The sequence below is a fragment of the Oryzias latipes genome, chromosome 16, assembly GCF_002234675.1.
Source record: "Oryzias latipes chromosome 16, ASM223467v1".
Taxonomy (NCBI): Eukaryota; Metazoa; Chordata; class Actinopteri; order Beloniformes; family Adrianichthyidae; genus Oryzias; species Oryzias latipes.
Window position 1 is genome coordinate 16,818,381 of NC_019874.2, and position 126,972 is coordinate 16,945,352.

At 39.7% G+C, this 126,972-nt stretch overlaps 5 protein-coding genes across 9 annotated transcripts; 3 read left to right on the plus strand and 2 right to left on the minus strand.

Moving 5' to 3' along the window:
- Positions 1-4,982: 4,982 nt before the first annotated feature.
- LOC101164251 (protein FAM8A1) lies at positions 4,983-8,008 on the plus strand. 2 transcript variants are annotated; one of them, XM_023964145.1, is made up of 5 exons: positions 4,983-5,472; positions 6,100-6,223; positions 6,347-6,470; positions 6,557-6,696; positions 6,781-8,008. In XM_023964145.1, the coding sequence occupies exons 1-5, from the start codon at positions 5,025-5,027 to the stop codon at positions 6,923-6,925; spliced, it is 981 nt and encodes a 326-aa protein (XP_023819913.1). In that variant the 5' UTR covers positions 4,983-5,024; the 3' UTR covers positions 6,926-8,008. The 2 variants fall into 2 exon arrangements, with proteins under 2 accessions (XP_023819913.1, XP_023819914.1); XM_023964146.1 differs by having other exon boundaries at positions 6,103-6,223.
- An 8,922-nt stretch (positions 8,009-16,930) lies between these two features.
- On the plus strand, positions 16,931-31,948 carry LOC101164503 (ataxin-1). 2 transcript variants are annotated; one of them, XM_023964048.1, is made up of 4 exons: positions 16,931-17,365; positions 18,124-18,328; positions 21,711-23,778; positions 26,307-31,948. In XM_023964048.1, exons 3-4 carry the CDS (start codon positions 21,973-21,975, stop codon positions 26,982-26,984), a joined length of 2,484 nt encoding a protein of 827 aa, XP_023819816.1. In that variant the 5' UTR covers positions 16,931-17,365; positions 18,124-18,328; positions 21,711-21,972; the 3' UTR covers positions 26,985-31,948. The 2 variants fall into 2 exon arrangements, with proteins under 2 accessions (XP_023819816.1, XP_004078150.1); XM_004078102.4 differs by lacking the exon at positions 16,931-17,365 and having other exon boundaries at positions 17,373-18,328.
- Positions 31,949-33,769: 1,821 nt separating this feature from the next.
- Positions 33,770-76,080, minus strand: itga8 (integrin subunit alpha 8). The gene is made up of 30 exons (XM_004078103.4): positions 75,736-76,080; positions 75,394-75,524; positions 72,201-72,301; positions 71,959-72,082; positions 69,899-69,960; positions 69,354-69,399; positions 67,156-67,281; positions 67,031-67,075; positions 65,839-65,882; positions 63,228-63,284; positions 63,020-63,072; positions 62,746-62,951; positions 59,068-59,265; positions 55,602-55,647; positions 55,399-55,506; positions 51,156-51,211; positions 50,380-50,537; positions 50,106-50,237; positions 48,975-49,042; positions 48,404-48,551; positions 47,340-47,432; positions 45,250-45,329; positions 43,837-43,917; positions 39,225-39,330; positions 37,984-38,142; positions 36,583-36,699; positions 36,362-36,475; positions 35,139-35,240; positions 34,925-35,047; positions 33,770-34,839 (listed from the first exon to the last, which is right to left on the minus strand). The coding sequence occupies exons 1-30, from the start codon at positions 75,927-75,929 to the stop codon at positions 34,750-34,752; spliced, it is 3,168 nt and encodes a 1,055-aa protein (XP_004078151.1). The 5' UTR covers positions 75,930-76,080; the 3' UTR covers positions 33,770-34,749.
- Positions 76,081-78,246: 2,166 nt separating this feature from the next.
- Positions 78,247-95,628, minus strand: mindy3 (MINDY lysine 48 deubiquitinase 3). The gene is made up of 16 exons (XM_004077853.4): positions 95,496-95,628; positions 94,817-95,048; positions 94,445-94,524; positions 94,275-94,335; positions 93,958-94,164; positions 93,732-93,783; positions 92,975-93,089; positions 92,746-92,819; positions 92,510-92,589; positions 92,209-92,279; positions 91,745-91,825; positions 84,588-84,660; positions 82,031-82,103; positions 80,602-80,689; positions 79,836-79,907; positions 78,247-79,119 (listed from the first exon to the last, which is right to left on the minus strand). The coding sequence occupies exons 2-16, from the start codon at positions 94,908-94,910 to the stop codon at positions 78,970-78,972; spliced, it is 1,371 nt and encodes a 456-aa protein (XP_004077901.1). The 5' UTR covers positions 94,911-95,048; positions 95,496-95,628; the 3' UTR covers positions 78,247-78,969.
- Positions 95,629-95,925: 297 nt separating this feature from the next.
- LOC101165000 (probable assembly chaperone of rpl4) lies at positions 95,926-120,531 on the plus strand. Of its 3 annotated transcripts, none has more exons than XM_023964243.1 (11): positions 95,926-96,111; positions 96,255-96,370; positions 96,456-96,602; positions 96,739-96,885; positions 97,342-97,454; positions 97,547-97,670; positions 99,044-99,136; positions 99,517-99,585; positions 103,773-103,826; positions 109,143-109,295; positions 119,058-120,531. In XM_023964243.1, the coding sequence occupies exons 1-11, from the start codon at positions 96,042-96,044 to the stop codon at positions 119,232-119,234; spliced, it is 1,263 nt and encodes a 420-aa protein (XP_023820011.1). In that variant the 5' UTR covers positions 95,926-96,041; the 3' UTR covers positions 119,235-120,531. The 3 variants fall into 3 exon arrangements, with proteins under 3 accessions (XP_023820011.1, XP_023820012.1, XP_023820013.1); XM_023964244.1 differs by having other exon boundaries at positions 96,258-96,370; XM_023964245.1 differs by lacking the exon at positions 95,926-96,111 and adding an exon at positions 96,142-96,160.
- Positions 120,532-126,972: the final 6,441 nt, after the last annotated feature.

The following is a 126,972-nucleotide window of genomic DNA, read 5'->3' on the forward strand; positions in this document are numbered from 1 at the left end:
AGCATCAATGGACAAAATCAGAGGCTGAGTGAAATCTGGATGCGAAAGAACGACACAGTTTAAAAGACTGTCTTTGAGTTTAGAAAGCGACCCTTCACACTCATCTGTCCAATCGGAGGGCTTGAGTTTTCTGTATGAGCCTTGGTTGCTGTTTAACTTGACTCTACCACGCCTCTTTTGGCCAGACGTAAGAGAAAACAGTGGCTTAGCTAGGCTGGAACAGTTTGGGATGAAATGCTGATAATACAACACCATGCCCAGAAAGGACTTAATTCGCTTTGCAGATGGAGTGCAACCATCATCTTCCATGAGATCTGTCTTTGTCATTTTTGTTATCGCATCCACTTTTGTTGGGTCTACAGCAACTCCGTTCTTATCAATTATGTGGCCCAGGAATTTAACCGATGACCTCATTAAGTGACACTTTTTTGGACTTAATTTTAGGTTATGGAGCCTAAGCCGTTGAAAAACCACCTCAAGCCTCATCAAAGCCTCTTGTTCTGTTGCTGCAAACACTAACAAATCATCAAGGTAACAAAGAAGGCTGCTGAAGTTTAGATCTCCAAAAATACTGAGCATCATTCGCATGAATGAGGCCGGACTGTTGCATAATCCTTGTGGCATTCGATTATATTCGTAAAGTCCCATGGGAGTTGTGAATGCGGTGTACTTTTTATCACTCTCTGCCATTGGGATATTATAAAATCCAGAGGTCAAGTCCATTGTGCTAAAATAGGCATTTCCGCCTAGAGCAGCTAAGCAGTCTGACTGATGCGGGAGTGGGTGTGCATCTTTGAAAGTCTTGGCATTCAGCCACCTGAAATCGGTGCAGAGTCTAAGACTACCATCCTTTTTCCACACTAGGACAAGCGGGGAAGCATATTCACTCACTGATTTCCTAATGATGTCTTGCTCCTCCATTTCAGACAACACTTGTCGTAATTTCTGGTAGTGGGCAGGTGGTACTCGCCGGTAGGGCATTCGAACCGGTCTTTCGTCCGTAAGCCTGATACGATGCACAAAACCTTTTGCCTCACCACAATCTAATGGATGTTTAGAAAAAATGTCATTGTACTGTTCCAGTAGAGCAACTAGCTTTCCCTTACCACTGGGGCTTGCCTGGCACTGGTCTAAGTCAATGTCAGCAAGACCCACCTGTTTCAGTTTCTGTTTTACATCTAGGGGGTAGCTGTCCGACTTCTCCTGTTTCTCAAAATTTTCAAGCTGGCACAAGCCTTGTGAAAGCAAAAACTCCTCTACTGCAACACATGTAGATACATCTGCCAGTTTACCCCAAACCAAGTGTTCTTGCCTGGCTAGCAAAGTCACTGACTGCTGCAGCTTAACTGTCCCGATCTTATCTGGGAGCTCATCATATTGCCATTGGGAAGAGTTAACCATGAGATTAAGAAACTGCTCACACTCTGGAGAAAGACTGCCACTGGAAACTAAATGCAGACAATCATTGGTCACCCTGAACTGACTCATCAAAAATCTGATTACATTAGTTCCTATAATCAAATCATCACGCTGTCCAGACACCACAAGAACGGGTACAATGCAGTCCTGTCCATAAAGCTTCATTTCCACTTCATACATGCACTTAGGTTTACTCAATGCTCCCCCACAACCCACAAGTACAACCTCTTGAGTTAAGGGAATAGGACCTGAGAGCACCATTTTGTTCAACATCTCCAACTCTGCTTTTTCGCTGAGAGTGCATGCCATGGATCCTGAATCTAACATTCCCTGTACTTCAAATGTGTTGTTAAACTTGACAGTTGTGTAAAACAGTTCATCATAAGAACCCAATCGCTGCATGTTCTGCACAATCACCTTAGCACCAGCTGGTGCTACACTGCAAGCTTTAACGTAGTGTTCTTGCATATCACCACTTTCGAGGGTATTATTACGAATGCCCACACATTCCCTCACCCAATGCGGGCCAGCTAGTTTAAAGGCGGGGTGTTCTGCTGGGTGGATGTGCCTGATTTTTGGGTGGCTTTATCGTTAGGGCAGTTCCTCTTTAAGTGGTTTGGTTCAAAGCATGCTAAACACAAGCGCTTTTGTCTGCAATGAGCAAGAGTGGAGTGCTCTTGGGACTGGCAAACTCTGCATGAGCGTCGCTGAAAATGATCAGGTTTGATAGAATCAGAAACTGCATGGTTATTCTGTGATAGTGCACGATCAAAAATAGTCATTAATGTCTTTAGACAGTCGTCGTTACATGAGGGATTAAGGTTATCCTTCTGTTTGACTGGCTCTGCTGGAGGAGTTGCACTTTCTGACGGGCTGGGTTCAGGCATTTGGACATGAACTGTAACAGAACGAGTGTGTTCATGCCTGGAGAGGGCCTGCTCTTTTCTTTCAACCTGGAAACGATCAATGTGCTCTTGGACTTCACTAGCAGTCCATTTGTCTGGGGCTTTGAATCTGAAAATGGATTGAAGTGTGGGATCCGGGCAGTGTTTAACAAACATCATGGTTGCCTCCTGACAAGGGTCTTCCATGTGCTTCCCTAGCCGCTTTAACCCCTCCTCAGCAGCATCTACAGCTTTATTCAGTCGAAACCAGTACTCAACTGGGGCCTCTCCTGGCACCGGGACTGTGCTATAAAAATCGGCCATTGGCATACATGAGTACGTCACATCACTGAAGTGCTGTCTGAGAATGTCATAGATGAGTTTGGGATTTTCCTGAGGCTTCATGGATGGACTGCTGCGCAGAGTTATCCTTACCACATCTTTAGCTTTGCCTGTTAGCTTAGACATTATTTCAGAATGCTGTTCACCAAGAGGTATGGTTCTTTTTCTGAAATAAGTTTCCATTAACTCTTGCCACTCGCACACTGTGTTCTTGTCCGAACCATCTCCCCTGAAGACTGGAGGCTCTTTCGCGTCTGGTTGGAGAACAAATTTTGCACCGGACAAATTCAGGTGACTGGGATCACTAAACGGCTGACTCACACAACTCTGGGCAGGTGTCTCATTCAATCCTTGTCCCATCTCACTTTTTAACTGATCCTTTATAGTCTGCCCTACTTGCTGAGCAATATGCGTTATCAACGAGTCTAAACTTGAGTCAGTAACAACAGGAAAACTTGAAACAGTTTCATTTTGGTTAGGGCCAGTAGGTACACTCCCCAAGATGCGGGTGGAACAAAAGGCTGGTGACCTAGTATCTGCATCTCTGACCGGAGTTTGGAGTAACTCACTCATACGTCTCCCTCTACCCACGCCGAAAGAAAACGTCTGAGTAGGAACTTTTGGTTTTCCTCCCTCATCATCAAAAAATGCCATTTTGTAGTGTAGTAATCAAATTACCTGAAGTTAAACAAAGTACTGTACAAACTCTTAAACCGAAAAAGAAAAGTGTCTGGTAAATTTGCATACAAACGTCTGTTACGTTTCTCTTTGCTTAAGTAGAAAATAACCCCTTTTGGGGCGCTCTGCAGCAACCTCTGGTGACCAAGCTGGCGTTGATCCACAGCTCCAGGAACGATGTAGAACCACTCTGAGCGGTGTGGATCCGGGTCACGGCACCAATGTAGCCGGGCACACTCTTGCTGCTGGGCGTGTGCAGCATCGGCTAAAAACTTCTGCGTTGTGTCCTCAATGAATAAAGAGTCTCACACCGGGATTGCCATCATATGAGGGAATTTACTGTGTGAAAACAAAAATACAGCACATAAACGTCGCGTCGGGTCTCACTCTTCCACACACACCTCCTCTCGGCAGTCCTCACAGAGACTCTACATATTACAAAAGTACATATATAGCACACTTCCGCTCATTGAATGGCATTTTTGTATCATTTCAAATTACAAAACATCAATACAAATAACACTGTGTAATAAAATATACCCCAAACAAATATAAATCAACTAATAAAAAGCAAAAGGCAATGAAATATATCTGATGAAAATAAATGCTCACATACCTGTGTGAAAACAAAAATACAGCACATAAACGTCGCGTCGGGTCTCACTCTTCCACACACACCTGAGGAAGGCGGAGAAAACCCCCAGAGTCACATGTGAGACCATACATGCTAGCTCAAGTCCCGTCAAGGCTAGCATACCGCCAAGTGCTGCATTTGCCCATAACAATATATTTCACGCGATAAGAAAAAATAAAAATGATGTGAGGAAAGTTTTAACTTGTTAACATGTTTTTATATTTTAAACTTTAACTAAACTCCCCTTTTTACCCAAACTGGTTAGAGCAAAGTCTGCTGCTTACCTCCTCTCGGCAGTCCTCACAGAGACTGAGGTGAATGCCGCGAAAGGACAGGAAGTAGCAGCGAACCACCAAAATAAAAGTCTCAGCTTAAAACATTCCCATAAAAACAACAAAATAAAGACAACAAAAGCGATTTTGGTGAAATTAACACAAAACATATTACATGGGCTACACCAGACTTGTGAGCCTTTAACTGGTGACACTCCAGTTTTTAAACTGAAAATTGTACTAAAGTTCAACATTGTTTACCATTTAATGCCATATCCTTCCTTACACAACTTCCAGCTGTTTTAACATTGTTTCCCTCCAATCCCCTCCGTCCAACATAAATGCTGTTATAATAGAGCAGCAATTATCATTTAATAAGAACAAAACGGGTGTAATTATTTAAGAGAAAATGTTCAAAGCTGTTAGTTATTTTAATTTGCAATTGCAAGTCTGTACTGATCAACAGACCAAAGAAAGTTACGATTTTGTTGCAGTTTAAATATTGCTGAAATGCTTCCCTCTAGTGGTTGATTCTCATAATAGCAGCTATATTTGGAAGATACCACTTTACCCAAATAATAGGTGATAAATCTAAATTTAACGTTGGTTGCATTGTTTTCCAATAGGCAATATATTGTGCGCTGTATTAAATATATTACTGATAAAATATGTAAGTGAACCACTATTTATATTATTGTTTTCAAAAAATAATTATTTGCGTCTTGTTTCTCTGGTCCAAAATGAACCGACCCGGAATGACGTTGTACGTTAGTACGTGACGCAACGCCTTCAAACATGGTCGACAAAGAAAACACAACTATGGAAGTCGATAAAGAAAATTGTAAGCCCTTTGTTAGAGACGTTACGTCTCCGCATGACAACGAAACCCAACGAACAGACAACCAAAGCAACTCTGACAGAAAGACAGGCGGCGCCACAGCGGAATACTGCGAGAGGCTGCAGGCATGGATGTGGCAGTACTACACTGGATATGTGAACTGGCAAAGCTGGCTTGCGGCGTCAGCCATGTCCTGTCCGTCTTATTTCCCGTCGTCCGGCAGCGGAGCGTCGACGGTGGTTGATTTCGGCTCTCAGAGGTGGCACGAGAGCCTGCTGGGTCTGCCGTTATCGCCCTACCCGCCCGCCGCCACCACTTCCGCGAGCAGCCGCGCAGGTGAAGGCGTTGCCGGAGCTGCAGTCCCCGCGCAGCCGCCGCAGGAGAATCGACATGCCCAAAGAGCAGGTACAAAAATATAGCCGGTTTGCAGCATCTTACCGGCATTATTAGACCGCAGATGGACAGTAGTTTGAAAATTGATATCCCAGTTATTTCGAATTCTTGTCTGCAATCATTTGTAACATGATCCAGACTTTTATAATAAAGAATAACACAACTTTAAGTGAAAATTATCCATTCTTTGAAGCTTATAGTCTAGGAGGGGCTCACATTGATTTTTAAGGCAACATTATTGATCCATAAAAGGTACTTGCATAAAAAGGACTATCAGATGTTTGTTAAATGCAAAGACAAGGCTTAACAATAAACACTAAAGTTTTAGGATTTAAGAATTTCTTCTCTGTGATGGGTTGATGTTCACGAATGTTTCAGTAAACATCACCGGTGAGCTACAACCAATGCTTGGTTGACAAAGGTTGCTGTCAAACCTCCTCATTCATCAGTTAACCGGTGAAGCCTGTTTTTGCACTGGGAGCTGGAATACCCAGAGAAAACCTTCACATACACACGGAAAACCTGCAGAGATTTGGGATTGGAACGAGCCAGGCCTTCTCACTGCAAACCAACACACCCCTGTGCAACCCACTGATCCAGATTTTCTTTTAAAACCGACTTTTGTGTGATTGTTTTCAGCAGGCCGGGAGTACCTCATTCCTTCACCTCTCCAAAGACTAATGGCTGAGATGGTGGATTTCTTCATACTATTTTTCATTAAAGCAACCATAATCATCAGCATTATGCATCTTAGTGGAATCAAGTAAGTTTCCATCCCAGCCGTTTGGCTTTAATCCTCTGTAATAACAAAATTAATAAATAAAGAAACATCATGAAATGGATACAGAAAAACATTTTATTTCCGTTATTTCCTTCTGCATTTCAGAGATGTATCAAAGTTTGCCATGCATTTCATAGTCGAGGAAATCGACGAGGACACATCAATGGAAGAGCTGCAGAAAATGATGCTTGTTGCCCTTGTTTACAGAATACTGGTGTGTTTTTATGAGGTAAGCTTTGACGCCAGAGTGAGACAATGAAACGTGCAAAGACCCAGTGGATTTATGTGCGATCTCTCAAATCTTTCTCCGTTCAGATCGTGTGTATTTGGGGAGCAGGAGGAGCCACACCGGGGAAGTTTCTTATCGGACTCAGAGTAGTAACGTGTGATTCTTCTATTATGGTTCAGCCCAACAGGGTGCTGGTGGTCCCAGCAACTAATGTCTCTCTTTCTGCGTAAGTGGCTCATTTATAAAGTTTTTGAGCAGGCATCACACTAAGTCATCCGTGTCCTTTATTTTTTCTCTCTCCTTCTTTCAGATCAACAGTCCGAGCCTTGAATAAAAACTTCTCCATTGCTTTCTTTTTCCCCGCCTTCATCACACTTCTCTTCTTCCAGCACAACAGGACTGTGTACGACATGGTTGCCGGTACAATAGTCGTCAAGCGATCCAGGATCAGATGATACCAAAGCAGAAGGATTTTTACAAAATGACAACAACCACAAAACTCAACCGCTGCTGTAAGCAGCTTCTTCTAGAATACAGTGAAGCTGAGGTGTCTTCTAAAAGTCTGAGCCACATCAATGTGGACTTTTTCCAGTGTATTACTACTAAACTAATTCCTGACACTCACTGTAATTCTGCATGAAGGTCTACATGCTGCTTTCAGTATCTGTTTAAAGCACAGTATGAATGGTGGTAAATGCACTTTTTTATTATCAACACATGCTTTGCCTTTTTATTTTAAAGTTAATATTATTATAGATTTGTAGTTCAAAGGGGAATATCATGGATCAAACAGTGTTTAAATGACTCTTTACTCTCAGTTTGTATTTATATTATAATCTGTTTCTAAAAACCCTTTAATGAGCGTTTGTAGAATAGGAATGTAAGGAAAAATGTCTTAAAAGGATGTATAATTGGGGTAAAAAAAAATCATTGCATTGTCAATTTTAGTGGATAATTTTGGTTGAAATTGAGAAACAGCTTTTCTTTTTATAGAGTATCAGACGAGCTAAAAAAAACCTTTACCATCATCTCTTCTTTCAACACAGAAACTGCGATGAAGTGTTTTTAATGCAAGAGACATTCTTTTTTAATATTTGAAGTATTTATGGCATTCTAACAAATTTAGATGTGCCGCGTGTGTACTGTACCCCTCCGTTACCTTAAACATACTAGTTTTCTAACAGGCCACTTGGTCCACCTCTCCGTCTTTTTTCATGTTCTATCTCGTCAAAAGCTGCTCAGGATTGGTTTTTCCCTCATTCTGTGATTCCCACTGAATAATTTGAGCTTCATTTTTGTACCTGAACGCCTCTTTGCAAAGTGGTGCTGCTATCATATGAAACACGAGCTGGTCAGAAAGAGAGAATCTGTAAAACTGATGAATCATTTTCGATTTAATGAATTTACAAAATGTGCAAGTTATTTCTGAAATTTGTCAGCACTGTGTCTCATTGTTTTTTGGAACAGAAATGTATTATTTCCAATGAGTGTGCTTCTACATTGAGTTTAAATATATTGCAGACTTCTGTGACCCCTCACACTCATGTCCTTTATTTGCTCCACCTGCATGTGTGTGTGTGTGTGTGTGTGACAGATTTTGCATAAAGGATTTTTATTTTCTATAATAAGTGAAATGAAACTCAAGTCAATTTCATAAATGATTTCTAGTTTTACAAAGCAGTTACTTTTGTTCTTTGTGACAGTTATTTTTACCTCATCTTACAGTAGTGTTTAAATTAATTTAATTTAGTTTTATGTAAAAAAAAAAAAAAAAGTTATCAGTAAGTTTAAGTGAGAATGGCCAATAAATGAAATGATGACTCATGTTAGAGAGCTTTTCCACAGAGCTTGGTCTCCAGTTCTATTTAAGAAAAAACGAGAAAAGCTAAAAAGAAACTGTTGAAAAGTTTCATTATTAAAGTTAGCTGTTTAAAAAAGAAAGGTAAATAATATGTTTTTTGTATGAGATGTTAAATTCCTTAGAATTCTGTAATTGTAGGGAAAACTCCAGTGTTAGTAGTGTCTTTGTTTATGTTTTTATCTTTTCTAAAAGGTGCAGAATAACATTTTTAGGGGGTGGATATATAGGATTGCTTTTTTTTTTTTTAATAAACTCCAACTAAGATATAGCCAGAACATAAAACCAATATTTGATTTTTTAAAGACATTTTTGAGACTTTAACAGAATAGCTGGGACAGGCTCCACAACCTCTTTGACCCTAATGATGATGAATCTGTGGTTGGAGTTTGTTAGAATGAGACTACCGTAACCATATTCTCCTCTGCATATGGCTCCATATGCTGTGTATTTGCTGCTTCCTGAGAAACAACACTTTGCCAGTGCACACATCTGAAAACAGTCTTGTGTCTTAGTAATATCTATTTCTGATTTAAGTTGGCATATGTATATTTGCGTGAAGTCCATTCATCCTCACAGACAGGCAGGCTTCACCAGAAGAGCTGCTGTTGGAGACACGCTTCTCGTACTTCCAGCTTCCTGGCAGATCTCGTTCGGAGGGGACCATGGCAGCTCTAACAGTTGGCAAGTGTTGACTTGGTGATTGTGTTCAGCCCACTAAGTGGCAGCTTCAGATGACAGCCACAGATGGTACAGCCAGATTACAGGCTGACCCCCCCCACATGCGGCTTCCATTCACTGTGTCATAAACTTTAGATGAATAGAACCCACAGGCCTAAAGAGCGTCCACACATATCGGAGGATGCGAACGAAACATCAGCAAAGAAGAAAAGGAGGAAGTTTGCTACGTCTAATGAGAGTTTTGGACAGAACCAGGTGACGGGATTCAGATGTGTTGCATTCAAACCTTGAATCATTCATTGCAAAAATTTTCTGAAGATCTCTTGCATCTAAAACCGAGGTTACAGCATAAATAATAAAAAAAACTACAAGTCTGTTCTTTTTCTCAGTTGCGTCAATAACATTTTCTTTGCTGGACTTGGAGGAAAGTCAGTTCCCATAAACTACCCTTGTCCAGATTTCAGTGGCGCGGTTGAAAAATCCACTTCCTTGTCACCACATGGCACGCCATACGGTACAGAGTTGATGCAGTGTCCAGCCTTTCTGGCTCTAACAGGGAATTCATCTGCAGGTGGCATGAAGGGCTCACAGCTTTCCCTGACAGCCATGTGTCCTGCATCTGAACAGATCCACGAACAGGCTAGAGGGATACAGTAAATAGTCTGGGCTCAAATGAGCTCAAATATCCACAGCAATTGATGACATTTGTGCCCTTGAAGACTTTTCTTTTCTTATTTCCTAGCTCAGTGCTGCCAGCATGTGGCAGCTGCTTTTCATGCAAACAGACTCCAGGTGAGATGAAGTGGCAAAAACGTGATGTGGGCTGAAACGCTGTTTGCCGCCGCCGCTGCTCGCTCAGTGTGTCTGCGCCTTCTGGTATTCCTTTCAAGTGGAGCCAGTCACTTCAGGTTGGCTGAGCTAGAAGTAGCTGTTGATAAACAGAAGACCTGTTGACTGGGAAGGACATACATGTCTACTTTAACACTAGAGATGTCATCCAGAAACTGTGCACCCAAAAACATGCATCTATGAACGCATTTGACATTTTGGGACTTGATTTCTATGTAAGCTAAGTATTTTTTAATTACATAAAGGATTTTTAAGACTTAATTTCCTTAAGATTCATTTCTAAAATGATTAAGACATTTTCTGCAGAAATGCAACGGCCTTAAGCTTCATTATATCTCTCCTTTTTCCAAATAGAAAACAATAAATTAAAAGAACTAGCTGTTTTTACTGAACAGTACATTGCTTGTCCGCCACTTCCTATCCTGCTGTAAAAATAGATGAGTGTGCAGCAAGAAAAAACTCTGGATGAGGGATGTAAAAACACTAAGCAGAAATGTGAGTGTGTGTCTGTTAGTGTGTGCTTAAAGTGCAGCAGCGCAACGTTCATGCCATTTTTTAATACATAACAGGTTTCTGGCTGTTTTTTGAATACAGTTGATTTCCCCTCGAGACTCTGAATATTAGGTTGTCAGGACAACCGTGGGATGCTGCATTAGTAACTGTGGAGAATTTTCAGACTTTTTTCTCCCACTCTTTCTTATTTTATATTTATATTTCAAGGAACGCTTGAGAAAATGCAAAGGTAAATAGACAAAAAAAGAAAAATGTTCGAAGTCATTTGTCCTCTTGTGACTTTTTGCCGTTTTGTTACTGTTGGTTCTTAAAGAATTGTTGAAGAATGGTTTGAATAAGAATGGTTCTTATTGTTTGTCATGTAATTTGATTAGAGAGGGAATTAAAGCAGTTGTGTAGGGATTTGCCTCTGTGTTCTATAGCATCAAGTAAATAGAAGTTTGGTTTAAAAGTCGTGATTTGTGACGTCTTTTAACACCTGCTTTATTTTACAACATCAAGCAATCAATTAATAAATGACAAGAAAACATGCCGGGTTCGAATAGAGGTAGCATAACCTCTGATGAACAAATGAACAAATGATTTCACTCCACCTAAGTGGTGTTGAAAGCAGTTGTGGGTCTAAACCTAGCAAATGTAAAGGCTAAGAAACGGATCTTCCTCATTTATATTTTTTGACAAAAGTTTTACCAACTACTGGCATTCTTCTCTTCCTTTCAGCTTTTCCCTTTGGGGGTTTTACCACAGCGAATCAGCTTCTTCCATCTAACCCTGTCTTCTGCATCCTTTACTCTTACACCAGCTACCTTTATGTCTTTGTTCACTGCCCAACCTTGCACTAAATCTTTTTGCATTTGAGTTGTACAGCTAACTATTACTTGGACAACAGAGAAAGTCTCTCATGAAAACAGTCCTCGTAAGATCACTGACAAAGTGGGCTACCTTAGAGAAGTGACAAAGACTCCATAGATGTACATTTCTACAAGTCTGTGTCAGACAGAAGACAAAGTGGTGGTTTTCATTTGCCTATGAAGACAGTGAAATCCTTCACGTTACTGTGAAGGAGCACCTTTGCAGTCCAGACATTGAATTTCTCAAGTGTTTAACACGGTGATATTTAAATAATTTGTTTCTCGTTGAAACACATCATTCACCTTCTTAACTGATTTTTCATGTAAAATCCCTATGCAAAAAGGCATAGGGCTCTGTGTATTTCAATCAGTGTCTCTTGAGTTTGAAGGACAAACAGGAAAAAAAGTATAAGAGGAAAAAAGCTCTTGTTGCCATTGAAGGATCCAGTGAGGCGCCCTCTATTGTGTGAGAATGGTACTGAACAAAGAGGAGGCAGGAGGAACAGGGGGACTTAATTAAAAGGGGTCCTTTTAGGCTTTGGTCGTCAAATTCATAGCTTCATTTTTCAAATTTCGCTTTTACAAAAAAAAAGGCATTTACTTAAAATGTATCTGAATGATAAAAACATAAAAATGAATTAGTTAGAGGATAATCAAACCCACACATCTCACATGAATCTTCACAAAACCTACAGGCAAAAAATGCTCATTACCAATTTCCCCTAATGGTCGCACATCAAGCTTGTTTTGTTTTTTCCTTTCTTTTTTCTTGTTTTAAACACAATCTGGTGTGTCGGATATATCTGGTTAATGTTGTCAAATGAACTCCACATAGTTCTTTCTGTGGTTGTATTCCTCCTCCACAAATTACTCCCACCCAATCCTTTAGTTGCCTAAACTATGTTCTGGAGATGTGCGTAAGCAGTGGCTTGCTATTTTGGGCTGAATGAAAGAGTCTTGGCAGTCACTTGGACTCAGGATGAAATCTGTTTTGTTCTGCTGAATTTGGCTCCCACCACAGGCACAGTTTCTACATGACACAGAGTCAAGCAACTCAGTTTAATGGCATCCTGCAGTAAACTCAAGTCATTTGACTGAGAAGTGTGACTTTGTTGTTTAAATACTTGCTGTCAATAGGAAATCTTTACCCATGGCATGACAATTACTGTTAAAAACAGAGAAAAAAAGGCGTTTGAGGAATTTCTGTAGAAAACTGTGACAATTGAGGTAATCATTCTGACGTAACAGTTTGATCAAGAGGTTGTTCATCTACTCCTCCACATAAAGCAATCACAGCTTCAACTATGAATCATAATGCACAAATTGATATTTTGCAAGACTAACTTTTAGACTCCTGATTGACAAAAAAGTAAAAATCTTATTTTTAAAAATATTTTTAGCAGTGACACAATTGTTGTAAAGTTGAAAGATGAATAATAAGGTGAGATTTTATATTGTAGCAACAAAAAAGACCATATATATATATATATATATATATATATAAATATATATATATATATATATATATATATATATATATATATGTTTAACACAGGATTTTTTTTATCCCATGTACTTCTCTCAGATGAAGTTTTCCACTTGTTTTAATGATCCTTCCAAACTAAAAATGTAGGAATAACCTTGCACAAGCTCCCAATTTTTTTTTAAATCAGCAGATAAAAACTGCAGAAAAGTTTTCTTTCAGAGGAGAAGGTGAGGTAGGCATCACCTGCCTGATGGATCTGCTGTCCTTTTCCCCTTTTCATTGACTGCTGCATTCGCAGGCTTTCAAAAGGCCTTTTCAGGGTGTCATGCAACACCACCATTGAGCTGCAGCCACGTTGCCACCCATCTTTCTTAATGGGGACTGGAGACAGTGGAGCTGCCTTGTTGCCATGGCAGCTAGTACTTTCACATTCTCCCCACATAGCATGGAGTAGGCATGTTGCTCCCTCTAAAGTGTCGCGCGCCACAATAGAGGAAGGTCTGCTCTCAGACAGGATGGAGTTTAGAGGTTTTTATTTTCCATACTACTTGACCTAGCAGGCCTTCAGACCTGGACTGACAACTTTTTATTTTTTTTGGTCAACTTTCATTAAAATTTAATTTTCGCATCTTTAAAGTACTAAATTACCGTACAAGTACAAATTCTGATCATAGGAAAAGAGCCTTGCCAGCAGAATGTCAACATGCTTTTTAGGCTATGTTGACATTGATAACAAGTGCGTTGTGATTGTGAAGAAATCTGTCCAGACTATCTATGTCCTTTGTCACCAGCTGGAAATGTAACTTTCTCCAGCAGTGTTACATAGCATGTATTCACCACAGAACCATGACCAAAAAACTGTAAATGATAAATACCCCATAAGGACTTTAGTGTTGCCCAAAAGACACTTTGACAACTGAGAAAATTAGGTGTTGATGCACGAGTTTTTAACTGGAAGGAGTTCACATACCTTGAAAAAATGCAAAAATGCACTGTTGAGAGATGAATCATATACAGATGGAGGGAAAATCTTTTGCTTCTGACATAAAGCCACAATATACTAGAGACCATTATACTCTTATCTAAGAACCTTTAATTAGAACACAGTTTCAATCCAAATAAAGTTCTTATTCAAACTGCTGAAAAAAGTAATAAAACGTGTTTTAAAAAAAGGACAAAAACAATAAAATTGTTTAACATTTTCTGTTTAATTGGCAGCAGAAAAATCACATTTGTAAAATGTTCTGTGATAGATAACTCTGCATCTCACTTATTTCATTGACAGTTTGGGAAAAGATAAAAGTAACTGAAGCCCAGTCAAAATGCACAATGGTTAACTTGCAATCAACTATTGTGTAAACTATAAACTTCATTTAAAATTATCTGGTAAAAGAAAATGGTGTATTTAGGTAAAGCCAGAGAACAACTCTGACTATATAGGAGCTGTTTACACTGCAAAAACATTTTTCTTAAATACCCCCCACAAAAAAAAGTCTGCAATTTGGGGTAAAAAGAAAAATGGCCTTAAGTCCTTATCCTTAAATGGTCAAAGGATTATTATTCAAATAAAAATATTACTATGACATGTTTTCTTAAACTAAGTTTATTTTACAATTAAAAAACTTTCTTGAAAAGATTATTTTTCTTGCAAGACAGAAAATAAGACATTTTTTTTCTTGAAAGAAGGGTCTTTTTACTTTCCTAAGATTTTGTTTTTGCAGTGTCCTGCAGGAAACCTATAGGCTACAGTTCCCCTGGTGGTTCTGCCAATCAAATGGAAAATGTGGCATATTCTAGAATGTACTCTGCTCCTGCTCTTTGTTCCCAGTCTTCAGATTCCCCGATTACAGAGGAAACAACATCCCCGTGGCTGTTAAAGGATCTACATTTGCCTCAAGCCTGGAATGACCTGGGTGATCTTGCTCCAGTGTCTGCAGGCACATTATTCCTGAATCTAACCAAATATCTAAAAAACAAGATTATTTCTGCCCCAGCACTAAGAACATGTAATCAATCTCTACAGCTGCTTTAACAATAACTGCCAATTTTTTTTAGACATTTTAATGCAATTTTCAATTAAAGTGTACTTCAAGACTTTGATTAGCACTGGGGATTAATAAAGCCAAAGTGAAAAAACTGCCTATGTGACGCCTCATTTAAGATGTCTGATATAAGCCTAATAAATATATTTGGATTGCTCTACTTTTGCAGTTAAGCCTGCCAAGCCTCAATAACTTTTTCACTAATTATGTAGCCTAAATGGTGACTACAGAATGTTTGGAACTGGCATTACACATCTTTGTACAGAGTTTCCTAGAAAATGTGTAAAAAAAAAAAAAGGTTAGTCAAGCCAAAGACTGTGTACATTTGGAAATAACCTTCTGTTTTTACCATACAGCTGCCCAGTCACATGTGCATCAGTGCAGCATGTCTGGACATGTTTCCAGCATTAAAGGAGTCTTGCTTAGTCTCCATAAACGCAGGCTGAGGAGGCTGTGCAAAATGTGGGTAATGATGCTTGGATAATTGTTGGCTTGACACCCACCAGTTTAAAAGGTACTGTGATTCTTTTTCTCCAGATTTATACTAGAATGTGGAACCGAGAAAATTTAGCTAAAACTTCAGAAGGGAACTAATCTTCAGATCTGCAGTGAAGGTCATACGATCCTGCAACCTCCCTGCTAACGCTAATATTAGTTTTCAAGGTTTTTTTCCCCTTTGAAAGCTGGAAAGTGCACAAGGAACAGGAGGGGCATGGAGTCTTTTAAAAAAAACAGAGGAGTGCTACCATCTTGTAAATTGTATATGCTGAGAAAGTGGACTGATATCTTCTATGCTAGCTGTTTTTCTTTATGTGTAACTGTGCCAAGTTGACATATAACTTGTTTTTGTTTCCTACTTGATTTGCACCACACTGTGGAATGTGGCACCTGCAGCTCAGACTGTTGCGTATGTGCTCAAAAGACAAGAATACACCAAAAAAAAAGGACTGGTAAGACCCTCCCTGTCAGGTTGGACCACATCATTCTCCTCTCTGAGGTATCCAGTACCATCTGTTAAGATGTCAACAAAGTGTTTTTCACTTGTTCTTATTCCCTGGACTGTGACAAAGACTTCCCAAACCACAGACGCAGTGGGAAACCTTTGATCTAACTACAACCACAGTCTCATTCCTGATCTTGTAACGAACAATTTGTGCTGAAAGTCCATTTATTTCAGCTGAACGTTCATTTACGGTCAGTCTTTTCAAGGTAAAAGCAATGCAACGCATTGTAAGAACTTTTTCCGTTTTACTGCAAAGGTTGTAAAAAGCTGCTTTTCATTCTTTTGCTGTTGTTACCCAGGTTCACACTGAATAGTTTTCTTGTTGAAAAATGAGTCATAGAAAGAGAGACTACAGCTGCTTGGCATAGAACACATGTAACACATTTCTTCTCAAGCTGAGCAGCTGAGAAAACAATCTTGGCGTGTTCAGTAAGGATGCATTTTGGATGCCTGATACTCTTTTTATTCCTGCTCTCGTCTCTCACCTCTTTGTGACTGAAAGACACACACCCTTTTCTGTCCCTCCTGTTATGGGCCTTTTAGCTACAAATGTCCTGTATCCCCTTTTCTATAACTATTTCACAAGCAACAAATTAAGTGAGATGAGATTCAGATAAGATGACTTTTTCTGTCCCTCAGAGAAAAACTTGAACCATGCACCAGACGGATAGAACACAAGATGTAAAGCAGGCGAAATAGAAGTCAAAAAAATTAATTAAGACAGAAAAAAAGAGATGAAGAAAACTTGGAATAGAAATATGAAACATCATTTTAAAATTTTAAAATCTAGTCAATAATCAAAAATAACGCTCTAAAATGTACACATTTGGTTATCATCCAGTTATTGTATTGCTGTAAAACTACAAAAATGAACAACTACACTATGCAAAATGTCTTTACAACATGCCGAAAATGTTTTTATGCACTTTATTTTGGTGAAATCAATAAATTAAATATCACTTATAACCTAAATCTAGATTTTAAATTCCCAGCAGCTTTAAAAAAAACTATAAAAACAGATCTATTTTTGTTTTATGAAGATATTTATGTACCATATGAAAAAAATAGGCAAGGCAAGGCAAGGCAAGTTTATTTGTATAGCACAATTCATACACAAAGTAATTCAAGGTGCTTCACAAAACAGAAAAATGCATTAAAATCACAATACATCATAGAAATAAAATACAAGAGGATTGAAGCAAATATATTACTAAATGACTTATTTTCGTTTTAGTAACTCATAGATCGTAGATGGTAATATAATTAGGGATTAAATGGTATGAAGTACAAGGTTTATCTAATGCTCAGAAGGAAAACATTTTGTTTGCATATAGAAGTAAAAAAAAGTGTTGTAAGATACACTTTCCCTTCTTAAATTTAACATTGATACAAGAGTTTCACATGTTATTAAAAGAGTTAAATCTCCTCATCTGGGATATACAGAAGTGAACAGAGTAGCACGAGCCTTGGTGACTGTAACAGGAACCATTATGTTTGTTGTGTGCCTGTTTTCCGGAGAAAAATCCATGTAATTTCCAGCCTGGTGCTGAAATATGCGTCTGCAGCAGATCTGCTGTGAGCTGCACGGGATAAACAAGGAGGAGGCCTTTGGGTGAGGAGGCCTTCAGTGCCAAGTGGTTGGGTGTATGTGTGTGGTGTTTATCAGCACTGCCTGTCTGCACTAAAGGAAGAGATTGTGAAGGCTGGGGGCAGATCTGTAGCCGGTTGGCTTGAGTCAGTCCACAGCTGAGAATGTAATTGTAAAGCAACTCACTGTGCAGATTAAGGGGAGATTTGTTTCTGGGGGAAAGATACATATGAAAATGGACGAGAGTGAAAAAGGGCATTTACACTCTGAGCAGTTTAATCCTCTGTGGCTTTATATGGATGCATGCGTACACGCATGCATGCGTCTGTGTGTGCGCATGCTAAAGTGAATCCCCCACTGCAGTTCATATCCGTGCTGCAAGTCTGTCTCAGCAAACCTTTTCTGAATCTCCAGCTCTCTTCTTCCTCCTCGCCCTCTGTCTGTTGCTCTACCCCGCCTCCACTTCTCTTTCTGTGTGAGCGTAGTCTGGGCACTGAGCCAAGTAGAGTGTGTTTTTTGAATGAATACCTGATTCGGCTGATGAGGCTGGCTGGGGGAGGAGCCAGTCAGTGGAGTACTGAGAGAGAGAAAGAAGGGAGGAGGGAGGGAGGGAGGAAAGGAAAGGAGGCAGAAACACAGAACGCAGGAGACAGGGAAGCAACCAGGCAGAGGGAGAGATCTGGCGGAGTGGTGGCCTTGCATAACTCACATAGGAGCAGACTTGCACACAGGTCTTGGTGTGATCTCCAGCAGTGGGGAACTTCCTCTTCTTCCCACTGCAGGGGCAGCACAACCTCAAAACCAAAACCCACTGAGAGGAGAGGAGGAGCTGGAGCAACCACAGCACAAGCTCCAGGAGAGGAGAGCGGCACAAACAGGAGATCCAGGAAGAGGAGTCCTAGGAAACACGTCTCCAACACACACAAACACTGAGTGACAGGAAGAAACCTTGGACTTGCTCTGCAAGCAGTGGCGGTGGAGAGACTGGTGAGCTATTCTTAGTACTTTAACCATAGGAGGGGAGGGGAAGGGGGGAGGGGGTGTCTCTTTTCTGCTTGATTTGTGGCAAAGTAGTATTTCTTTCTACTACACTCGTGAGCTTTCACGTTAAAGCCCCCAGAGGCTGGAGTCACAGCATCTGTCCCTGATCTATCCACTAGGATTTAGCAGCTCTGACCCTGTTTGTTTGTGCTCCCTCAGAGAGATGTGCGCCTGCATGTTTGTGCCTGAAATGTGCTGTGATCTGAGTGTGTCAAGCAGTGATGCAGAACTCTGGAGTCATTGTGAAGACAAACAGCCTGAACCCCACTGCTTGTTCTTACTGTCTGCTGCCACACAGTCGGTCCGCCTCTTAAAGGCAAAGGTACCACTGTTGCACAGGGCAGGGGCCCAGAAAACAGGCTCATTTGAAAATTAGAAAAAGCTGTTCTCTTTATTGATCTGCCTTGCTGCAAAAGCCAAGAATTACACACAGTGGATGAGATTTGGCTATTTTTATAAGCATGGCATCATGTATAAGTGCATGTACAAATTGTCCTCAACAGTACCTCCCCCTCTGTTTCATACCAGAGCTCGGATTGATAAAGATGTTTTTGTTTTCTATATTTAGCTGTTTGCTATACAGGGTACTCACTGATTAACTTTGACAGGCTCACTCTGTGAACGATGAGGTAAAGGCAGCCTGGAAAGAGATTTATGCCCCTAAGGTTATTGCAATTTTTTGGATTAGGCATGAATCTTTTGCAAAGAGCAATATCAGTAAACAATTTGTGAGCCTTCTTGGTGCCACTTTGCATAATCCTGCTGCAGAGAAATGTTACTATGAAGTCATGGATCAATATAAGGAGAAAAATAGTTGATCTGGGAAACGGGAGAAGACTGACGGAACTGGGCGGAGGAAGAAGAGGTGGGGGACCGGTGGAGCTGGCAACTGCAGCATTAGGGGAGAGGATGTAACCCTGTTGGGGGTCCTGTCACCTGGAGACTGGAGATGAGGCGGAGGGAAATCGTCTCATCTGCGCATCAACGGCAGGCACACACCACAGCACAAAGCTTTTGCTCTCTGGTCTGTGTAGCATTTGTGAGGGTGCATGGAGCAAGGATCCCATGCTCAGCTGGCTCCGTCACTTTGTCTGAACTAAGAGACAGCAGTGAGATGAACTGAGCCAACACTGCACCGTGTTGCTTGTCTCTTTATTGTCATCCTTTCATAGCAGTCTGAGAGGAGTCAGTCCAGAACTCAGGGACTGACTCAGAAATCCCATGCTGTGTGGCTCAGTCATGTTCTCCATAGTATCACATAAGCCTTATGTTTGTTAGTGTCAATGCTCTAATTATAGACAGACACAGGAAAACAGAGGCTCTGGGCTGCTTGCTTGGGCATTATCCTCCACAGAGGGGAGTGTAGCCTCATCCAACCACTGATGTGTCTTTGCCAGCTTTTCAAAATTGACGCATTTTGCCTTTGTCTTCTAATGCTGCCTTAATGATAGGAGGTCCTTATGCTTAAGATGTGATGTCATTACAGTGTTGACACAGTGTTGCTGAGGTGTGGTTGTTGCCACTGAATGATGCTGCACAGTGTAGCTCAGACTGTAGCGGATCGGGGATCTCTCCGTGAGGTGGGGGCAATGGCGCTCTGATGCTGCAGGCACTGCTCAATATGGGTCAGGAGAAGCGGGTCTATGAATGCTCCCCTTTGCCTACCATCTTTCTTTCTTTTCCTCTCCATATATATATATTATATATATATATATATATTCCTCTTTTTTTGCTCATAGGGTTCTGCGTCTTGTGCTGCTTTCTGCCCTCTCCTCCCCCACAATCCCTCTTCCCGCCGCTTTTTTTTTTTTTACCCATCTCCTCTGCTCTCCTCCTCTCCTTCTTTGTTATGTTTGGTAGATCTACTATGCCTTGAACTGCGCACAGGTTCTTGCTGCTTTCAGATGCAGTGACCTTGTCCGTGTTAGGAGGAGACATGCACAAATAAAAAAATGACCAAGGTCGACTTGTAACCCCTGCTTCTCTTTATGTAACATGCCTGTGATTGCCTGATGTCGTGGAGCTTTTGCTGTAAATATACCCTTCGGTGTTGTCATATGATACACAACAGTCCGTTTGCACGAAAATGGAAAGAAAGAAAGACGATCTAGAGATTTCAGTTTGTGTCAAGTAGTGAATTATAGTGTTTTCTCCAGCTAATAACAACTAAAGGGGGCTCTGCATTGACCCACAGATAAGCATGCAAGGGAGAACAGTAAAGAAACACTGACACTTTGGGGCCAGAGGATATCAGGAAGCTAAAATGCATGTTTATTTTTGCTAGAACTAAAACCCACATGTATATTATTCCTATTACTATGTGCATGCTCTGATTAAAATAATTAAGGTTGGTGGCAGTGAACCAGTAACACGGCATTTATCAACCTAACTTGGCCAAAATGAAATGTTCTGTAGTCTCCTTGTGTGCCAGGAGTATGTTTCATTTCTCACTTTGCTCAGTCCTTATTTTACTAACCTTGCCAAACTATGAGAGTTCTCTCTTCACTGTTTGTTCTCAGATACCTTGAACTTTGAACCAGTTTTAGAAACAGCTTGCAGCAGCTTGCTATTGTTAAAATTCTGAACTTTGATAACAAAAAAGAAGGTCTTTGTGGGATATGTGAAAAATTGTTTTTCATCAAACATAAACCTGTATTGTTTCTACTAAAAGTGTACCTATCTAGAGCTCATATCATTGGGTGGATGTTACATTTACAGGACAGTGCATCCTCCCTGACTCCACCCAAAGCCTCGGGCACTAAAGTAACCCAGACAACCTCCACTATTTAGCTGCTTGACTTTGATCTGCTTCTTGGCAACTGACCCTGGAGCAAGATAACAGGAATACACAATCACACAAACACAACCACTGAAGTTCAAAACACGTCTAGAAACTGACACCTTAATCTGACACCTGCAAGTGATGGCCCACGGTGATGTGTCATTTTTTTCTTATTTGTGTAATTGTGATTTTCCATATAATGAAAGATTTTATTGTCGCAGTTACTTCATATAAATCTGGGAGAAACTTCTGGAGGTTACAGTTTGAGAAAGATACACATACAGGTGTAAACCTGATTGCCTGGTGCCATCTAGTGGGATTAAGGAACAATGCCAATACCACACTGGTGTTTGGTGTTTGCTGTTCTACATCTGGAAACCTGCAGGGGCATTATAAAGGATGATTCATAACACTTAGTGGTTTATGCAATACATTTTTGACTGAATTCAAAGCATTTCAGGTAGACGATAGGAAGCTTCATTGAGATTTGTTGTAAAAATCTTTTTTTGACATAAATGTCTAACCCACGGTTCTTTTTTCTTCTAGATTTGTGTTGACTTTGTGGAAGAGGGGGATCTGTCCGAGATGATTCCTCATGAAGTTCATGGAGCTCATTTTAGAAGTTGGAGTAATTCCATCTTCTCTTGTGTGAAGCCTGGAGCTGGCCAGCAGTAACCACAAAAGGAGTCATAGCCTCAGAGAGCACAGTAAGGCTGGTCCCTGCAGGTAACTACTGAATGTAGTTGAGTACGTGACCTCAGAGGAACCTAAAAGACATAAGAGGGAACAATAAGACTACTGAGACACAATGAAAGCCAACCAAGAACGGAGCAACGGATGCTTGCCTCCTAAAAAGCGAGAGATACTTGCTCTAGAGCAGAGGCCTGTGGTAGTCGCTGCAGCAACACCTCCTGCTGTTGTGTCTACTGACAGTCCCCACACAGAAAACCTGGCATGGCTAGCCAGTGTGGCCAGCGAACGCTGCAGATCCAGGGATGCAGAGAGCCCAAGATGCACTGTCCCATCTGCTTCATCCTCCTCCCCTTCTACATCTATTCCCTCTCAAGCTACTCCACTTTCTGCAGTTCCTTTGGCCTCCCTGCCTGCGGTTTATCCAACCGCTATTCCCCAGCAACCTGGGACTATCCACTTTGCTCAGTTGGGGCCCAACGTTCAGTTCATCAGCTCTGGGCCTTACGCTGGGTACATATCATCTCACATCATCTCAACTAACGCTAGTTCTGTGCCTAACAGTTCTGCAATTGTTGGACAGCGACCCCATTTAGATGGTTACGCTGCTGCTCTTGTCTCCCCAAACACCAAAGGAGAACAGCAGTTTCAGATAGGCATCTCCCCAACTGAGTTAACCTCTGTGTCAGTTTCAAATTCTCCCCAAGTTACGAGCCAATACATTCATCTGGACAGCAGAACACCTTTGACTGTCAGTGGAAACGCAGTCACGTCTCCTACGGGCCATCTCCAGCTCCACCCGCACGCAACCGTCCTCCCTCAGACACTGACACTGGCTCCATCACAGCTTGTAGTTCAATACGCAGATGGTTTGGCTGGAAAGAAACCAGAAGGGCATGCTAAGGGTGTGTTGAATGGGGATTTAGAGATGGGCAAACAAGCTAAAGGCACCAGTCAACAAGCAAATCATCAGCAAGTCCAAAGCTATGAGGCAAGACATATCCTTCTACCCACAGACTATGGCCAAAACCCTGCAGGGCTCCAGACCTCCTTAGTGCTAGTGGCTCAGCCCAACCCCGGAGGTGAACATGATCCTAACTCAAATAAAATCTCCTTAGTCCAAACTGAAAAAGGAAACATCTGTTTGGGAAAACAAATGTCCAGAACCTCCTCTTTCTCTTCCCATTTATCTTCAGAGATGGTGAAGTCTGTTGCTCCTCATGCTGTCATCCAGACCACTCTACCTTCTGAGGAGCTTCCAGCTAATCTGTACTCCTCCACACAACCACCCATTATTGGCTATATCACCAGTGGAAACCAGCACACTGTCAGCTACCATGCAGCTCTGCCCCAGCACCTGGTCATACCAAGTGGGCAGTCCCTCCTAATTCCAGTCAGTAGTGCAAATAATGGCACAGAACTAGAGGCTAGCCGTAGTGTGAGTGCACTGACTTCTACCACAACCCCTCAAATATCCACTGCCATGCCCCATGCTTATCTGGCTACAGCCCTTTCCAAGTGTGAGGCACTTGGGCCAGATGGACATCAAACACCCCACGCCGTGGCTCAGCCTCCAGTGTTGCCAGTACTCCCCTCAAATCTGGTTCCCACTGAAGTGGCAGCTCCATCTCCAGCTCCCGCTCTTGTTCCCACACCTGCCCCCGTTTCCATCCAAGCGCCTCCCTCTGTCTCCTCTCCCCCATCACCTGTGGCGCTTCCTCCATTTTTCATGCGGGGCTCCATTATTCAGTTGGCTGATGGAGAGCTGAAGCGGGTGGAGGACCTCAAGACAGAAGATTTCATCCAGAGTGCTGAAATCAGCAACGAGCTGAAGATTGACTCGAGCACTGTGGAGCGCATTGACACTGGGCAAAGTCCTAATGCTGTGGTCATACAGTTTTCTGTGGGAGAGCTAAAAGCCCAGGTAAGCACTTTATGATTTTTAAATTGCATTTGTTGTTTTGTGTCAAGCATTTTTCTGTACTATAAATACAGATGTAATTTGTTCTACTTTTGTCTCTTTGTCTGAAGTAGCTGTCTGAGTTGCATCAGTGCATTTATCTTTCTTTTCTTTTCCACCTTTTCTTGTCCTTTTCCACCTGTGTCATGCCTTTAAAAAAGTCTAACTATTTTCGATTGTGTTTTACGTCCACTTGCTTCTTGCTTTTTGTTCTTGTTTTTGTTCTTCTTGCTCTTTTGTTCAATATTTTTAACTTCTCTGAGCATTTTAATCATGTCCTTGTAAACTACGGTGTCTCTGAAGTGGAAATCATACCAACAAATCAATAAAAGAATAATCATATTAAAGATAGCAACTAAAATTTATAAAAAAGCAAAACAAACACAAAAAAATAATACATTTTTAGAAATCATAACAAAATTCCAGAAACCAAAACGCAATTCCAAAAAAATGAAATGAAATAAAAATGACATGTTTGGGAAAACACAGGTAATTTCCACAAATCAAAATGAAATGTTATAATATTAAACACAATAAGAAATAGGAAAGGGCGGTATTATGGGACATCCCTGATTAGATGGTGACATTAGATTGTTTATGTTTGAGTTTTTATATATGTAGTATCTATATGTAGTATTGCTTCAAGGCAAATAACATTTGGTTGAAATGATGGACAATCATCATTATTTAATCAGCAATGTCCCATAGTACCTTTGCAGTTTCTTATTGTGTTTCGCTTTTTGACATTTCATTTTACTTTTGTTTTCTGAAATGTTTCATCTTTTTCTGTTTCACTTTTCTTGTAATTTAATTGTGTTAGGTTTCTGGCATTTTGTTTTGATGTCTAACATGTAATTTTGTTTTTATTGTTGTTATATTTTTGCTTTTTTAATTGTCGTTATGTTTTTTCTTAGAGTGAGTTGTTGGTGTGATTTGCACTTCAGGGCCACCGTAGTAAACTGTATTTTTGTCGCAGTTCTTGGTTTATCTGATACATTTTTCTTGCAAAATTAAGAGTTTGGTTGAGTCACCAAATACAAACATTTCAGACTGTCCTTTTTAGAATGAATGGATGGCGTTTATGGGCTTAAATGCTTTTAAAATAACTGCTGAACCAATTGAAAAAAACACAATTATATTAGAACCAGACTGCTATTAAAGGTCTTATTTTATGATGTGGTTATCAAATGAAAATGAAAATTTGTCTGTTTTGTAGATATGTTCATTATAAACACACATGTCCAGAAATCAGCCCTTTTAGGGTAATTTTATCTTTAAAAAAACATTTAGAATAATAATCCAATAACAGTTAATAGTTCTATTCAAAGAGATGTTAGTGGGAATATGATTCAAAATATTGTTTTGATCTAAATTTTTGGTCTTGAATACAATTATCATTGATTTTATTTTCCTATCAATAAAAAACTTGACGAATCTCAGAAAAGAATGAAATCTAGCAGATGGGAGCCCTGCCATTAGCTAGACCGAGTTTGTGGATGAAGTTGCAGGTGTCTCAGTCCTGATGCTGCTGTTGCATCAATAGGAGACAGCTCCTCCTCATCCCACTCCTCCTCTACCTTCACCTGGTCCTTACTGACATCTTGCTGCCCTTATATCCATATCTGGGTTGAGCTCGAACAAGATTTGATGCATATAACAAGCCCACTGGTGTGTTTTTTTTCTTTCTTTCAACTGTAATACCAAAAATAATTCTCAAGGCAAAGACAGTCAGTGACACAGTTGGTGAAGAGCCTCCTGTTTGCAGCTTGGGGCCCAATGGTGAAATTCACCTTTGTGAAGGAGAATTATTTTAATCCAAAGTGACACGTTGTCATTGCTGCCCAAACAGGAACACGTGCTTAAAATGGTTTTATTTATCTAACTGCCTACTTTCACAGATCACAAGTAACAATTTATTTCTATTATCAGAAGTTGAGTTTATTAATAACCTGCACAGATGAAAATCATGTTTTAGTTGTTTTTAACATAGTTTTATGGCATTTTCCTGAAGATGTACAGAGAAAATTAATTTTGAAACTGCATTCCTGAGTATGTGTTTATTCAAATCGTTGTGAATCAGGAGCAGACAAAAATGCAGTTGGAAAAAACTTTTAGGTTTGATGTAGAACTTACTACAACAAGCCATAAGCCCCCTGCTTCACTCCATTCTGATGCAACCACTCGCAGACAAATAAATCCATGTATGTCTTCATTTTCCTCGTCTGAGATGCCCCTTGGCTCAAAACTGTACAGCTGGATGACTCCAATACTGCTCACCATTTTTGTTGCACTACAGTAGAAGTAGCATTAGAGAGTGTAAACACACGAATGATGGGAAGTTGTGGCAGCCCGTAGCGCTAATTAAAGGGAAAGTAAATATGACTTACTACAAGCTGACTAACACATGATATTTGAATTTCTTTAATTTCTTAAATATGATGATGACTTGTCGGATGTGTGTTAAAGTGCTTGTCTCTTCTGCTTTGATCCAGGTGTGTGTGGAGGTGTTGGTGGAATATCCTTTCTTTGTTTTTGGTCAGGGCTGGTCATCCTGCTGCCCTGACAGGACCACACAGCTGTTCGAGCTGTCCTGCGCTAAGCTTTGTGTGGGTGATGTGTGCGTGTCACTGACCCTGCGCAGCTTGAAGAACGGTTCACTAACAGACAGCCATGCATTGGGGGCCAAGCTGAAGGTTGGTCATCTCCCTGACTCCTCCCCCAACATGGATCCTAACGTAAGGAACCACGTGAGCTCTGAAGCTGCAGATGGAAACTGTGGTCTTCTCATTAAAGCGTCTGGTGCAGAAAGGATGGAGCGACAACATGCTACTGGATCCGTAGGAGGAATGGGAACTTTTCCAAGACAGGGAGAAGGAATCTACGCTGCAGGATCAGCGCTGGCTGTTCAAGTAACTGTAGAAGCAAGGCAGGAAACCTCAAAAACAGACACGTCTGCCCCCTCTAAACAAAATGTTGACCAAGAGAGACCCTCAGTCCGGAAGAGACGCTGGTCAGCTCCAGAGCGGGACCAGACTGAGAGATCTGAGGAGGAGGAGCCTCCTGTGACTCTTCCCAAACCCTCCTTCATCCCTCAGGAGGTCAAAATCAGTATAGAGGGTCACTCCAGTTCTGGGAGTGAAATGTGTGCAAACAGAAGAGTGAACTGTTAGAGAAACTCTAAATACCTGTGATTTGCTTTGTGCTTGCTTCCTTTTTTTTTCTATTCCAGCCACTGTAATATAAACTGAGTTTGTGCAGTATTTACATGTTTTGTGTCACATAAGTCTGATATCTATTATGAAGTACAGTGCAGCACCTTCATAAGTGGTATAGCTCACAAGATCAGTGCAATCAATGCTGAAAGCAAAAATAAATGCAGCATGAATGTCAAGTATGAATGGCAGTCAGACGTGGGAGACGTCAGAGATAACGTGGGGTCCCCGTTGTCATGGGGATGGAACCTGTTGAATTCAGACACGTTAACCATTTACACTCTGTTAAGCACAGAACTCGATGTCAGTGTGGAGGAAATGGTAGCTATATTTGCATTCTGTTTGTTTCACAGTTCATTTGTCGTGGGAACCAAAGTGGGACGTTTGGCCAGGCTCTGCTTTCACAAACATCTGACATTGCTTTGAATTTTTTTAAATCCCCCATCTTTTTCATGCCATTACAAATACGTGAGCTGCTGCATACAGCAAAGTTCTGAGCGCATGTGTTAGTTTATGTGTCAAACAAGAGCACAGGATGTGGAATTCTTTGGTCCTAGTGGCTTTGAATAAACCAAGACTCAAAAAGGCATGTATGTAAGCCACAAATCATGGATGAATTAAGTTATGGATATGCCAATTGGGACGATGAATACATGTTTTTAACAAGTGGTTAGTTGCATAAAGTTGAAATATTGGCATTTTTGTATTAGTCGAGTCCAGTTTAATGAGCTGGATTTTAAATCCACCCTCAGAGAAAGTCACAGTACTGGAATCCTGTCTGTTTCCAACAAAGTAGTCAAAAGTCAAACCAATAAAAATGAATGGAAGTTGGTTAGAATCTCTAAAACATTAACAGAAACTTTCTCAGTTTATTTCTTACTACAAATGCACATCATTTCCTAGTGTTAAAACTGTGTTTACTTTTTTGATAGTACTTGCATTTCATAACAAGTTATACTCAGCTGCTTTGGATAATACTTCTACTCCAGAACCTTTACTGAGCATAAAAGCTGTTCAGTCAAACCCATGGACTCTAATGTTGAAGCTTTATTTGACCTTGTTTTCAGCCTTCAATAAGTAACTGGGTGCATTGTCCAATAATACAATCTGTGGTCAGAACTTACATTTTAAATTAAAAGCTTCGTTTTAAATACCTGTGGAATAACGGCAATGCAAAATAATACAACTTTTTTTTATTATTTATATAGAGAAACGGAACAAGTTCATCAGCCCTTTTCTTCTACTTTATCATCAGATAGTTCTGAGGGTAATTTTGCTCCTCTGTTTCCATGCTCACTAATTTGTTGTTTGATGAAGATGAGAAAATAAAGAAATGATGGGCTTCCTAAATTTGACATTAATCATAAAGAAGATGACCATGAGTCCCTATATCCATCAAAAATAATGTAAAAAATTGTAATATATTGAGAAAGAACTGAGAGTTTGTCTGAAAAGTAATCCCTGGAGTGAGAAATACAGAGACTTTCTCAGCAGCCAACACTTTTTGGGGTTTCTACTTTATAACTTCAATGAGAGTACGCCTATCTATAGGTAACTGATATCTCTGTAGTTGAACTACAGAACTGTACAATTTCATTTAAAAAAAAGAAATGAGAGCTCCTAAACTTCCTACTCAGGATGATTGTGTGACTGTTTGTTGTGGTCAGTGCGAGTGCTCTTACCTGAGAAGAGAGAACATGCATGTCCACAGTCACGTGTATGTGTGTGTGTGTGTTTCCTGAAAAGCAGCACTTTGGTATCCAGTCGGAGTGTGGTGGCAATCCTCTCCCTCAGCTGTTAGAAAACTAACAGACTGTTTCTTGTTGCATCACTTGTCATGCAGGTTTTATCACAGAGAGAAATCTAAGGAATGTAAAAAGACATTGGGTAAATTTTATTTTTGGATGATTTACAGAAATAATTGTTCAGACAGACACAGAGTGTTGCAAAGTTAACTAGCTAGCTAGTATTAATCATGTACAGTTAATTGTATTTTAGGAAAGTGTACAGAGTGTATTTTAACCTTTATGTGGCTTATGTACTGTAATGTACCACTACACCTCCTTTTTCAATCATTCCATTTATTCAGCAAGATCTTCTGGGGCTTTGCGTGTCAGCTCTATTGATCAACTGTTCATGAATGTGCTGTTGCTCCATGGGAACATCCTTATATAACAGGACCTCCTCAGAATCCAACTTGCAGTATCTGTTAAAACTTTATCTTAATAGCCATGAAATTCTTTGAAAGGTGTTAACTGTAAAACTGATAACCAGACTGTTCCGTTTGTGTTGACTGCTCAGGCTGAACACTGCCCTTTGACTGTTCTCCTTCAAAGCTATGTGGTCTTTTTTCTTTCACTGTTACAAACTATATTGCTATTTGTCTTAATTGCCATTTTCTTTGTTTTAAAGCGGCCCCTGTTTGTACTTTCCCAAAGCAATTTATTTTTTAATGCAGATTTGAAACGTCATGCACAGCAACCCGTGAAATGTCAAGTTCCTTTTTAAAGAAGAAAAAAGCAGAAATGTATGGTGTTCCTTTAATGAACTGTATGGAGGTGGATGGAGCCACCACTAAGTGGTTTGTAAACTAATCATTTAATTAACCTATAGGATTTTTGTCATGAATGGCAATAAGTTTTTCAATTTTTTCGCTTGAAATCACCAAATTTAGGTTGATGGTTAGTTATGTTATGAATGACTGTTCAAAATATTTCATTTTCCTTCATTTCTTCTGGAATAAACAAGATCAGGAGAAAAAGTTCTTGGTCCAACAGCGCATGCTGACTTTTTAGGTTACCAATCTGCATCCAAAAATCTACTTAAATTCCATCATTTTTCTTTTATGGGCACAAAAATGCATTTTGTGAAAACAGTTAATGAGTTAACATTTGCAATCAGTTTGTACATCACTGTTCTTTTCATGTTAACATCTTTATTTTTGTGTGTTAAAATTTAATATAGTTTTTTGCACTTTTTCAAAACAACATTTTAAAACTACACAAGGTGCAACAAAAGAAACTGGCTATTTACTGGTAACTATTGTTGACTGCCCGAGGTATTCTTCTTTGGGGGAAAAGTTTGTCATCTACAACAATATTTTTGCAGCAGTAGGATCAATTTTTTTCCCCTGTGAAATCAAACCACAAAACCATGTTTTCAGGTGTATCATATTGAAGTGACGTATATTTTTCTCTTATGGCTAAGAAGACAGAAAATCCCAGAAATGACACACAAAGAAATCATAAATAAATATACCAGTGAAAATATTTGACTAAATAAGTAATTTAATGCATTTTCCAGACGTATAACTACGTATCTCTCCTACTTGAGACAAAAAGAGCATTTAGGTTTTTGTATTCATGATCAAAAGGGCTGTATTGACTGTGGCACATCAGAAATGGTTGTCATGTCCTCAAACATGATCACCATTGAGGTTCAATGTCTAGTTCCTACTTGCAATTTTCTAAAGCACCACCAGCACAGTAATTTGAAGGACTAAACTTAGCCAATTTCACCGTCAGTACAGTAAAGAACTTTGATCACAATTTCTTAAGGCAGACAAAAACATTTTTTTTATAAAAGTCTAATACCTTGCCATTTCTTTATTGTTATTGCACTTTAAGGCTATGTCCAACTTTTATACAGTCTTTCTTTGGTTAATGAAAAGGTTTATTATTGTTTCCTTGTCTTTCTTGTCTGGCATCCTGATGCTTCATAATTTCCACTTCACACACATATCTTTGAGATCTGGTGGCAAATGTGTTGTTACATAAAAAACATGGCTGTTTACCATTTGTTTTACACAAGCCATACTCATTAGGGATGGTTTTGTAGAAGCAGATGGACATCGTTTGTGCTCTAGCAAGATCTTGCAGCACAAGAATCTGTCTAAAATAGCTGTGTGCTTACTCATATTGTGTTTCAATTGTGTTTTGGACAACAGCAGCACATGTGACAAGGATGTCAAGATAAACAAACCAGGATAGACAATGTTACTACTTGGTTCTTTAATGAATTTTACTTCTTTACTGGGATTTGCCATGAGCAAGTAAAGTATTTATTTGTCGGAATAAGGCATTGGGTGTCCTGGAGACTCAAACAGTTATGCTTTCTTATTAGCTTTTCTGTAGATGAGCAAAAAAACACAAATAACATTGACTTATGCCTGATACTTGGGCTTTAGAGTTGGACAAAAACTTGGAAAACTGTCTCATTTGGTTAAAACACCCCTGTAGGCAGAATAAATATCTAAAAGGGTTAAGAAGTTTCAGGTTAGACACCATTCTCAAAATGTCAGTTTTGATAATGAATCCTTTTGTCCAATAATTTCACATTTGGCCCTGTATTTACTGCTCACAGTTTTTTTTTTGTTAACAAAGGTGTAAAAGTGCCATATGGAGAAATCCTTTTTACTGCACTTTGATTTGGTGTTCCAGTGTGGGGATTTAAGTGTTCGTAGAAGACATTTACAGCATGGATGAGTAAAAGTGCACACTACTTGTACATCTTACAATTTGTAAATAGCCAAAGTCTTCCATTATAATTTAGTCTGACCTCATTGAAAGTGAAGGAAAACAACACCACTACCATCCAGTGTACAGACTTATAAACTAATAATCCTTTTCAGAAAAGACATCCTTGTAACTTTGTCAAAAATGTAAGACCTCTCTTCAACATACTTGTTTCATTTTTAGCCATCAGCTCAAAAATCCAGGAAATGAAGGGTGTCAAAGACTAAGTGGATTGTGTTTGGTCCAACCTCTATAATAAGCCCTATGCGTACACTAAATAGTAAGTTCAATATTGTCACTTTATTTTGAAGGTATTGAGATTCCTTATTCAGAAAATGTTAAACTTGAAATTGAACTATTTGGTTTTACATTTGATGAAAAGAAAAATAAAGAGTCTTAAGAAAAATGCAGACTGTCTCTTTTTTTTGCAGGATTGTTTTTGTATTTGAGAAAAAGAAAGATGGATGTTCTGACATTTTTCCTAATATATAGGTTAGTTGTATGCTAGAGCTGCTAGATAATTTCTCGTGCATAGAAGGTGATTTATTATCCTTTATAACACATTTGTAGTCCTCCTTTAATATTTTTAGCACAAAATGAAGTGGCCAATAGTTATTGTACATGAATAACAGTAGTGTATGGTATAAATAACAATTACCAGATAACAGATATTATATTAATCAGCAGATATTACTTTTTGCTTGCAATTACAGTTAATAAATATGTCTTCTTTTTTAGAATTGGTGTTAACCCCTTGATGACTGAATTTATTTCTAGCTATAGAGAAAAAAAGCTTTTGCTTTTATGTTGATGTTAAATTAAGGTAATTTTAGACTCAAAGTGGTTTGATGCTTATTTGCATAAATAGGTGTCAAGGGGTTTAAGTTGTGTAAAAATTTTTAGGTGTTTTATAAATATAAATGACTGTCTCTGGATCTGAACCCCTTTCTCTCTGCAATTACTCTTAATCAACAGTTTATCTTCAAAGTTTGGTATTTTACATTAAGGCTAATAGGCTTTAGTTAAATATACTAGTAAACTACATTTGAAATAATCCAAAAGTCAGTAAAAAAAACCTCAAATGGCCTAAAATAAAGCATCATTACAAGCAAAGCTCCAGCTCAAAATTGCAGATCTTCGTTTTGCAGCATAAATACTTAACAATGTAATTGTAACAGGTGTGTTTTGCAAGTAAAGGTTAAAGTAATTTTAAGGTTTTTAGCGACTTGAAATCTGCACAGGGTTTTGCAGCTTCATCACGACCAAGCTTTCTTTTGACATGGAGACAAGCATTGCCCTGCTTTTTCTTTTTCCTGTGTCTGGCCTGTCAACACTCTGCCTGCAAGTGGACACATGGATGTTATTATTTCTGGATTTTGAGGTAATTTGATATCATCTCTTTCTTTCACCTCCAATTTTCCAGTTTTCTTTCTATCTTTCAAATAATTCATAATTGATTCAAGAGCCCACACTTTTGAGGGACACTGAGAGCTAAATTTAACAAAACAAAAAATGAACAAGGAAAATGCATTATTTTCCAATGAAAACGATTGACAGGGAAAAATTATTTAAACTCAAAAAACAGGAACACCTTTTGAACACCTTTACAAGTTACAAAGCAATAAACTCCCCAGGGTGCTTTTGGAGTCTGTTCAGCAAAGTAATTAGACTATCTTCAATAAAAATCTGACAGCTCGCAATAGTAAACACCAAAAGTATAGGAAGATGCTTTTAACCCTTGTGCTATCCTATTACCCCACCCTTACATTGACGTGTTATCCCTACCATGACAAAGGTGGACAAAGGTGGAAAGATTTCATGTAATCCATGGAAACCAGTGAAGATCACAAATCATTGAAGAAAAAAGGTTCAGCGCACTGTCTAGTGGGTCTAGATGACCCAACTCCCAATGTTAAAGTGCCTAGGATAACACAAGGGTTAAAGTGACTAGGATAGCACAAGGGTTAAACCAGTGCAGACTGTTGTGTGGTGCGAGGCCACAAAACGGCGCTGCCCTCCCTAATGCACACTCACTCTGCAGATGCAATTTTGTTTTATTTGAACTTTAAACCACTTGGGGGAGCAATGGTCCTTTCTCTGAGGTAATATAATGTTGATTCTAAAACTTAGGTAGGCGAATTATTTGCTACTTTAGATATTTTGTACAAGAAAACCCAGCCTTGACATCTGCGATGCCCATATTTTAAAATAAAAAAAATATGTCTATTATTTTGATGAAGCAACACTTTATTCTGACCTTAATTTCACATGAAATACTGGTTTTAATTTCAGGGTGACCCACCATCTTCATCTGTCTGTGCATGAAATAATAAAACTGAAAAAAACAAAACAACAACTCATAAACAAACAAAAACATGCACACCTTTGAGAAGCAGCTTAAAGCTTCAGCTGTAAAAAAAATAATCATTTATTGTAAAAATGAAACACCAATTATGTAAGATATTTAATTCTTGATTGATTTATTCTATTTTTTCAATGTTTTTTTTCATATGGCTTCAATTTGTCCTAAAATTGCTTGTTTTTTTCAGAAATATTAATCATCTAATATAACAATCAGTCCACTTACATAATATACATAAACACTGAAGCTCTCATAAAATAGTGCCAGTGTAACAACGAGCTTCAGATTAACAACACCCAAATATTGCACATACATTCATAAATATTTCCTTTAGACTTTGTGCCTTTGTTGATCAAACATGAGGCTTTATCTTACAGCATTTCTGTGTGGTTCTTCATGTCCTGGTTATACGGAAACTGAGATCAAATTCATCTGATGGAGGTTGAGGCAGAAGGCACCTAATGAACACATACAGTACTTGCACTCTAACTTTCAGGCATATACATACACAATACACACTCTGAAAGCAATCAATTCTCTATGTGTGTTGCAAATGAAGGAGAAACGTTTAAAAAAGTGACAAAATCCAGCCTGTCTTCAGCTTTATCGCAATGGATAAATAGCGTGTGATTTGAACTGACGTTTTGCCTCTGCTGCTAACATGATTGTTGTGGTCCCAGTCCATGTGGTGCTGCAGTCTTTGCTTCATTTTGTTCGTGACAAGGCAGGGAAGCTCCTGGTTGTGGAGACTCCAATAAGGCAGATCCCAGATCTGATTTCAGTCATTCAGAAGGTGCACATCCCTCCCAAACCTAAAGCATCCAGCCAAGTATGGTCAGAGGTTGTCTTAGGCGTCCCCTGCTTGATCGGATGTCAGCTTCTCCTGGTCAGAAATGTCGTCATCTGCTGGTGGCCGCGCCCGGTCGAAAAAACCACACTGGAGGATTTGAATCAACCAGTTAAAGTATTAAATATTTAAATGAATAAAGAAAAACAGTTTGTAACAAGCAGAAAAAGTATACCTTCCACATTGCTAACGTCAGAATGGCCAACACCAGAAGCCCCAGCAGTATGGCTAGAATGATAACCCAAAGTGGGACAGCGAATGACACATCAGGAGTCCCCCACAGAACCAGGGTTCCCATCTACAGAAAAAAATAAACATTATTTAAATCAATTTTGTCCTCTTTATTTAGGATTTAGAACAAACTGTAGAAAGTTTTCTCTGTTACTTACAGAGGTTCTGCGATGGGGCAAGGTTGAAGGTTGGCTGCGATAAGGTACTGATATGACCATGAAGGACACAGTAGAATTAAGTATGTAGGGATCGTTCCGCCGCTTCCAGAGAAAGGATGACATTTCCATTACTTTATTTTGCTTTAATAACTGCCCGCATGATATTAAAACCATTAGATGTTCAGTAAAAAAAAAACATTTTGATTTAACCCTTGTTTAGTGTTGGTATTTTTGTTATTAAGGCAGTGTTCATGGATCTGGTCCTGCAAGAGTTTTGTGTTTTCAAAAGACAATTAAACAATTTTATGTAAAATCCTCAATAGATGTTTACTTAATCCCAATTACAAGTCATATATATGAACAGTTAACATGGCTGAAATGTGTCCTTTACTGTTGTTAATCTTGAAATAATGTGCATTTGAACCCTGATTTCATATTTCTTTATTTGCTATATGGTGCGCTTTCTCTGGTCCTATTGCTGGCTGTGGATGGACGTGTCCTGATGTTGGGTGCCGACAGGCTGCTCATCTTTATTTTTGGTAATAACTGGTGTTCAACCTCATCCTCTTCTTCAAAGTCACGGTCTTTTTCCGAAATGTGATCTCTACTCTCTGGATCCCCTTCATCATCATCATCATCTTCATCATCATCAGAAGCCTCTCTAAAATCAATTCCAAGACCCTCCCAGGACATAATCTTTTTATCATCTTGAGCAGTTGTGATAAGGAACCACAATGGCAACACCTTATTTGTAGTCTTAGATCCCTAATTTGCAGGTGGGATAGGGTATGAGACCAGAAAGATTGGTTCCCACATAAGAGAGGGTCAAATGTACAGGAATGTAAGAGCAGATGATGCTGGGAGGTACATTTTCAATGATGTTGCAACTTTGTGTGGGAGCAGGAGGGGCAGAAAATACTATCAGTAACCCCAGAGAAAAGGAACACAGAGTGAAGATAAACAGGACATTTACTTTTCACCCTTTTTGTAACACCCTCAATGTAATATAAATTCACGGAAGAGTGCACAGTAAATGGTCATTAAAACTGTGTTTTACAGAATTTCAAGTGTGCCAAGATGGAAACATATTTTTTGTTTCATATTTCTTTTGATGAAACCTGAAAACAGGTCTTACAGACCCAAACACCATACAATGGTTAGAAAAAAACAAAAACAAATGACAGCTTAAATAAAAATCAACAAGAAAGAAAAAAAAGACTCACCTGGAGAAAAGTATGTGCCCACAGTCTTGATCGGATCCTAACCACTGCACTCTGGCCACGGTCCAACCGGCCAACCACACACATGATCCTGAGACAGGAGATGTTGGTGCAGTTCTGTATGGGAAAAGAAGGAAGAAAGACATCAAGCAGCTGTGACTCCTTAATGAACATGTGCTCTAGCGGGTTTTTTCTTGGGAAATGCACATGTGTGTGGGGCTCACCAAAGTCTTGCTGCTGTAGCTCTCAGCTGTGCTGACAGATCGTTTGTGGCGGTGAGTGGGAGCACTGGAGTTTTTTAGGAAACCCAACAGTTCAGGTGTGTCCTGGAGAGCTGAAATCTGGTAGATGATAAAAGGAATAGCAAATGATCAACACTTTATATTGCAGTGTAGTTCTGCATCTATTTTTATATGAGTGATCCCAGCATAAATATTTCTTAGTCCAGTTTTAGGAGATGGATTTGCTGGGAGAGCAAAAAGTTTGGCAACGAAGGGGGGCTAAAACAAACAGCATGACAGTTTTGTTGTCTGAACAACATGTGCTGAGGATGATTGTTTTACATCGGAACACAGTGATCACCACATATTGACTGTATTTGCCAAGATCTGTGTGGGACATTGTGCAACTTTGCCAGAAGCTTTGAAGATATTTGCAGATTTTCATAACGAACAGATAATCTGCAGATTTAAAAATGACAAGGAATTTTCTAATCTGATCAGTTCATTTCTTTCTTTTTTTTTGGTGGGTTCAAGGAGGTTTGTTTTCTGCCATATCTTCGTGCTGGCAGACAAAGGAAAACAGATAACCCAAGCAGAAGGAAATTACCTGAGTGTCCTCGAGTCAGATGACACACAGAGAGCAGTTTTCTTGTTTCTCCTTAGGGGAATGTGGATGTGGACCAGATTAAACATGATTTGTAATTTCATTTAAATCTTTCAAAAAGCCAAGAACATGGGGACAATAGCTGCTTTTTCCTCCTAATTCACCTTATTTTAGAGGCACAGCAACAATTCTTTTACTTGCAGATTCACAGGAAGTGACAAACAGAAACTTATACACCTGTTTCCAATATAGTGATTGATTTTGCAGTACTACACTTAAAATGTTCAAATGAAGAGCTTCAAAAACTGTTGAATTAACAGAATTGCATAACTGATTTCTTTTCCAGTCAACATCAGACACCTGCAGGAGGATCTGAAAAAACTCCAGCAAACAATAGTGACACAATTTGTCAAGGGGCATTAGGATGATAAAAAAAAAAAATATTTCTGAAATGTTTGCACGTTTTAGAAATTGCTATGCAGATGATGTCATAGATAATGAAAAGCTCCTCCAGCTCTGCTTGTAATAGTCCTCCTTTCTCTGGAGCCAGCTGGCAAAAACCATGGCATAATTATGTTTGAACAATTCCTGCAATTATGTTTTAAATAAGTGGATCTAAATGACGGAGAAACTGATGATAGAATTAACAGCTCGCAAAAATAGATGTCCGAAATTCCTGCAGATTGAAGGTTTTGATAGCAGGCAGGTGTATGAGAAATATGTTAGGTTAGAGTGAGTAGTATGTTAATGTTTTTCTCCATGTGTGTCTAAGTATAAAAACATGTGTGCTGTCAAGTTACCTGCAACCCAAGTGGGTTCAGGCTGGTGTTTGTCCTGCAGCTAATTGGGCCGTCAGTTTGAATCTCCATGGCATACAGCAGGTTCTCATCACGGAAACGGGAAGGCCAGCCGACCTGAAGCTCTGCTTCACCAATACTGCTGGGACCGTAGTTGTGAAGCTGGAAAACGAGAGAAGAGCAGAGCTGTCAGGACGTTGCTCTCCTTGGTCTGATCAGTGGGTCTCGTATGACCCAGGCCATAATGAGGTTATCACAACTGTGGGATGATGACACAGACCACCTGCGATTTTGTGAAGATGACAGTAATGGAGCCTTCAGCCTCTAGAGGCTGAAATGTAAAACTAGTAAAAGCTACATCATTACCAGAGTAATCATACAGCATCAGAACTAGGATGAATGAATTATGAGTCTAAATGAACCATCAATTGGAGGAATCCTCCTTTAATCCCATCTCTCCTTCACACGCACGCAGATACACCCTCCGCACACATGCAGGCTGCGTCATTAACACAGTCATCCAAACAGGACATGATCCTGCTGCTGCTGCAGGGCTGGAATTCCGAGAGAGCACAAAACTCTGTCCTCTCTAACTGGAACCAGCTGCTCGCTGGGGAAGAGAACCACAGACCAAAATCATTATCAGCTGCAGGTCGGGCCAGACACTGCACTCCGGTTCAGGGAAGCTGTCCCTTATTTAAAGCCAAATGAAATCACATGTACAGTACACACACATGACCTGTCACCTACTGTAAACTGTCGCCGGTTTGTCTGCAGGCTCCATCCTCTGACTGAGCTGTCTGTGCATCTCAGTAATTAATTCTTAGTGCGCTCTGTTTTCTCTTAAGCACATCTGCAACACTTTGTTTTACTTTATGTTCTTGTCTTTTGTTGTAGATTAATTTAGAGTGTTTTTTTTGGTGAATTGATAATGTATTATACTGAAAGTATTTTCAGCACGTGTGGTTTTATGGTTTCAATTAGATATTTTATCATACGTGTTGGACCTGTGTGGGTCAGGTCTGGGGGAAATTCTGTATACTCCAGTTTTTTATTATTTATTATACATTTGTTTTATGTACTTTTATTATTCTCACTGTATGTACATGATGTGTAAATGATGTTATACAGTTAAGTAGCTCTGTGGCCCAGAACAAATTCCCTCACTGAGGACAATAAAGTTGACCTTACCTTAACTTAACTTACCCTAATTAAGCCAATGAGCAGAAATGCTTTATTTGTACCTCATAAATGTGTGTCACTTGTGGCCCAACGTCATCCTCTTTGACAGGCTTCTCCTTAGGTTCCCAGTTTGGGAACGGCAGCACCACCTGAGAAGGGTGAGACACCCTGACAGACGCAAAAGTAGCTTTCATGATCATAGCACATGAGAAAGATTTCAATGAAAGTGTTAAATTGTTACAAATCTTGACTTGTTATTAAGTCATGACAATTTCACATAAGAAGTAGGATTTTGAAACAATCAAAAAATGAAATTAGATTAATCTAGCCACAGGGGTTGCAAGCCAGTTGCCTCTGTGCCGGTCCCAAGCCCGGATAAATAGAGAGGGTTGCGTCAGGAAGGGCATCCGGCGTAAAAATTGCCAAAATAACCATGCGAATCATCCACAACACTTTAGACATACCGGATCGGTCGAGGCCCGGGTTAACAACGACCGCCACCGATGCTGTTAACCTACAGGGTGTCGGTGGAAATTTGACTACTGTTGGTCGAAGAAAGAGGGGAGGCAGAAGGGCCCGTGGCCAGAGAGAGAAGGGAAAAGGCAGGAACATAGGTTTGAGAATAGGGACTCTTAACGTTGGCACAATGACAGGGAAAGGCAGAGAGCTGGCAGACATGATGGAGAGAAGGAAGGTAGATGTACTGTGTGTGCAGGAGACAAGGTGGAAGGGCAGCAAGGCACGTAGTATTGGAGGAGGATACAAACTGTTCTATTATGGTGTTGATAGGAAGAGAAACGGGGTAGGAGTGATTCTGAAGGGGGAGTTTGTAAACAGTGTTCTAGAGGTGAAAAGAGTCTCAGACAGGATGATGAGCTTAAAGTTAGAAATCGAAGGGGTGATGGTGAATGTAGTCAGTGGGTATGCGCCACAGGTTGGCTGTGAGTTAGAAGTGAAGGAGAGATTCTGGAGTGAGTTGGATGAGGTCATACAGAGTTTCCCCAGAGGAGAGAGAGTTGTTATTGGAGCAGACTTTAATGGGCATGTTGGTGAGGGCAATAGAGGTGATGAGGAGGTGATGGGCAGGTTTGGTGTGAAGGAAAGGAATCTGGAGGGACAGATGGTGGTGGACTTTGCGAAGAGGATGGAAATGGCTGTAGTCAACACTTACTTCCAGAAGAGAGAGGAACATAGAGTGACATACAGAAGTGGAGGTAGGAGTACCCAGGTGGACTACATCCTATGTAGACGAGGTCATTTGAGAGAGGTTATTGACTGCAAAGTGGTGGTAGGAGAGAGTGTAGCCAGACAGCACCGCATGGTGGTGTGTAAGATGACTCTGGAGGTCAGGAAGAAGAAGAGAGGGAAAACAGAAAAGAAGACCAAGTGGTGGAAGCTACAGAATGAAGAAACTTGTGAGGAATTTAGGCAGAAGTTGAGACAGGGTCTGGGTGGTCAGGATGAGCTTCCAGATGACTGGGAAACTACAGCAGAAATTATCAGGGAAACAGGTAGGAAGGTGCTAGGTGTGTCATCTGGAAAGAGGAAAGACGGTAAAGAGACTTGGTGGTGGAATGAGGAAGTACAGGAATGCGTCCAGAGGAAGAGGTTGGCTAAAAGGAAGTGGGATGTAGAAAGGACTGAGGAAGGTAGACAGGAGTACAAGGAAGCGCAGCGTAGAGTGAAGAGAGAGGTGGCAAAGGCCAAACAGAAGGCTTACGATGAGCTATATGACAGGTTAGACACAAAGGAAGGAGAGAAGGACTTGTACAGGCTAGCCAGACAGAGAGACAGAGATGGGAAGGACGTGCAACAGATAAGGGTGATTAAGGACAGAGATGGAAAGGTGCTAACAACCCAGGAGAGTGTACAGAAAAGATGGAAGGAGTATTTTGAGGAGCTGATGAACGTGGAAAATGACAGGGAAAGAAGGGAGGAAGATGTGGTTGTTGTGGAGCAGGAAGTAGCAGAGATTGGAAAGGATGAGGTTAGGAAGGCTCTGAAAAGGATGAAGAGCGGAAAGGCCGTTGGTCCTGATGACGTTCCTGTGGAGGTATGGAAGTGCCTAGGAGAGACAGCAGTGGAATTTCTAACAAGGTTGTTCAATAGGATTTTAGAGAGTGAGAAGATGCCTGAGGAATGGAGGAGAAGCGTTCTGGTTCCGATCTTTAAGAACAAGGGTGACACGCAGAACTGCAGCAACTATAGAGGAATAAAGTTGATGAGCCACACAATGAAGCTGTGGGAAAGAGTAGTGGAAGCCAGGCTTAGGAAGAAGGTGGAGATCTGTGAGCAGCAGTATGGTTTCATGCCCCGTAAGAGCACCACTGATGCCATTTTTGCTTTGAGAATGTTGATGGAAAAGTACAGAGAAGGTCAGAAGGAGCTGCATTGTGTGTTCGTAGATTTAGAGAAGGCGTATGACAGGGTGCCGAGGGAGGAGCTGTGGTACTGTATGAGGTCGTCTGGAGTGGCAGAGAAGTATGTCAGAGTAGTTCAGGACATGTATGAGAGAAGTATGACGGTGGTGAGATGTGCTGTAGGTCAGACAGAGGAGTTCAAGGTGGAGGTGGGACTACACCAAGGATCAGCTTTGAGTCCCTTTTTGTTTGCTATGCTGATGGACAGGCTGACAGATGAGGTAAGACAGGAATCTCCCTGGACAATGATGTTTGCGGATGACATTGTAATTTGCAGTGAGAGTAGAGAGCAGGTGGAGGAACAGCTAGAGAGGTGGAGGTTTGCTCTGGAAAGAAGAGGCATGAAGGTCAGTCGTAGTAAGACAGAATACATGTGTCTGAACGAGAGGGATCAAGGTAGAAGCGTTAGGTTACAGGGGGCTGAGGTGAAGAAGGTGCAGGAGTTTAAGTACTTGGGGTCAACAGTTCAGTGTGATGGGGAGTGTGGAAAAGAGGTGAAGAGGCGAGTGCAGGCAGGTTGGAGCGGTTGGAGGAAAGTGTCAGGAGTGTTGTGTGACAGAAGAGTGCCAGCAAGACTCAAAGGAAAGGTGTACAAGACAGTGGTGAGACCAGCTCTGCTCTATGGGTTAGAGACGGTAGCAGTGAGACAGAGACAAGAGGCTGAGATGGAGGTAGCGGAGATGAAGATGTTGAGGTTCTCCTTAGGAGTGACCAGGTTAGACAGGATAAGGAACGAGTACATCAGAGGGACGGCTCATGTTGCCTGTGTTAGCGACAAAGTCAGAGAAGCCAGACTGAGATGGTTTGGACATGTTCAGAGGAGGGATAGTGGATATATTGGTAGAAGGATGTTGGAGATGGAGCTGCCTGGCAGGAGGGCAAGAGGACGGCCAAAGAGGAGATACATGGATGTCTTAACAGAGGACATGAAGTTGGCTAATGTTAGGGTAGAAGATGTCCATGATAGAGTGAGGTGGAAAAGGATGATTCGCTGTGGCGACCCCTGATGGGAAAAGCCGAAAGAGAAAGAGAAGAAAAAATGAAATTAGATTGAACGGGGGAAGATCTCATTGCCAGGTGTGGCATAGCAACATTTATGGCTCCATAGTGAATCAAAAACATATGCTAATAGGTAGAGATGCTGTTTTAGGCTGATGTCTTGAGAAATGCAGCTGTGTTGGCTCAGGCAGACCACCTGAGAGAGGTCAACTTAGAAGCATTTTATTTTTTAACAACCATGTTCTTCTTCCATTGATATGTTCACTATAATCTTATTTAGGATTTTAGAGCTATATACACTGTTTATCCTATATAACTTCAGTTTATAGTTTGACCCAAACATTTATTTGACTAATGAATCAAAATATGTTTGTAAGTGGTGCCAGTAGATGCACCACTTTGAGATTTCCCAGGTAACAGAATGGATGAGAAAACCACAATAAGCCTCAGACATTTGCTTTAGCGTGTCACATCTGCTACATGCTGCCTCAGCAATGCACAAATATAAATGCTAGCACAGGTTTATTTTATAGAGTATCATTTATCTTTAATCAAATATGCATTATATCCCACTTGAGGTAAAATTTTCTGCTCTGAAATCTTTAAACCTTATTTAACTTAGCTTTTATTAATATTTGTGTTTTTTTTCCCTTTTGGAATAACAGCTAAGTGTAACACAAACACTCAAACAGACTCACAAAGTGAAAGTAAGGATGTTATCTTATGCAGAAATTATATTTACACAGACATATCTCTGTTGTAATTCAATAACAATCTATTTCAATGACACATAACACAGATTTATGTGTAGTTTGAGGTCACAATCGAGTCATGTAAACCACGGCTAGAATATGACCCATGAGTTTTAAAACACATTAATTATTTTCACTGTTTAAAAAAAATAAAAACCAGAAACATTTCTGGTATTTTAAAAGTCAAACAGCACATTTTTAATGTAGATTGTGCATTGTTGAAGCAACACAATCATGTGGTATCGATTCTGCTCATTGCAGGTCCTCCTGTGTTTGTGTGTACAAGAGAAACCACACCCAAGCAACACAATGTCATTGTAGTTCGCCGATATAGTGACACAATTAACTCAAACCTACTTTTAGAAAACAGTTGTTGTGAAATTTTACATCCAAAAATGGCACACATTCAAACATTTCTAAAAGGGAAGAGCTTAGCATAAAAAGAACTGAAATCAGAGTAAGAAACAGTGATAAACAACACAACATGGAGATAGCAGACTCACCCACGCAAATCCAGCTCCGCTCTGGCGACAATGGACAGACTCAAGCTGATCAAATTGCTGTCGGAGTTATCTTTATTAGAGCTATGGAGAGATTACAAGAATTTAAGTACAAACCAGTAAATGTCACTTAATCAAGTACAACTATTGTAACAGCTTTATTCACCTCTTTAAAATAACTATGAATGTTTAGAATAAAAGACTTATACTGCATTTCAAGACAAACAGTATATCCCTGTTCAAGGCTTTGTGATTGAATCCAATATTAGGAAAATATTTTTCTGAAAGGCAGAAATTGTGAGAATTACTAAAGAATTTTCAGGACAGTAGAAACATAGCAGAGCCAAATTTAGGCAACTATTACAACTGGCAGTGATGCTACCAAGAACTCTGCATTCCTGCAACACTGATAAAAAGACAAGAGATGATCAAAAAGGGCTGAATGTCAGGGACTTTCTAGCTACAAGCAGTTGCTCACCACGAGACAACAGTCGCCTGTTGTCTATATAGGCTTGTATAACTTATGGCAAGGACAGGACTTCTCAGGAGATGAAAGCTCCCACCAGAAGCTACGCGATGGATACAAGTATAATGCTGTGTAGTTTTCATGTAGAAAAACTAGCTATAGTGCAATCCTTGAAACGTAGTGTAACAATGTGGTGGTAAAATGATTGTTTAGAAGTTTATTTACCAAAATGGAGCTGGGGATTTGGTTGAAAATAACATAGTTGGTTAAACATAGAAGTTAAAATCAGGATGAAATCAGTGACAAAAAAATGAATTTTGTCATCTCACAGTAAGGGATTACAACTGAATTCAAGTGAAAATCTGTTTGTGAAAAAGAACTGTGCATTAGTCTACAGCAGATGCAGCTTATAGCTTTTTTGCAAGGATACATGGTGAGAAATGGGAATGTTTTTAAAAGAATTGAAATATATTTATTGTGTTTTCCACATTTAAGTATTACAGTTTATGTCCAACGATCTGCCTTGTTTTTTTACCTATAGAACTAAAGCTCACTCTGTTTAAAAGTAACGCTGTAATGCTCTGCATTCCTCTCAGCTGTAGAAACCATTGATATGAGTTTGTAACAGAGTTTGAGTGAAGACCATGACTACAAATAATTTCTCTATGTTCAGCTGACTTGAGAAATGTTTCCCCTGGCCCATGAGCTGCGTCTTCGAAATAAGTGCGATGAAGCAAACAGTAAGCATTTTGTGTCAAACCCGTCTGCTGCCTGCAGATCCCTTGGGCAATCTGTCTTTCTTTATCACTGCGGTTATTTTCACGTGACCGCAGACAGTAATGGGATCGGGAGAGACAGGACCTATTTCTACAAATCCCAAGAAAAGTTCTTTGCAAGTGTGAAGGCTGAAGGCTTTAGGGGGAAGCATGAGTGTTGGGGGGGGGTGTCACCTGTGGATCTGCAGCTCAAAGTGGATTTCTGGTCCTGAATCTTCCAACCTTTGGACCGAAAACCTCAAACCAACAGACAGCTGGATAGAAAAAAAAGAAAACCCCAAAACTCAGTAAAAGCATGAAAAACTGATAGAATGACAGTGAAAAATGCATGGAAATGAGATGCATTTAAAAGCAATCATAATCTGTGACACAAAACATCAACGTAAAATCTCTGGCTATCAGATCCTGTTTGGTAATTTAATATTCATAATACCATATCAAACATTATGCTGTTTGTGTTAAAACTCCTTAACATGAGAAAAGCCAGACTACAGCCACATACTTAAAAACCACAGCTACATTTTTTGTCTCAGCTTGGTTGAAATCCCCCTGTCCTCCAGGAAAACTCAAAACATGTGCAGAGTTTAGATCACCATCGTCTACATAGCAACATAAGTGCATGTTATATACGTATGCCATGAGCTGTATTGCAAAAAAAAAAAATAAAAACACGGGTCAAGCTCATGGTCCAGTGAGGTAGATGACAACATGCAGACTTGCAGCGAAGCTTCAAGAGCCAGACCCATGGGGGGGTGAAGGAGGGAGGGAGGCTGGGGTGAATGACTACAAAGTAAAGCTATCTTTATGGGATACATTAGAGGGACTGGAAACGGAGATCTAAAGAAGCAACCACCAAATGTGTCGTTCAGAGTCATCGCTACCAGCTTCCTGTTACAGATGGGAGGAAGGGGAGAGGATAGGCCACAGAACAGAAGTCAAGCAACAAAGCAATATTTGTAGTCCTGTTGTTAAAGGCAGCTGGTTTTGATTGATTTTTATTAAAAGAAATGATCAGAAAAACCCTTATGAACCCATCTAAAATGTATGAAATATATAGCTTCTGGTGTCTTCTTGGAAGGTTCCCAGCTCTCCTTTTAGTGTAAATAGCTTTGCTGAAGTGAAATAATGAGTCTTTTTTTCCAACAACAAATGAAAAAAAGGGGTTTGTCCAGAAGCTAAAGTACTCGCAGCAAAGGCTTTCACGTTAACCGCAATGATTTATTCTATAAATCCCAATTTCCATGATAACGTTGATGCAATTTATTAGATTTGTGGTTCCATTTAGCTAAATGTTACATTAAGAACGAGAAACTGCACAAGTAGAGAACGCCCTGCCTTGCTCATATTTTTTATATTTTTTCGTTTTGTCTTGTGATATAACGAGATATACTATTGCATTATCACGAGAAAACATTTTTTTCCCCCTCATGAGTCTGTATCCATGCAAACAGTCTGATCCCCTCATCTGCTCAACGATGAAATTGACAACAACCACAAGATCACTGAACTGCAGCCGTTTGCGCAGCTGCAGCCAGGCCAACCTCTTCCTCAAATTATAGAGACAACAGCAGCACAACCTCCGCCAGAGTTAGACCACACATTAAGTACTTAATCATAAATTGATCAGTCTGATCTGCCAGTGATGCAGCACAAGGAATGAACTGAGACCATCAGGACTGTTTCATGAAGCAGAGCGTGCATGGGGGGTACGGTGGAGGCATAAGCTCATGAATTCCTGAATGTCCAACAGCATGAGGGGGGGTGGTTGGGCCTGGAGGGGGGGCTGAATATGGGAAACATCTGGACTGGTGGGGAGCTCACAAATGCACATGCTTAGTCTCTTTCACACGCCTCTCCCAAGAGTGAAATACATGCAAGGGTGTTTAAAGCTGCCCCCCCCCCCTCCAAACTATGAAACATGACCACATAATTGATTTATCAGAACGTTGTGTTCCACCTCTCTGCCACTCGTGACATCTTTGAAAGACAAGCTCACACATCTATACACAACAGAGTGGTGGAGTTTGATGTCAGACTGATCTTTATTTCATAAACCTTTCTACACGTGTCACGGGCAGCAGCTAAATGGATTATTATCATGTGTGTGTGCAAAGGCTGAAGGTCAAGGTGATGATCAGCGATCTTTGGAAACTATCAGTCTATCTGAATTAAACCTGACGGGTTACAGAGCAGTGGAGGCATGAATGTTTCATGAAAAAGTGTCAGCCTTTTTTTCTTCTTCTGTTTTCGGCGTCAGAACTCACCTCTGTTCCTGTCACCATCGGGTTCCCCAGGTCACACACCACCATCCTGGATTCATTGATCATCTTGTAGTCACAGTTTAACATGGAGACAGACTGGAGGAACAGAACAATGATCAAATAAAAGGGAAAAGAAGGGACAAATGGAAGGCTGGAGTGAAAGACAAGAACCAGACTGGGATATGAGAGGCCATCGTTTTTCCTTTTGAGAGAACAGCAAGAGGGGAGAAACAAAAGAGGTCGAGTGATGGATGCCCTGACAGGAACAATGTCATCTATCAAACAGCCCTATTACACACTCATTAGAGCAAACGCACACGTGCAAACAAACACACACGCATGCACAAGCTGACCCTATCTGTTTCCCCGCTCACTAATGTGGCCTGTAAATCGTTATAGGAGATTTTGGGCTGTTGCCAGCAAAGCAGATTTGGCTGATGGTCTTTCCTTAATCACGGCAAACAAACACGCTGCAGAGACATATCAGGATGTGACGCTGCGCCACAACTGCAGCCTCAGAAAGCCCCCTTTTTTTGTTTGGAACTTGGAAACGAAAACAAGGAAAAAGCTTCAGTCTTTAATTTTCTATTGGAACCATCCATCCTTCCAGAGCCAGAACTTGCAACCTGAATGAACAACTTACAAGAGACAAAAACTAGACTTTTTGAATTAAGATCAACACAAAAACTCAGCATGGGAGTTTGTTTGTGACCACCTAGGCTTAAAAATCCCTCATTCAGTGAGCTGTTCAGATTAGTAAGGGTTTGTAATGTTACCAACCCAGCTCAGAGCAGGACCAGCCCATCTTTATCTCCACTCACATATTTAAATGTGAGCAGATGAAAGCGGATGTGATTCCGCCGAAATATGTCAGGTATGTGAAAAAACACAAACCGTGTCTGATAAAAAATAACCCAAGAAGTCACAGCCTAAAATTGTGGGAAAAATTAATGACAGCAGTCTCACTCTTTGGGGTTTTCCGTATATCAAATATATTTGATAAAGGTTTAGAGAAATAATTTACAAGTGTTAAAGATTGGAAAAAATAGCACTAAATGAAAATTTACCTCCACTCTGCGAGACACTCCGATGTAGTCAGCCTCTGGTGGTATCCGTGCAAACAGCTCTGTCTCATAAGCTCCTTCTCCTTGGTTCACTGCAGTGATCGTTAACATGACCAGATTGTCATCTCCAATCACCAGCTCTGTGCGATCCCTGTGTTGAAAAAGAGAACAAAACAGAATGATAAAAATGTGTGGTTTTGTTGCAGTAATATAATGGATTTTGGATTTTTGCAAATTTATCTCTGACCATTTAAAATGGTGTTTGTATATAATCAGCTGCAGGGAATGCAAAAGAGCCCCTCTGAGCCCCAGAGGGGCTCAGAGGGGCTCAGAGTGTGCCTGTGTGAGCCCGTCATATAGATGATGAGAAGATGTTTGTGTAATGCTGACATAGAGAAGTCATGCAGCAGGAAACACACGCTGGACTGCAATAACTCCTGCACATGTGGCTATAACATGGAAAACCCCATTCTTTCAAAGCTTTGCTGGTTATTTAGAGAATAATTTTGCGTGCATCCAGAAACGTTGACCGTGCACACATTAGGGTCAAAGGTTACGATCGCATTGGACTTACATGGTGGCAGAGAGCTGGAGATCGGGTATGCAAACATTGTCATCACCGCAGTTCAGGAGGATGTAGGCCTGAGAGGAAGAGGGGCACAAGAAGAGAGGAAATGTCTTAAGAACACTAATTATAATTTCAAACTCCCAAATAGACAAAAGTTCAACAGCCAGACAATCAAAGATGCAGATGTTGTGCATTTTAGTTCAGGAAATACTTAAGGCAGCTCTGGCCAAAGGTCTGATTTGTTTCTATTAACAAAGAATATGAACAAAGCCTCCTGTCTGTGGGTTCTCCCCACCTGTAGGTGTGTTAACAATAACATGTAGGCAAATGGAAACATGAAAAACATAGTCATTTGTTTAAAAACTATAAATAGTGTGCTTCCATGAAAGACTGCAATCCTGCATGATTCAGAAGTCTGTGAACATAACTCTGAAGTGGAATGAAAAATATAAAATCACTCACTGCAACCCAAAACTCAGCTCTGGAAAACTTAAAAGGCTGAAATATTTATTTGAACACATCCTGAAGTGACAGAGCAATCAAAGGAGGGCATACTTTCCATCAGGCCTTCATGTTTGGAAAATGCATTCCCATTGTGAAGCTGCTCCAAAGATTGATTTTTTTAGTTCTCAACAGGCGATTTTGTTTACTGCATTGATTAGTCTGAATTACATTCATGCAGTTATTTGCTGTTTTTTTTGTAGCACAGCTATGTTTTTTTGTGTGAGTTTTTTATTTCAGGAAAAGTGTCACGCTCTTATGTGATTTATTTTCATATTTTCTGTCAGATTTAAGGTTTTTACAAGTAAAGCCAATCAGCTGAAGATTGATAGTACTAATTGATGGTTCAGTGCTGCAATTTAGACCTCCAAACTGTATGAAAATATGGCTTATGATTATCTAACAACAATTTTGTCAAACATTTCATCAGATAATGCAGAAATAGCTGCACAGATACCGGAATTTGTAAGAAAAAAAGTAATACGATGAAACAGTCTCCTCTTTCTTTCTGTAATGTCCCATTTTTTATTTCATTTTAATTGATTTAGAGGTTGTTTTGGGTTTTTTTCATATCCCTATTATCAAATGGCATATGTATGTGGTACACCACAACAACTAACACAATCTTGAACTCACATTATCTTGGAGGAAGGTACTGCTGTACTGGTTAAGAACAGGTGGGAGGGTTTTGTCGTGAGCAGGTGGAGCCAGACTGTAGTTCAGGGCCAGCGAGATGGGACTGAGTTTGTCCCTAAACTCATCGTCCTCCTGCAAAAGAACATAGTATTTTTTTTCTAACTTAAAAAACAAAACTGTAGTTATGTCAAACAGCCAATTCAACCCTCAAGAGTTGCAGTAACAGTTTGCCAACCTCAAAATTGTATCTAGTCAGTGGGTGTTGTTTGCTTACTCTTAGGTAAATCATGTAGCTCAGGCACGCGTGTTGGCGGTTGTAACCGAGCCTTAGGAGCCCCGAGTGATGGGGTTGCTGGGTGTCTAAGAAGAGAACTCTCCTAACTCCACCCCTGGCACCTTTTAACCAATCCAGCTGCAGCTCCGCTCTTAGATCTGGACAAAAGACAGAGAGAAAAATGGATGGAGAAGAGACAGTTGCGAGGGAAGTAAGTAAAGTTTAATTATGTAGCACTTATAAAAACTGTTGGAAACAGGATAAAACATGAAGTAAAACACTTTCAAGCTAAAAAAAAATATTAGAGAATCATGCCAAGATAAAAACTCACAATTAGCTAATAGGCTGTTGAAGTAATAGGACTTTCAGATGAGATTTGAAAGCCTGAGCTGAGACAATGAAACGTAGGGAGCATTCCAGAATTTAGGAGCCATCGCTCATAACACTCAATCTCCTCTAGTTTTAAAATTTGTGTGAGGGATAACTAATAAAACTGGATCTGATGATCTAAGAGCACAAGATGGTTAGTGAAATCTAATGTGGGAGCTGACCATGTGGAGCTCTAAAAGTTTGAAACGCGTGGTGTGGGTTTAAAGACGCGCCTGAACAGCCTTGAGGCAGTAAAGATCCTTTTGGCTCAAACAAGTACAAAGACTGTTACAATAATTCAGGCGTGATAAAATAAATGCATGATTTACTTGGTGTTGTTCCTCAGCTGGAAAAATACAGTTTCTGGTTAAGTGAGGTAAAGAAGTTAACAGAGTGCAGTCACTTACCCACAGAGGTGGGGATCTCCACGCCACTCACTCCTGCGCACACTTCCACTTTCAGGCTGGAGGAAACCATTATCAAAAATTAAAAAAGGAACAAGAATCCAATCACCTGCTGCACTTTACACAAATCTATGCTTTTTGTTTACTTTCCTATTAGCCTATTCAGATTCATTTATGAAAAAAAATTGAATGTCTGACTGAGAGAGTGAGGGATTTCCTCCTTCCTGTTATCCGGTGGGCTTTGGGAATTACCACAGAGGCCCCAGCATTAGACACAGACATGGGAGACTGGGAAGCCTTTCTGCATTTCCTCTATTTCTCTGTTTATTACTGTAAATGTTAAGTGTGCTTCTTCTGAGCGTTATCACGCTGTTAATCAAGAGCAGGAAAGTGGCTCTTAAACAGGGAGGCCTGCATCTCTAATAGGCACTAATCTGGGGAAGTTTCTGGTGGTAACACTCTAGCCTCCACAGTGAAGCCAGCCACATGGGGTATGATGCTAATGACCTCATGTAATTACATATCGTTTGGTTAAGTTCACACTGTAACCCAACCAGAATGCAGATGTTTGAGGTACTTGTTTGTTTGTTAATAATTAGCATCCTCATAAAATGACAGGACTGATGAGTTACATTCAAACCTGTGCAGTGCAGATGTCAGGTGATGTAATAAAACACTTTTTTCCCTGTTAATTTTTAAAATAAAAATGTGTCCTATAGATTACAGGATCTCCAGCTGGATTCATGTTTGTCTGTGCACAGGCGTGTGTGTTTCACAGTTTTGGGAAGGTCTGACTTTAATAAGCTCCATGTGTCCCTTCAATGCATGCTGCCTAGAAACAAGCCCAGGTTTTTCATTACTCTGTGTAATTTTCTTCGACATGCATCTGTGGCCCACCGTCCAGCCAGCAGACTCATACCCTGCCTGATCCTCAGTGGTTCTACTTTAATAAACCACGCACACCTTTATAATATCTGATAAAAAGATTTTGTTTAACAAGAGAAATTTTGTTTACGTGGTTAGATTAAAAAAAAACGTCACTAAGTTACAAATGTTCTTCTTTATGTTAAATCAGAGCTGGAAATGGAACAAAACTTTATTTTTTGCAGTTTTGGCAGAGGTGAATAAGCCATGCTTTTGTCCGTATTGTTGCTTCCCCACATTTCTCTCCAGACTAACGTTTCATTAACCCTGAGTGTAGCAATTTGGAATGCATATATTTAATTACTGAGGATGCCAATTACATGCTGCATAAACATGTTTGTAGTTTGATTTTCTTTTTCTCATCTTCATCCAGACATGGACATACATCTGCTGGCAAGGCTATCATACATCTACAACAGTCTAAATTGCAAGGAAATGAAAATAACTGCATTTTGGCTTAAAAACTTGCATGTATCGCAATTAAATAATGGAGTACATTATGTGAATTTTAGAGAAAATATCATATTAAACACAGTGTTAAACCTGAAATATCAATGTAAATCAAAACAAAAGTAAGATATTCTCCAAAAATGAAAAGACATGGTGGGAAAATGAAGGATTTGTAGGAGTTGCTTGAGTTTTTCCCTTTAACTTATGTGTAAAATGAGTAAAGTGTTAAATCTAGACTCAAAAAAAGAGAAGAAAATTACAACACAAAAGCAGCTGTTGTAAAATGTCTTGGCTAAAACCGTATGTGGTTTCAAAATGCTATTTTCATTAAATTAAAAAACTGAGTCAAAGTTAGGTTGTGCGTAAATGTTGCCATCTTTGGTACCTAGCTGAGGAAAACTGATCAAGCGTGATAACTGGACTATCTGCACATGAAGCCAAAATAATACTGTATAGTGTATACTGAATCAATCAATCAATCAATCAATCAATCAATCAATCAATCAATCAATCAATCAATCAATCAATCAATCAATCTATCTATCTATCTATCTATCTATCTATCTATCTATCTATCTATCTATCTATCTATCTATCTATCTATCTATCTATCTATCTATCTATCTAGATATAGATGGAGATAGATATAGATATATATATACAGTATATAAATATATAGATATATATATTAAGACACTTTTCAAGTGTAATTGTGAGTAGACGAAGTTAATTGAAACTTCATGAAAACAATATTTCATTTTAGTTTTTAATGGACAAAATACTATTAATCATTTTTGTATTAGCGGAAGTATTGAATGTCTCTTTGACATCATCTTTTAACGGATTGCCAGGACATATTTGTGAAAAACTGTCACTTTTTCAGCAGCAGTTCGGAAATACAGAGAAAATGTTTCTGTCAGACAGTTAAAAGAGTCTTTGAACTTCATCGAGGTTTAGTCGGGGCGGCAGCCGGTTGTGTCTCACGACCTCTAAGGTTAAAGACTGTAGGTCAATTACTGCTTTCAGGAAAATCAAGTGCTCTGCTTTGTGAGTCACATTTACTGGTAGTGCTATTGTAGACTAAAGCTGAACCTTTAATCGGTTCTCTTTGGCTGAAATGTTTTAAATCCTCAACCGTCACGAACGCAAGTGCCTGTGGCATCCATTAATTTTGCTGAGGCTTGATTTGGATACAACTCCAATTTTTCTTTGATTGCATACAAATGACCACAAAATTTATTTAAATTAAGTTTTGCTTAGATAAATTTGACTCAGTTTGGTCTTCTGTGTTGATCTGACCCAAATCCAGTTCCCACTTTTCTCCCCCTGCCAATACTCACACACCACAATTCAGAAACCACGATGGCAGGCAGCCCAACCCGTGTCTCTCGTCTACATAATCCCAGCAGAACTGATCTGGACCAACAATAGACTGCGGTGAAGCAGCAAGAACCTTCAGACCAACTCCTCTCAATGAAACTCACCCTGAGGCAGTTCAAAGACAGCCTGCCTCCCACATGAGCCATGAGACAATCAAAACAGTATAATGCAGTCTTAAATTAAGTGCAGGGGTCCCATAAATCTGAATTTTCAGGGTTCACGAGTCTTATTTTTCAGTTAGCTGATACATTCTTGCTCAGAAGTAACAGGCAAACAGCCTTTGGGTGATGAGCAACACCTAAGAGTGGAATATTTGTCCTGTCTGCCATTGAATGTTGAATTCCAAGTCAAACAATTTTTATGAGACTCTGAGGTTGAGCGCAGCAATGGGCCTCATTAGTTTGGTGTGTTTTTAAAACTTTGACTCTTTAGATTGAATTCACCACCACATACACAGAGGGAAATGTAATTTAATTGTAATCTAGTGCAAGAATTGACACTTGAAAGTTGACTTTTTTACACTTCTTAATTTTTGATTATCTCTGAATGCTCTCCTCAACTTGTTCTTTTCATTTTTACCACCAAAGAAGTAGGCAAAGTGAAGAAAAAACAAATAAGAAGCGACGAGTCCGTGCGTATATTGAGATTTCCATGCTGAAAAATTCCCTGCAGCATGTTTGCTTCTTTCAGTATTCCAGTTAGTCTCCTTTTCAAATCGATTCATCTTTTTCTAAGAATTGAAAATTTCTTCTTGATACTTTGTGTACAAAAAGATCGCTCTTTAGTGAGGAGATATGTCATTTTTTTATCCAGGTTGTGTGAGAGAGGTGGATTTGCTGTTGTCTAACGTGATAAAGTCAGCAGTTTGTAAGGGCCTGAGTTTGTCTGTTAGGGCAGCGTGCACATCTTTGCATGTTTTATTTGGCGAACCCACATGGATTTACCTATAAAATGACCTTTGGTGAAGATGAAAGCAACTGTCCTCTGGAGATCACAGGGCTTTGGGATAAACTCCTCTCTAAAAATTGTTGGCACGAGGCTTAAATTCTTGACTATGTTGGGTTTAAAAAATCAATAAATTGAAATGGTGTTCACCTAAAAATGTAGTATTGATTTAACTTTCTTTAAAATTGATTTTTGACCATTTTGAGCAAAAAAAAAACTCCTTTTGTGTTAGTTTTTCAGTTAAGAATAAATATTTTTTAAACTAAAAGTTCAGCTTTTGTCCCCAGCAACGCAAAACAGTTGGACATAGAAAGCTTCAATTGAGCATGTTTTTATTTTATCAAGTTGTGATAAATAAGAAATCAAATCAAATAAAAGAAAAAACTTTTAAAGTTCAGTCAGTTGTTTGGCAGGGATGCCCACCCCTAATTGTTTGTGTTATTAAAAATGGCAGGGCTTTTTATTATCACTCCCCCCATTTGAATGTGAGGCACATATATTGCTAATGCACAACACAGTTCAAGAGGAAGGAAAAACTTTTTTTTACCATGTAACAATGATATCAGTCTGAGGCAGGAGACACTGCCGATCATCAGGATTGAGGACTTTTGGAGTCAGCGTCATCGTGGCTTCCACAGACACAACAGCCTGAGACCTGCGTACGCACAAAAAACAAAAACACTCATATATGACACGTAAACAGAGAAACCCAAATGTGACAAACATCCGTCTCTATTTCAAGACTTGTACCTGTACACTGACACCTCATCTGCGCCAAACGCCCCCACAATCAGATCTGCAAAGAGAGACAGAGAGAGCAAGGGGAGACGGGAAACAGTGAGCTTCAAAGAGCGCCACAGATGGGACTGATTTCAGGGTCTCCAACAATCTTCATCAAACGCAGACGCCGCACATGTAAAATGCACACACACTCTAAGACTGGGATGCAGACCTGACAAACTGATATCATCAAGTATTTTGTTTCAAACATGACTGAAATACAAAAATCCAGTGTTTTGTGTCTTTTTGCGTCGTGCATACACGAGAACACCCTGTGCTGTATCCCTGAGAGTTCAATATCACCCATTTGTTAGGCAACAGCATTTCCCAACAGCCCATGCAGCTCCAATCCCTAATTGTGAGCAGCAGCAGATCCCATCTTTGTGCCATTTTTATTTGTTTTCATGGGTTTTGTGATGAACACACTCTTTTAATTGGCTCAAAATGTTTAAAATAGAGACAGAATTTAATGGCTGTGGTCAGGGGACACATACCAACCAAAGCCGCACCAAAACACACACACAGACACACACCTCCCCTAACACAAATGCTGATTAAAACAATGTGAAACTGAGGAGAACCTTTTGATGCATAAAAGCCACCAGATGAAGCAGGAAGTTTAGTTGTTAGGCCTGTGAATGATACAAAATGTTCGTGCCACTCTGGGAGAGTCTTTATCTAATTTATCAAATTAATTTAGATAATTACACATTTTTGCATAAGCCTTCATTAAATTAGAATTTCCTTGATTTATTTAGCTGATTCGATCAATTAACTCTTTGCACGACCGGCATTTCAAAGCTTTGGTGGCTTTTGTGGAGGGTGGCAGCACGTGGAAAAGTTAACTTGAACACTTTTCAAGACCTTTTCTCTGCCTTTCCTCAGTGGCGTATTTGAAAAGGAAACGACTAATTGAATCTAAGAGAGACACATCTGTTTCTGCCTTTGGACGCAGTCTCTGAGTTCCCTCAGGAACCGCAACATGAAACATTTGTCCCTTTTCCCCTGAGGTTAACTACGTCGATCCACGAGTGTGTCACCCTGCATTTATGTGTGTTTGAGTGAGCACAAAAAAATAAAAAGGATCCCAAGATGTTTTTTTTTCCATTGAGAAATATAGGGGAAAAAAAGTAGAAGGCCTGCAGAGTAAGTCAAAGGCATAATATCAATACCAAGAGTGGAGGATCATGTACTCTGCATTAAAACCACAATCTGTGAAAGCAATCAAAGGTGGCTTTTCTTCAGGGAGCAGGACCACCTCACTTCTGAAATTCTGTACAGTAGGAACTGTAGTTTGCCTCCTGCCACAAATATGTCATTTTGACAGATGATGGTTCTGCTAAATCTAGCGCCAGTGTTTGCTCACTTAACAATACATGACATAAGACCGACTGGAGCACGGGGCACCTTTGGGGTTAAGTGTGTGCAAAGATGTAAGTGCACACATGACTGCGTTGAGCTCAAAATCAAATAAAGGCCCACTTTCCTATCCATGTAAATCCCATTTGCGACATACAGCAGAGCTTACTGACCGCTGCTGATCTGAGGAGCGCGGAGGAATGCTGGCTATGGCTGATCCACACGGTGTGGGCCAACATCGATGGCATTTCAAGGTGTGGGTAGGATGGTATGGGTAGCTGAGCTGTTTTAACTAATGTGGTGTCTGAACTAAGGTGGGAAAACATTACAATCATCCAGGATTTAGACAAGCTGTCACTGACTGTCTGCTGCAACTGCCTGTTTAGCTGCAGGGGGGGCTGGTCCTAATGAGGAAAGGTCAAATGTCACAGATACACAGTGGGAAAAGAGCCTGTGAAAGAGAATGGATGCTGGATTTCTGAATTAAATCATGTGTGGGTTAATTAGGGGGCTTTTTGTTGAGCAGCAAACTATTAAACATTTTTGAGGCATACTGTTTTATAGCTGCAGAACAGAGCCTGAAATTCTTTTTTTTTTTTCAGCCGTGGCACCATTTGTGCCTTTGAGGGAGTAAAAACTTTTTCCTAAAGATTTTCTTTGATTCCGTCCATAAAAGGCGACCAGATGGTGACACATTATAGAAAACAATGAACGCTTAAAATGTAATAAGATAGGGGCTCTGTGTGGGATTACCAACCCAGACATGTACATGTCTGTCAGTTTTCGGCAAACTGTTGTGGTTGACAGTGTCAAAGTTTGACCTTTGACCTGTTAAGTGAGTCAAAGATGCATCTTGAAGCATGCTGACCCCTTAGATACACAAATGACCCTGGCCCCATGACAACGAGCCTCGTGTCAAGCTATGTGGAAAAGCAGATGCTCATGATGAAGATGTTAAGGAATATATTGATTTTTGGTTCATCTGCCTCTTTAGTCATGATTTTCCCACCATCTTTGATCTGCAGGCTCTGACTCAAGTGCAACTTCATGATGTAATCTTTGCATGTAAATCTATTAAAGCCATAAATGGAGCGCGCTCATCCTCCTTGCTTCCCTTCTGAAGTTGGCTAATAACATTTTATGTTGATGCAACCATATGGCCGCTCCAGCAGGCCTTTGCAGGCGCATGTGCAGTCCTCTTGTAACCCTGATCAAACACCCCAGCTTCCTTTGAACAGTGTGACTTTACTAGCCTGCAAACGACAGACCGTGTGTGCGTGTCTCTCACTTCCGTCTCTAATGACAGAAAGGCTGCACAGTTGAGCATGTTTGTACAGTATGTGTGTGTTGGCTAAGAGCTCTGCCACCCGTGAGTTTCTTACCCGGTTGAACCTGCAATTGCTGTGTGTGTTAGTGTTGTTTTTAATTCTGATTTGATGTGGACTGCACAGGTTTGACTGTGACCTGGAGCCTGGCACACACTGAACACACACTTCCTAGGCGCCAGTGAAACTGATCACAATCCACACACGTGAACTTCTGAGTGTGCTTGTTTGTTGGAATGAGCGTGTATTATTGTAGCGGGAAGAGAAGGGAAATGGCACGGACGCAAAGAAAAGGTAAATCTAAACCATTTTTACATTTCAGTCTAATCTGTAGAAGTCTAAAGCCAAAATAATCATGAGAGCAGACTGGCTATAAATTAGGGAGAAAATAAGCCAGTAAAACATTAGTTTCCCTTTGTTTCTTTCAAGGTTTAAGGGTATAGGCAAAAAAAAAACAGGCAGTCAACATGTTCTTCGGAAGAACCATAAATCCCTCAAGAGCGGATGCAGAATAGGTTCATGGCCGACGTCCCATACCCCTGTATAATGACTTAACCAGAGAAGATGGGGAAAGCAACAAGCCAGAACATGGAGATGGTAGTGAGTGAGTGCCTAAGGAAAATGTGAAGGTCAAGACAGAGGTATGAGGTCTGGAGGAAAAGCGAAGTCAAAATAAAGCAAGGCTTTAAAGGAGTTTTACCCGTAAAAAATAGAAATCTGAGATATCTGGGGCTGACATGATTGGTATTTACCAGGATACTGATTGTTGTCCAGGTCTTGGCCTCCTCTCAGAGTGAATCCGAACCCAGGCAAACTCCCACTGGAGGTCCGGGCTGCTTTCAACTCCTGGCTCAGGGTCAGCCCTTGAGCTAAGATGTCCTTGTTTCCGTTAAAGATCAACACTCTGCCTCCACTGTCGTGGCCTCCGAATGGACATCCCACTGCCACGTCTGAAGGGTGACACATAGATGCATGGTTTAGACATCACCAGGTTTGAGGGCCCCTCAGAGACAGAAGCAGGGAAAAACATTCAGGTCAAAGAAAGACGAAAGGAGAAGATGGAAAAGTGCTTGACCCTTTTTAACGGAGGTCGACAGTTATTTATTTAACTATTTTATGACAATTTATTTAACTTTTTCAGTTTTTTCCTTGGTTTTCATCACTTATCTGCCTTGAGGTGGCTCAGGTACAGTGCACGTTTCTAAAATAAAATAAAAATATGTAAATTGTTGTACTCTAAAATGTATTTATGTATTGAACTGAAAAGGAACACTGTAACACTGTAACAAAGTACAAATTACTTATCTTAGTTTTTAAAAGCCCCTTTTCAGGGTAAGCTGTACCAGATAAGCTTAAAATCAGTTAATGCATTTAACTTGTACAGAACAACTTTTTTTTTCCTTTCAAATTCCTGCATTGTTTTTTGTTTAGTTAAGGGTCATGGAGCATATCCAGCCACTGATGGTCGATACCAGGGTACATCCTTGAAAGTTCGCCAGTGCATTACAAGACCATATGGCTATTGCCACAAAAATTATTTTGTGCTCCCGTATCTTTTGCACCATAAGGCAAAAGCATTATATTTTCTCAAAAACCACCTTAGAGGCTAGTTTTTCTGGTCCTCTGGCTTCATTCATTTATAACTAAATTCACCTCCTCACTGCATAACCTTTACAAACAAGACATGTTCCAAATTTTCTGAGATTTATTCTGTTTTTGGATACATGCTCATACCACTTACTCCTCTTGTTATGTCTTCTCCTGGGACAGTTGGATAGTTGACCTGTACTCATACTGAGGGTAAACAGTGCTCCATTGCAATGGAATCATGATCTGACCAGAGGGAATTTGTATTCTTTTAACATTTTTACACTTGCCAAGTGAAAGGGACCATCCAAGAAACCAAACTTTGGTCTAAACTGCCTCAGTATGAAAGAGCCTTAGAATGTTTCAGACTCACAATTAGGCAATAGTTTCAATAGCTGCGTTTAGAGCAAAAAGCTATGAGTCACTATAACTAATTAGAATGATGACAGGGGACATAATCTGGACATTTAAGCACTGTAGAATGTAAAATAGAATCTTAAGAAAGTGAAAAAAGCCTTGTTTCAAGAAAGATTGTCTTATTTTCTATCTTGCAAGAAAAATAATCTTGTCAAAAGCTAAAATCAAAAAACCTGTCATTTTCTAGGACATAGTTCCTGCAGAGCAGCAGGAATTCATCCGAAAATCGCCTTTGAGTTGTGGGCGGAACTATTGCCGCAGAAGTAAGCTTCCGCTGATATCCCATCATCCCTTTATTTGCACTCTCTCCCACTAGCTTACAGCTCCTTAAAACCCCAACCTAACATTGGCGATGCAACAAAAATGGCGAGCAATATTTCAGCTATCCGGTCGTACAGTTTTGAGCCAAATGCTAGGTTAGACGAAGGAAACAAAAACGTACATGGATCTATTTGTTCGTAAGTCGATGTATCAGAGACTTTGACCCACCCATTGTAGTTGCTGCTTCACAAAAAAGCTTTGTCAAATAGCTTTTTTTTCATCTGTTCCTGATTCATAGAATAGAAAAAAATTCTAATGTACAGTTTTGACCTTATATTCTTTTATATATATCCTCCATCATGAGAAAAATGCTACAAAAACATGTTAAGAAATAAGATTTTCACAAGAGTGGGTCTTTAGTGCCTACTTTTTTTTTTTAGAATAAGAAATACCATTTTCTTTACACCACTTTTACATGTTTTTGCTCATTTAAAGTCAACATTTCAAATTTTAAGAAATTTTGACTTATTCTTTGACGGCCTGTTTTTGCAGAGTAGATCTTAAACTTTGTATGAGAATAAATGATTATCTGCACTTTAATCTCAGATTTAGGATAAAAAAAACAATGTGTCTCGAGCCAAATATTTCCTGAGGTAAATATATCTGTGTAATATTAGCGGGAAAAAATAAGAAAAAATATAAGTAGAAGTAACATATTATTGACATCAAAGGTTATACAAATTTAGATCTGTTATACAAAACAAAACATTTTAAATGTTTGCTTCTTTAGCTTTATATTTCCATCCATGACAATGTACTGCCTTTAGACAACCATCAGTACTGTAACTGTCCAAATACCTCTAGACATCCTGTTTGTCTCCAGACCCCTTTCTTACAGTCTAAACAACTGGTTCCACATGAAGCAGATTGTGGGGTAAAGAGGATAAATGCAACCATGTGTGTGTGCTAGTGTACAAATGAGCCTGTACGTGTCCATGTCTGCCTTTATGTCTCTATCTACAAAATATATTTTTTGAAATCTTAAAGAATGTAGATGTTGCTCATAGACTTTCTCAACATCGTCCCACATGATGCAGACAACGGGTGGAACACCCACTGAGCTCACTGAGGCCAGAACTACAGGAGACTCTTACTCACACACCTATACTATTAGATGTGCGGTGACAGGAGACCAATGTTGGTTGTTTGAAAATTCTAAACAGGAGGTAAAAATGCATTTGCTGAATTGTAATAGTTTGACAGCAAACAGTCAGCAAAACAATGAAGATGACAGAATGAATTTGTTTTTGGAAATTCTGGGAGAGGTGGTTCTTTCAGTGGGGGGAGGTGTCAGAAGAAGGAATCTGTTGGTAATCATGTCTTACAGAGTGGGTAGGTTTACAGTTAACACACAGTTGAGAGCCTTGATCACAAAGCTGCTATGACGACTCTGCTATAATCCAGTATAATGAAATCAACCACAAACATGGCCGTGCTCTCATTGAATCAGCAAGTATTTAGTGTCACTCACCCTCTGGGACTGTCACTGACAACCGGCGCATCTGATTGATGCTTCCATCCCAGAAAAAGCTGTAATATTGATCCGAATGTTATTGATCTAATGGTTAATGGGGTTTAACGGTGTGGTATGCACATTGACACTCTCTGCCTTTGAATAAATTAAAAATACAACAGTGGGATTGATGTCATCAACTGACCAGATGTGCATCCCTTCATGCATCTTTAAGAGGGCATTCAGCGGGCATTAGCTCTGCGCTTCTGCTCCAGGCTTTGAGTGCATGCGTGTGTGTGTGTCTTTCCCCAATCAACGTGAGAATAAAACAAACACATGGAAAAGGAATGAAGTCCGGGCTGCAGGACAAAAACTCGTGTGGATTATTTTATCTTACCACACATCTGGTGAGGTAAAAATAGCTTCTTCAAACATGCATCTCTTTAATCCCAACGTCACAGGATGAAGCATTTTTTACACACTTACAACCTTTCATAGCCACACTTCTGATTGCCTAGACAGCTCTTAGATTTCTCAAACAACAGGTTCTACAAGGATTTCCTTAACTAGAAAATAAACGGCCCATTAAACACAAAACAAATGAGAGCACTTTTATTCTTTCTTTCCCAAATTTTTGTTTTTGTAAACATACCATTGTATCCATCCTGGTTGACATCTTCCAGAGGTGCTATAGCTGTTCCAAAACGGCCAAAGGTGTATGTGCCAGTAAGAATGACTGGCTTGGAAAAAGTGAGCGGAGCCAGTTGGAGGTACAGATACACCCTTCCCACCTCCCTTGGTTTGCTCTCTGTCTCCCTTTCCATGAAAAGTGGAGCTCCAACAAGTACATCATCAGTCCTGAGGAGACACAACACCAATAAGCAGAGACAGAAGCAACACACATCAAAGAGTGAATCTCCACATACCCATCTCCATTTAGGTCAGTGACAGCTACCGAGTACCCAAAGTAGGAGGCCATCTGGGGGACCAAAAATGAAACAAACTTTCTGAATTTTAACCTTAATCCTTAATAATTAAGATACAGCAGTTCTTAGACATCCCAAACCAAACAGAAAAGTCAAAACTTTGGGCTCTACAGCACATTGAGAACCAGATGTGCAGGTGATCCTATACCTGTGTTCCGGTGAAGTTCTGGATGTAGGTAAGATTAGTGGAATTGATGATGGCAACCTGCAACATGTGAGACAGGCCATCAAACATAACAAAGGATCCTAAAAAATAAAATCATGCTTACATGGTGCAATAATGTAATCTCCTGTGGACCTAATTTTTTTTCTTCTCTCATTTACTCCAACAGCCCTTTTACAAAAAAAAGTGATTTTTTTTTGTCATGTAAATGCATTCTTTATTAAAAGATTTGGTACTTTCATCTTTAAAACAACAGATTTAAAAGCATGCTATTGGTTATAAGGTTTTAGTATTTTCCCTCCACAAAATACATGCAGGGGACATGTGTATCGAACCTACACCAACACTCCTCAGGGCACCAACTCTTTCTGGTTTTTAGGGCATCAAATATCATCAAAGAGCTCGACAGACAGGAAAACACAGAGTTTGTAAAACTGCAGTTAAAACAGCTTTTTTTCCACTAAAATTCTGCCCTCCCCCACAGCCTCCATCTTTGCACCCTTACCCTCGTCTTTCTCTGCTGCCCCCATTCTAACATTGCTTACTGGGAGAGTTAAATGGGGGGGGGGGGGGGGGGGGGGTAGAATTCCTTTATAAGAACTAAAATAACAACCACATGGAGACAGCCAGGGGCTGCATGCACACACATGTGCAGAAGGAGACATGCTAATCTTGATCACTCAAAAACTTGCAGACAGATGACGATGTGTAAACTAAAATATTGAATAAATATGTTGACAATTAACTTTGCTTTTGTACCGATTGCCATATTGACCAAAAAGGAAACCCGACCAGATCTGCATGCCCCTCAGGAGCCACTTCCGTGGCTTACCTATGCCCACTGTGAGCTAAACCCTCTGTGGCACCAGCTCTCCTTTTTCAGAAATTAGACTCAGACTGTGGTAGTGTCTGTTGTGGTGAGTCTGTGGTTAAACTGCAGGTTATGCGTTGTGTGCATTTAAAAGGGTCACTGGGGTGAGGTAAGGTCACTGCCCCCTAAATGCAGCGGAAGCTGTGTGTCATTAGGGAGGATTGAAACAGTCAGCCCCGGGGACACGTTCCCATAAGAAAGCACACGACAAACTAAAGTTTACACAAAGACACATGAGCAGAACTGCTGTAGCCGTTCAGAAACATTCATGTGCATGTCAGATCAGAGTCATTCTTTCCACTTTGTCTTCTATGCAGCTGGAAATTACACGTTGACATGAAATGTTATCAACAACAAATCAAAAAAGTGTTAAAAAATTTTTATTGCGATTTTTATAAATAAAAAATAAAAAAATTACTTGCCAATAATTATAATTTGTATTTCACAAATTTGCAAATAAACTAGTTAAAACAGTTTCCTGGTTGCTTGCTGCTTATTTGGCATCACTGTGAAACAGTTGCTGAACTTTTGGTGCCTAGGAAGACATAGATAAAAAATATTGTACACTCTGTAAAAATGTTGGTTTAGTCTCTAAATATCTATCAAAGTCACTGAATGACTTTTATATTGTAAACATCTCTAAAGAGCTATTTTAGTTAAGTCTGCACAGGCCTGATTCTAATGGATCCCAACTGAGAAGTTATGTCCTGACAGAAACATGCACCAGAGAAAAGCCTATAGCTCTAAAGACCTCTAATAAAACCTTTGAGATCTTCAAAATAAATGGTGGTTATATCAAAATAATTTAAAATAAACAAGAAACTTTTATGTAATAAAAAACAATTTGATTCCAAACTTATCACATTTAGGCTTTAGTATTTTTTTCTTAGTCAATGGACAAGGTAACTTAATTCATGAAAAGATGTAAATACAAAAAGAGAAAACATTACATTTTTGCTGAAAGCAATGAGCACTAAATGGCTAAACCTGGTCTTGAAAAGCATTAAGAGTTAGCCAAGCAGGTCAAGAAATGGTTAACAGAAAAGAATGTCAGCATTTCTGAAGCTGCTCTGCCAGAAAACAGACCTGAATCCCATCAAGAACTCCAGAACTAAAGACCAGAGTGATGGCAAGACAATCATTTCACCTCTGAGACCTGGAGATCGTCACAGAAGAGCACAGGTTCATAATCCCTGGGGAGACCTTTTAAATAGTTGTTTTAATCAATAACAATAGCTCAATCAGACGGCAAGTAACTTCGAAACAGATTAAAGAGTAATGAACAAACACTTAATAAGTGATCTTAAAATAATTAAACATGACATAACTATGATAAAATATTTTTGAACAATGTTTGCGATTCACTTTAAATGTTTAAAAATGTAAAGATTTATAATTGTTAATTAGAATCTGTCTTTGGATGGGCTTTTTTAGTGTCTCAGTTGTGTTTGTATCCTCATGATAGTATTGTCTGTAATGTTATACAATCTACGTTTATCACTTTAACATTTCAGTTAGTAGATTTTCCATATTTGCTTGTTATGTTAGAGTGAAGTAACATAAATCCCTTTGCAGAGGACTTTGTTTTTGCAAATTATATTTCCATATTTAACGTTTTTGCTTTAAAGTTGGAGTTTAAAATCCTTACTGCTGCTAAAGTGTTGGTCTTATTATTATTATTTACCACTTATCCAGTAATTTGTCTTCGTTAATGTCCATACTCACATATCCAAAGTTCTGTGCTCCTCTTGGAACTCCAGCTATCAGCTCTGTAAAACATAAAACCAACTCAAATTTGTGTGGGAATAAAAAAATAAACTTCTTTTAAGTTCCATTCTGTGCCCATCCCACCTCCAAGTGTTTTTGATTGAGTAGTCAAGACTCTGATTACACAATGATTGATGATAGCAGTTGTGAAGACGATCAGAGAGACCCACCCAGAGAGAGGAGATAAAGTCCCTCCTGCCATGTGGCTCTAGCTCAACCACCAGCCTAATTCTCAGCCTCGTCTCCACTCAGAAGTCCCAGTTCTCCAGTCTGAGGAGGTTTTAAGGAACACGACCGCAACAAACTTTGCTCTACGACCCAACACATCCACTAGCACATGTGGGCTCTTTGGGTTCACTTTAAGACATGTTGTGCCTGAGGGGGATTGGGGTCTTTGGAGGGGTTGGTATGAGGGACATTAAGATGAGGAGTTGAAGATCCCACCAAAGGCTGAGCAGTAAAGTGACATGAAGGAGCGGAATGTCATGTTGGTGATAGACTGTGTGGTAAGGCTGTTTGAAGAGGGGGCAAATAACTGCAGGAAACAATAATGTGGCAGTTGTTTTCTGTATTCTTTTCCTTCATCAAAAGGGACACTTTTGTGAGAAAATAGCTTGTGTCTTTTAATTATACAGAATAGGAAAAAAAGAATTAGAGAGGGTTTTTAACCATCAGCATTTGCAACTTCAGCATTTTTTTTTCATGGCCACACAGTTTAAACAAAAAACAGCTCTTCCCCAAAAGCATTTTTTTTATAAAGTCATGTTTACGAGTGGCTGCATCTCTTTACACCCAATATTTCAAGTTAAGAAGAGAACCTGGAGGGTCTCTTGACCTGTGGAAGTTTGCAGGGTCTGCCAGTGTTCAACTATAATCAGTCAAAACGAAGGACAGGAAACCCGTCTATTGGAGGGGGGGTTCCTGAAGTCTTGTCCCGCTGGGGTCATGACCCAGACATACAGAGACAGTTCTCATTACTGCATCTAACAGAAGACAGCAGCGACCACTCACTATCAGTCACTGCAGCCTTACAATACTCGGGAGGAGGCAAACATGCAGTGTTTTTGCCAGTTCAGCTGCTGATGCCATAAGTCAGGGACTCCTCCACAGCTGTGTGTGGTTTGTTGAAATAAGCTGTTGGCCTTCTCACCTTGTTCAGAATCTCCTGTAAACTCTCCCGTGGCAACAGAGTAACCTAAATTGAAAACAAAACGGCACTGAGGTTAAAATAGGAGCGAAACAGATATTGATGCACTGATTTGAGGAGTTTGTTACCAAGGTAACTGTCGTCATTCATGTCATCAGAAGCTGCTGTTTTTTTCTCTCCAGGAACTTGTCTCAGCACCGCTTTCAGGGAGTAGCCGTTGAGTATCTCTGCTATTCCGGTCGTCATCACCTGACCTGCACTCACACAAACACGCACAAAGTTATGTGGTGCAGAAAAGGTGCAACAACTTTCATTTTCAACTTGGACACGGTGGCAAAGACTCATTGTGCTGGGGATTTCTGCTGGAGCTGACTGATGCATAGCGCCACAGCTGAATCAAAGAGCTCCCAATGGAATTTTAGTGCACAAAATTTGCAGAAAAACAGCTGTACCAATGCCCCAATGTTCCCTTAAAGTCCCTCGCAGGGGGAAATGTGAATTATCGGTGTGTGCGCCCAAACAACACTCTTTCTCAGCTGATGAACGAGAGGTCAAACAAACACAACATTTTAATCTATGGTTGCCCTCAACCATCCCTAAATTCTTCTTTATGTGTGAGTGGAAGGAACAGGGAGGAAGATGTGCCCTTTAACCTCGCCTCCATCCCCTCTTCCTCCACTCTAGGTTTGTCTCTGAAACTAACACATCACTGCATTGGCTCATTATAAAGCTCACTGCCAACACAAACACATGAGACACTACTGCTAATTTGAAAACTACTTTGTACCCACGAGCTTTATTTATTTTTTTATGACGAATCAGGCTGAAGGTAATTGTAGTATGTTAGACGCCATAAAATCCAGGCTGAGTGCTTTTATAAACATTTGAGGGAAGTGTTTTAACCGAAGGCAGACGGCCTTGCCAGGGCACAGACAGTCCATTAAGTCTTCTGTGTAGCATTCATTATTAAACAACATGTTACAACAGTATCATCTCTAAACACTAAATCACAAGCAGAGGGAAGCAGCTTTTTCAGATTTCACAAAATAATCTTTTGTTCTTCATTCTTTTTTTTGTGGAAGGCTGTTTAAGAACGTAGCCATAGTTAACTAATAAAAAAATGCAAATAAGTTCATTAGCACAAGTTAGCAAGTTAAACCCATTTAAACCTCTTTAGTTCATAGAAAGACACATAAAATGTCACTAATTAACATGGAAAAATACATGCTAAATGGGCTTTCCAAACTTCTACCACATTTAAAATCCTTATTTAAGAATGTTCCAGTGGTCTTTTAAATGTGATTATGCGGTTTTAATTAAAAATGTCAAAACCTGTTTTGTTTTCTAGTCCATACTGTAGAGCGGCAGTTGTTCTTTAAAAATTTGCAAAAAAAAAAAACGGATTTTCATTGAAGTGACTCTTTAATTTCTTATTAAAAAATGTTACAGATTGACAGATTTTAGGGTGGGTTGAAAGGAGGGGTCAATATTTACTTTATTGCTCCTCACCAATGACTCTTTTCATTCAAAAAGCCCAGATAAACAGCCAAACACCTGAGGACGGAGGAGTACTGCCACACTTCAGCAGCTTCTCCATGTCACACTCCAGCTACACAGAATAATCCCTCCTACTCGCTGACCTGAGCGCTGCCTTTATCAAGCAGGAGATTCATCTTCCGCTCTCATTCTGACTCTTCGAAACACTCCTGTCCTTCTCATCTGTCTCCCCCTCTGAACCAGCGTGTTTCTGTCATCACCTTAGCAGTTCCTTATCAGATCTCCACTCACTTTCTCTATTCCTCCATCGCCCACCCTCATGCCTGCTCCTCTGCTGTTAAAGAGATCATCTATTTCATATTTTAAATCCTGGATTAAAAAAACCAACTTTTAAAATCAGGACATAGGCAGAAGTAAAATAATAAATCATATTATTCTTCAATGTGTTGAAAAACAGAATTATTAAGGAGTGCTTTATTTAAGTGTATTTTTTCCTAGCAATCCAGCCCCTCTGTGCTGTATGACTGTACAGAGGGGCAGTTCCTCCACACTTCATTACCCCCTCATCAGCTCATTACAGTGGCCAAACACCCACTTCCTGTAACTCTACAGCCAAAGACAGGCCTCAAACAGAGGAGTAGGGGGCTGAAAAGTAAGAATAGAAGTGGGCAGAGAAAGAAGGAGAAGAAAACACATTTCAGTTGATTTAGCAGTTGAGTTGGTGTGGGCTGATCTAACTTTTTAATTCATTTCATTCATTTAAAGCTCTTCTGAAATCTTTGCAAGAAAAACTCCAAATGAGGACTGGAAACTGCTGTTTGGAAGTTACCTTGCCAGTAAAAGCTTCCTGGTCCTCCTACAACCAGTCTTCCTTCCTGTAAAGAAGGCAGTTAGTTAGGGCAAATCACATGACATCAATTTGTCATTTTTATTGTCCATGTGTGTCTGCGCACATATGATTTCTGTTGTCATGGTTTAAAAAAAAATGAAAATTTCCTGTGCAGAAGGGTAGAATCTGACTATTTGTCATACAGCAAAAGAATGTATGTGGGTCTATAGTGTTGAAAGGCTTCATCAATCTAAGATGGCAGTCTCATGTATGAACATTCATGTTGTTGCATTGGTGATGCATAGAGTGATGTATACTGCAAAAACTGAATTTTGTCTTTCCGTCTTGTAGGAAAAATAACGTTATTAAGGACTTTTTCAATACCAAAATAGTCTTAGTTTAAGTCTCAGTGACTATATTCTATTCTAAATATGAGAATTCTTGTCATGATCATTTTTTTATGGACAGATTGTTTGCTTATTTAAAGAAATGTTTTTGAATTTTAAGAATTTTGGACTTATTACTAGGGGGCCTGGTGAAATCACCTTGGTGAAATCCACGCTGAAACCAGCCTGGCAGAACCCCTGTCCCTCTGGGTCTGGATCATCTGAAACACGACACAAACACACAAGCAAAGTTAAACAGCACTCAAACGTTTGACTTTATTTTGGAACTCTCTGAAACTCAATACAGCCTTTGTTTGTCTGCCTGAGAGACTTTTAGCATCTGCTCTTTTTTGGTTTCGCATTAAAATCAAAACCAAGTGTGCGCCGTTTGGTGAATGAAATCAGGCTTTTTCATCTAAAGTTGCTCAATGAGTCATGATACTTATGACTGTTTGTTATATGGCAATTTATTTATTTAGTTCTATGCCTGACAATAATACTATCAACTTTGACTGAACTGACAGGTGTCTGCAAGTGACCTATCCATTATCTATGAATGAAGACATGATACTTTAAAAATGTCAGCCTTACAGCTCATCAGCCTCACTCTGCTGGCTCCATGTTTTTTAACATTGTTTTAAAGTTATTGATCTTCAGTTTGGCTAGTACAGATAATCTTATTTACGGTAGATCTCTCACTGCATTATATCAAAGCTTTTCTGGGTGCTAGACATAGTGTTGGACTATTTTTTGAGAGCTACTACAGTATAGAATAGCATACAATAAAGACCTTACATTTTCAAATGTGTAAAACAGGAACTTTAAACTGTCTCCACAAATTAGTTCTTTCTTCTTGTTTGATGAGTATATTTGATTTGATCTCTGAAAATGTGTTTTAATTTTTCTTTGTCAAATAAAAGTGTTCTATTTTAGTTTATGTGGGATTAAAACTTTAGATACTCAGATTTTGCTGTTATAAAGGCTCTTTTAGTCAAAAGTTTTGGCTTCCAAATGTTTTTTTTTAAATAAATAAATCAGAGTAGAATTGATAGTCTGTGCTTAACTTCTTACAGGATGCCAAAGCTAAGAAGGGAAAAAATAAAGAGCATATATAACAGTTAAAAATAGTTTTTTACTCTAAACATGAAGATTGGCAGATTCATAGATTCTAGTTGACACTGAAATCACTCGGTTTTGTTGCCTTCTTAAACTGTCAGTGTCATATAAAACCAAAGTTTTAAATCCTTTATGATTTCATCATGTCCATAGAACACAAACCCTCTTAACAACCAGGTAAAAAATCTTGAAAACGTGAATTTCCTGAGATGCTTTCGTGTTTCGGTGATCTCATCTGACTGTACACACAAACACACAAGGTGTCACGCGCACATAAATTGTTCCTCATTTTAGTGGCACCCTGAGGTGAGGCTTAATGATGCGTAAATTACACAAGCGCACTTGCAGCATAAACAATAACTCCGTTACAGCTCGAGTGTGTCTGACTGCCAAGCGAAGATGAAGCCAAAAAGCTGTTGGTGGTAAAAAAATTCCTGCTTTAACACACCGTAAAGAAACACTTGCTCTCTCCTGAGAAGTAATCAGAATAATTTCATAATAATTCCCTTGTTTCAAACTGTTCAATTTAAAATGTGATCACTCTACTTTTGATTACTCAAAGCTGACAAGCAGAAGCAGAGATCTTCGACAGAACTGAACCGATGCATTCGCACACAGGATTTTGTATTTATTTTAAGCTCATTTATTTTAAACACAGCAGAGAGCATGTACATTCACAACACACAAGAGGATAACAATGACAACTTAAAATGTAAACTATCATAATGCTGCTCATGCTGAGAATATGCAGCAACAAAGATGAAGGGGAAAAAGAACTGGAGCTGGGAAAGGAGGAGGTTTGCATGGATGTGTGGGGGGCATCCTATAAATCCCATTTACAGAGGCGATGACAGGAAGAAGAGGGCTGAAGTGAGAGACTGATAAACTATGCTGACTTGAAAAGCTTATCTGTTGAGGGGGGATATCTCTGACATCAAAAAAGCAGGTTTGGATCTTTCATTGACACAAATTCTATGTTGCTGAAAGACTCTGAGATGCAATCAGACAACTGGAAATACTGGGAGTAAAAAAGGAAGAGAAGGTGGCAATAACTGGAGAGCAAGGATGAAGACATTTGCAGGTAAGCCTGCAGAGTTACTCACTGGTCCTGCAGGGTGAGTACTCTGCGTAGGCGCTGAAGTTCTGCACAGCCACATAACAGGTCCCCACAGGGTCCTTTTCCCCATCTCTCTTCACTGTCCGCCAGTGGTACAGAGGAGCACATGCCTGAAGAGTAGTAGGTCTGTATTTCAATCTTCAGACAAACCAAAATTCCAAAGGAGGACAATACTCTTAAATGTTTTGGGTAAATAAGAGTTAAATAAAGGTTATTGGGTATACTCACCACTACTTTTCCTTTGTGTGTCCTGACAGACGCCCCAAACCACTGGTGTGACTTAAATTCCAGAGGCTCTCTGGTGCCATTCACCTTAATCATTCTGTTATCTGATTATAACAAAAAGGAAAGCAGGGGTAACACTGTGACATCGACCTGGACAGATGTTCTCCACAGTGTTGCTGACGCTGAACCTATGTGGTCTGCAGCATTTTTCCTTAATGAGCAAGATCAACCAACAACGTCTTAAACAGGCCAGTAAACACACTTCAAAACACCCCAGAACCTAACATTCGGCAGGATATTAAGTTTTTTTTCAATTCTCTCATAAAAACAACAACATTTGAAGGACTGACACAGACACACATGTTTATGTGAACAAATTGAATCGCTTAGTTCAAAAGGGGCCCAAGTCCACAATTTTTCAAAATAGAGACATTATATGTTCTATGGTCTTCAAGCTATCTCATTATGTGCAAAAAAGTCCCAAGTCCGTTGTAATGTGTTGACTATGCTTGACATTTAAAACACATGAAGTGCAAAATTCCTGGCTTGGGCCTCTCTTGCATGGGTTTTGCTTTATCCCATAGATGGCAGCACTAGTTATCCAATATGGCAGCGCCCCTGTTTAATTCAAGAAGGGCCCAAGTCCGGAGACTTTAGTTTGCTAGTCCTCTGAAATTATAAAAGTGAGGTGCTTCATATTATAGCATTTGTAAGCTATGAACTGGTGCTAAATCTGTGTAAAGTATTAATCATTTGCTGTAGCCCCCCTTTAAGCTATGCAATTAAAATCATTTCCTGGAAAAACAAACCTCTTGGACTTGGGCCCCTTTTGAACTAACCGATTCAATTGTTTCCTTTGATAGTGGAATTACAGTAAAAATGCAGATTGGAAGTTTGCATTTGCTTGTTGTAGATATTTTCCATCATAGTTTAAGACCAGTTGGTTTGCTTTAGTTATTCAGACCTGTCTTCATTAAACACCTTGTTTTAGCATGTACACACAAACACACTAACATCAACTCACATAAAACATAGAAACACAAGAAATACAGACCAAGTAGGCCATTTCAAAAAACGGATGGATGGATTAGACAAAAAATGTGCACAGAATCGATCCGTTTTGATGTCTTCCATAGGATCCTAAAAAGGGGAAAAGGAAGCCTGACTTGGGACGGGCACATTGACCGGAGTTTCCTATGTCCAATTTAGCAGTTCTGCAAAAATAGGTAAAACACGTGGACAAATGAAAGTGAACTTTTTATTGGGCCCACCCACTTGCCAATCAAAACCACGCCCCTAATTATGTATAAATTTGAATTCTAACAATATCTAAACAAAAGCTTTTAAGATACAGTAGTTTGAAATGAAAAAGAATATATATATATTTTTACATTGGAGTTAATGGGGAACTGTTCCTCTTTTGAAAGCAGCCTCCAGTGGTAATTTGGGGAAGTGCAACATTTGGTATGTGGCTGTAGTTGTGGCACAGAGGTAGAGAGGTGGATCTTTGATTGGAAGATCGCAGGTTTGGTTCCCTCTTTGCCTGCTAATGTGTTGTAGTGTCCTTGGGCAAGACACTGAACCCCACATTGCTCCTGGTGGCTACAGGTTGGTGATTTGTTTGGAAGCGGAGCAGCCATCATTGTGTGAATCTGTTTGTGCATGGGTGAATGGAACTGTGACTATGAAGCCCTTTGGGCCTTAATCTTTGTAAAAAAGCACTATATAAGTTTTTAACTATTTTAAAATTTTTGCTTCAGGTTGGACAAATAGACCAAAAAGCAAGAGGTTTCTATGTCCTGCCCAAGAATGCATTATCATGTGGAAGAATCAGGTATCAGACCACTGATATTCTTTGCTCAATAAAACCCCGTCCATATAGTTTTTCTCTAATGCGTTCAGTTCTGTTGAAAAGATCAAACACATCAATATAAGATTCCCTTGCCAAACTTCTACACTCAAACCACACAGATGCAATCTATCAAAAATGTGATAACATATCACCCCCTCTCTCCTCACTCCACTTGCATGGCCTGACACATCTGCATTATGTCACAGAAGAATTTGCATGCACAGGTACTCACACATATGCACAACATCCACATGTGAAGTTGATCTATGACATAAACTAGTCAAGTCCAAACAGATGTTCACCTCTCATACTGCAATTTTTCACAGGGTCAGTAGAAATTGCCTGCAAATCTGCATGCATGGTGGTAGACCTTTTTCTTTTAAAGTGGGTGATATTTCATGGTGAGGTTGTTGATGACTACCCATGCAAGGTTTATCCTTCAAACCTGAAATTACTCCCTGAAAGGCATGGTGAGAAGTCATTGTAATTAAGTTTATGAGGAAGGAGGAGTGGTCCTTCAGTTCAAAAAGTACAGTGATCGAGAGCTTGCAAAAACAGTCAAGTGCGCCTACAGCTTCCCTGCTGCATAAACTCTTGTTCAAGTTTGTTTCTCAGAGTTCTTCCTTTCTTTCAAAAACTCACTTCCGTAAATGTTGGGGAAGCAAGTCGGTTTCTTTTCTTATGATCATCTTCCAAAATTGTGTTGAGAATTCTTTTCAAATGGGCAAAAGAGACAGATGGAATTATGAAGGATACAGGACAACGGAATGAGGATGGGGGGACACATTATAGATCCTAAAAAGTATTCCCCTTTTCCCCCACTAGGAGCTAAATTCCCATGAGTGTACAGTTGAAACCATCCCCTCTTCATTTTCTTAAATCTGATGGCTCAAAAATAAAGCATGGTTCCCAAAAATAAGATTTACAAAGTGGTAGCTGATTGGACACTGATGATAAAATACAAAACTATACACATGATGGAGACTTGCATCTGCAAACTTGCAGATGTTAGACTGATGGGATCCACATGTCTTATCTCTTTTTCTCATGCAACCCTGTGGGTGCCAGCTGATGCAGAAGCACTTACAAGACACATAGGTGTCTGGATTTAGTCTATCAATGTCAAAGGGCACCCAGGGCCACCTATGGCCACTAAAGCTGGCTGTTTGCTGACTTCTACCCAAAGATTTAATTTGTAAAACATAAAATAAGAGCACCACAGAGGGATTGTTTTACTTTTTGAAAACATCACTCTTGGGAACATAATTAAACTATGTCGCTTCCCCAGGCAAATTACTTTAGATCCACGAGTTTGAAAAGGCAAATGTCCAACTGATGACTTACTGGAATTATCAAAAGGAATCTGCCTGCAGGTTCCAGACACTCCAGGCCAAGGGCAGTAATAGACAGATCCCGCCTCAACGATGCCAGGCTGGGAGGTGTTCGCTTTAGGAGCCCCCACCAGCACGCTGATCCTGGTGGGCACAAGGGGAAAACCACAGCACATGCAAGACATGCAGGAAAGGAACAACCTGAGCCAAAAACACATGTCTGTTCTGCCTGAAGATATTGCATATTACGTAGCACCCCTCTTTCCCTCTTTTGGGCCACATATTACCCAAACGGAGTGTAAACAGGAGCATGTAAGGGAAATGATGGGTTACATCTTCTGCAGCTTCAACTCACGTGTTTCTGTCGCTGGTGGCTTGATAGAAGTCCACAGAATAACCGAAATAACTCCCAACGGGTCCTTTGTAAACAGTAGGATGCTCTGCGTAAAGGTTAAAACTTCGAACTCCGTGTGGCGCCGGCCACAGCACAGACAGGACCCCCAGCGTAAACATCCCAGCAGAAGACCAACAATCCCAGACGCTCTCCATCCCGACACACAACCAGCTGCGCGCACTGCCCCACCGCTGGAGTGACCACGATGTTCCTTGGTGCAGGTGATTAGAAGTTTTGCGCAAAGTTCCTCCCCAATCACCCGCCTTTGGATGTCTGCGCGCGCTCCCCGATGCCTTGCTTTAACACCACCAGGTTTGCGCTCCAAGATTACACAGTCGCGCCCCCGCCCCCACAAAAACGGTACCCCCTACACACACATTACCAAGCACAAACCACATCTGAGCGCGCAAAAAGGAGGCTGGCGCGTCACGACTCCTTTTATGGCCCAGCTCGTTTCTCCGGGACCTTCTAAATCTCTTGATGGCATTAAAGTGACATTTTGGTAAAAGATAAATGCAGAGCATTAAAACAGAATAAATTAAACCACTTCCCCTTTTACAAGCTGAAGAAACCTTTAGATTTAGGCATTTTCCCCTTCCGCTGAGAACAATCTCTTGTAATTATGGCACTAATTATTATGTCGACTCAGGGCAGAAATCTGTAAAGTTGTACACGTTTGTGGCTTTTCAGGCCCGAAACTTCACTCAACACTAAGTCATTTCCCCTGAAACCACGGAGGTAACAAGCTCACTTTGCCGAAAATAATATCCTGCTTTGAAAGCGTCTCACAGAGGTGACATGCAGCACCAGGCTGTTTCTGTATATTTAGCTTTGCGCTCTTTGGACCATTTGTCTCACAATATCTTACTCTGTCTGCAATTGGGAACAAGTGGTGCTACACAGTGTGCTGTGTGATCTCAGGGGTTTATTTTAATTAAACTTGGCTTTATGGGAAACGGGTTTAAAGTAAATGACACACAATGGAGGCTGCAGTGAGCCGCTTTAAAGTCTGATTGGGCTGTTTTCTGTCAGAACAGAGAAGATGGAAAACAGGTGGGAAGGTGAGGAAGAGAGGAAACCCAACCTTGACCTGTCAAGAGTGGAAACCTTCCCACACACTATACCTGCTTAATCCATCCTGCCCCTTCCTCTTTTTCTATTTCTTACAGACTGGGTTTCCTTTTCTTGCAGCAGCAAAGCGATTTATAGGGAGAACGGGTTACAAAAAGAAGACTTAGGAACAGAGAAAAAGAACAAACAGGACAAAGCATCATCAGATGTGCTGAAGTTCTTTGAAGAAAGAAGATGATGAAGCAGCTGTTCCATCTATTCTGACACCATTTATCAGGTAATTACTGCTATAAAGACCTACTCTGGTCATCTTATGATCTATTTTCAAAGGGTTCCCAGTAGTCTTTTAATTATGATAATGCCATTTTTAGCCAAAATAAAAAGAACCGTGTCGTTTTCCATAGGACATAGTTCCTGCAGAGCAACAGTTCATTAATTAAATCACTTCTGAATTCTGGGAGTGTTGGCCCAGAGCAACCCCACCCCCTTCCCCTCCCTGGTATTTTTTCGTTTGGTCCTGCTTCACAAAAATCTGAACAAAGAAATTCTCAGAAAGGTAAGTTTAAGCTTAATATTCTTTAAATAAGTCCTCCATCATCATCAAAATCATCAAAACAAGAACATCCTAAAAACTATTTTCATCAGAGTGGGTCTCCAATGCATCAAGGTTTGAATGTGCTCCATTGCATCTGCATTCATTTTCTCCACCGTTTTTACACCCAATAAAATTCAGTTACCAGGAAAACACACATGTTGTTCAGGTTGTCCGTCTGCCAATGTTCACTGAGCAGAATTTGACTGCAGGTCATTCTGGACTGATTACTGCACACAGTAGTGAGCAGTCTTTTACAGCGTACCTTTACTCCTGCTCTCTCCAAACGAACTCATAAGGAGAATGTTTGGGCATGCACCAGTAATAGATTGACATCTTTATTAAAATATTACAATACATTTGTGTACTGAAAGGAGCTGAAGGTTCAATCTGGAGAAACAATAAGCCATCCTAACTGTGCTAAGAATGACACTTCTCCCAAGAAAGTGTCTAAACGGGATAAAACATGACTTTTTAAAGTGATTCTTTGGGAATGACCCATATTTCATTTATAAAACATGTTTTTGTGTAGTCATTTATTTAAAAAACATGCTTTCCACTTTTTACTTGGTGGAAATGTTGCCATACTCTGTCTCTAAAGTTTTTTAAGATTTACTTAATGACTGACCTAAACTCCCTCTGGGACACAGCCGCTTGCAAGTGATTTATTGATGCAAACAGTACTTGCAAATTTGAAACTCGAGGTTGCACCATATTGAGCCAAGACATATTTATGAGCTAATTACCGAACGGAAAAAAAAAAAAGAAAGTCTAAGATTTCAAAGCAAGCTGCAAAAATCACACAACAATTGAACAAAACAAAAAAAAAGTGTTTATTTGAGAATGCTTGAGTGTGACAATAAATACATGAGCACTAAGCTAAGATTCCAGTGTAGAGCACCTACACCAACCTCATCTCTCCTACAAACACCAAAAAACTTCCAGTTCAGGTTTCTGTATCTGGGTTGGTCCCTTTGACACTGTAAACTCTCATCATGACTGTGAGTGCATGTTCTCATTTGTGGAAGGCTTTGGTTGGTTTTCTCTCAAACAGTTCTGCAGCTGGGTTAACAGTGTTTCACAGTCGACTGGCTTTACCTGTGGTTCAGTGTAGCACTTAAATCTTTTTGACCCAAACTAGCTTCCTTTCTGAACGGTCTCAATCCACTACAGGACAGTAGCAGAGGTCGTCGGCACAGAGCAGAGCTGGAAAAATAAATAATCGTTCCCTTTTATCTTTAAATATTCACATCAAACATCCCGTGTGTTAATTACAAGCTAAGGTGAATACATAACACTGACTGCAGAGGTGAGTTTGCACTTGTGTGGAAATGTGAGTAAAAGCGTAAAAAAAAAAAAGGTTAGGTTTAAACAATTAGCCCACAAACATCTGCCTTTTGTTGCTTGTTTTCATGGTCTCATTTGTTTGTCTCGCTCAACTTTGCAGTCCACTAATATTTTGTGTTCAGATCACAGAAGGGGAGAGCAGTAGTGGTCCACTGACGTACTCGTATGCATAACTTGTGCCAGTGCTAATTCAGTGACGGCGAGCGATCTGTGGTCCACAACAGCTCAATGTAGGGCCACTTGGTCTGTAGACAACGCTTCACTGGAGTGTCATCAGTGCGAACCATTGGATCCTCAAATCCCAGAACCAAAGCAGTTCCCTCCACGTACTCGACCTGAAAGCACAAAGACGGGCAAATCAACACAAAGCACAAGATTAGTCAGGACACGTGTTTTTGAACTCTTCTGCAAAGACTTCCTCTGCAAACATCAAAGACCAGGATCCAAATAAACAGCTGATTCTCTGAACCCCACACACATCAGCTTTAGAGGACTTCTGCTTCAGCGTCTGGTATTTCCATCAGAGAGGGAATTGCCTTCACAACCTTACAGGCGCCATATGTCGGCAGGAGTCTCTGTGTGGGCACGTATGTGGCGTCGTTCCTTCTGCTACAGGTAGGAACGCAGGAAAGAAAGGCTTTACAGCCGAGACAGAAGTGACAGATGGAAAAATGGATGTCTCTGGGTATCAGGGTTGTGTGACTGACGACATTTACTGACAATCATCATTCATCAATTGCAGGACAGGCTTACGCTTCCACATTTATCAAGTCAGTTGTTTTTGTGCCAAAAATGACTTAGAGAAATAAAAAGGCTCTTCCAGGGTCTTTGGATAGATGGACGCACCATTAGGCTCACAACAGACAGCGTTTATCCTGGAGCGGTCCGCTGCCTCACGCTGTGTGCACGCCAGAGCAAATGTGTGTGAAGGATGACGGGAAGAAGAGAGTGGTAATAAGGAGACATGGATGGAATATTACTAAGGAAACAACAGCATTAGTAATAATCAAACAATAAAAACACACACCCCTCACATGAAAGAGTGCCTTACCTTCTCTTTGTAGTTGGACTGTTTGAGTCCATTGTAGTGGTAGATGGGAAATGAGTCTGGGATTCCTGAATCCTGCGAGAGAGACGAGAGTTGAGTGGAAACCCGGTGTGCTGTTAAACAGACTTAGCACACAATGGCACACACGTGACGAAACATTTGCAAAACATTTGTTTTTGTTTTTTTGGTCTTACGACTAAAACCCTTCGAATAAATCCCACATATCAAACATTTGTGTTCATTTCTGCATGGCAACGTCCAATTCGGATTCCTGCAAAGCAGCCAACAATGCTGTTGGTCCAAAAACACTTCTAAGAAAACTGCCGTAAAAGTGCAGAGAACGCTTGCTGGGTGTGAGTGCGTCCAGCTCCTCGTCTCTATATGCCAATATTTGAAACTCAAGCCCTCACTCACCCCTGGTCCCCTGTGCGTCCGTTGAGTGTGTGTGAGTGTAGTTTGTGTCTAGTTGGCTAATGGTAGTGTAATTCTTTGTGGTCCAGAGCCATTCCTCTGGTGAGTCTCTAAAGCCCTGATCACTTTAACACAGTTCTTCATCTCTGCTCTCTGTCCATCTTCCTCACTTGTTCGATCTCATTAAAGGTTGCTTTCAGCTGTCTCTAAACTTTCCAATAAGTAAAGGTGTAATTAGGAAAATGAATATTCATATAGGAACTTTTTGATTCACACCAAAATATTGTTCCATCAATGTGTGGGAAGCTGTCACTCACATCACAGCTCAGTGAAAGCTCATTTCTACGCCGACGCATACCTGATCAGGGAAAAATTCCAGCAGGAACGGGCCCAGAAGAATCACACCCAGGTTCTCTGGATCTAGCTTGGTCTTCACCAGACTGACGCTGAAAAGGCACAGACAAAGAAAGCACACAGGCAGATAAGAAACCCCAACAGAACCATGGAGACGAGCCGAGGGGAGCAAAGGAAAATGCGTCTGCAAAGCCAAACTGAAGGACCCAAACATATCATTCCCTCATCAGTCAGCTTCTGGTACATGTTTTGGTCAGTGTGTTCATGCTTTCATGAATGCTGTGGTACAACTAAATATACCTTTTCCAGACATTCCTCTGAGTTAGATCAGTGTTGTTATTCCACTCTTGATAAAAAAAATATATATATATAAAAAAAGAATCCGCTCAGAATGGCCTTTTAAGGCAGCAAAGAGTGTTTTACCCAGACAGGCAGAAGAGAACCATCATTTATTTATCTGCTGATTAGACAGACATGTCTGCCGTAGTGCCGAAAAACAAAACCCAGTTTCTAAAAGTTGTATAGGACTGCATGATGGAACCAAACTGAACACATGGAACAACACCAAGAACCACAAACTGAGATATGGTGGATAAGGACAGTTCTTTTTATGCACTATAGGACTGAATTTTAAATTGTTATTGTAAGACAAATGTGGAAAACAATTGCATCTAGATGGGATATAATAGCCACTTATTGTGTTTAACACAGCCAGTTAACATTTAAGAGGAGTTTTGGATCTATTGGAATCATGACAGATGCCACAAAAATTTAGCAGCAAATCAAATATTTGTACCTCTAACAATATTTTATCTTTTAAAATCTCTACATAGTATAATTTATCAGATGTGATAAAACAATAGGAAGCCTTGTTTTTCAGATGGGTTCAACAATCAGATGGGTATAAATAAAAGAAAGAAAACCTGCCTCAAATAGATTCTTGGAGCTTTTTGATGCTCCTAGTAAATCCTTTCCTTCCTGCACTAAAGATGCTACTTCTTTCACCTGCAGGAACCCCAACAAAAGCTCTTGCTGTGAGATGAGAAACAAAACTTGCCTGTTTGCCGTGTGTTGTTGTGATCTATTAACCATCTGGTAGAGTGCAGACCAGACCTGTGGTCCGGTTACTTTTCAAAGCCCACGGGTGCAGCACTACGACTTCAGTGTTCCTCGGCAGAGAACCTGTTCCTGTTTGAAGCAGCAGTACTGTAGATTTCTTCAAGCCTTTCTTGCTGTTAATTATCCCCCTTTTTTCTATTTCCTAGTTTTTTATGGTGGGTTCTCTACAATCTGCCTTTATAGTAGTGCAGCAGTGAAATGTGAGCATAGGGTTTTTGACCTGGCCTGGCCTTGATTTAGGAGTCAGGTGGTGCGTGTGCACGCACACACGCACTTACTAAAGCATGCAGACATATGAACACGAAAGAACTTACTACTCAGGCTCGGAGACAAGGTCAAGAGCCTTCATCACATCCTCCAGCAGAGACTCTGGGATAAAGCCATTATCTGCAGACAAAGAGTCAGTGGGAAAGAGATACAAGGAAGGACTTGCTAACCATTCAGTCTAACTTGACTACACATGTGGAGCAAGAACTGTTTACATCATTGGCAGTGAACTCATGTGACACACTCCACTAAACATACAGATGTTCTTTTTCTCTGACCTATATTTCAAAGACAAGGGTGATTGCTTTACCTTAGAGGAGCAATTCTAAGCAGCAACATGTGGTTTGAGCAGGTTTTTGGTTGATTAAGCTCTCATCGGTTTGTGTCACTGCAACAGTGGCATGCAAGTCGATGGGAATCCGTTGTTTAGATCCAAACACAAACACCCGAGTGTCTCATGAAAAAGATTAACAGACATGTGTTGTTCTTGTTTGCTAGAGCGACTCTTTTCTTCTTTTCCAGAACCAGATATTCTTCATCAACTGAAGTGACAGTGAGAGGAGGGGGCGTGCACAAACACCAGACAGAAATGTGACAAATTCCCTCTGAATGGGGAGGTCTGTGAGTGGGTCACCGTAGAGTGACTGTGTGTGGTATCCTTGTTCCACAACACAGGGAGCTGTACCGACTCTGTGTGACATAAACAGATTTATGGCTCTTTGACAGTTTCAACTGCACTGTTGTATGTATATGTGTGTGCTGTGTACAGTATGATGGCCTTTTATGTGTGCATAAATATGCATTTAAACCTGAGGTTACAGATGTGTGTACATTTGCTTGAGGAAAGACCAGATGGCGAGCAGGATGATGGCTGCTTAAGGTGGTAATCTTTGCCATGGGAAAATGAGAATTTCGTTTATATTGTTGTTGTCAAAACTGTCTGAGCGAGCAAGACTGCTCAAAATCGACGTGAGTCATAGCAGGGTTACACTACATCAAAAATGGATGGAGCTCAAGAAATCAGCAACACCATGCTTTGAGCCAGAATGGGAGTTTTACCATTTAAGGCAATGGAGAAAGCAGGCTTTTTTCCACAATGAAAGCACAGAAATATGAAGGTATGCATTCTGACTGGTGATTTATAGAAACAGTTGACTTCTCTTCAATATGAGCGGTGCCAAGAATGATAAAACAGTGCACAGCAAAGACCTGTCATTCCTAAATCGTTCTCTTTTTCATTTTCCTGATATTGAAGTAAAAAAAGAAGGAACAATCAAAACAAAAGATGGGTTTTCATGAAAGTAGAGATCTCCGAGTTTGGCTCAACCTCGACGCTTGATATTTTAGGACTTTGTGACACAAAATATTGTCTTTTTTAAATCTGATCTATCATTGCATCTATTCGACACACAAACATGCAGCAAATGGAGTGATGCAGCAAAGCACACGTCTAATTTGCGAGCTTGAAAGACTCAAGCAGACAGTGAAGCCTGGTCAGGAAGTTGGAAGGGATTACGTCATGCTAAACTGTTACAAGCAACCAGAAACAAAACCTGGAGGGATAAAGACAAACAAGAGCCAGTTGTGTTGGTCATGTGATAACATAAAGAAAGGGCCTCCAGATATACATTTCCCCACCAGCAGATGGGTACATTGTGAGTATTTTTATTTATTTTTATTGCCGACTACTGTAATTCAATCACACAATTCATCATGTGAGCAAAAGTGTTGTTCATTAAAAAACAACAACATATTACTCTTAATTGTGGTTAGTGTTGCAACACGCAACCACTCTTGTTTCCTGTTTTGGCTCTAATCAAGTTAATTCTGAGCCGTTTTTAAATTTCACTTGAGACATCAGTTCTGTAAATGGAGGAGATCTATCTGGCAGCACAGTGAACAAACCCCCTTCATGTGTTGTGGTTGGCGGTTAGAGACGAAGCTTGTAATGTGCCTGAATGCAATATTTCTGTGTAGATGTTGGCGAGGTAAGGAAACACAGACGGGAGTATCACCCTGTTGCTGAATCTTCTCATCTCTGAGGCCTTTCATGATATTTCTAGATGTTGGTCAACTCTTTCATGAGAAAACGCATCTCAGATGCAGGAAGATACTTCTTTGGTTTTCGTTAACTATTTAAAAATATACAATACGTCCTTCCCGTTGCCTTTCACCCTCTTCACCTGGAAGTGGAGAGAAGAGGGAAACAAAAAAAAAGAGAGGAGAAAAGAAGCAGGATGGTTGACTCAGCTGTAGAAGGAGCTGATCTCACTAACTCAAACAACAGCAGCAGAGATGAGAGGACAGAAACAGAACCGTGTTTTCCCTCTTAAAGAATGTAACAGAACAACAGAGAGGAGGCCAGAGGCACAGTGAGGGTCAGAAATGGTCTGGAACTGGAGACACAGAAGGAAAGCAGGTCCAGGATGTTGTTCTCCTGATTTGTGCTGGTGGCCGTTCCAACCTTGGGACTAATTAAAGAACACGAGCCAGGATTTGTCAAATACTTCACACATACAGTAGGGAACCGCTCCCAACAGAAACAAATATAGTAAAAGAAGGATGGAGGGGGAAGATTAGGAGCAACATTTTTTTGTTTATTACCTTCAGGATCGAATGACTGGAAGACCCTTCTTGCCTGTTCTGATGGAGACTCTGGACCTACCAGTGACATCTCCTATGAAAGAGAGCCAGAGGAAAGGAGAGACATGAGAAGGAGATAAAGAAAGTGTGTGGGTGAGCCAAAATGAAGTAGCATTACCATAAAGAATAGAATATATTAAAAAACAAAATGCAGACATGACACGGAAAATTTTCTTGGGAGATGAATGGCGCCCTGCTCGTGTGCAGAAGTTGTCTAATGTTGAGGTTTTGAGTGTGAAAGGAAAAAAGAAAAAAAAAGTGATGTGAAAGGGGCCTCAGCAATCAGCAGAGACCACTGGGTTATTAACTGATGTGCTGATAAACTCAGATGGCTTGTTTTCACTCCAAACACACAATCAGGAAATCAAGTCTTACATAAATATACCAAAGTTTGTAATAAGTTGTTGGTACAGTTTTAAAGAAAGCAGCTTTGGCAGGAAATAAGAAAACAAGTCAATGGCTTTTATGACAGGCCTGCCATTATATACTTGTTAAAAACACACTCCATCACTGACACGCACACTCAGAGCCTCTGGCTGCTTCACCTTAAACACTTGTCAGATTATCACAGGAATCAGTGTTGACAATTGTGTAACTTTAAGAACCTGAATGAGTCAGAAGGTTGTTCACTTCAAGGAGTGGTGTGCAAACTGGGGTGATGGGATGAAAAACACCTTTTTTTATGTCAACAATCCAATTTGAAAATGTAGGAGAGCAACTTCAACAGCTGCCAAGTTATTTAAAAAAAAAAAAAGATTTTAAATATTATAGTGGTCATTATTGATTTACTTAGATATAATTAGCCAAAATTTAAATGCTTAGTTTATATATTTTCATATTTTTTACATTTATATATTTTTTAGCCAAAGTCAGATTTACCACTAGGAAAAACAAAACAAAAAGTAAAACATATATTAAAATATTTTATGTAAAAATGCTTTTAGAATATTTGCTGCAAACATAAAAGACTCAGTGAAAATGGGGAAACAAACTTCCCTAAAAAACCCAAAAAACAAAAACAAGTCCTCTTTAACTCTTGAAGAATCTATAACCCATAGAAACTGGTTCAGAATCATTTGCAGCAGATCATGCATGCCATACATGTGAGAGGCCCCACTGCAGTTTAGAGGAGCAGACACATGGGAGTGCAGGTTGTGCAGGTGGAGGTGGGTGCCAGCCACTCAGCTTGTAGGGGGAGGCTGTTTGCTGTTTGTTCTGTATTCTCTCTGGGCAGATGGTTACCTGATAGCTAATGGCCCTGGGAGCCGTGTAACGGGAGACCACTGACCAGCAGATTCTACACCCTCCTCTCTGCATTTACATATTCATCCATACATTGTATAAATCCCCGGGCAGGGAAAGAAACAGTGCTTTTTCTTTGTGTTCCTGCTGTGAGTCCATTTTAATAAAAGGCATTGAGGGAAATTGATTGAGCCCAGATATCTGTATTAGAAATATTGTTAGGTTAATAAATCTTTGACTTGAATTGGAATCCCCCCCTTCTGTGCACTTTCATTCCAACAGAATCTCCACGCTTCACTTTCATGCCTTAATAAAATGTGCAGATAAGAATAGCTGGTTTTCTTCATCCTTTTTTTTAAATGAATTTGGATGAAATGAGTATTTATAACAGCAAATCACTGGACAAACACGACGGGGAAGCCAGCTCACCTCTTTGTTAAAAGCTTGAGCCTCAGATTAAAAAAAAACTGCTTTGCTCTCATAGTTTACAATTTAGCACACCAGAAGATAAAGGGGTGTTTGGAAGGGGTGGGGGGGCACATCAAGAGGAGATGACTCCCAGCTGCAGGCTCTTCACGTGCAAAGAACAACAGTTGCACGCCAACAGACATGCAGTCATACGATGTTCTGTCACCCCGACTATAGCTGGAGCCTGATCTGTTAACATTACAAGCTCCATTAATCTGACAGTAGATTGATCATTAGTTAGAAATGCATATGTTTCCATTATGAAAGTAGACAAGATAAATAAAGCGCCCGTAGCAGCTGAAGTATAAACTGTTTTGATAAATGACTCCCATGCCTTGTATTTTACTTTAGGAAAGTGTGAACACATTCCAAAAATAAAGTCATATGAAGAGATTTTCATTGCTTGAGGGGATTCTGAATTGTCCCTAAGAGTGAATGTGATTGTGTGGCCCGGAAACCATACAGGCTGTACTCCGTCTTTGCCCAATAGTAGCTGGGTTGGCTCCAGAAACCTCATGACCTCAAATGGGACTAAATAGGTTTAGAAAATAGATGGATGAATGAAGAGAGGATTAATAAATGTCCAACTTCACCTAAACCCACTGATCTTCATCAACTAAAGAACAGGTCATCCTCCAAACTAGGATGAATGCTTTTGCTGATAGCCGATTAACCTAAATGTTTGTATTGAGACAACAGAAAAGAGTGTAATTCATAGGCAGCAGACTGGCTGGAACATAGACGATGGCTGGGCACACAGATGATGAGGTTGTGCGTGTCTGTGTGCACATGCGACCAATGACAGGTCAGCCTGCTGGTCTTTGATCCATGTTTTATTAGAGGCCTCGGGAAGACGCTGCTGAGTTGGAAAACAACTCGTGGAGCTAACAAACTCTGCGGGAGGCGGCATGTTTAAGTCTGCATTGGCCCCAGTAATAGTTTCTCTCCAATGTGAACGTGTTTGTAAAAGACAGAATGAGTGCAGTAAATACACGACATTCTCTTGAGCGTGTTTGCTTATATGGAAGTAGAAAAATCCTCTGGAGTGCTCAGGCAAACACACAGCAAAATGACACAAACAAACGGCTTTGCCAGAGGTCTGCTTCTTTTAAGAGTTGCTAATGAAATCAAGGAGCAAATTCCAAAGCCAACAGCTTGACCTTTTTGCTCAAACCCTTGACCTGTACGTCGGAGCAACAACAAGCTAACCCTAAAGGGGTAAAGCAAGAATAACACGCAAATACACGCTACCCCGCGGACTTGAATACACAACGTAATGGAAAACATTTGCTCTGAGCAAAACCAGGATACAAGCAGAAATCAAACATGTCTTTACTTTACTACATTTATTTACTAATACTTGTCTAAAACACACTTTGTGTGGCACCTTGTTCTTAGTATCAGGGATTCTGCTCAACACTGCTCCAAATAAAGAACCTAATATAGACAAATAGTCTTATAACCTTATTTATCATTTTGTGTTTGGAGATTTGACTTTAATCTTAACCACAACTCTTTTGTATTTTGCCGTTTTTTATCCCATAAAGCTAAGAGGACCTCTTGTCTTGATGTCTATTATTTTCTCATGCAGTGTTTGGCTTCCTTCTCCTGTGCTAAGTAGGTTCTCCAGTTTTGGAGTATTTCCTTGCGTTCCACACTTGACTTTTTGTTCCTTCTTTTCCTTTCCCTTTTATCCTTTATCTTTGTACGCAGGTTGCTGCTTCTTGTAAGACAGGTAGTCACTGCACTACTAGAATTACCCTTTATCCCCTCAGGCTGGTCAACAGAAAGAACTATTGTGTGTTGAATGGCTTTGAGTGGTTACTGAGTATATTGGAGACGATCATTTTCTCAACAACAAAGCAGAGGTCTTCAACAGTGTCTCCTGTCTTGTTTCCGGGACGTAAAAAGATAAAAACTCACAATATGACAGAGAGGAAACTCTGTAAGAGTTTAATACGAATAAAGTCTGCATTTCTGATTGGTTGGGTTTACTGAATGTGCTCCAATACAAAGACAAAAATGGGGGGGGGGGGATCATTCCTGCAGGTAGGCGTGTATGTGTGTGTGTGGTTCAGATGTTGACAAACGGAACAAAACAGTGATTTATGGAAGATGTCTTAAATGAGCAAAGGTGCATCTGGCTACAAAGGAGATAGGACACCAGAGAGTCGCTGTATTGAGCAGTGATGGGCTGTCTTACACTTGTACATGCTCTGGGGAACAGAGAGAACAATTCAGAGCTCTCACACCGAAAAATGCAACCATTTATCTGCATGGCCTTTAGCTTGAGATGTCACACATTATTAATGGCTGTTCATGTAAACCACTTTTTTAGGATGCATGTGGCCTGTGCCCACTGATCATGTGAAGAACAGAAAGTACCGGTAATTCTGTTTGGAGGAGAAAAAAAAACCTTTAAAGTTGCAGCAGATTGGTTTCTTAGAGCAGTTTTAAGATTTAACCATTTACCTTAGTAAAGTTAGCTATATATCATTTCTCTTATTGCTGAATATAGTATATTAAATGTTTGATTTGAATTAGAGTTGCATAAATTTATTTGGGGTCCTTTATTGTTATACGTATCAATGGAATAATTGTTTCTATTAAATAATAATTTTCTTACTTTCATTTTTTGTTTTATTCTAAAAATAAAAATATTTAAGAAGCCTCTGAATATATAGGAAAAAGACAAATTGGTTGTCTTTTGGTTAGTTTAAACAGAGCCTCTCTGGTTAAACGGACCTACACTGAGGGTCAGACTCTTGCTCCCAAAGTCCTTAAAGGACGTCCTGTGTGTGTTTGTAGACTGAAGCTGGAGTCTAAAAGTAAGCACTGCAAAGTCTCCAATAGTTCCTAGACATCCATCGGCCCAAAGCACAACTACTGTATGTATGCACACATACATGCATGTGACTCTGGAGAGATTCAGATGCAGCCTGCGAACCTCATCACTTAGTGAGGCCTGAGTACAGAGTGATGAGAAAAGTCACAGGAGGATCGCCCTCCCTTAAGCTCCTTCCTTGAGTGAGCACGGCAGAACTCTTTTAAGTGCATCCTTTCTCTACTTCCTTTCTTCCCCTTTCCTTCCCCTGCGGGACCAACAATCTGAAGAAGTTGACTGAAATGCACTGGGGGGATCCTTCACTTGGACAACTGGGCTGCTGAAGAAAGAAGCAGGAAAACCACTTCAAAGACAGCGGAGGGAAAGGAGAGAAGAATCTTTTTTTGAACGTATCCGACTTTATCTGTCTGTCCCTCTTCTTACATTTCAGAAAGTCAGAAAGCAGATCACAGGACATGCCATTACAAGCTCTGAGCTACTTGGATAAATACATAGATCCTAAAAGAGAGCAGGCGGTATTGTGAGGGGGCAACCAAAGATGGAAGAGTAGCCATTGTAGATGGAAATCAGATAAAAATCCTAAATTCTATTAGGCTAATGGTATGAAAGCAGTGACAGGCACTCAAGGGAATGCACACCTATCTCTTACGGCAGAAAAAAAGAGCTAGTGACCATCAGTAGCAGGGATCATGTTATCGGCTTTTGTGAGAAAAGGCTTTCTTTTTCAGCTAAAAGCTGTATAACTAGGTTGGGTAAATATTTCTCTTTCAAAGCTTTAAATAAGGAGGTTCAAATTAGTTCTTTAAACACAGGTTCACATTGAGATTTACCAGCAGGGGCAACGATTCCCACCTCAGATTGATCCACAAGTCGCTGAGCAAATTTTCTGCCACCACAAACTAAAGTCAGCAGAATGTGCAAGCTTGAATGCATGTGTATGTTGAAGCTGCCATTACTCAAACATATCCACATGAAAACCTTGGAACTTGATTCCCTACAGAAGGCCAACTGCCTGAAAAGCCACATATATTATTTTATAAATGTAACACTAATGCTAATCAGTATTAGGTTTCCTGGAATATATCTGTCAAACCACATATATGTGTGTGTGTGTGTGTGATTACATCCAGCAAACCGTAAGTCATCATTGGTACATGCATGACGACACCAGGTCATCAATGAGCCAACATATGATACACTCAATTAGCAGGCCGCAGCTTTATTCATGTAATGTAGTGTTTAATCAATGGTATAGAAATGTGGTGGTTCATGTCTGCAGCATTTTGCTTTGCCTCCCTGCAGTCTTTATCAAAATGATTCGCTCCAACAGTGAATCCCAACATTATTCATAAGTGACAGCAGCATGACATCACATGCGTACAATGTAACCTAACCTGACTGATTGGTGTGCAAGTTCAGCATCAATGTCAGGTGATGTTTGAGAATAATAACATCTCCGATGTGCTTGAGTTTAAAGATCTTTATCTATATTCTTATAGGGAAGGAACTGTTGCTCCCCGTTGATCTTTGAAAGACCAAACAATTAAATACACAAAAAGAGCAAGAGGGAAAAAAATATATATTTCTTGCAAGAAATTAGATTCCAGTACGTCCATGACTAGTGGAATCTGTGCAGCTCCTAAGAAAACAATAACTTAAAAAAAAAAAAAATTATAATATACACGTTACATCCGGGCAGTATTCTGTCCTAAACTTTATAGTCACAACTGCACGAAGTGGGTGTCTATGGGTGAAAAATGGGCAAACCTGTACGGGGCACACAGGTGGCCCACATGAAATATCAGTCATAGATTGCTTGGTGAACGCGTAGAGTGATAATGTTCGTGCACATTTTTTTTCCCCCCAACGGCAAACACTTACACAAGTAGGTGAGATGAAAACATGTCATTTGGATTTTTCAACCTCCCCAAATCCTGCATACAGCGCAACCCAAAAAGCCGTCCCAGTCTGAAACAGACTGACCTACAGGCTCAAGTTCAACAATCAAACCACCGAAAAACCAGAGAACTCTGAAGAAGACATCTGTTCAGAACTAAAGCTTTAAAGAGGGGAACAATCTGAGGAATTCAATGTCGTCTACATGTTAACATTTCAATTAGCTTGCTTTAATCTTGGTTTTGGTTCCTGAACTGAAATTTCATGTCTGCTGAAGGTCAACTGTCTACATAAAAGCAGCTGACACCATAAAAACAAGTAAAGCTCAGAATTACTTGGAGAGTCAAAGGAAATGGTTATGTAAAACCTTTATTAGTACAGCTCTTTTTAGCAGAGTAAAAAAATAAAAACGTCTCCTAGCTTAAAAGCTGGTAAGCCAAGAAACAGCAACATCCATATATGACAGCCTCCTTTACTCATTTTTCTCCCGCTCCCCTTTAGCCTCCCTTCTTTTCCACACATTGATATCTGATCCGGACTATATTAAATCTGTTAAGAACATTCCTTATTTTGGTTTTTCTAACCTGCAGAGGAGACTGCTTTGTGTTACACTCTGTGTGTCGGCTGTGTGAAAAATGTGGGGGCTGAATAAGTGCTTGGAACTTGCCTTGGTGAAAAATACAGAGAGATGAGTTTCACTGCCAAGAATCCAAATAGGAAACTTTGGAGACTTGAAAAATGTCCCAACCTAAAAGAGAAAAGAAATGCAGGCATGCACATGCAAAAAAAATTAAAGAAATATAAGGCAATTGTCTTGAACAAATTCTTTTCTATAGGTTAGATACTTTAAAGCTTACAAACAGCATAAGCATCCTTTAAAATATTTAAATAACACAAAGTTGCTTTACTGATTACAAAAATATCACAAAAAGGAGCGGGAAGTGTTTGAATTATTGAATATTCAAACTTTTTTGGACTGGAAAGTTTGCTACAAAGGACAGGATATAACTTGTTTACATAACTTGTGTTGATCTCTGTTTCAGTCAAGCTTTATTATAAAAACAAAACCCTAATTCCAAAAAGTATGAGTATCAACCATAAAAATTCTACTTTTTGTGGATGTGTTGGTACCTTGCAGTAGCGCAGGGATTCCATTAGTGTGAGGAAGCCAACTGATGCTTGTTTATGAATTCCATGTAGCTCTAAAAGTAATAAAACAGAGATTCAAAAAAGAAACAAAAACACATGTATAATGCCAAAAATAGAAACAATTTTGCTTTGTTAATGCTAGAAATTCTAAGCAGCTGGGAAATATGGCTGATTTTAGTACCGAACTCTATAAATCTAGTATTCCTGTTTCTATTTTGTTATTTAGACTATGTTTTTTTCAGGCAGTAACTTTGCTTTTCATCATTTCAGTTTGCCATCTTACTCATGCCAGAGCATTCCCGATCTCCATCCCAAACGTTTGAGACAGCATGGCCAGTTACGAGCAGGTTCACCAGACTCTGGCTGCAACACACAAAACAGAAGATTAAAAAAATGGCAAACGTGACAAAACAAAATTAAAGGGGTTCTTAATTATAATAGATAACAGTTGAAGATACATTCCTGATCACACACATGAACTAATAAGGGCAGAAAACAGGTGAGAATGTGTTTTAATACCTTCCATGACCATGCACAGGATCTATGAGAGGCTCTGTTGGATCCTGGATCTCATTCCTAATATTTTCTATGCCCTGCACGAACAAAAAACAGAAACCAGAATATTGATGCAAAATCCTCTTGAAGGTCAAAACATTACTATTTAATGTTTTTTTTTAAAAAAAAAAAACACATACAAACAAACAAAAATATTTTGCAATCATTTTTAGAGAAGAATTAACATTTTTACCTTGGTGAGGATGACGGAGTAGAGGAAAAGTAAAACTCCACAGCACCCCCTCCAGGAGTGGTAGAGAGACAACACCTCTTCTCTCAGATCTGATGCTGACAGGATGGTTCGTTTGCTGAAAGATAAAAATCAACTGTAGGTTCAAAAGAACAATAAATACAGAAATTAATTCATCAAGAAAGTCAGATCCGCTAGGCTTTTTTTTTGCCACCACTGTTTCCCCCATGTGATTTCTCCTCATCTAAAAAATGGGCAATTTCATTGCGTATGTATTTGTTGCAACAACAATTAAGACAAATCAGTCAGTCCTTTAGGATGTGAGACCAAGATAAAAATTAAATGTAGACTAATTAAATGTAACAGAAAAGAAAACATATTCTACAGGTTTGCAGAGGAATCTTAAATCTTGATGTTAGAGCTGTCCATCAAAGTCACCAAGCCCCTCTGTGTTTTAAGTCAAAACAGATTTTTTACAAATCTCAGACTGCATTTATTTCACTTGGGTGAACCATCTAAAAACATGGTGTACTGTATAAGACGTATCTTTTTTTCATACTGGGTAATCAAGGATAGTCCTGAGTCATCAAATTTTTAGCATGGTGAAAAAGTTTAATACATGTAACTGTAAAAGAATGATGTGCGAGGTCTTAACATTATAGAAAACACAATGCATTACTCAATATTAGGATCACATCAGGTGAATTCAGCTGCCAAGATGCAAAGTGCTTCATATGTTAGAACACTTAGTGTCACTTACTGGAGAACACTGTGAAATCGCTCAAAGCTAAGATCCTCAGCAACCGAATAAGCTAGGCAAAAGAGAACACACAATCTCTTAACAAGCAAAACAAAATCTTGAAAAGGTTAGTCATAACAAAATACCCCCCCCCCCATTTTTGACATAAAACAACGCCTCAGTAAATGAGTGGGCACTAAATTAATGCATGCATCTCATGCTAGAAAGTGATAGACACAGCACTTACTGGGTTGCTGCTCCTGCAGAGGCTTGCTGCTTTCGGGCTTGTCCTGTGTTTGTACCTGTGACTCTGGCTCTGTTGCAGTAAGTTTGCCAGTGTCTGGGGAATGTCCCTTAGCCCAGGTCACAATGCAGAACCCAGTTGAAAGGCTGGCACAGGCTGACTCAAGAATTTCACTCAACGTAGAACACAGGGCTGTTTTCTGTTCTTCCTCTAAACAGATAGAGACAATGTTGATTAATTGAAATGAAAACGTAACAAAACTACATAAGTAACACCAAAATTTGTAGCTTGAATGTTTTTTTCCCCCACTAATAATCTACCTGGTAGTTGTCTCCAGTTGGAGCTTTCTCTGTTAAAAAGTATATTCTTCAAAAGAAAAGCCTGTATAAAAAAAAAAAAAAAAACCCTCTCAGACTGTGTAAGGACAGACTCAATGGCAAGTTCCAAAAAAACTTTTATATCTTGATTTGATAAAGCAACAAGACAGTACCTGGACAGGTGCAATTACAGCACATGGTCCTCCTTCAAACTGCTCCAGCGCTGTGGGTTCATACTCGCTAAAAACAAACCCTGTTTAACGGGAGAGAAAATAAGGTACAAAAGAAAACTTACTTTGATATTTTCTGAGTTTGTAAGAAGCACTCACACCTCCACTTCAAGAAGGGCCCACATTAAATTTGAGTTTCAGAGGGATTTCAACAAAACATCCAAACATAAGCAGGAAACGGTAATGATTTTCAGTAATATTGAGAAATTCCTCCATCAGCTAGAAACCAGGAGGGAAAATGTCAAAGCATTGATGATTCCATTTATCAAATAAACATTATTGTTCATTTTAGGACATTCAAATACATGATCATACCTTGGGTCCATCTTCGAAAGATTGAGGCTGACACACCTCCATCAGAAGTCCTCCCCCAGACCAAGTCCACCACCTCTTTATTCAGCTCTGACATGTTTTATTTCGGTTCTTCTTATAATCCACTTTTTTTAAAGGCTGTGCCTGTGACATCTGCCACAAGCCACTCCTGAGACTAAACTGGCACCAAACGCACGAGTAGGGATGACATCAACTTTGCCAAATCAACCTATAGCTAAAAAGGTGAAAAACACAAATTACTATTGGTTTATCACCCGGAAGCAGTTTAAAGATTAAGTCAGACCTCAAATGTCAAAGTGCAGTGGAACTGTTGACGGCTGATAACGTAATAATATTTTTCTGCAATGAATGTTTGAAACTAGCTTCATCAACTGCTAACAGCTAAGAAGAGCTGCATGCAACCACCAAACGGTAAACCATACATTTGAAGACACAAAATAATTGATTATAAAAATTAAGAGCACCCTGGTTTGCTATAATTTAAAATAATTCGCGACTTAACAATAATAATTAAAAATGTAAAGCTGTTTTGGCAATAACCCAGCCTAGCATTAGCAGCAACGCTACCAGCAGCTAACCGTTGCTTTGTGTCATTCACTTCCCATTAATCAGTAGCGACTACAAATAAACAGTTAAGTCCAGATGTAGAATTTTCGGTCACCTCGGTAAAAAGTCGAGCTGTCAGAATTTCTCTGTGAATATATTTTTGTTGAAATTACCACCGAATGCCACTTTTCCGTCATTCGTATATTTACTGACAGCAAACTGTGGGGGGGAAACGTACGTACGTAAATCTGTACGTAACTCCCGATTGGTTGACATCATGAGGGCCAAGTTGTTAGCTCATTGGTCAAATGATATGTCAATAAAGTCGAACACCTGCCCACATTTACGTAACAGAGAGAAAGATAATTCTGAAAATTAGTGATAATTTAATTTTTTTCAAAGAATGAATAAATAAGGAAAGACTCAAGATAGAGTAGTACTACTGAAAAAGACTCATAATAAAATGGTGACTTAAGCAAAGTCGTGACGGCACTAAAATGTCCACTACCAGCCTCCGTAGTGGTTAATTTGTCAACATTGCCGCATGCGCACTTCAAGCATTTGCCTAGTGTGTTAACACGCTTTTGCTCTGTTCTCACGTTGGGGGAAAATTCGGATTTACAATCACATTGCAAATCTATAAAACCGATTATCCTTAGACATGGGAGGTCAGGCAAAGAGCAGTAAGAAGAACAACAAACCGAAGAGGAAAAACCATCGAACTAAAAAGGGTAATATGTACAGGACAAAGTAGTCATTTCGTTACAAGTGGACTGGATGGTACCTAACATAAGAAAATAACCTAATATATTACCTGCTTTGACTATTATGGGATTCTAGTTAGACAAAACTAACACTAAGCCTGTCACTACAGCAGATGCTGGAGGATTTGTTGATTTGTCACCTCAAGAAAGGATGAAGCTAAGAATGCACGAGAAAGCTAAGAAGAAGACATCCCAGAAATATTCAGTGGAGCAACTACTTGAGAAGGTCATGTTGTGAGCATGTTCGGGTTTGTTTATTTAAATATTACTTTACTACGGGGAATAATTTGGTCTTAACTGCATTTGTACAGACTGAAGAATACATGGACAGCTTTGACTTTGAGATGGCTGGCCTCTTCTGTCAGCGAGCCTTGGATGTGGACCCCAACAACCTGCAAGCACTTGACATGCAGGGACACATCTGCTCTGAGTTGGGAGACACACAGAAAGCCAAAGGAATATCCTATCATTTTTTATGTTGTTTTTCTTATAAATAATATTGCATTTATGTATTAATCCTAAGTCACAGAGACACAGCTCTTATATTTCTCTTTATTTTCGATATAATTCTTCTCCTTGACTAGTTTCCTCTAAGTTTTCCTTCGTGCAGTGGAGCTGAGTCCAGATGAAGGCCACAGTAAATACATGTACCTTGGACAAATCCACACCGGATTGGAGGCTGTAGGTTACTACACTAAAGGGATACAAGTACTACTGTCAACATTGGAGAAACAAGAAACAGTAAGTGAAAAGATGTTGAAAAAAAAAACAACTCAGTGAATCATGAAACAAAAAGTAAAACATTATTTTAAAATTGTGTGGTATTTTAGGCATTATTACGACCACAAGAGGGTGCTGTTTGACAATACATATTTTCTGTTCATTGTTTAAGCTCGAAAGGCCTGCCTTTTTCACTCAAAGTTCTACTGACAACAGGGTCTGTATGTTAGTCAATACACTATGAAGTGATACTAAATATGTTTGTATTACAAAAATAAAAATAAACAATTTATTCAACACCTTATCCATCCACCGTCCATCATCATTTTTGTTTATTATATTGATATTAATATTAGTTATTTAATCATATAAATGATTCTACAGTAGGTTATAAAAGAAACAGTTGATTTTTCAGTATTGAGTTGGGAGTTTATTTGTTAAACTGCTCATAACTTCTGTCCTTTCCTTTTCTCACAGGCTCAAGCTGGAGCTGCTGCAGCTGCAACAGTTGAAGATAAGGAACCGCCATCTGAAAAGGATGTCAGTGTGGCGTACTGCTCTATTGCGGAGATTTATTTAACAGATCTCTGGTACGAGCATATCCAGAAATGCTCTTGTAAAACTGACAGCCTTCCCACAGATGTAGCCGTGGATTATTTTTTTTTCTGTATCTGTTTTACAGCATGGAAGAGGGTGCTGCAGACAAGTGCCGGGAGTCTATTGAGATGGCATTAAAGTATCAGCACGACAATCCCGAGGCTCTACAGCTTATGGCCAGTTACCTGTTTAGTACAGAGAGAAACCAGGTCAGTCTGCACACACAACACACACACACACACACACACACACACACACACACACACACACACACACACACACTTCAGATGACTTATCACCACATTAAAGCAGGAATCTGCTGAGTTAATTATTCTGAGCAGATTGAAGTGTATGCCATTAATCAGTAAATGGACACTTACATTAACACTTATACACACACTCACACACAAGGATGGGTCATGCTCATAGAAATGGTAATTACTGGGCACATCGTTGAGGTCACACAGTCATCTGATGAAGAGGAAGAGATGATCCACATGTTTGACTCAGTTTATAAAAATCTGAAGATAATTTGCTGCATGGCATCGGGGATTCTGACCCCCCCCCCCCCCCAAAAAAAGTACAAAATAATAATTTGAAATGAATTTTAATGGGGAGTAGAATTGATTATTTTTAATTGGAAGGTAAAAATGAAAGTTACAATTCATGTATATGCATACAAAAATGTATATATAGTGATGTTTATGCAACTAACAAATGGAAGAAGCCACACTTGTACTATGTTTTCTTTAGCTTTAAACACAGTTCAAATGTAACAACGTGCATGTGATACCAAGTTATTTGCTTTAGTCATCAATATTGAATACAACAAACATTTAATAATTATATTCAAACATGTATATCTGCAAAAACAGTAAAAAGCATCTCTTACCTTAATGAACTGTTTGACATTTGCACCACTTGCTTTGGCCTAAGTTTTTAAATAAATATGGGATTTCTTTCGTAATTTTATAGTTCAATCATAATGTTTATGATTACTACAAAATAAGAATTCATAGCCTAGCTGCTACATTGAGAAACCTACAATTTTTACAATTGTTCCTCTTAAAGTTGCAATAAATAATATTGTGTGCATTTAGAGTGCCAAAATGTAAAGTCATCAACTTTGTATTCACTAATGAGAAAGAAAGAACTCTTCTCTTTGTGCCACAATACGCTTAATTTATCCCGCAGTACTACCTATAAACTCTAGGGGTCAGACTGGATCTAGCTTTCTAGTTTTCTAACAAATATAAATGCTTAAAATATATATATATATATATATATATATATATATATATATATATATATATATATATATATATATATATATATATATATATATATATATATATATATATATATTTTAGTAATAAGGATATATATTAAAGCAGAATTTACATGAATACATAGGTCAAATAATTCTATGGAGACTCCGATAGCCTGAAGAGGAAAGTTTCATGAGATTGCTTCTGAGCAGTGTATAATCTTTTAATTGCTGCTTTAAGCACATACACACAGACAGATGCTTTTGCTTGGAAAAGTTCATGCTTTTACACGTATGATTTTCTTTTCTGCTTAGGAGGGCAAAGAGTACCTGTTGAAAAGCGTTGGAACTTGGCTCCCAGCACAAAAGCAGAGCACATCCTCCTCCAGCACAGAGGAAGACGTGCAGGTGAGCTGCAGCGTTCCTTTTGCATTCAACACCAAAGGATCTTAGTTTTTTGTGTTATGAAACTCGAAGGGTAGTCGGCGTGTTTTCCTGTGCAAACTGATGGGATGCGAAAAGAGTCATGAAATAGAGGGGTAGTCAAAATAGAGGTTAACACATTTTTATTGATGTTTGATCTTACAAATGAAAGAAAAGTAAACTTATAAGACGGTTTGCATAGTAGTTGATAGAAAAACATTCAGAAAAGATTTCAGGTATGAACCTTTTCTTTGCCAGTTGGTTGATCTGAACACAGCACATCAACAGAGCTCCAAAGATATACATGGTAGCTTGGAATTAGAAGGTTTCCAGTAAAATCTTGTCTCGTCTTTTTGTGTCTTCAGAAAGACATCCCTCCATACGAGTCCCGCATCACCACAGCCAAACTACTCATGGAGTGTGAGGAGTACGAGGTAAAAGCGTATGTGACTGGCGGCAGGGGGGCCAGCACAGCTTTTGTGTGAATATGTGTTTTTTGTGTGTTTGTGTTCTTTTCTTTCTGCTGAATAGCGCTGAAGATGGGAAGGCTATGGCTGGTGTTTTTGCCCTCCAGAGCTTAGTGTCAATAATTGAAGAGTGGTATTTGGAAAAAGGGACCAGAGAAGGGCAGGGGGGGGGGGGTTCGTGCGCAGCCAAAGAGGGATGGGCAAAAGATGTGGAGGATAAAAAAAAAAAATCAGTAATGTTCCACTTTGATGAATCCCTGCTATATGTTTGAAATTGCATATAGTGTACTAAATCACTCAACAATTTCCTATGCAAATGTCCTTGATTCAAGCGGCTTGCTGCCTTCAGCTCAGTGCAAAAACTTTCAACAGTCATTAAGGGTTTGAAGTCATCTTCTGTGATGACTGCCACACCAACGGCGGCAATCTTCTGTTGTGATCCGGTGATTAATTTTAGTCAATCATGTTGGGTGGTTTACGGTTATTGCTTATAGGAAATGAGAGCACTTCTCACCCCCCCTTGCTTGCGCTCAGGCAGCTCGAGCTGCGGCGTTTTATATTTGGATGTATGTGTGCGGGAAATGGGCTGTCAGGTGTATCAGTAAAATGACAACGTCTCGGTCCATAGTTTTTGACATGTCGTTTGTCTTCATCGTCCGGCCGGCGTCGGTGTCATCCTGCTGGGAGGCCAGAGCTCAGCGACGCTCAGTACTTCTTCATGTCAAATATGTACACAGCCATGCATACTGGTTTGTAAACAGTCATGATCAATTTCAGCCATTTTTTTGTCTTTTCACCTTTTTTTTGCATGCACATTTTAGCTCAGTTTAGTAATAAGAGAGAGTATTTTTTTTTTTGTCTGCCTCCCTCCAGCACCTACCCAGACTGGGGTACCAGTCAAATAGTCTTTTCTTCTGAGGCGGTTCCTAACTGTGGGAAATTACCCGGAAAAATCTAAGTGGCAGCCATGATAAGAGCTGGTCGAATTCGCTAAATTGCTAAGAAACGAAGCCTCACTGCTTCCTTTTTTTCCCCTCTTTAGCTAAAAGAAACACTGGATCAGGCTGCAGGAAAGATTGATTTACTTTTTGTTTTGAGCGCATTTGGCTTATTATTATCTTTTAGTTTAGGCCATGATGGAGATAAATATGAGGACAAATGGAGGAGCTTAAGCTGCATAGATGAGTGTCTTTTATCTTCTATGGTCAATCATAGTAATGTAATAGCATTTTTTTATGATTTGTTATAAGTATATCTTTGACTTATTTGTAGAGCCGGGTGCTAAAATGAGTTGATAACTGCGGGTTGCAGAGTTTATAATTGGAGAATTTGTTCATTTTTTGTAGATTAACAATTGTAAATTGCTTTCCATTGAGCTGTGTTTAGAGGGAGAAAAAAAACCTGATTAGCAATGTAATTGCTGTCAGCCATTGACCCCAGAGTAGCATGAGGAGCCGCTAACCAAAATAACAACAAATGATAACATGCATCTCATTTATGAAGTCGGTATTTTTCATGAACTGCCCCAAAATGTTGAGCTTTCTATTTCACAGCTCAGTGGGATAACAATAAGTCTGCAGTAAAGTAGTTTATTTGTTTTGACATCCAGTGCAGTAGGTCAACTGAAAGGAAAAAAAAAAAGTCTAATACTGACAACCTGAAGGGCATATCACATCCAAGACGGTCCGACATGATGTGCAGCCGTTTATATGAAATAGGATATTTTCTATATATTGTCCAAGATATTTATCTGCTTTGATCAAACTGTAATTTCTAAGGCTTGGTGGACAGATCAGTTAATCAGAATTTAGTTGATAATCATTATAACTTTTATTCTATAAATAGTTTTTTTCTTTCAAGAATCATTCCCTAAGAAAATTTTGTTTTTTAAAGTCCTTTTTTCCTTTTTTATTTTGTTACAAAAGGACAGTTTTGCATGAACACTACTTATTTTTTCTTTTTTTTAGCAGTTCTTACTGTCTTCATTGAGCATCACTGCTTCACTTGTCACGCAGCAGACAGACAAACGGACAGGCCTGACAGCCATTAAGTAGTCCCTCAGCGTAGCTGTCACAGCAGCTGGTAGGTAGTAGCTCAGTCACCTGTCTGTCACTGTCCCTCTATTTATTTATTAAACACAGCTTTCCTTAAATGTAGCTCTCAATGTGCAGCTTGTGTTTTCGCTGTTGCTTAAAAGCTGCGTTTGCACGGACAGCTTCAGGATTTATTTACTTCAGTGCAGATGTCTCTGGTCGTGCACGTGTGCGCGCATGTGCACGTGTGTGAGCTATGGCTCGCCCTTCGCTTGTAAAGTGATTTGTCTTACTCCTGTCTATGCAGTGCGCTCCAGTAAAATGATTCTGTTAAACAGACTTGCTTGAGGATGACACACACACAAACACACACACACACCAATAAACCCGCAGAAAAAGTGCACCCGCACACAGTGGACATAATAAATGAGTTCCACTCCAAAGCACTGCTTTTCTCCCCGTAACAGTTCCTAAAATAAAAATGTAACACGCATGTGGATTAATTGTGTTTTTTTGTGCCCTACTGTTATTCATGCACCACTTTTGTGATATTTATCTCCTATTTTTTTTTTTTTACATGATTTAATGTGCTATCCGTTTTTCTCTCTTTCTGAAGTTCTCTCCCTCTTTTTTCTTATCTTTGCAAAGATCTCATTCCTGCTGTTGTTTCCAGCCTAATGCAGCTTAAGAATATCTGAACCTTTAATCACTCGCCTCTGGGCTGACCGGTGTAGTTAAGACGTTGGAGACAACACAGCAGATACGGTTGCTCACTTATCCCCGCTGCCAGATATCTCTTGTTCTATATTTGTAACTCCAGAGCCGGCGGTTAAATCCCAGACAGATAGTTCCTTGAATCTAATATCTAATGTTTGCCTCAACTTGTTTTATTTAGTGTGTGTCTGTTTGGCATCATATAAGCCAAGGTGTAGTCGTCACGCTGAACACAAGTCTGTTCCTCATCACATGCCATAAGATGTTTTTGTTTATTCATTTTTAATGGGTTATTAATTAAGGACATTATGTGTTTCAATGTATTATTGGTCTGGCTATCAATCAGTAAACTCTTTGGCAAACACATTTATACTCTCTTAATGAGACGGTCTCAATTAACCTGGCTCTGCCTCACTCTCTGCCGGCGCCGGGCCTCTTTTATGCTGCTGGAAACAAGTTGGCTTAATGAAAAGCAGGAAAGCTCCTCCGAGCAGGATAGGTGGAGGCATCAGGAAGCACTCCAGCTAATAAGGCTGCCCTAACAAGAAGCGAGCTGCGCTTGCGGTGCTCACTGTTGTGTGCAGCTCTGTGCGGCGCGCTTGAGCGTGAAGGCGGTGTTTGCGTGCACGCACAGGTGACGTGCATGTCTTTTTATTCCTGCCCTTCACCACGGGTGATTGGCTAACAGTCGCCTCCAACCTGAACTTGACAAAAATCAATATATCATCACCTGAGAGGCTCTCACACACACAGAAACACACACACACACCACAGGTCCCACATGGGAAGAGGTGGAACAAAACAAACATGCAGCCTACTTTAGTCAAGGTCTTATTTCTGTAATGGAAACCTCCCACAAACAGTTTTGCGACAAAAGGTCACCCAACTTTTAATCCCTCCGAGCCTCGAAGAAGCGCCTCTTGAGGATGGGAAGCAGGCCGTTTAACGAAGGGGAACATGGACAGTGTGTCAACGTTATCTTTGGGCTTATCATGCATCTGGCAGAGCGAGGAGGCGCTAAGGGCACCCCGGCTGTCAGCGAAATAGATTAAAGAGCTGTCGAAGACAGTGACTCCAGTCACTATTGATTGTGCGATAAGCACTCCTGAGTGCGTCTATTGACTGCCATGTCCGTTGTCTTGTTGGTATTGATGACATTGTGTATTTCACGCTGACCCCTCAGATGCTTATCAGAGCCTCTGATCACCCAGATTGATCGAGCTGCCCAGAAGATGTGCAGCCCTGTGAGAGAGAAGAGTTTGCTCATCTGTACAAATGTAGAACTGGGGAAAATGCTGAAAGGAGATGAGCTATGGATTTAAAATACTTAATGGCTTCTTGTGATTCTTCACTGATGATGTCTTAAAGATATTTGTAGAAATCTGTTTGTTGTTCTTTCATCTTTAGATGGCGGTAGATGTTCTGGAGGGTCTTCTGGAAGAAGATGATGAAGTTGTGCAGGTAAGCATGAGGCATAAACAAACCGTCTTTAAATCAATACACAATTACTTTCAGTCTTGTATTTCTATAAAACTTATCTGCCTTTTTTTCTTTTTTGTAATGGTATATTATTCAGTGTCGTTGGAGGATTTGTTTACATGCATCCTCTGACAGTGCGGAGGCTCATTCCTTTCTTTCTGTTAACAAGATTGTACAAATAATGCCAGGCAATTTACGTGCTTCTTAAAAACAAAAATACTTATGTTGAAGAAAAGTTTATTCTCTAAGCAGAAAGCTTTTAAACTATCCAAGTCATATTTCTGGGAACTCTGAATATTTAGAAAGGTCAAAGTTTTGCCTGAAAAACTGAAATAAACTTAATTTTACTTAATCTTTCTTCACATGCTTTGGCAGAAATCCTGGAACATGCATTTAAAGCAAAAAAATACATGTTTTTTTAATAGTTTGAAGCACACTGAAGCTACCAAAGTATTTTAAATACCTTTATTAACAAACCATGTTACTCTTTTTGAAAGATGGTTTTCATTGAGTTTTATTATCTTAGAATAAGCTAAATCCTCCAACATGTGGCATTTAGGCAACATTCAGGCCCAATACGACTCTTCCCCCATCCCTCCGGCTTCTCCCCTTATCCCTCCCTGATCCTGGACCTTGCAGTTTTGGTCCACACCACATGATAAACACTGGCTTAAATAGAATCATAGCTTAGAATATTAGCAATGTCATTACAAATATGCCAATAATTAAAGCTAAAGGAAAGAAAAATCTATGAAAACCATCTGAATGTATTCTGCAGAAAAGGGAAAATAGCTGTTGAGCGACTTTGCAGTACATCCCTTTGTTCTAAACGTCAAAAAGATTACACTAAGTAGGTAAAACTACAGCTGAACTTTGCCAAAGTTCTTCAGTGGCTTGAGACGGCTTTGATGCTTGGGTACTTGAGGAAATAAATCTATCAGAAGACCGATGAAACCTGAAGATTACAAAGCATAAGAGAACAATGTGCTGCTAAGATTCTGAAGACGAGGGTCTCAGATGAAGGCCTTTTGCCTTTTGGGCGCAGTACAAAAGCAGAACCCGGATCACATACGGTGTGACATCAAGGCATGGTAGAAAAGAAGAACGCTGTTTTAAAGCAGCAAACAGTGAGCTGCATACATCATTAGAGAATAGTAAGGCAAAGTTTAGAGCATTGTAAGAGGGGTGACATTTATATGCAGAAAGTCCAGGAAAACAGATGTTTACAAGCAATGGTTCAAGCCTGTAACACCTGCAAATGTGTTAGTAAAGAGTGCTGGCGGTTGTGTCTAGGGTTTATAAAGACGTGCAATATGCAGTATTCCACAAAATACATTGAATACCTTAAACTTTGGGTTTGCCTTCTCATCTGACAGGATGTGCTCGCACCAGAAACTCAGAGCAACATTTTAGTTTCCTGTACTTGAGTTGTAACCAGGCTGCTAAAAATCCCATGTCGGTGCCACGAAAACTGAAGGTGTGTCACTGAGTGTCAGGCAGAAAAGAAATCTCCCCCCCTCCCCTAAAACTCCCCCTCAGGCTCAGCCACCCACATGAGCCCCTCTGCAGACAGATTGAGAGCAGCCACCAGGGGGGCTGAACTTTGAAACTCACTTCAGATGCACAGCAGCAGCAGTCAGTCACACTGCGAGGCGACGTTGGTCAGCGTTTACTTTCTTAAACTCCCCCCCCCCTTCTTATTTCCCCTTTAATTTGTCTTTCCCGTAGATAAGTAGGAAGCCGTCTCCGACTGTTGTATCTTTGAGTTTGGATTCTTCTTATGTAACATTAAGTCGGCACAAACAACCGAGCTGAGTGCTTCGCAAATCTCATTTCAAAGTTGTTCAGTTGATCCGTGAGGCTTTTGTTCTTTCTTCAGCCGCACCATATGGGAGCTAAAGATGCGGCTTCACTTTGAAATGACAATGGCCCCAGTCATTTGATTGACAGACACTGCACCTCTTTGATTCCATGCTTCTCTGTTTGAGGTGGTAGCAGGGTAGATTTGATTCTGTGAAGTTCCTAATTAGCTAACTTGTGTTTTCGCTTTGAACGCAGATGCTCACACGATCTAGAACACATTTTTTCCAGGACCTTTTCTTAAAGACCTTTGAAGCCTCGTTACAGGTTCTGCTGGGGTTGTCATTGTTTCCATTTCCGAAGTAAAAAAAAAAAGAAAAAGATGACTTGAAGTGACCCAGTTTTGTTCTGGAAGATGTTTTACATTCAAAGAAAAGCTTCAGTGAGGGGGAAAAGAATGTCACATTGCTGGTTCTGCATCACTCCTGCAGTTATCCAGTGCTGCTGTTGTTCTGATAAGTGTGGCTGCAGGGGGTAGCCTCCCACTCAGCACGCTGAGCAACAATTCTGGATTCAACGTGGCATGCCCTGATGTGTTTGTTAGCTAAATGCTTGATTCATCAGAGGTGCAGGTCTCAACTTCCTCTGCACTCCACGAATAATGAATAAAGCTAATATTTGTTTTTTGTTTTTTTTGCTGGTTGAAGAACAGTGGGTGGGTGATCTTTGGCCTGACATGAGAGAGAAAATACACACAAACGTAGCCACACACACCTCCAAGTTTTTGAGCTGAACATGATTGTTTTGAACGGCAGAGAAGCAGCTTAAAGCGGTGTATGCGATTATGTCGATGCGAAACGGCTGACTGTAGAAATGAAGGAAAAATCAGGTTTTGGTGCATTTAACACATACGGTTAAAAATACACCACCTCTGTTTGAACTCAGCAAGGAGCAAGATTATCTCAAAATAATATATTACGTCTCGTTTTTTTCCTCTCTTTTTCCGTTCATTATTTGTTTTTCTAATGAAGGTATCAAGGTAAAGTCAGCTACTCATACTCTTTGACATGAATAAAATCCACCAGCTCAGTTTCTCTGTGACCTCTCAGAAGGGTGCACACATTGCTACTTCTTTCTTGAACAACCAATCAATGGGCGAGGAAAACAGTGCTTCTTAATGCTTACATGTAGCCTGAAATGTTCTTTGAATTTAGATTTTTAAGAGCATCCTTTTGTGTTAAGCACTAATCCATTGTTTCTGTTGCACCTTAGCAGACCTATAGGGGTTCCACTTCTTTGATTGACAGCTCCAGAAGCCTAAATGAGCTGCTTTTCCACCAGCTCATTTAATCACAGTAATTACACTCCTCACTTTAATATTTTTATAATTAGTTTTAATGATATATTTTTTCTATTGCGTTCTCATGGTCCCTCTGCCTGAAAGTATTAAATGAAAACAGATATCAATCTGACCTTTTGTTTCTTCTCATAAACTTTTTTTTTTTTGTCCCAGAAAATGTGAAGAACTCGGAGAAACAAAAAAACTTAGTCTGGCTCCAACATTTGTCAAGGGAGAAAGCTTCAGCACGAGTCCACATCCTGTTTTTTTTTTTTTTCTTTTAATACAATTTTTTGTTGGATTTGGTTTTCCTATTATATCTTTAACGCATTTTGGGATTTCGCAGGACCGTTGGTAAATCTTCCGCTGATGAGCTGCATTGACTGTGTTTGACGTACTGTAATTTATGTGTTTATTTGCATTTAGATTGAGGCGGCCACTTTTGATGATCAAGGTGATACATTCTAATACGGTCTGTTCTCCAACGGTGATTGGGTCACGACGTTCTCAGGTTGGCTCCTGATGTAAACGAGGTGTTACATATTTAATTGCGATGGTTGTCTGTTTTTAAAATATTTATAGTGTGCTCTCATAACTGTGCCAACTTTACTGTTATGGGAAAATCGGAGCGCATAATTGCATGCTCGGTACATAAAGACATGAAAAGGAAGTTGTATCTGGTCTGAGATGAGTTGACTGTAAGAACATCTTTATTTCCTGTAGGAATCATAATAAAAAAAAACTTCCCAGATTTATTTATTGGGCAGTGAGTGAGAGTATCTCTAAAAAACTAGAAATATTTGACAATTTGATGTTCTGGAGTGTTCAGGTGGTTCATTCCAAGATTCCGAGGAGGAAGAAAAATTCATTGCAATTTTTTCAATGTTTTGTAGTTTTTTCATGCTATCAACCCAGTAAGCATATAAAAACATTTCCAAGCAAATTTGAGACTTTTTTTTTTAGAAACTAAAAATTTGGACAGTTATAATGATTTAAAACTGCTGCCAGTGTTCCTAGGAATATATGTCCATGCAGATTAATCTCAAGGTCATACTGAACCACACTAGAAGAAATGACAACACATAAATGGCTGTTTTTATTCACTCAAGTATACCTCAATTTAGGGCTTTTTATCAGAATGACTTCTCTTTGTGACATAAAAAAATCATCTTTAGGACCAGCTCAAATTCTTCTTTTGTATTCACGCAAACTAGACTTGGCAGCCATTGAATATGCCCTGACCTTTGCTGAAAATCAGTTTTTTTAAAAGTTAAATCAACATCAAACGTGCTTTAAAAAGGATAAATGTGTCACTCAGACAAAATCCAGACTATGATCTGATTCAAAATCATGAGATGAGATTATAACAGCAGCGCGTACAAGAATGTTAGTTAATCCTAATGCACAAGTTTTAAAAAGGGATCAATGGACGGATCCTTCCTTTTTTTATGAATTAAAAACAACACTATAATATGTCCTACATTGTTGTTCATCAAAAATCATTTTTGCCTGATTTTAGGACTTTATTAACTTTTTTTTAAAAACTTAAAAAAGGAAAGGAAAATCCATTCAAGCATCTTTGTTCTCATGATACTGAGGACTGTTCTTTGACGGTTTTTGATGATTCTTCATAAGAATCCCTCCTCAGACAAAACAGTACTTAGAAGAAAAAGTAAGAGGGAAAAATGTATGTTACGCAAGAAAAGCAGATTATTTAAAAACCTCAAATTGAAAGGGTTACAATTTCCAACACAAACTGGGAGTGTGGGAGTAATTTTTAACTTTATTTAAAATATTCAACATTATGTTGCATGTTTTTGATTGCATACTTTTGTCCTAAAATATTAAATAACATACATATTTTTTTTATTTGTAGCCTGTGACATGAGTGTTTTTACATGACTGGGAAGCTGCACTGTATGCCTGTTATCATTGCCATTCTATAATTGTAAATGAGGACAGCACCGGCTTTGACTTTGTGTTCTCGTTTGATTCTGTTACATGTGTGCGAAACCTTTTTGAGAAAGAAAAATTGAGATTTCACACTTTGCAAGGGTCACAAATGTCTTTCTCTGTCACAGAACACTTTCTGCTACAAAGAGCACATTCACTTCGCACTTCATGTCACCTCAACCCGCCTGTCTTTCTGTGTCTCCCAGGTATGGTATCTCTCTGGCTGGGTATGCTACCTGCAGTTGGAAAAAGCAAAGGAGCAGCAAGAAACCGAGGGAAGAGAAGTGACAGAGGAGGAAAGGGAGGAATGGAAAGCTCTACAGGAGGCAGCCAGATCCTACCTGACTAATGCAAAGAAAGTAAGTTTGATCAAGATCACTTTAAAGCACTTGCATGGATTTACAGGCATCAGCATGGTCGATAAAGCTGGAACAGTGGGGGCAAAAAAAAAAAAAAAACTATTTGTCAGTCACAGATTCTGCAAGTTGTCCCGCTTAAAAAGATGAGAGAGTTCACCCCAATACATAGTGGAGGGGCTGCAGTCTGACAAAAGGTGTGGACAGGTGTCCTTTATTAACATAACGAGTTCAAACAGGTGCCATTAATACAGTTAACTAGTGGAGGAAGAAGAAGAAGAAGAGCTTCTTATTTGTTGAAGCTAAATACTTATTTTCTGCTTCATTATACAAATACATTATTTAAAAATCATTTAATTTGGTTTCTTGGACTATTTTAAATTTAACATTCTGTGTCTCTGAAGTACCAGGGATGAACGTCACAAACCTTGTACCTTTTACATGGGAACTGGTGACTGCCAAATACTTTTTGCCTCACTTTATATGTGTTTTTGTTTTGTTTTGATACACTAAAACTTTCTCTAAAACCTTCACAAAAAATGTTTCTCTCTGAGTCTCTGTCCAATCTCTGGCCAAAACATCATGGGAGGATTCTGTTGGAAAGCTTTTCTTGTAAGGAGAGTTTAAATCCGTTCACTCCATTTCCCTCCTGCTGTGAGTGTTTGTCTTTTTCCTCCTCAGCCGAGTAGCTCCACTAAATGTCTCTGCCTGTATTCTCCACCCTCCACTGGTGCTCATTGTCGGCACATTGAACATTTGTGGACCGGTGACCATCACTAGAGTGGCTTGATCACACGGAAACACGCTGAGTGAGATAAAAAAGAAATCGGGGAGAGGAAAAGCACAGTGGAGCCTCGCAGAACAGAAAAAAAACCATGCAAGAGAGCATGAACATGCAGCAACAGTAATAAACACACTTAACTACATAACATGCAAGGGGTTTTATAGCTGATGTTGGCTTAAAGTTTGAGTTGTAAAATAAGTTTTAAGTTTAAAGTTGTTTTTTAATAATTATTCATGATCCACAAATGAACTATGTTGTTGCATATAGGTTTTGTAGTTTTTAAAAAAAATTACTTTTATAAGATTTAAAGACTTAGTTTTAATGGAAAATAATTAGTAGGAAGTGGTAAAATAAGAAATGTATCCTTCCACTTGTATTTTGTTTATGTGTTATGTACGACGGAGTTTTAGGGCCACGGTGAGGAAAAAAAATTCTGGCCAACGTGGCGAGATTAAAGTCGTCATGTCGACTTTAATCTCGCCATGACGAGAAAAAACTCGACACAAAGTTTCGACAAAAAAAACTCGTCTTGTCGAGATAAAAGTCGAAATAAAGTTTCGAGATTAAAGTCGCAATGTTGCGCGCGAGAGAGAAAAAAACTCGTAAATTTACGAGATTATTGTGGAAGTGAGAATGCAGAGCAGCAGGTGAACGCCGTGCAGCAGCAGATCAGACCGACTAAACTTTGTTGAACAGGTGAGCTGAATGTTTATTGATAACGTTCCAAATGTCTGGAAGCTCATTTGTTTGATTTACAAGTTATTAAAGTTTTATTTATTGATGGTTGGTTTGCAGGATCTCTGCCTCCATACTCTGCAGCCCGATGATGAAGCCATCGGTGTCCCTGCAGCTGTTTGCTTGAATCCTTTCTTCCTCCACCAAAGACCAGATCTCTGTTTGTGTGATGCTTCCGTCTGAGGAGGAGAAGCACTTTTTGCCTTTTTCAACGTTGTAATGCTAATATAACAGGCTATTTTCATTCATCTTTGTTTTTTAATGATCAAACGGGTCGCTTCATCTGCAGGAGGGGGCGTATGTAACACTGTTTACTTCCGCATTGGTGATCGGATGACAGATTCGTGACGCAATGTGACAGATGAACTTCAGGTTATGTGAATGAAAAGGAGAATAAAGGCTGCAGCGATCCTCTACACCCAAAGGTGTCTCTGAGCTCCTTATTTTACAAATACCCGGAAAGACGGCTCCACTAACAATAATCTGATTTTGAGTCGCCAAAAGGTTCAGAATCTCTTTCTGGTGGCCATAAAACTCTGTCGTAAACTCTTAAATACAAAGCCACTAGCTCACTAACATTAGCCATAACACTGAATACTCCTAAAAGACTCAGCTTCACTGCTCTCGCGCAACATTGCGACTTTAATCTCGAAACTTTATTTCGACTTTTATCTCGACACGACGAGTTTTTTCTCGAAACTTTGTGTCGAGTTTTTTCTCGTCATGACGAGATTAAAGTCGACATGACGACTTTAATCTCGTCATGTTGGCCAGAATTTTTTTTCCTCACCGTGGCCCTAAAACTCCGTCGTAGTTATGTTATGGATCATTTGCTGAAATATTTCTATTTCTACACTTTTACCCTTTTTATTTTTTTCAATTTTACACTTAGTTTGTTCACGATCACCCTTAACAACTGTTTCTTTTATTGCTCACATTTGGTAATGCTGTCTCAATTTAAAGTAAAATAAATTACAGAAAATGTAATAAAAAATTGTTAAGTAGAGGGCACCAGATAGTAAAAAGTCAGGTCATGCTAAGTCAGTGCTTCTCAATAATTTTTTGCCAAGACGCCCCCTTGGAAAAAGAAAATGCCCCCCCCCCCCCCACACACACACCTGCGTGGTGACAATATATTACGTTAGTATCTATAAAAATTGTGTAAATATACCGAAAATTGTATCTTTTAACATAAAAAAAAAGCACAGATATGACTTTTGTTCCAGCTCATTCCTGGCCTCTTAAAACGCTTTCAAAAAGCATCTTTATTGCAAACTCAGTTTCATATGAAGACCTGTTGGCAAATCTGTCATCATAGTAGTAATAAAGAATTAATGAAGAAAAACCTCATGTTTCTGACCTAGAAAAATAAACTGCATCCCCTTCCGGAATCCGTTTTTTTAGGAGTTTTTCCTTACCGCGAAGGGAGGTCTAAGGGCAGGGATGCCAGTATAGCTCAGTCTGTTTAGTTAGTTCAATTTAGTATTATCCTATTGAATTCTACGTATTCATGATCCTTTTGATTTTATGTTTGACTTTTCAATTACCTATACGAAGCCCATCGAGACGACTGTTGTTGTAAATTTGGGCTATACAAATAAAATTGAATTGAATTGAATTGAAATTGCTGCCCTGTGTTAATATATTTTTATAAAACAACTCTGGGATCCTGGAATGACTTTGTGCATTTTATTTTATTTTTCTTATTTTTTGACAACTAAACTGGCTGCATGCTGCCCCTGTGGCATGTTTGACCTATTGCAATAAGATTTAAAGTCCGACAAACTAAGTTCATGTTGTTGCAACTGTGGCAAAACCTTAATCTGACAAAACAGCAAAAATGGGTTTAGATCTTACTTGCTGTAAAAACATAAATCAATAACTTAGAAACCCAAAGGCATGATGTACGGCACTTTTTGATCTTTATGTTCTTTTATCACCTACAGCGAATTTACCAGAAATCGGTACTGTGCATCAAAAGTGTGTAAATATCAGAAAAATAGAATTGAATTCTATTTTTCGTTCCCTCCTTTCAGTCTGTCACTTCCTCTCCCCTCTCTCACACAAACCAGCACTTATACACACACAGAGTGATGTGTTTCATTCCTTCTGTCATTCTGTCAGGGAGTAATGCCTCCATGGAGCATTGATTCATGTTAGTCTAAAATTCAATAGGCTTGTAAATCAGACAGCACAGACTGAAGGAGGGCAGCCCCCCCCCCCCCCCCCCCCTTATTTACTTTCCTCTTCTTTTCACCTCCCCACCCTGAACACTGCCTCTTTCCTCCTCTGCCACACCATCAGCTTCAGGGGGACAAAAATCGGGGCAATATATTGATATTTGCCCTACTGTCCAGCAGTGTATTGACAGGGCCATCTAACCAGCGTCCACCGAGCAACCTAGAAGACAAACTCCAGGTGGGCTCATAACTGCTGTGACTTTTAGAGTGGAAGAACCTTGTGAATACAGATTTGAGGTCCCGCTTTTGTGGTAAAAGTTAATAAAACAAAACAAAATAAGGAAAAAAAAATGCAATAAGAAATGGTGTGAATGAAGTTCTTGCTCGAAGAATACAAAGAGTCTAGAAAAGGTGAAGGAATTGGGCGGCGCGTCAGAGCGTGACAGGTAAACACTATTGCAGTTTCTTTGGAGAGTGAATAAAGCAACATGCACAGAATAATGTGAAAGGTAAAGGCACAAAGACCTTGAAAAGGCTAGACGGAATGAGTGGAGAATGCAGACACGCTGATGCTTTTCATTCCGCAGCTTTGCTTCCTGTTTATGCGTGCACATCTGTCCAGTGAGCGGTGAAGATTTTCCCTTCGTTTGAAGTGGAGTTTTGTTTCGGAGCATCGCTGTGTTGGTGAATTATTGAAGAAGAGTCAGTTTGCAAGTTAAATCGGGCTTCAACATGGAAATGAGGCCTCAGAGCCCAGCAGCTTGTTTTGGCACTAGTCCACGTCTCTCATTATGACTTTATTTAGAAAGTCACTGTGTCTGTGTGTGCGTGCACAGTTGTCTGTTGTAAGAGAAAAGGACACACAGGTAAGCGTAGGCTCATGTTGGGCAGATGCACATATTTGAGCATGATTAAGTATGTTCGGGAAATTGCTTTGGAGTCGTTTTTGTTTATTACGTGCTCACACCTGTGCACAAGCTGCTTTCAAGTGACGGCTCTCCAGAGGTGTGATGGGAAAGAATAAATGTATCAGGAGACAAGAAATAAAAAAAAAAGTATACAAGATGACCAAGAGGGAAAGTTGGAGAATAAATAAAAGGGGTGAGCAAGGGGAGGGGGGGGGGGGGGGTGAAGAAAGGGAACAAATTGGATGCAGGGTAGGAGTGTGCATGTGTGGGTGCAGAAGGTGTAGCTTGTGAATAGTGTCAAGAGTAAAATCAATAGTAAACCGGACGTGAAATGGAATTTGAGTCTCAGCCAGATTGGGTGCGATTTGCAGTGTATGCACAGAGGGCATTGTTATGTGTGTGTGGGAGTCTGTGTGTACCGGTATGTGTGCGGAAAGGCAACTTGAGTAAAGAGAGGTCAAAACGTTAGTATTTGAAGTGGCTGAAAGAGGATCCCATGAGCACAGGCTGTGGGTAATGTTAGGCGCATGGTGTGCTACTCATGTAATTTTAATGCCTTCCCTTACAACTGGAAGATCGGGATGTTTGGATGTGTGTGTGTGTGTGTGTGTGTGAGAGAAAGAAAGAGTTTGTGGTCAGCCCTCTTGAGAATTGCAGTGACCATGCACTGTTCACACTTCAGAGGTTCTAATTTCAGCCGATGTCACTGCCTCGTAAGTGGAAAAGTTTTTTTGACAGTCACGTTAAAAGATAGAAATTGTTTTCAACTTAATCGTGTAATTACGATCCTCTGAAGACGTGCGATGCGGGAGTTTTTATGTAGTCTGGAAAAAAGGGGTTACAGGGTAAGTTTAGAGGAGGCCATTATTCTGGCACTATTCTGTCACAATGTAAGACAAGTGTGCGCGCGAGCAAGCACAGGCATATAGATGAGAGCAAGAAGACAGATCTATCTCTTTGACAGGAAGGTCGTGTGGTGAGTGCCAGCCAAAGAAAGAGAGCAGAAAAAGAAAAAGCTTGCCAGAGGGAAAAGCGCTTATGAGACGAGCAGGGAGAATGACTGATTTAACAAACGAAATAAAAGAAAAGGTGAAATGAAAGAGAAGCACAGGTGTGGAGCAGAGAGGGGAACAAAGGTTCTGTGATTAGGCTTTTACCGCGTAGTCAGCCTGTCTTTTTATCAGCTTGATGAGCAGCAAAAAATGTATCATCCTCAAATGTTACGTAAGGAGAACATTAGAGTACTTTTATTATTAGAGGTTTTGTTTTCTTTTGTCTGCTCTAAAATACTGGGGGGAAAAAACCCATCGCAGGTGCTTCAAAGAAAGTTCATTGATCAGATTTCATTTATCAGAACTTTTATCAACTGCTTCGCCGCCCACTCTTATCTTTTATTTCCTATTTATGTGTATTGTTTGTGTGTCAAACTCCAAAAGCAAGAAGAAGGTGCCTTCCAGCAGCTACGCAGTGGCCGCAAACGCTTTGAGGCTTTATTCCCATCCCAGATCACCATTGTGAACTTGAAGGGAACATTATTCAGCTTTGTATGAAATTCCTCAGGTCTATTCAATGCCGTCACTGTCATTACCATGAATTCCATTTGCCAGCTCTTCTCTGTAGATGTATTTTTTCATCCCAAGTGCTGTCAAGTGGATTCATGCCACATCTTGTCACTAAATATCTGAAATTGTGGAGCCAAGAGACAAGCTCCAAGTTTCGAGTTCTTTTTAAAGTTTAAAGGATTAAATACTTCTAAAGTGAGACTTTTCTGGCATTGAGCTTTAAAGCAAACTATAAAGCATTTTTTTATTTTAGTATTAAAAAAAACCCCAAAACTCTTGCATTGTGTCTTTTTTAGTATTTCTGCTTTATAGCAATAATTCCTGTGAAGAATAACAGACTATGTGTTTACACTCTCAGCAATGTTGAGCAGTATTTTGTCAGTTTTTGCTGAAAACTTTGTGACATTTAAGAACGTTAACCACCTGTTGAATATCATAGAGATTTTTACATCAGGTTTGTTTCTGGTTATCTTCCCAAGCATTTCCTAGTAAGTTGAGAAAAATCCGAGTGCATGAATATTAAAAAAGAACAGATTATCATTCGTTCTCTGTTGTTGGTGTTTGCTTATCTTAACTTTATAATTCTGAATTCAGAACTATATTTAGTCTCCACATCTCTATAGGTGTTGCAGGTTTGTCTGTATGTATATCCATAAAAAAAAACCCACAATGTTTTATCTCAGATGAAGCAGCACATGGGGCATGATAAATTCCATCACCTTCCAAATGTTGCAGTTCCTCAAACAACGTCTGCATACTGGTTCAAAGCGGAAAACATTTCCATGGACTCCTACGCCAAATCCAATTTTACATAAGAAAAATAATAAAATTAGAAAATCCATCCACACCCTGATGGTTATTTCCCTATTTTCTAATCATGACATCAAGACTTCACAATTTGTTCCACCCACTTCAATTCTCATTCTGGTCCTGTGCATGATGTCAGATTATTGGTTGGTGGTTTTAATAAAGCTAAAATGTTTAAAGCAGAGTCGATCCAGCATAAAATAATGTGTTTTCAAATAGAAACCATTCTAATAAATCAGTGGGTCTTCCTACTTCCAATGTGTCCATATCCCAGAAGGATTGCAAAATCAATGCTTTGGACAATCTGCTCCACCTTTTCTTTTCTTTATTTTTTTAGTGAGCCATGGCTAAGATACTGTACTTCACAGAGGATCTAATTTAAATATACAAAATGATTTAGCAGTTAAAGCAGTATGAAATCACATAAACTCTATAATAAGTAAAACATGTTTCATAAACTGGTTTATTAAATGACCATATTTACTCAAAGGTGATAAATCAGACTTATTTGAAAAACAAAAGGATCAAATTACACAATGCATGATAAATGTTCACACAGTGATTCATGGAGGTTCTTTTTATTTTTTCAATTTTTTGAAGCTCTCCCAGTGTGTAACCATTCAAACGATGACAAGCTTCCCTGTTTCTTGGAGACAAGATGAACTCCATCATCTTAACGGCTGTGTGTTTGTTCTTTTTCCACAATAAAACCCGTTCTCCTATTCTTTATTGTTCATTCTATAAGTTTAACTCTGTTTAATATTCATCTTTTGCTCTTCAGCTAAGTACCACTTCTTCTATTTTTTTGTGCAAAAGTGTTTCATTCATATTTTGAAGCAGCTGAAGTCAAATTCTTGACTCTTGGTTCCTGGATATTCTCTAGCATTTGTATATAAATATGTCATATTGAAGTAGTTCAGTCTCGCTGATAGTGAGAGGCAGAGTCCAGCATTACTATTCACAGAACCCAGCCACTGTAGCAACAAAAGGAAAGCAAGCAGACACCAAGAGCAGATGTGTCCGTGCACCTCTGCATGTTCCACCGTGTGTGGGACTCATTACAGCCGTGGTCAAGTGTTCTTTGGGCCGTGACTTAGGGCTTGAAAGTGGAGCAAAGCGGACCATGAAAAAGTTTTATGATCAACCCCCCCCCGACCTCCTCCAAGGCTCCGTGAGCCATGAAAGTGAGAAGAGAAAACAGGCCGCTTTAAATGAGAAATGCTTGTGTCTTTTGGAAGCAATGCTGATCTCAGCTGCACTCATCGCAGAATGCGTAAAGAATAGCCACTATTTGTTAAACTAGCGGGAAGTATCGTAGTGAGTAATCACATTGTGCTCCGTAGACACAATGTGCTATTGATCTGTTGAAGGTATCACCTCCTACAAACACAATTTCCAAGAAGCATGCGGTGCATGTGTTTACGAACATTCTCTGCATCTATTTCATTATTTCTTTCATACAAAAGGCATGCTCTCCTCTTACCCGACACTGTGAAGCGAAGCCTTTCTGAGGATCCAGGCAGAAGCTATTCTAAAGCAGCTCTGAATTTCTGAAGCACCGAATCCAGATGCACATCACCTGGTGCTTTCAGAGTGACACAAGTCTAATGAAAAGCTTGCTGGTTCTCCAATGAGTCTGGCAGAGCCTGGTGTTACATGACCCTGCGCTTTTGCCCGGGTCAGGCTCTGCATGCCTAAAATCTAACCTGCAGAGACCACATCCACTCCTGTAAACACATTTTAACACTCCAAATGAGTTCCCATGGGGCTGCATGTCTCCTGTCAGGACCTGCTGTTGCTTAGAGACTGGTCCTCAGGCAACGCAGTCACAGTCACTTTCCTGACCTCGCTACACTTTCGGAAAGAATGATGGCACCTTGCTGCTTATTCTCCATAAACCACAGCAGCTACTTAACGGTATATATAGCAGACTAACTGGAATAATCTTCTGCAGGTCGGGGTAAAATAAATTCACTCTCAATCTTTGTGCAGTCTCCAGAGAGAGATGCTAAAATTTAAATAGCTGTATTTGTGTCCCATACTCTGTGTATTACATTTGCACGCAAACAGAAATGTTCCTGTCTTCAGTGTTAGCACCAGTGGTTTTATCACCCTGCTTTACTATGAGCTCAGTAATTACAAACAAGCAGGGAATTTTGCTGAGATAAATCAGCTGGCAGCTTTGGGAACAGTTTTTTTTTTTAATCTCCTGCTTTTACTGCATATTTCACAGTGATAATTCTGATTTTTGTGTGTGTGTGAGAGAGTAGTTCTATGTGCTCCGGGATACATTTCTCTGCATATGTGTTTTGCAACACCAAGTGGAAGATAAATGATCTTTTTTTTTTGTCTTATGCCGCTCATCTCATGCATCAAATGTGCTGATTTGCTGAATGAAAGGCTGAAAGTGTTTGGCAGCACTTTGAGAGCTGCTACAGCCTCTTTGTCACGAAGCAGAAACTGTTAAGTTATTTTAAGAAAGCCGAGCAGCACTCGTGCAGCTTCAAACCTCAGGTCTGCTCTCTTCACTGAACTCCAAACTCTTTGTGAATGCCGTTCTGTTCACTTCAGTGACACAAAGAGAAGAGCTACTGCTGAGAACTTTTCAGTATCCATACTTTATATTGCCTTACTTTTTCTCACTCCAATTATTGGTCACAGCATTTTTTGCTGAAAAAAAATCCAGCTTCTAATAAAATTTACATGTTCCCCCCTACAGTGTTTTTGAGCCTGATTTAGACTTACACCATCTGCTTTGTCTTTTTTTTTTTTTCCCATCTCATCCTCAGCTGTACAGTAAGCTGCGATGTGATGATAAGCCGATGTTGGAGCACACTGAGCAGCTGCTGGCTGAACTAGGAGGAGATATGGAGCCACAGGAAGGAGATGAAGCCTTGGATGATGACTACGAGCCCTGCAGTGATGAGGATGAGAACAATGATGCAGAAGCTCCCATGGAGCACTGAACTCACCACCTCGCCTCTTCTTATCTGTTTTCCCATCACACCTTCCAGCAGATTTTGTATGCTATCTACAGTGCCTTTCTAAATGTATTTTTTCCTTTCTTGCCACCTTATCAAAGATTAAACCGATATACACAAGTGTGGAATTAAAAGCTGCAGTCAGTCTTTCAGTCAAGTTTCTAAATGCTTTTTGATAAACAAGTGCGTACCTGAGTGATGCTTCCTCTAATCTCCTTGAAAGATAGATACAAGTGAAAGTTTTAAAGCTTTAATTCTCATCAGCAGCAAAACACCTTTGAATGATTTCACCTCTCACCCACGCATGGTTTCAACACACACGCACATGCGTGGGCGCGCACAAGCACAAAAACCGCAAAAGAAGCACATTAATGACCCTATTTGGTTCTGACAACCGCAGCATTTGTATTTTTCAAACTCAACAAGTGAAGCATCTCATTCATCTGTTTTAAAATGTACAACTGGGAAGTTTTTATGTGCTTTACATGTCATTTTTAGTGCTGAAGGTTTAAGTTCAGTGTTTTTATTGTGATGTTTCACAGTATATGTTCCAGCTTCATTTTCTCTGCTGACTCACTGCGCTGAAAAAACAGAGATTTGACATTTACTTATGCAGAGTGTCTCTCTGCTCGACTGTTCAAGTGACTTGCATAAAGCCTCTCTGAATGCAGGAACGGGCAGCAGTCTTTTTAAATGAGTTTTCAAGTAGCTCTCTTAGCATTCGCTTGCCGTTATGGACATGAAAGCACGGGTTCGTGTAACGGCGTGGCACAATAACAGACAACACTGTCAGCTCTCTCGTTTTTTTACATTTCTGCATCCAGGTGAGGAGTTTGTATATCAAAGGATTGAACTATTGGGAAGGATTTTTGAGTGTCTCAACAGAGACTCAACTGTGTTTTTTTTCTGTTTTTACTTTTGTGGTAAGAACACAGTTACAGCATATCAGTTTATTGGTTAATTTTACTTTTATAAATGAAATTAGTTGAAATCTGAACAACAGACAGCTATGCAAGTCCAGGAGGAATAATATTTAAATTACAGTTTGTTTTTTTCAATCATCCATCATAACTTCAGTAGGTTTTTATTTCAAGCTTAGACACTTAAACGATATCTATGTTATGGAGTAAATAAACATTATATTCTAAGATTGAAAAAAAGTTTAGTGGAACATGTCAGATCTCCACAGTAGATTTTATTTCAAGGTCTTAATAATTAAAGAACTGTTCATAAAGCAATGTGAAAGTAAAAAAAATAAAGAACATGTTGGGATTTTCTAAACTTAAAAGCTGTCTATTCATTTCTCTTAGAAAGAGGTAACCAGTGTCCAGTTTGAATCTGTTTTAAGCTGCTATTTTTATTCTCTAAATGTCCTTCTACTATTTCTATTATTTTTCCATTAAAAAATCCTGTAAGAAAAGTTTGAAAAGTTTTACAGCCTTTGTTAAAGTCTGAATTTAGCTGTTCAAAAGCTAAAAAAAACGTATATTTCTTAAAATACAGACACAAATAATAAAGGCCACATTTTTTTTAGCAGTTCTGACAATAAGGTGAACTTTCTAAGTCAACAGAAAAAAATCAACTAGCGTTGATAATTATTAGATAATTATTAACAATTATCTCCCGCAGAAAGACTGGTAACCTGTCCAGGATGTCCCCTGCCTTCGTCCACAAGTGGCCGGGATAGGCTCTGGAGGCCCGTAATCCCGAAGGGGAAGAAAAAAACGGAAAAAAAAGAAGAAAAAACTATTTTTTTCTGCAGGAGATTTGATTTTGCTGTACGTGAATCTGGCTCATTCTTTTGTGGTGCATCAGGTCATCAAGCCTTGTTGTTTGTTATATTGGGTCTTGGAGGAAGGTAGAAAAGCGCTATATAAGTATTTACCATTTGAGGATGTTGGAGAAGTACAGAAAGTGTTAGAAGGAGCTGCGTTGTATCTTTGTAGATATAGAGAAAACCTATAGGTTAGAGAGAGTAGAGCTGTGGTTTGTATGAGGAAATCTGGAGTGGTAGAGAAGTACATCAGAGTCACACAGGACATGAATGAGAGAGCTGTAAGACAGTGGAGAGATATGCTGTAGGTGTAATAGAGGAGTTCACGGTGGAGGTGAGCCCCTTTTTGTTTGCTGTGGTGATAGACAGATGAGGTAAGACGGGAATCGCCAGGGACCATGCTGTTTGCAAATGATGTGATCTGTAGTGAGCGCAGAGAGCAGGTGGACGAACATCTAGAGAGGTGGAGGCTTACTTTGGACAAGAGAGGAATGATGGTTGGCTGAAGCAAGATGCAGTATCTGTATGTAACTGAGAGGAACTGAAGTGGAACAGTGAAGGTTACAGGGAGCAGAGGTGAAGAAGGTGGAGGAAGGTCAACAGTCCAGAGCAACAGAGTGTGGAGAAAAAGGTGAACCGGTTTGTACAGGTGGAGGAAGGTTTCAGCTGTGATGTGTGACAAAATAATATCAGCAAGAATGAAGGGAAATGGGTTGAAGACAGTGGTGAAAACAGCTTAGCTTAGAAACAGTGGTTCTGAGAAAAAAAAAAAACAGGACACAGAGCTGGAAGAGCTGAAGATCGTGAGGTTTTCTTTGGGAGTGACGAGAATAGATTAGATTATGCTGGTAAAAGGATTCAGACATTTGAGGTGTCTGGAAGGAGGCCTAAAAAGATGCTCAAAGAGGAGGTTCATAAATGAAGTCCATGAGGACATTAGGCTGGTTGCTGTGAGTGAGGAGGATGCAGAGTTTACATGACGCTGTGATGACCACAAAGGTTCCACAAAACAAAGAAGTTTTTAAAGTATTGCCATGTGTTTGAATGTTTAATTATTATTTTTTTTGGTCATGCCCTGGGGCCCTTAAGGTCTCCACGTGCAAAGGTCAAATACGCAGAAAAAGATGCTCTCATTTGTTCTGATTTTTAAATTGACGGTGTTTGAAACTTAGCAAACAGAATTTGATACGTTTGAGGGCTAAAAAACAAACAAACCATAATAAGCAATACATTTCACAACATCACAGACATGACTCACACATTCAACACATTTGTGCACTGATGCTTTTATTTTCATCACCACTAGGTAAGTTATTAATTCATATAATAAAGCGGGAATGACTGAAGACATTTTCCAAATGGGCTATAATTCAAAACATCATATTGCAATTAATGACTGAGGAGGCAGAGCTATAAATCTGAAGGAGCAAGAGTGCGACGCACAGAAATGAGTAGCAGTGAAGGAAGGAAAACATGCACACTTATGTGATTTCAAGTCTTTTCTTTAATGTGTCACAAAGCAAATACGTAAACCACACAATATTTTTAACGATGTTTATCTGGGGTAAATTGGGCTGGGCTGAAAATCGAAGCCCATTGCCACCCTTCACAAAAAGGCTAAATAAAGAAACTCAAATCTACTTGTCCGTGAGTTATGTTCCAATAAAGTGGAGAGTAATAGAAGATGTGGAATGTTTCCTATTTGTGGTAACTGTGTCCCACTGTTTCTGCATTTCCAGACATGTGTTCCCCAAAATGGCAATAATCTTGTCTCAGCTGAGACTTTTCAAGTAAAGTTATTGCATTTTTTATCTTTCTCCATTGACATTTCCATTGTCTGTTTTCTGATTGGCCAGGGAAAGCTGCTTATGAATGTTGGCATGTGCATATCTCATTAACATGTACCTTCTATGAATCCATGAAAGCAAGGCGTTAGAGGAGAACATCACATGTGCATTTTTACACAGATAATCACTGGATGGGATTCAGAAAGAGACGTCTATGTGCACATTTTTGGATAAGCATAAACCATGTTTTATGCTGAATGTCATGCACAATTTTATCCTTACGACACCTTTTATCAAACTTAAGCTATTTATTCACGAATTAATTGGAAAATATATACATATCCATACATCCACTCACACTTGTAAATGATTTAGTTATAATTACGCTTAATCACAAATTGTAATATTAGCTATTGTGCACACAGTGCACAACATTGAAACCAATAAATATGAAGTTTGCCAAAAGGAGTTTATCTACTTGAAAGGGAGTGGGAGGAAGTGAACTAAAATAACATATAATTCAATCCCACATAGGATTTTTTATAGATATCCAGACTTTTTTTCTTCATAATAAATACTATTAGATATCATTTTTTTAAACAAAGAAGCCACATTTGATGTCGTGCTGAATTTACTGTTTTTCCAAAAGGGTAAACGTCCCTCTCAGTGGTGAGGACGAAAAACAAAGACAAAGTGACATAATAGAAAATGTTGCTTCATGTCAAATCAAATCGAATGAAATCAAAAATGACTTCCAGGTTTTGTAAACAATGTTATTGTGTTTTCTGTAGTAAACCCACTAATGGCAGACCAGTTTTTTTTTATTATTTTGTTACACAAAATGCTTTAAAGCTTTAGAAAAATATGTTTTTTTGACATTCAGGTTCTTATTGATTTGTTTTTTTCTCTTCATGTCGGCTTTTGGCCAGAGAGAAGCCATGTGAGGTAGCGCTGCTCTCTGCAGCACACAACCATTCAATTAAGTATTTCTTAAGGCTGATCCCTGTTAACAATCAGAACCCACTGCAGGCATCTGCTCCCATGCAGCAGCTTTGAAAAATGTCATAACTGGTACGCCGGGACCTTATCTAAGATTTGGCAGCAGATAGGGGCACGGTTACATGTGGAGAGGCCTGTTCAGAGATACGGGGGATCTGATACTGTGATGTGATCCTGTTAAAGGAGTATAAAATGTGTCTCAGATGAAAAAAGATAGATAAAAAAGCATGTTTGTTTCTAATGTGATGTGATGTTTTATTATTCGTGGATGGAGCTTTGCTCAAAAATATTCATGTCTGTGCAGTTTAGTGTATGGTAATGCACTAGTAAAGGCCTTAAGAAATGAATACCTGAAGCGATTCTGTCGTTTGGCATTTTGCTTTTTTAATAAAATGGGCTTGTGTGATATTTTTGTGCTTCTGTGTGTGTGTGTGGCTCATCTGCAGTGCTGCGGGATTAATGACTCCAGGGGGGAGTGAACACTGGCGGTCAAACCTCTGTGGTTATTCTGAGCTGACCCAGTGTGAGTGGACACAAAGCCTCAGGTGTATTCAAAATCCTTGGCTATTGTTTCACCTGTGCATCAGCCTCAGCGCTGCAGGAACATTAGCACCTGCTGGGAGAAGGGGGGAGAGTGCTCTTTGCACACAAGGGCACACATTGAATCAGGAAAAGGACATTGGCTGTTTTCCTGCATGCACTCCAGCTCTGACTGGAAATTGCTCTCTGAAAGACCAAACAAAAAAGGCTTTTTGAAAGTCTAAGCATACATCTGTAATTTAGGTGATAAATCACAGTCTTAGAAGGTATCAGCCCTCTGAAATATTCCATAAGCAAAATAAGGGAAAACAAGTGTAAATGTGTGCATGGCTAAAGCCTAAAGTGCAGTCAAACATTAAACAAATTTGTATTTTTTTAACCTTTGGGCTATGTCAGGGCTATCTTTAGAGGCCCTAGCAGCATGTGCTCAGACTCTAGGGAAACCAGCCCATAATTAGTGTATGCTGCTATGTGTTTTTTAATAAAAGGTGGTAATGAGATGAGGGGAAGGGAGAGTAATCTTAGATTAAAAGCTTAAGAATGCATGTGTTGTCATAACTACTCCCTGATTGGGCCTTAATCATTGACACACAGTCCTATATGCATAAACATGCCCACACATCATGGCAATCACCAGTTGTCTAAGATGACTTTACTGTACTCAGCTTTTTTTAATTAACTACAAGGTTAAACTGTGCTTTTCTACAAAGTGATCAAGAGGAAATTATTAGAACATGGGGAGTTTAATGAAACCAGATATTAGAGCAGCTTATATCAATGGACTTTTTCTTTGCAGCCAGTCTCAGGGGTGCAAAATCACTTGTTGGTCCAAAAAAAAAATGTAATACGCTTCTAAGCCAAGGATGCTTGGAGGATAGAGAGGTTTATGGATACTATAGTGATGCTGCATACAAGCCTGGAACAGCAAGATAAGTGCAGATAAAAAGGACAAAGAAGGCAGAGGATAAAATTGACTCCTCTGGCATGTGGATTGACAGGAGCTCAGTGTAACCCATCTTCTGTTTTCTGAGTCGTGACCACGCGTTTAAACTGAATTAAGAGCATAATTGAATGATGGTTATCTAACTCAAAGGTTTTCCTGACAGCCACCACAAGAAGCCCTGACTCAAATTATCTTTATCCTGTGCAGTGAATCTATAACCTGTACTAAATGTATTTTTAACAGATTCAGCATGTCTGGTCCTACGAAAAGCTCAGCAGTTGTTTAAGTTGACACGGCAGATTCATACTTACTCTTTTTGTGGAGCTTAATGCAATCATTTGGAGGAGAGGCAGCTTGTTTGAGAGGATGTTATTGAAATCTTTTATTTTCTTTTAATGGATCAATGCAGCAGAAAGGTCACTGCCCGTCACGTGATTCAGTTGACTTTATATGAGACAATTATTCAGGAAAATTGTGTTAAACTTTATGCTCCCCCTCATTTGAGTTTGTTTTCTGTTCAACAAACCTATTTGATCTCATAATTATCTCTCAGAAAATACAAGCAGATCATTGATTGCTTTCATTCTTTTTGCTAATAAAGTTTTTTTTAGTTGATCTGCTGCTGCTATTGGAGAAGGAAGGAGTGTGTCCCTGCATCTACGCTCACTCACAGCTTTGCTTGTTTTTTTTTGCACTGTGTGCACACATTGTAATGGCAACATATGTCTCCCAGAGATAACAAAACTGGGGAATTATCCCTGCTGTCCTATACAGCTGAGCATCGCATCTCTCCTTTGCACCCTCCCCCTCTATCCCCTAAAATCTTCCCTGTTACACCTTGTATGTGTGTGCAAATGAGCATAAGCAATGTGCTGACAGTGTCATGTCTTCTGGGGTCAATGCCAAGTTTAAGAATATCACCAAGGGCAATACTTCCTCCAATCCTAAAATCCGCTGTAGAAAAGAATATACATCATACCACAAACAAGCCTCAACGACTGAGCCGAAAATAAAGAGCGGGGCGGTGCTCTGTCGGACCAAGGTGCCTTTTTTTTGGCAAAGAACTCTTCAGTGATACATCGTTTTGATGTAAAAGCTCTAAACAGCCTGAATCCAATTACTTCTCCATATATTGCACCTGCAGCGACAGCAGTGTCTCTTGACGCATCAGTGGTGACAGATTACTCTTTGAACTGTACTTTTAGGTGAGTTCAGCTCACAAAAGTTAACAAGGTGATGCATCAAAATCACAGCAGATGCAGCATGCCGTTAGATAAAATGACATGAAGAAGTTGCCTCGCTGTTTGGCTAATGCAGACTGGGTTTTCAGCTGTGCCACTGCGTTACTCCAATCTTGAGTTGTTCAGTTCTTTTTGAACTTTATTTTAACACCTACAGCTAAAGGGGGTTTTGGTAAAAATGAGGTAAATAGGAGTTGAATGGTATGCTTCAAGGTTTTGAAAACTTGACGGAAGTTTTAATGAGTGTCCTTATAAGTGAAACATCAACTAAAAAGGGAAAGAGTTACTATACCTGGTTCTGAATAAATGACATGAAGGAGGAGAGATGTCCACAATAAAGTAAAAATAAAAAAAGGTGCAGCGGGAAAAGATTATTGTATTATATTGAAATCTTTCATTTTGAGACTTTTAATTAGGTTAATGAAAAATGTTTGTTTTT

Excerpts from the sequence above, each read along its gene's own strand:
- LOC101164251 (XM_023964145.1), top strand. The coding sequence starts at position 5,025 with ATGGTCGACAAAGAAAACACAACTATGGAAGTCGATAAAGAAAATTGT. Across the intron at positions 6,471-6,556 it reads TACTGGTGTGTTTTTATGAG|ATCGTGTGTATTTGGGGAGC; the intron begins GTAAGCTTTGAC and ends TTCTCCGTTCAG. Across the intron at positions 6,697-6,780 it reads ACTAATGTCTCTCTTTCTGC|ATCAACAGTCCGAGCCTTGA; the intron begins GTAAGTGGCTCA and ends TCCTTCTTTCAG.
- LOC101165000 (XM_023964243.1), top strand. The coding sequence starts at position 96,042 with ATGGGAGGTCAGGCAAAGAGCAGTAAGAAGAACAACAAACCGAAGAGG. Across the intron at positions 99,586-103,772 it reads TGGAGTGTGAGGAGTACGAG|ATGGCGGTAGATGTTCTGGA; the intron begins GTAAAAGCGTAT and ends TTTCATCTTTAG. Across the intron at positions 109,296-119,057 it reads ACCTGACTAATGCAAAGAAA|CTGTACAGTAAGCTGCGATG; the intron begins GTAAGTTTGATC and ends TCTCATCCTCAG.
- LOC101164503 (XM_023964048.1), top strand. The coding sequence starts at position 21,973 with ATGAAAGCCAACCAAGAACGGAGCAACGGATGCTTGCCTCCTAAAAAG. Across the intron at positions 23,779-26,306 it reads TGGGAGAGCTAAAAGCCCAG|GTGTGTGTGGAGGTGTTGGT; the intron begins GTAAGCACTTTA and ends GCTTTGATCCAG.
- mindy3 (XM_004077853.4), bottom strand. The coding sequence starts at position 94,910 with ATGTCAGAGCTGAATAAAGAGGTGGTGGACTTGGTCTGGGGGAGGACT. Across the intron at positions 84,661-91,744 it reads TCTCTGTATTTTTCACCAAG|GAGATGTCACTGGTAGGTCC; the intron begins GCAAGTTCCAAG and ends TCTCTTTCATAG. Across the intron at positions 82,104-84,587 it reads CCAGTCATTCGATCCTGAAG|ATAATGGCTTTATCCCAGAG; the intron begins GTAATAAACAAA and ends CTTTGTCTGCAG.
- itga8 (XM_004078103.4), bottom strand. The coding sequence starts at position 75,929 with ATGGAGAGCGTCTGGGATTGTTGGTCTTCTGCTGGGATGTTTACGCTG. Across the intron at positions 47,433-48,403 it reads GAGTGTCTCGCAGAGTGGAG|TCTGTCTCCATGTTAAACTG; the intron begins GTAAATTTTCAT and ends CTGTTCCTCCAG. Across the intron at positions 38,143-39,224 it reads AAGTGACACACATTTATGAG|CTTCACAACTACGGTCCCAG; the intron begins GTACAAATAAAG and ends CTCGTTTTCCAG.